Raw genomic sequence first — 116,285 nt, 5'->3', positions numbered from 1 at the left:
GTCAAAGCCTTCCATAAAGGCTGGTTGTGGCCTTGGCTTTGGAGGAAAAAGATGGGATAGTTCTCCTGAAAGGTTTTATGCTTCTGAGTCACTCCACTCTGCTCGGCGCCTTTCAGGCCGCGCTTGTTTTCTAAGCATAAGGATTAAAATCTCCCTCTCCCCCGTGAGAGCGCCAAGAAAAATCTAAAAAAGGAATCTGAGAATTTGAGACGTCCTCCTCCAGGGGCTGTTTGTGCTTCACCTCGAGAATACAGAGCCAATTTATGCTTGGCCCATCTTATTTCCATATACTGCTTCAATTGAGCTTATTTCCATTCATGGGAAATGAGGACAGGTTCTTACCTTGCTGTTTAAACGCATTTGGGAGCTGCAATCTGAACAATCAGGAGCGTCCCCACTCGTATGAATATTCAATATATGTTTATGCAGATATGATTTCATGAAACAGCTAAAATGACAGAATACATTAGGAAAATAGCTTATCAAAGTGCAATCAAATGTAATGCATGCACACTGAATGAAATATGCATGACAAATTGGCTTTGGAGAACAGAGCAGGCAGGTCCTCTGAACCTTTGCACAAAAGCTCATTGAAATTCCTTTCATTATGACTGTGGTGCTACAGAGAAACTGAGCGAGAGGGGCAGAAATGGAAAGAGGAGTATAATGATTTTTGATTACAGAGGCAGGACAGGCCTTGCATCATATGCTGGAATATCATCACAAAGGATTATGCAATTTAACTGTTGAAAAAGTACACAAAAGCACACGCGATGAGCATTTAGTCCTTTTATTTACAAATGTTACTGTTTGCCTCCATGCCATTCAGAATGATATATTCTTCACACACAAACCTGCAAATGTGTACAATCCTCCATCTAGCAGTGAAAACTCCAGACAAGTGCTATCCAAGCAGACGCTTTTAAATACGTTTTGAAAGACTTCTAATAATCTTAATCACTTTTCCCTGTTACAAACGAAAAGGCACATAGACATGAGAAGAACAGCTCGGGCGACAAAGCGTGTTAATACCACAAGAGGAAAAAAAAAAAGTAGCGTGAGCGCGAGGAGATGATCCTGCAGGGTTCCTTAAAAACTCTCAATAGCTCTAAAATCTGTCTCATTGAAGGTCATTATAATGATCCGCCTCAATAATCTTATAGACGAGTGAACGTTTTGACTAGTTTCGTGGCTAAAACATTTAAAACTCTGGTGCATGCAGAACCCTTACACTTTGTACAGCTGTAATACTTAATATGATATAAACACATTAAAGTAGATAACTTCTTTGTAAGCTTACCCTCTCAATCACACACTAAAAAAACACCAATAGAATTCTCATCAGCGAGTCAACTTTTCTAGAGTCGCGAATGGAAGCATATCCAAACCAAGCGTCCCAGATTCTTGCAGTGGCGCCGCTGTCGACTTTAACGTTCATGGGTTGTTGTCACAAGTCGTTTCCTCGTCAATCTGCTGCAGTACAGTCACGTCACATAGAGGTTGGCTGGCCAGCTAATGGGAGACAAACAGCGCTGTTACATGAGAAGAAAGACAAAAGCAACTCGCCACCGTGGCCTTCGGGCTGATCAGGCACTCACTTTTGAATCGCATGTAGCAGGAGTTACAGTAGAGCTGCTTGTTTCGTATTCTGACTTCAGCCCCGGCTTCCGATCCCCCGAGGTCGGACTTGCAGTCGATGCACTGAGGAAGTTTAGGAAAGGGAAGAGTTAAAGAGCTGTGCAACAAGTTTAAAGCTGCACCAAACTGTCCAAGTCCAAAGGTGGAGGGATGAAGACAGACGGAAGCCCCTTGATTGGTAGAGAAAATGAAGGCTAACAAATAAAGGAGAGACAAATGAGAAAGACAGACAGGGTGGATCACTGTTCAGAGGCAGGAGACTGAACTCAAGTGAAGGCCAAAGTACCAGGAGGATCAACAATGAGAGGTGGTAAAAAGAAACACAGTGAGGGGTTGATTAGTTTGGCTTGCAGGTTTTGGCACAGAGAGCATACGTTGCTCAGCTGCAAAGGGATCAGGAGATCAGGATTGAGACTGACCAGGACGGACCAGGTTAGTAATACGAGAAAGAGATTCTGGAGCGCTCAGGTTAGTTTATGAGGATCGGCCGGGGCGGCGTCCTCCGGGGCCTCTCTCACCTTAAAACAGCTCAAATGATAACAGAGCCCAAGGGACTCGATGATCATGGCCGCTCCCTTTCCCAGCGGGGCGTCACAGAACGTACAGATTTTCTTGCCACTCACTGACCTGGATTACAGAACGCACAGCTGTGATTGGAGAGTCCAGCACGCATGCATGACACATGTATGTAATGCATACACACAGAAAACACACCGGTATACAACAGGGTTACACCGACAAATCTGGCAAATGTCGTTTTTTTTGTCAAATATTAATTTTGGACTGAGGGCCAATAAAATAAAAAGGCTGATAAAACGGATCAGAAGCTGCTCGATGACCACAGCGGCGCTAAAATAAAATCAAATATTCAATATTTAGCATTTTCAATTCAGCTGTTCAGTCAGCTGCAAGAATTTCATTATTAATGTGTTTCCAATTTAATTTTGTGACTCCTGACAAGAATAAGAATATGCTTGAGCTTAAAATATCAGTGCCGGGCTGTCGCCTCCCCACACCTGAACACAGGAGCACACAAACTCAAAACCAGAACGAATGTGCAGGTGAGCTGAAACTGTGACTCTGTGCAGAACAGCCTGAGTGTGAACAGTCAGGTGTGAACAGGATGTCAAATAAAACAACATCATGTGCAACAGCATATTTTCATACATCCAGAAGCAGAACAAGTGAGAACAATTAAGGTTCAGTTCCTCTTTACTCCCACTCCTCGACACAGCTATGGTTTAAAACCACCACCTGGACTATTCTCACACAACCCAGTATACCAGCGAGAGGTTAGAGGCAGCGTGTTGGGGGTGTTAAGCCAAGCAGCACTGTTGGTGTTACCTGGTCCGCTGCTGAGGGGCGCCCGCCTCAGGCGTGGGCTCTGGAGAGGGGGTGGGCGACGGAGAGGAGGGCGAGGGGGAAGGCGACTGCCGGGACCAAGGGGACGAGGGGGTTCCCGCCCCGCCTCGGAGGGAGCCCATGGAGTAGGAGGAGGGCAGGGTGGAGGAGCCGGGCCGCTGGGTCGCCGACCCGCCACCGTAAAAGGAAGTGCTGCCGGAGAGGGCGGAGTGAGGCCGGGGGTAGTTTTGCATGTATGAGTTGCCTCTGGGTGTCCATGACGAGCGCCAGGAGTTGTAGGCGTCCAAGTTGTCAAGAGACTCACCTCTGCAAAGCCAACCAACGGCACACCCACGTTAGCCGGTTAGTAGAGGCATTTAAAACATCTGGCTACCACCTGCACCAGCGGCATCGCTTGTGAACATGTTCCAGCCAAGCTCGCCAAGGCCAGAGGGGGGGTAGCCAGACACATAAATGCTTCATCTCAGCACACAGCAGCAGTTAACAGGATGTTAGTACGTGTAATGGGTCAACCACCACCATCACGCAACATGATGGGATTTTTCTTCACTCTCACACACGCTGCGCAGACTGTACCTGCGCATGGGCGGCAGGTCGCTCCCCTTGGCGGCGGCGGCGGTGTTGGCGGAGCGCTGGCGGATCCAGCTGCTGTCCGTCAGCAGCGCGTTCTTCTTCTTCATCTCGTTCAGGATCTGCTGCCGCTCCGCCTCTGCCTGCGACACGGGCTGCTGGCCCTTCTTCTCAGCACCTCCGCTGCCCGTCACTGCGCCCAGAGAGGAGAGATAAACTCTGAGTGACGCTTGGGGAAATGAAACGTTTCCGGGAAATCAAAAATAGATCACAACTGGTGGAGGATTTGGGAAAAAATGGGGACAGAAAGAAGGAGGTTGTGATGATGATGATGCGTACTGTGATTCCTCGGCCTGGTTCCATCAGCTCAATGTTATAAGTACAATTAAAATAAAGCAAAGATGCATCAGCCTGAGAGAAACGACACTGCAACTTGATTTACCATTTGATTCATCAGCTGTCAATCATACAGTAAATTTTGATCTTATATGTCAGAACGAACTGATCAGCTGATCAAAGGGGTCATGATGAGAGTTCATTGGCTGGCTCAGATTGAGCGGAGAGGCGGCGTTCAGGGGCCGAGCCCACCTCTCTCCGGCTCTCTGTATCTCATGGCATTGAGGATGTTTCTCCTCTCCATCTCCAGCTCTGATACAGCCCTCTGACTCTGGGCCACTCTGTCACGCGCACTCCTCAACTGCTCTTCCAGCAGCCAGTGAGCCATGCCCCCCGGCTGCACGTGCCCACCTACAGCAGAGCACAGCCCACACACATGTGCAACAGCATTCGGACATGGAGTCATTTATGAAACAGCCTTCCAGTCCTTGTTTTTTTTCATTTTAGGTGACTTTTAATGGCACCTAACTACTGGAGAATATGGCAAATTAAAAAAACAAACCTTTCCACTGAGGTTTTTCCTCTTCATCAAGCTGAGGAGATGATTTAGATTTCATCCTGTCAAAAAAAAAAAAAAACATCAAAAAAGTGAGTATTTTGATATGTTTTTATATATCAATAATGCTGCTGATTGCAAGACCAATCACAGTTAATTCCCATCTCAGATGGAGACCTAACCCGCTGGGCTGGAGGACTTCCAATTTCACGCCTGTCGATTTAAAGACACATTGTTTGCATGATTTGCTTCAAATGGAGCCAGCCAGAAACATGGCGGTGAATACCTGCACGCATCAGCTCTCTCAGCAGAGATGTGGCAGCTTTGTTTTGGACTGAGAAATGTTGAAAATATAACACAAGAAAGCCTGTGTTACTTCTTCAAAGACACACATGAATTAATAAATAAGATGAATGATGTATCTACTGCGCTGCTCGCTGGTGTGTGTGTGTACTCTGCTTACAGTAGCACACGAGCGACAAATCGCTCTTGTTAGTTAGAAACTGGTGTTTGGCGGGATTATGTGCTCGTTAGATGCTGTTTTGGCAGTTTCGGCGCAATTCAGGCAAGAACAAATTGTGTTGCCAAGACGCCTCCTGGCGCAGAGAATTGCAGAGAAAGAAAGTGAACTTGGAGCTGAAAACATGGCGACAGTGACGTGAAAACAACATTTATTAAGCCCCCTTATTTAGCATTAATGAGCGGCATGCAAACATTTAATAAACTGTTTATAACACATAAAAATATGACTGCAGTAGCAGATATAAGGACCTTAAAGTGTGTATTAAAGCGCAGTATTTGACAGTACAACTGTTTTCACTATATTGCAATTGATCATCTGCCCACAGAGGAGTGATAGCTGCTGGCAAATACATTAATAAACACTTAAAGCTGCAAACAAGCACATTATAGTGTGTTATAAACCAATGTTAAAAACAGTTAATGACTTAACTGTTTTTATACTGCATTGCTGAAAAATGCTAAATTAGGAGACCTAAAATAATGTTACCAACCTATTCAACTCATCACTCTGAAATACTTTTCAGACATTACTTATCATCAAACATACATCACATAGAAAGGTTTTATTAGTGGCAACAGCTGATTGGCTCAATACAGAAGGAGGCATCATCTCACAGTCCCTCCTGTACTAACCTGTCTGCAAAGGACAGTGGAGGCTGGACACTGGTAAAGCCATGAGAGCCACCAGCCCTTTGGTGAAGGGTAGTGGGTGGAGGGAGGTGGAGCGAGGGTTACAACACAAAGGTGGAGGACAAAGCACATGCAGAGACATTAGTTGCACTCATGTTAATGCACAGACAATGAAGCAGGTTATGTTTTCACTCCTGAACGTGTTATTATCAACATGGTGGACAGGTGACGGAGGCGTGCGAGTGGAGTGTGAGGATAGCACAGGATAGTGGGTGGTGCTGTGCCTCTACTGACCACTGCTGCTGCTGCTCGAGGGCTCGCTCCCGCTCTCTGCGCTGCTGCTCTGCGGCTTCCTGCCGCCTCCTCGCCTCCTCCCGCTCCTCCTCTCTCCTCCTCTGCCATTTCAGCTCTTCCTCCTCCCTCCTCTTCCTCTCCTCCTCCTCCTGCCTCTCTTTCCTCTCCCTCTCCTCCTGGAGACGCCGCAGCTCCCGCTCCTCCTCTTCCCTCTTCCTCCTCTCCTCCGCCTGCCTCTGGCGCTCCTGCTCCTCCTTCCTCTTCCTCTCCTCCTCTTCCCACGGCGGAGAGGCGCGCCAGTTGACGGGCGAGAGGGGCGAGTGTGGGCTGACGCTGTGGCTGTTCACCTCCGGGCTCCCGGGCTGCCAGAGAGAAGGAGGGGTGGAGAAGAGGAAGCATGTAACACATGATGGCATTAAGTAATCTGAGCCTTCATTACTGCCAGGAGGAACTGCAACAACAGTGGAGAAACTCTTGTCATCCCCCGAGGTGACACACCAGCAAGTGTTTTGAAATTCCCATCCAAAGGGGAGTTTTTGCTGCAAAACTATGACCTGGAAAGACTTTTGCCTTTACGGTAAGCATCGCCACACATGAATGTCCACATGACCGCTCATTGTTCTGCTCTTTCAAAAGCCAGAAATACCAGCGTCTGGCCGAGTGACTGCTGCATAATTACAGTCATTTCAATCAACAACACTATCAAAGCTCTTTGGATACATTTAAATGATTTGCTGCTATGAGTCAGAACTGTACCGACCACTCAAAGTGCTTTACAGCACATTCACCCTTTCACTCAGGCATTCACACACCGATGGCAGAGCCATGAGGAGCAGTTTGGGGTTCAGCATCTCGCCCTCTGACCTCCCGATTAACAGATGACCCGCTCCGCCTCCTGAGCCGCAGCCACCTTTTAACACTCTACAGCTGTTTCTGTTATTAGGCCGCAAATAAAATGCTTTTGTTACCTCTCGGTGGTCTACGCTGGTGATCTCCTGCTGAGCCTTGAGCCACTCCTCCTGCAGCTTCTCCTGGTCACGCTTGTATTTCTCCTGGACGAACAAAGCGGGGAGAGAGGTCAAAGGTCACCCAGTGAAATGTCACACATGCACACGCAAACATAAAAACCGCACACAAATCTACGTGACGGTAAATTACGTGGGGAGAATAAGTACTTAAGAGAGTGGGAAAAGGCATGCAAAGACTGCACAGATATCATAGCTGCACCATTTTCAGATAGTTCCAAGCTCACCTACATGTTATCTAACCACCCTGAAAGTTGATAAACCTCGCCCAGTCGAGAAGCTCGCCCAAGGCTGGAAGTCTCCCTGGCACATCATAAAATCAGGCCGTGTAACCATCAGGGACTAAGACTGGAGGAGTAACAAGCCTTCCCGGCTACATCAGCACTCTGCTTGGACACCTTTGATCTCCGTCCAGAAATAGACCGTCGGAAAAATGTTTTGACAGGATTCTACTACATTTACGTTGGATCCTCGACAGATGCTTTACTTTCAGCTGCCGGAGCGCTCTGTGAAGTTTCCTGTCTCGAGCCTATTAGGAGCAGCCTGCACTGATTGTGGGGACTTCCTAGACCGTCAAGCTCTGTGGCTCTGTGGCTCATTGTCAGATGGGACTCACAAAAAATTTCCAAATGGATGTTTTAGATCTAATGGATCGCGAGGTTGCTCCATCCGGTATTTCCATCTTTATCAATGCACAACACACTCAGTTGCCAGTTTGTTAGGTACTAAGGCTGACGCAGTCTAACACAACATCCCTTCAATAAATGCGCCCCTCATGAAGACTATATTATTCCATTATTCAATCTTTGCTAAAGCTGATTTAGAGAAGTGTTGATTCTAGTGTTGTATTTGGTGCTGCTGAACTGTGATGTGTTATACTGAGATGTTCCTCTTATATTTGGTCTACTGTGTTGCAGCTAAACATTAAAATATTGTGTGTATTCAATGCAATTTAACAGCGCCACACACAGCTTCAACACAACCTGAACACCGTAACCTTTGTGACGGTTGGGTTTATTCATGACCCTGCCTTAGTTTTAGCTAGGTGTACTAAATAAACTAAATCTTGTGACATCATGTCACTGCATTGTACCTGTAGGAGGCGCTCCTGCTCCTTCTGCCATTTCTCTTGTCTTCTGCGCTCCTCCTCTGGGTCCCAGGACCAGCGGCTGGCAGACGGCGTGATCGAAGGAACAGGTATCTGCGGACGGAGGAGGCAGACACGCAGTGTGAATGCACATGCTTGCACATTGAATCTAGCAAACTGCTCAGGCTCCTCACATCATCTGTGCTGTGTGACACCCTCACTGAGGCTGTCGTATTGTCAAGTCGTGTCAATTGATATGTTCTGCCTGAAATCACAATTTTGTCACAATCTGTACAACATAGATAATAGGGTGTCAAATGGGGTGACCAATCAGATTCCAGGTCATGCCCCTGCGATATTAAAGCACAATTTAGCTTTAGATACAGGAGTATTTTACTTCTCCTTTTTCAAAGACACATCAAAATGAGTCATTGGTGACTAAAAGGCTTAAGAGGCAGAGTGAACCAGCTTCTGAAGTAAACTATTAATGGCGTCATGTGAGATTCCTAATAATGGGTCTGGGCTTTGTAATAACCGTGGTATCTGCTTTCAAAGATGTTGTCATTCTGTAGGAGCAAACACAACAGGCAGACAAAAAGTGCTCTTAATGCACTAATTATACTACTCACATCTGGCATTGCAGACTCTGATCCTCCTTGAAAAGAAAGACAATTATCCTGTCAATACTTGTGGCATGCACAGACAGAGCAATACAATTAACCTCGAGGTTATAAACGGTAGCAGCGCAAAGCGGACGGGCTTTTTCAAGTTTCAATTTGAGTTTCAAGTCAAGTTCCAATTGATTATTGAAAATGACATTTAAAACCACAACAGTAATTGATGTTGTCAACAGGCCCCGGCAACAAAGGTCAGATTTCACCCACTAGGACTTATTGATTCTCTCAGTTCAAGATCACCCACTTGTTGACATTTACATTGGATGCCAGCCCTGAATGGGAAAATCAATAAACTGATTGTGAGGACAAGATCAAACTAACCAAAAGAAAAACAGACTTTTCAGCAGCATGCATAAGATTCACACAAGCGCAGCGCAGCCGGCCTGAAAGGCTAACATACCGTTCAATAAATGCATGCCAAGAGAGCAACGGGAATGCTTTTAACTTCATGCACAGCAAAGTGAGGAGTGTAACCATGTGTTAAACCTGGACACCACTCAAAAACGTACCACAAACACAACGTTAAGAGATCTGTATTTGTGGTTGGTACGCTGGCGTCGTGTCTGACATGCTGTCCAGCCTTTGGAGCTGAATATTCTTTGACTGTTTTTTATTCGTCAGAAACAACAAGATGTGAAATTCTATGATGATTTTTCAGCTTCATCTTAAAAACAGTAAAATTAAAACGTGGTTTGGTTTGTGAGGAGTCAATTCCTTCAATTTGGCCCCAAAATAGCACTAGTATCCCTCAGTTTGAAAAGCATGTCAGTGTCCCAGGGTGTACCAAGCGAAGGTGAGGAGGTCACTGCACACTCAACCCTGTTTACCACAGAGGTAGACCAGCGCACTGACACTGGACCCTGAGCCACCTGAAGGAGGGAAGGGGCACAGCACAAGGGTTAAGCTCTGGTGTCAGACAAGAAAAAAAGAAAGAAAAAAGGAAATATCCCAGAAAACAGCGCCATGGAGGAATTTTAATCCTGACAGCTCATAATCAATTGATAAGAGGGTACTTATCAATTGAACATGAGGCTGCGACTGAAAAGAAACATGCGAAAGTCCCTTGGAAATCTGAGGAATACAGTGAGACGAAAGCACAGGGAGCCCAGCGGCCGGATTACACAGATGCCATTATCATGATGAAGAGCCACCTAGCCTCAAGTTGGTCAGCGCTTTTTACCTGTTTCAAAAAACTCTGACCTCCGTTTTAAGTTTTTCAAAGACATGGGCTCTGACTCTACATGAGAGATGGAAAACAGGATACAGTGAGGCACAGTAGAGGAGAGGAACAAGTTTCGCTACAGGATATATCACCTTATATTACTAATACATATACATATATTACTATTCATTATTAATACATTCATGTGAAAGTGTATCGTAACCATACAGTTTCAGGTAGGATTACGGTTTTGTTGCGTCATTTTGTTACATAACACAGTAAATGTCATCAGTATTATCCACAGTAGTCCAGTGTTTGCAAAAGTGCTTCTCCCAAGAAAATGACACCCCCCTAATAGTGTGCTTTTCTATTAAATACAGAAATAGTCATCAGGATCAATTTCATAACCTTTCTGATTGTGTGCTCTGCTCTTTACCTTTGTTCCTCATGGTCACCGACCGCTCATGGAAACCCCCATTAACTCCGTTTGAAGCCACGTCCTGCGGGGAGACACGGCGGGGTGGCCGCTCATTAAAGAGGCACTCGGCCGGGAACAAGACAGGAATAAAACTTGATCAAACCTGACTTGGCCTGAGCGATTCTGGGTCACTTACGACAGGTGGGTGGGCGGCGGCCTCTTTGTTCGGCGCCGTTTCCCAGGAAACCTGGGAGGTTAAATCCAGGCTGGAGTTGACCATGTTTGTGTCCGGGGAACCTAGAAGTATCGGATGATCCGTACTGGTCAGATTGATGGTCTTATGGCTTTTAAATGGCAGGGAAGGTTGGTCTCTGTCCCAGTCTGCACGCAGACAATGCAATGGCAAAAAATAGGATGCGTGTGTTTGCACATAAAACCACATTTTCTGTGTCTTTGTGTGTGTATGTGTGTGTGTGTGTTGTAGTCGTGCTGTTTATGTGAAACCCAACATTTGACAAAAAATTGTCTGTTTATATAAAGACCACTATAAAGCAGGGGACAAGGTTGCTGTTATGGTGTTATTATAGAGAGCAGCAGGGGGTGACAGAGAAACCACCTTCCCCAGCCATGCAGCCTACTCAAGCTTTCATAAACCCACACAGTGTTTCTAACAGGCTCACAACCGCTGGGGCTTCACTAAACTACTTCAACAAGTACCGTGTGTTAGTCCAAGTGAGCTACTCTGGGCGGTTTATTATTTTTGTAAGTTGACACTGACGTAGTTGGAATAAGTAAGCCTGTTATACTAACACTGCGAAAAGAGCACACTCAGATGACCGCGGACCTGAGCTGGGTTAGTTCTCCGCAAGGAAAACACCGCATGGATACAGAGAGGACTGCTGATGAGACAGAAAAGGCAGCAAAACGAAGAAACAACCAGAGGGAAATAAAGGAGGAAAAAAAGGAATATGGAAAAAGAGGACAAGAAAAATGCACACAGGAAAAAAAAAAAGGTAGAAACAAGTACCACTGAGGTCAACACAATAACTCTTCCCACATCAGACAAGAAAAAAAGGTACAGGTCCTTCACCGGCCGTCATGAGATCATTCATGGATGATTTCACAATAGTTTACGGACCAATTTGAAGTGTCAAAACTGTTTAGCAACGCAAGCAGCAGAAGCGCTACTGTCAGTCCAGGAATGAAACCCTTAAAGTGGTTCGGTTCAATCTGCCGCCCTTGCAAACACACACAGCGTTCGGATGACTCACTGCTCTTGCCGTGACGGCGTATGTCCATGACCAGGCTGCCCTCCTGCAGAGCCTCCTCCATGCAGGACTTCCAGTCTGTGTAGCTCATTTCTGCCACCTGGTGCCTGTTCACCGTCAGCACCTCGTCTCCGGGCTGAAGCTGGCACGCCTCGGCCTGGCTGCCTGCACCGGGCGGAGAGAGGAAGGCGGCGTTAGCGGCGAAAGAAAGTACTCAGGACATAGTTGACTATTAGAGCCTCTTTAACTCGGAAGAGCTCATATTCTTACATAAAACAGCGGCTCTGAAAGTAAATTTACAAGAAATGATCACGATATGAGGACTCACACTGACTTCTAATGACAGTTTTGGTCCTCACCAGTATTAATATTAATGGTATTAATATTTTACAATTATTATTTTATATGTAACTGCTCTGCATGACTGATGTGTGCATGAAGTGGTTAATAACAGGGTTAGCACGGCTCATTTCCGCTCCGCTGCTCTGTGCTGCTTTGCATGGCTGCATATGCTGAACAGTGCATGTGTTCACTGGACTGTTGCATCCGTGTTTTGCTTCTTCCGGCTGCCTTGCATGGTTTGTGCTGCACCGTCTTCTGCTGCAGGCTGGCTTTGTTGCTTTTGTTGCCATTTTGGCAGCTTACTGTCTTATGTTATCTTAACCTGTCACTTCATTGGTTTTCGAACATCTTGCCAAAGACCTGCAGCTGAAAATGAGCCAGCTGGCTGCCGTTACACTGGCACATTTACACAAATGTTGATTAATGTGCATTGTTCTTAGAAATAAAGAAATTAATCAACACAATGGCTGATTTGTCAAGACTGAGACGTTACATACGACGACTGTGGTGAACAAAGTTATGCGTAGGCTGTAGCAGCACGACTGAAATGTTACTAAAGAACATGAGGTACTAGGAAGGTGGGAAAATCTCAGCAGAAAGAGAGGCTCAGGCCCAGTAGATCTGACCCAGATAGATGCTGCCCTACATACAGTAGGTCTGGCATCACCACTGCAATGGACTCGAACCCCTGCTGGTAGCTAACCAGCAGGGCCTGGCTGTAAATTATAACAGCCTGAGCACTGGGGTGCAATATTACTGCTGTACTGTATATGTGAATGTATCAGTGAGCTTCAGTGAGAGTGACATGTGATCGTTTCAACTGGGTTTAACCACTGGGAATGATGGAGCTTAAGGATTCCCATTCAGCTGACCAGCACACATTATACGGGAAGGGGAATAAAGCTCTACCCGTGCAATACAAATCCCTTTGTTCGAAGCTATTTCTGTCAGCTGTCTTTGTTGTTACCTGGCTGGACGGACGTGATGCGAGCTCCTGTCGAGTCCCACGCCGCCTGGAAGCCAAAGTCTCTGCTGCTGTTGGGCTTCTGGTTCAGGCCGATCCGCATCTCACAGTAGTCCTGCTGGAAACCGAACGCCAACACAGGAGAGCGGAGATGAACAACAACTATTCACACGCACACACAAAACAGCTTTAAGTGAATTGTGGTCCTGACTTTCCGTTACTGTGGAGGTTGTGTGTCTGCGTGTACGCAGACATGCTTTGGCAAGAAAGCCTTGTATTAATCATTTATAGTTGTTGATTAAACGCCAACCTGTTGCCGTTCTTTAATTTCTGCAGTGCAACACTCTTTACTTTAAGAAGTAAAATGTTGATTTAATGACGCATGCACTGTTTTTCTTTTAAAATATGAGTTCGATGAGTATGATCTGTTTTATCTACATCAGGCATCTCGTGTACCTGTCTGGTTTCTTTGGCTGGAGTGGGACTGACTGGGGCTTCACTCTTGACCTGAGGAAGGACAGGTGAGACACTCTGAGTGGAGGTGATGCTCTTCCCTGTGGTCTCGCCCTTCTCCTCCTCCTCCTCCTCCTCATTGTCGTCTTCGCTGCTGTGGGCCGAGCTGGACTGAGAGCGAGCCTCGTCCTCGGAGGTCATGAACTGGTGATAGCGGCTCGGCACAGACAGCTTCTTGGAAACGTCGACGTCGCCGTTGAGACGCTTTTGAGAGTCGTCCATCTGTTCAGGATGAATGCAGATTGTCAAAGCATGCAGGGTTCGAGTGTTAAGGACCGGAGAGTGTAAAATGAACACATGGCTGTTGATTACAAAATGACGGAGGGGAATGTCAACTCTCGAGTACAGTCACTAACTCATCTGATTAATGTATTTTGTAAATACATAATGTATTTCTTTGCTGTTCCACTCACTGTAACTGCAATGAGATTGAGGCAGGCCGAAAATAGCAGCTCTGTTGTCGAGTTAGCATTATAAAAACACCGGCTTCATCCATTATTCACACAGTAATCAGATCGGACTCTTGGGCAGCGTTGATGTACTCAAAACAAACAACACTGTACCTGACTAACAAGGCAAAGATTCGTCACTGCCAAGCAAACACAGTCTCCTCCTGCCCTCCAGATGCCCTCCAGCCCCTTCTGCTGCACTGGTAGTTTGTGTTTAGTTGTATAATTATTTAGTACTCACTGTAAAGGCTCGGGGAAGTGAGCTGAGGCGGGACGGCTGGGACACGAAGGGCCTTGGCGTGACAACCGAGCTTAGACGTGCGCTATCCGATCTCTGGTAGCTCCTGGGGAGGGAGGCGGAAACCCGAGACACCCCGGGAGGCTTGGGTTCCATTGAGCTGAGCTGTGGTTGTGGTTTGTACAGAGAACCGGAGGAAGGGGCCTGTGCCTCAGCCTGTGTGTGCGGAAACGGGCGCCTTGGCTCGGGCACGGCAGCGGCCGCCTCCTCCGTCTTGGCTGTGCTAGTGTGCTCTGAGGTCGGACTCCTCCCTGAAGGTGCAGCTGCTGGAGACTGGGATGTGTGGAAAGAGCTTCGGCTGGTAGGAGTGATGGCGGTTGTGGCGTCGCTGCCTGCAGGACTGTCCAGAATGTCGACTCCCCGCGAGGTGGGAGGGGAAGCGGCCCTGCCGGTAGCTGGCGAAGCAGCGGGGGGTTCGTCCTCTTTCAGAGAAGGCTCCCAGCGTTCAGAGGAAGAGTAAGGAGTGTCAACAGTGTAGCTCCTGGGAGGAAGGGTTCGGGTACGTGGGGTAATGACGGGTTTCTCAAACACGTCCTCGTCGTTGTCCAGGTACGAGAGAGATTTTAAACGACTGCCAACGCTGGTCCTTTCTTTATTTTCTCTGTGGAATGGACAGAGGAGGAGAAGGGGGTTGGGATAAAGAGGTAAAGAGGAAAAAGGTGGACAGTGTTGGGTACAATATCAAGACGAGGATGGACAGGGAAGCAATTTAGGGGGATGAAAGGGACAAGTGGCAGCGAGGAAAACAGAAAGAAGCACAGGTTTGAAAAGATGAGGGCAGAGAGGGGAGGGGGCAGGCTGAAAAGCCATGATTACATTACACTTTCACACTGACTGAAGGCACAATTACAGCGTCTCGTCATTCACTCCTGCACAAATACTCCTGCATTGTCTGTGTTTAACAACACGGATCTTCGCATACACACCGTGGCTTTTATTACCTTAGCAAAGGATCCCCCTCCGAGGGTAAAAGAGGTGTAACAGAGGAACAAATTCAGTGTGTGTCGTTTTTTTGGTAAAAACCAGGATCAGAGAATAAAAGTAGTAATTTTATAGCATTAAATTTAACAATACCATTACATCTTATCAGGTGTGTTCTCCCTTACCTCTCCTCTTGCATCTCCTTGAAGGTCTTGGACCTTCTGTTGCTGCTGTACGTGATCTGCTCTATCTTCTCTCTTTCCTCTTTCTTCTTCACTATGTCAGAGTTGACACTCCGGCGCCGGCTCTTCCATTTGGTCAGGTCCTGCAGCAAAAGTGAGCCCAGATCACCTCATGCACCATTTCGGAACAAATTCAGCTGTGAGCTAGGTAAAACGGACTGGCTGTGCTGCATGGCTGACTGTGCAGCCGAGGGGACTGAAGTTGAGAAGGAGAGAGAAAGACGCACAAAAAAGTAAAGGGCTACATTTGAAGGTGTTCTATTTGTGTGCTTTAGGCTCCTCCCGGCTCACCTCCCCTGTGTATTGGGGACTGTGTGACCTAAATGCTGCTTTAAGACTCCATTATTCTGCTGTGACACCAGTCAGACTGCTGACAGACAAACCACAGTCATATATACGTGCACTTATGTGGACTTTTTTATACTTTTTTTCTTCCTGGCAAGTGATGGATCACTGGTGTTTAAAAACTGGAGCATCGCTGCCCTTCAAAAAGGATTTTCCAGGAATAACTGGCACTCCAAAGTCAATTTCATATGGATTAAAGCTGGTTATTTTCTTTCTAGGGTGTGTGTCTTACATCAGTTGTCTACATTACATCACAACACCAATTCAAATTAATTACATCAACAGTGTAAGATGCTTCCTGATACACACACTGATTTGGAAATGAGGACAGTCTGTTAGCCAGAGGGCAGTGCTGCACCAAGCGGTGTCTGCCTCCGTCTCCGGCTTCTATCCGAACCGCTCTCTTTTCACCCTGTGGCCACAGACTGCACCACAACACCTGCTCTCCTGACAGCCGCACAGATCCCATAGATCATGTGCTCACCTCTCACTCTGTGTTGGGAACAAAACTTCCTCCTGCCGCCTTTCTGACAGAGTCCGCCTGCCTTGATTCATAGAACGAGAACAGCGGCGAGCAAACAGATGCGTCTACCGGTTACACTCACATCCTGCCACTGATCCTCGCTCTCCTTTATCTGCTGACGATACTTCTGCAGCTCTTCGTAGCGAGCCTGCCGGATGATGGCCGGGTCGACCTGGATATCGTTGGTTGATTTACTCCTGTGGAAGAAAAAATAAGTTTTTACAAAAAAAGACATCAGCGTTAGAGAAGGAGAAGTTTAAGTTTGCACATCCTGGCAGAGGCTTCACACAAGGTAAAAAAAAAAAAAAAGGAGAAAAGGTTACAAAAAGTTTGCATGCACCAGCTCGTACAATCGTGGCGAATAAGCTGTAGAGAAAAACCACATCCAAAATCCATCGAGTCTAAATTAAGTCCACCGTGCACCATCCAAACGTTTGGTGCTGATGCTGAACATAAATTGCATTAGACCTTCATCCTGGAACCAAGTGTTAGTTTGCAAACACAGCATGTGGGTCAGCCACAGAAAACTGTGGCGTGATGTAAGCTCAGTGGGTTAGTAACGTGTGTCGCAGCCCTCCCCGTCATGCAAAAGAGCAAAGTCACTCGAAGCTCACAGCCTTTAGAAAAATGCACTCTCTGTTTACACTCACCTTTTACGATTTACACATGTCTCATGTTGCTATGAGGGTGCTTAGACCAGTGCTCAGTCATAACTCTCACTGGGAAACACTACAGGGTGGCTGGATGACCCAGCGTATTGCTATTGTATGCATCTTTTCACTTAGTTGCTTTGTCAATAGAGCTTTGTGGAGTAACGACGCACCCCCCCACCCACCCCCTGAACTTGGCCCTGTGCCATACAATACTCTGTGTTGTGTGTCAGCATTTAGCGGCTAGAGGGCGAGAACAGCAGCACAAAAGCAGGGGGCAGCGAGGTGTGACTGTAAGAGGCCAGAGCGAATGCAAACGTGCCACATTCCTGGGAGCCCGTATCAACTCACCCGTCGATACTCTCTGGCGTTTGGCGCTGTCTAGGAAACCAGAGAGAACCACAGACAACAAAGTCACATTCCTGCAGGAGGGTCTTTGACAGTGAGTCTGCGCTTGAGGCCAATTAGGGACTCTGACACCAGCTCTTCCCCAGCTGATGGGCTTCAAATGTGTGTAACCCCAGCTAAAACATGACTCTGCTGGTTTTCACTTAATACACTGAAGAGATGAGAGTTTAAGGTATGTATAAAGTAGGCTTGCAGCACAGTATCACCTCTCCTTTTTACTGACATTTGGCTGGGGGAGGTGTGTAGACACGCATCTTTCTCTAAACAATGCTGCCTTTATGAAGACTGCCGCATGATGTCACTGGAAACATGGCTTTACATATGGAAGTGAAGTAAATCCAGATGGCCTTGACCCAGGTTAAATGGTTGCTTTGTGCGTGCTTGTGTGTGCGTGTGTCGATTCACGTGCAAACACTGCAGTGCAGATTTGTGTTCAGGTTACTATGGAGTCCGCAAGTCGCATCTTCTTTCAGAGCTGTGGGGAATTTCTATAGGCTTTCATGTCGGCTCGACAGGCGCATTTAATAGCCCTGCTCGGCTCTGTCAGTGCGTTCAGGATGTTTGGATGTGACTCAAGCTGGAACCTTTCCGCGCTCTCATGCTGCTGCACTTTCAGCTTTGCATGTCAGTGTGAAGTTCCCTCTGCTGAGGAAAACAACATTGTAGTGTGGTCAGATCCATGTTACTGCAGGTGTAAGGTGAGGTCAACAAATGGCCGGTGCAACGCATCCCATCACAAGGTCTCTTATTTCCTTTATTTAGCTTTTCCATTCACAGGCAAACATCTGTCTAATAGGTAAACAAAACCAAAGATAAAATGAAGGCTTTGGGTCTGTTTAACAGTGCTCATGATGTTCAGAAACCACACTTCAAAAACACAGCAGCAGGAGATTCAGTTTACACTCTGGCCATCCACTCAGCATTCATGTGTAAAATTAAAAATATTGCCACCATGCAGGAAGCCATAACCAATGGCCCTTTAATGTCATGGGGCCTTTCATTACAGTTATTCATCTTCCTGGAAAAGGTAACAGGCGGTAACATTAAAGGAAACATTTAAAACAAGAAAAAGCTCTGTGAGTGTTGAAGGCACCTACTATTAGTTTTCATAAAGAAGAGCTGAATTGAATACAACACCCATCTGTGATCTTTCCACCAGTCATTTACAAGTTGGATCGACAAGCAGTCAAGGCCACTTCACCGTCGCACAGAAAATATTTCAAGACTGAAATGGCACTTATGAGTTTTCACAGAAACAATAAAAGCACAGAAGGTGGCAGAAAAGGTCCACAAAGTAAGGAGAAAATAACAGGCACTGTTACAGCAATCTGCTTTTACAGCTTCAGGGCAACCAGCCTCTCCACCATGAGCCTCTTTTTATACCTCAGTTGACTAGCTTCCCTGATAGCCTGCCATCTCTGCAGGTCACCTTCGCTGCAGGAAGAGGGCACTGAGGGCGTCATCTGATTGGCTGAGGGGCCTCTCAGTGAGCTCTGGCTCTCCTGAGAACAAACTCCAAGTTTCCTGACAAGCATGTCGTCGGTTTTAGGACGCATTCCCTCATCGACCTGATTCCGTTGATTTGCTGCTGCCCCCTGGGTCAGGGGACAAGGGGGGCACAGGAGTCGGGCCTTCAGATCAGGAGGCAGAGCCCATGGTTCTGGGATGGGCATAGGGGCATAGTTGTCAGGGGCTCCTGAGAGGGGCCGTTGTTGCTGAGCCTGCTGGGTTTTCTCCTTACGATAAACCACATCGTCCTGCTCGATGTCAGGGAACTCCTCGGTGCTGCCGTGGCCGTGTCGCTGGGTGACGATGTTGAGCTGCGGCTCAGACGTGTAGAGACGACGGCTAGTGGGCAGCTGAGTCTTCATCATTGCCAAGTCTGTGTTGGACTGGAAGGCCAGGGTTCGCCTGGCAAACATGTCATCATTCTCCAAGTCTGGGAAAATGCTCTCATAGTCAATGGGGTCCGGGGGCTCTCGGGGGTCTTGGCGTCCCCGGAGGGGCCACCTCTCACATTTCACCAATCTGGGACCCGAGGCGGGGTCCACCGGGGCGAACACCAGAGGGGGGGCCTCTAATAGAGGGGACTGTATCTTGGGGAGCAGTGGGGGAGTGTGTGCTTGGGTATGAGGACTGCAGGGTGGGCAAAAGGAGAGAAAAGGATAGAGAGGTGATGAGTGCATGCATGTGAACTGGATCAAAGAGCAAGAAAAGGAGGAAGAGATACATAAAGCAGCCAAAGTGGTGATATTTGAGTCAAGCTGATGTTGATCGACTCACGATTCCACAATCACTCTGCTATGAAATAAAACTGCCATACTAGTGAGTTAGAAATCTTCATAAGAGTATGCTGCAATAAAATGGGATAATGCTGAGACACAACCTATTTTCTACTAAGGTCAGTGCAGGCAACTGCTTTATAAAGCAGCCTTCAGTAGCATTACAGTGTGTTTTATTATTAGTGTATTAGAGGGCAGCTCATTAGAAATTCAGCCCCAACACAAGCCAATTACATATCCTCCTATAAAATCTGGACGCTCTAAAACATTCCTTCATTGTCACAATCGTGCAGCTGTATCGACCTTTTCCCCACAACGAGGGTGGTGTGAGCCGAGGCCTCGTGTGTGTGGGAGTGAGAGGGGGAGGTGCCAGAGGGGGAGGGGGCAGAGGAGAGCCAAGGGCTGATCTCACAGTCTGAGTCGTCTGACGAAGAGCCCGACTTCTGGTGGCTACAGCCGAGGACAGCGGGGTGGACGAAGGACGGGGGGCAGAAGCAGAGGGAGGGTAAAAGGGAAAGATAGGAGGCAGTGGTGGGGAAAGAGAAAGAAAAGTAAGTGGGAAGAAATCTGTACAGAAGATTCAATGAATGACAGAACACCACATTTTGCATTTTAGGATGTAAAAGGTTAAAGTGGCATGCAAAGATCATTTAAGGACAGTGACAGTGAATCTGGTTGGAAAGTAGGAAAATATTGTGCAAGAAGCAGGAAATACATTTTATCTATGATGTTGCCACTCTGTAAAATCTAATACACGGTGATTTAAAGTGTGTATATTGCTGGATTTTTATGCCCTCACACACCTGAAGCCTTGCATCTTCTTGTACCAGGGTCTCCTCTGAGAGCCCAGTTTGATCCTCTGTATGTGAATATCTTCCTCGGGGGTCCAGAACTTTGGTAAGAACTTGTCATGAGATTCATTGCCGGCAGGCTGGGGTTTGATGCCCATCTTGCGTGCGTAGAGATCATCTTGGACGGGGTCAGCATAGCCCACCTCGTCGTCGTCGTCCTCAGAGTCATCGTATATGAACAGGCTGTTGGTGGACACGCCCCGGCGGTGGTCCACCCTAACGGAGCTGTGCGTGGGGGGCGGCGTCGCCCCGCTGTTGATGTCGCTGCTGCTCGAGAGAGACAGCCAATCACAGGTGTCAAAAGAGTTTTTCAGCATCAGAGCAGCACGGCACTCACGCAAAGAGGAGCGTATTCCTCCAGCACAACAACCTCAGATCAGATGACGCAAGGATTAGCAAAACGATGCAAGCTCAAGACCGAACGGGAAAGGAGGCAAAAACTGATTTGAGGAGTTATGTTGCCAACTCAAATCACTCCTCCAAGCTCATACAACTCAGAAGAAGCGAAAAACGGACGTGCTGCAGCTAAAATCTCAAAACAATTCAAACACAAACCAACAAACTGAAGACTTGTTAGCGGCAGCATGCTACGACCAAAGGTGCTGCAAACTAAGGGTAAGAGAAGCATCAGGCAGGCACATCAAAGTCACACCGTGGCTTCATGTTCTCTGACCTGAGGAAGGTCACATTCTGTTGAGCTGCAACACTGGGACTCATAGTGACCTTAGGCCAGGGGCCCCCTCTACCCCCAGAAGCCCCTCCCCCTGCCCCTGCCGCGGGACTGGCGGGCACGGCGAAGTTGGTGGGAGGAGCTGGGGAGGGGCTGTGGAAGCGCCTGCTGGCCAGGTCATCCAGAACAAGGTCGGGGTCCGGTCGATCCGCGTCCGAGTCGCTGCCACTTTCGTACTCGTAGGCCCACTGCAGATCGGCCGCAGACACGCCGCTCTGGGAGACTCGACTGCTGCCGTAGCAGTCGGAGGAAAGCCTCGATTCACTGGGGTCGCCATTCAACGGCGAAATGAAACGCAACACCAGCGCACACCGCCATCGACCATTCGCAGACAACACAACAGTACCACAAACACCAATAGTGAGGGGAGAGGAGAAGAGGTGAACTTTGAATGTGAAGCACAAACCAAGGATTTGGGTACGAACACCACAATTCTAGATCACTTTGTGTTACATTGCTTTGGTGAAAGAAACAAAGGGAATGGTAAATTAGCTGTGTGTACTCTAACAGTACCTGGTGAGCGTGCCTTCATCCTCTGTGTAGGTGGTGTCGGCCCAGCTGCGCCGACTGTCCTCGTTGCGTTCGGCCCGTTTCTTCCTCAGCGGAGCGGGGACGTAGCCTGAGGGTTTGTCTTTAGAGGGCAGGAACTGGTTAAATGGGACGTTGGCCTTGGGTGTGATGGCTACCGACCGGCGGTAACTGCCAGTGTCCCTGGTGTTGGCCATCCTGAAGACAGAGTCTGCCTCGGTGTCGCTGCAGCAACCTGGAGCAGAGGCAGAGCAGGGGAGGAGAGGAGGTGTAAGACAGATAGAGAAAGTGGGGGAAGAAATGAAAGAAGAGACGTGAAGAAGCGAACGAGAAGGTCTGATGAGGGTGATGATGCCGCGAAAGGGACAAAGGAGGTGAGAAACGAGTGAGGGGGAGTGTGTTGTGTGTTCTGGCATGACTTCGGAGGAGTAACAGAGGGTTGCAGGGTGGGGGAAAGGAGGCCTCCTCATTTACAAGCCGGTGTGGACACTGTGGAATGTCTCACTGCCCTCTCTTACGGGGGGACAACCGCTGTGAGATCACTGACCAGCACCCCCCTCTCTCAAAGCATACTACACGAAACAAGATCACAGACGGGCCTCGGCCCTGATACATAATATCTCCGTCCTCTGGGACTCGGGTGAACTTTCCCTGAAAATATTCACTTTCAAAAGCGCACCACTAGATGGCATTACGCATTTGTTTTCACAAATGGGAGGCGACTTTCTGGCTCTGAGGCAGCATACCTTCCCTGTTCACAAATATTTGAAGTTCTAGACGGATGAAATTGATTATAAATATTCATGCAGAGATACAATATGAGAAGGTCTGAACGCTGCTCGGGTGGGAGAGGCCATCTCGAATAGCACAAAAAAAACAATCACAAAAATAAGAGAGAGCATGCTCCGGCCTCTTCAGAGCCATAAAGTCAAGTTCAGAGGGGTGGGAAGAAAAAGGAGCTCTTACAGGTCAAAACAGCAGACTTGCCCGATTGTGAACGTGTCGGTTTGTGTGTAGATGTGAATGCCAGAACGTTTCCTACCCTCGCTGCTGCCTTTAAGAGTCGTCTCAGACGAGATGCTGTGGGGTCGAGAGCCCAGAGAGTCCAAGCTGTCCAGGGAGTCGTCTCTCTTGTGTCCGCCTCCTCCTCCTCCTCCTCTCAGATGGTAGAGCTCCTCTCGCTCTGAGTACCAGCTATCTCCGAAACCGCTGTCTCTGACGCTGCTGCCTTTCTGACTGGACGTTTCCTGCAGAGCCTTTCATGCACATAAACACACACAGTCAGATAATAGGGTGCCAATTACAACATTTAGCTCCACTGTGTGTGTGGTGTGTGTGTGTGTGTGTGTGTGTGTGTGAGATCTCCCGGGTCGAGTGTGAATTTGTACTGTCTGGCCTCTCATTCTTGCAGACTCAGTTATTGCAAACATAAGCTCCTTTACTGTCTATAAGGGGCGACGCATGGTGCAGTTAAACTGGAACAACCTTACTGTTTTCTATTCGCTGCCACCGCTGTCAAAACAAACAGCGCCATGTTCCGTGTACCCTTTATGACTGTGTTTACTGCACGAAGACAATGTTATTGCACATAAACACATAAGCAAACCCCGGAGCCACTTTAACCAGAAGGGCTGCAGACAAGCAACAACTTGTCAGCCACTTTAAAAAGAAAATGATTTTCAGATCTGTAATCCAGCGAATCCTAGCAGACAATACAAGTCCACAAGCTAAACCCAGCCTAACCCTGCGCCACTGAACTCGGATTATCATGGCTAAACATACAAGATGCAAGGTAACCAACTGCTATTACTGAAAATCCCTGTAGTCAGATGAATTATAGAGGCTCTGAACGCCACCGCCGCCTATAAATCTGTGTGAAAGCAAAGTGCCAAATTCAACACTCGAATGAGCAGGGGGAGGACACGGGCTTCTTCAAGAAAAGAAGCAGCTATTTTCACATGTGAACTGTGCGCCGTGCTGTAAACAAGATTAAAATAGCTGAGTCAAGGGATCGGGTCATTTATGACTTAACGTAGCTTTGGTTTTAGTGGCCGGCAATCTGAGGCCCCTTGGCCTTTAACAGCCATTCTTCCGCACATAGTCCACATACCGGGGAGGATACAGAAATGGACTGGGCAGTGGCTGTGAAAGAGGATTTCATTCATGCTATTTCTGATTTGCTCAAGAAAGTTAAGCTTTTGTTTCAAGGCATCGCAGATAAGACAACTTGGAGTGCACAGTGGATAATCAGCCATTTAGAGAGTTTTACCTTGTATAGCGCTGTGCCCAATAATCCTTCGAATGCCTTGAAGTTCAGGTAAGGTCCATCATAGAAACGGTCACACTGAGCTCCTCTACCCAGCCAGTAAATGGTGATCAGCACCTGGACAGAACAAAGAACTTGTTACACAAACCATGCAGAAATTAAATATTATAAGCAAACAGAATACATCAGATTGAAGCTACGCCCTTACTAACTGATGGATGTTCTGTGCAGCGCTACAGCAGGTGGTTGTTATGATAGCTGCAGCTCTGCTCTGACACAAGGTGATACCAGCCGGTGCCGTGCTGTGGTTTCCAGGCTCATCCAGAATACTCTGTCGTTGTTTGTGCGTGCATTAACAGGCTGGACAGGTAAATGTGCTGCACTAGAGCAAACAATCATCGCTACGTCAACAATGCTGCTCCCCTATTATACATGATACCGTCCAAATTGACATGTCAGCTCTTTGGTTTTATGCCATCAAAGTTACAACATGATTGTTGTCGCAGGGGATAATGCAGGAAGAGCAAACACGATGAAGCAGCGATGAGAAATCCTGTGCTTTCACTTGCACTTTGAAGTTAAAGTCTAAATTTATGACTAATATCCCACCTGTGGGACAAAGATTCCCTCAAAAAGACATTTATATTTCCTTCTTTAATAACTTTATGGTACTTTTAGTGGCAAGACCTTGAAATATACTGTATCTTAAATTTACTCTGGGATTAATGTACTAAAACTAATTTTGTGTTAAATGTTTGGTCTGTCTTTTAACATATTAGGGCCCTGTTGGTCTAAAGGTTTAAGATGATAAGATGGTTGTGGACCCTTGTTGCCTGTCATCACCCCCATCTCTCCCCTGTTATTCCCTGTCACAAAATACTGCCCCTAAAAAGTGATTTAATGTTACCATCACATGTGCAGGCGTTTTCCCTATAAAAGTTCTGCATCACATTAAATGTGATCTTAGCAATGCTACAGATGTTTAATGGACTATTAATGTCTAAAATTTTGTCTGACTCACGATGGACAGGTAAAATGCAGCAGAACCAGAAATGTTGTATTTTTTTATGGCACACATTCTTTATTCTTTGTCAAGACCTGGCCTACATTACCCACAATGCAACTCAACTTGTAGTCTTCAGTCCCAACCGATGCCGACTCAAGTGACATCAATTGAGGCAATTTATCACATAACTCCCTCTGGAGCTGCAAAAGGCTTCATACTATTTTTTCCGGAGTTCTCCGTGACCATAACTGATGCTAAATTATTTTTCACGTTTTATTGTTGCTGAATGTCAACAAATCGAGTCCTCACAAAAAACAAACAAACAAAATACTGCTCATATTTTCCACTCACATTTTTCAGCCTCCTGTTGGTCTCTTGATGCCTGCGAGAGAAAGAGCAGAGAGCAGAGGTGTACGTGTGAGAGAAAATGACAATAAAAGAACAGAGGGCATGCTTGTTGGGTCTCTGTGTCGGGCAGTGAAAGAGCTGGAAAGTGAGAGCACAATCCAGACTACTGCCAGCCCCTCACTCGCTCTCACACAACACACAAAGGCTGGGAGAAAAACAAACACTCGGTTCAGAAAGAAATCATCGCGAGCAATAAAGTAAAGTGTTACATGCGTGTGTGTGTGAGTCTGTTTTTCCACTAATCACAAAATCCTGCAGCTGTGAAAACAGTTAAAGTTCAGGGAGACAAAGAGTTTTTATTTTTTTGCTTCTGATTGCAAACAGTGATACAACTAATAACTGCTAATTTAACATCTGAGTACCAAACAAGGCTGTACTGTTGGTGCAACAGAGCCCCGAGCGTGCTCCCCGGGTCATGCAGAATTTCTGTCATATTTCTGGGGTTTGACAGCTGACCTGGCAGTCAGTAAATCACCTTCCCAGGAAAATGTCAGCTCATTCTGGCTCCCGTGAACCGGCACAAAACTCAGTGTGCAGTCTCAACCCGCAAGCCTGCTAACACCCTTTTCATATGCACTGTGCACCTGTCACATAAGCAGACAGGAGTGTCTATTTAGAGAGATCAATAAACAGCGATAAGCTGCTACACCGCATACAGCGACCGTGACGATGACAGAGGAAAATATGCACGTCGCCTGTGCACATTCGTGCTGTCATGTGGTAACACAAGTCACACATGCATCTCCGCCCGGGAGCACTTTTATTTCTCACAGACATTTCCCAGCACGCAATGTAACCAATGCACCTGCTGAGAATGGAATGTGTGCACGCCGTTGACATTTTACATAACTGCCTGTCAATCAAACCTGAGAGCACAGTGCGGAGGTATAATTAAGCACATTATCAGTACTTTAGCACTTTGCTTGAGCATCTCCATTACCAGCACTTCATATTTTTACTTGTGCATTTCAACAGTTCCTTGCTTACACACCCAGCAGTCACGGAGCAACTTCATTGTTCATTTGGAGCCATGTATGTGGCCACCTGATGAATTTAAGTCCAGCACTCACTCTGTTTTAGCTCCGTTTTTGGTCTCTACCGACTCCTAAGGGAAATATCCAACAAATTAGCTGCTAAATGCTCCACTGTCTGCCGTTTGGTGCTGAGCAGGTAGTGTACCGTGGGTTTTTAGAGCTTTTTAGCTGAAAACTGCTGCCTGCTGCGAACCAAAAAGACACTGTGAGAGTGCCAACAGTGAACCAAAAGGGTCAACAATGATCCCAAACTTGCTATGAAGCCGAGGGGAGCTGCAGACAGATGATAATAGGTTGATCACCACGAGCGACCCCTTTCATAGTAACAAAAATATTGATTCTAGTTGCTTTAAGTGCATTTTGCAGATAATACTTCTGTACTTTCACTTTGCAGAACACTGACTTGTGATGGAAAATATGTACATTGCTGTACTGGTACTTTTCCTTAAGTAAGGGATCAGAGTACTTCTTCCACCACTGGCAGCATTTAAGTGGATGGAAACCAGCATTCATCACCCAACACCAGGGGCGTCCAACATGCTGTTTTGCCAACGGTGAAAACTGAAATGGACGTTTACCAGTTTGGCCTATTGTAAATTTACAGGCCCAATAAAAGAGGCGGGTGAAAAAAATGCCTTCTCTTGTGTGGCTTGGAACACAGTCACGAAGTCTAAGATTATAGCAGTGGTGGCCAGGTCCAGAAAAAAGAAGCTGTGTACCAAAACTACAACCACATCGCCTCTCATAATGCTCATTTATGGCCAGTGGTAATAGCTGAACAGAGGAAAAAATATATAAGAGCTATTTTCAGGCCTCCACAGCCTCGGGTCTTTGTCTGTTAGAATCAGCTGAGTGTTCATATGACTGAGCACAACCATCGGCAGAACGTCACAGGAGCACACGTTAGGAACAGCTTTTGTGAGGTGGTATTATCAGTACAAATGAGCACGCTGGGTTTTTGGCATTTAATGTGCCGAAAGGAGAAGGAAGCCATTTGTGCTTGTGTGTATCTTGCACACACGCCAGCAACGAAGGCAATGTTCTGAACACCGCATTCCACTTAAGTTTAACTCACACATCATGTCAAACAGATGTCACCAGAATAATGTGTAGTCTTTTTTTTCTTGTTAAGATGTGAAAACATTTTGTTAGACGTCTATCTTAAGTTTGTTTCTCATGTTACAGGAAAAAAACAGCTCTAGTTTAGGAAGTAAAACAGCTCAGGGTCATGTATACATGCTCTTCAGCAAGCATACAGTTCAGACAGGAGACTTCATCACTTCATTTCAGCTGTAAGCATCAACCTCTGCGTGCTTGCACAGACTTTCACATCTCTTGCCAAAGTCAAAGGGTGAGGGAGGGACAGCCAATCCTCCACCTGGCAGGGACATCCTTCTTCTTTTAACATACACAGAAAAGTGTATGCTGAACAGTCACCAACCACACAATGCAATACAGGTGGGCAACACAATCAATCGACATTAGCTGCAAAGGTTATAGATACGTCATCATGATTTAAATAAAACTTGATGTTTTATTAACCTGAGACAGAACTGTGAGACACCATTGTGTCAAAACGTCAAATTAATTTCATATGACTTGAAGGAGCTGGAGAATGTGTTCTGCCAATATAAGCGAGAGGCAAGAAGAAACACATACAGCCGAAGAAAGATAAGCCACTACTCAAATATTAGGCAAAAAACTTCTCAACATGAGCCAAAGTAAATGATCTCTCCGATCAGGTCAATCACTTCCCTGCGCAGCAGCAGAGGCCAAATTATGTTTAGGTGGAAGCTGTGCATGCAGTGAACTGAGACCACAGGATGTGCGTCTCAAAGCGTGCACGGGATCAAGGCAGCTCTGCTTCTCAGAGGCAATAACATCCAAAAGAAAAACAAAGCGCAGCACCAACGCCTTAAATGAATGGGTGTGCAGTGCACGTGTGATCAGAAGCATACCTCTGCAATGAAGATCACCTGCTCTGCAGCATTCAGCGCCACATGTATCATCCTTCACCTGTCTTCTTTCGTTCTAATGAAACGCCTTGGATTTAAAGACACACCCCGATGCTACGGTGCGTCAGGAGGCCTGAAGAACGTGCACACACTGAGGGTTCGAATAGAGGAATGACAGTGTCGGGCATCATTGTGTCCCACTTATCAGAGACAGTGCAGCCTCTGTGAGCGAGGGAGCAGGGTGAGGCTGGCATTTCTCTCCCCGAGTCAACTGCGGAGCACAAATATCACCCTTGTGCCGGCCTTTTACAGCCAGGGCCGCGTCCATGGTGGAGAAACTTTATTGGCCTTTTCGACATCATCGCTCGTTTGGTTTCACAATCTGCCCGCAGTTCACACAGCAGTGCAGTGAGGAATGACGGCAGTGCCATATATTAAACCACGAAACCAGAGCGCGGAGTGCCAGCTCAGTGAACCACACCCACAATACTAACACACAGGGCACTTCGTTTGCCTCCTTTGCATTATGCTCTTCACTTCACAGCAACATTTAGACACGTCGCAGTGAGCTTTCAGCTACATAAACAACAGCACATACACGGCACGAGGTGCAGTATATATTATATGCTGGATAAATTCTGATAACAGGCTGTGTAGTCAGTCCAAATTTGTCCAGGAAACAACGCATTCCTTCAGGTCGTTCAAACATTTGGCTTGAGCTACAGCCAGGGATGCCATTGCATAATCCAAATCATGTATGCCTAATCACACCACACCACAGCCACTCCTCTTGATCCATTGTTTAGAAGGAGTCACTGACATTCCTCAAAGGACAATACAATTTGATGTACCTGACGAACTTTTGCAGTCTGGAGAGCAGTCAACCCTTGTCAATAATTTGCTTAATGAAACGGCGGCAGCGTGCAAGACTTTGAACCCCTCTCAGCGGGGGGGGGGGCGGATTTGTTTTGTCAGTCACTGGAGGTCACGGAGCAAAAGCTGGACTCAGAGACTTTGGTTCAGCAGAGGAAGTAATACTGCAAGTAAGAGAGTACAGAAGTACAATCAGCAAAATATACTTTAAACCTGACATGGCCACACTGACATCGCATCATCTTTTAAGACAGCTGATACAGCGAAGTTGTTAGCAAACAGATGCTTAGATACATATTCAGCAGGTAGACAGCAACATTATCATTAATTTGGAGAAGCAGTTTTGGGTTGCCTGATCTAAGTCCAATATTTACTCGCTTTTAGCTCTGCTTTCAGTCTCTACCAACTCCTGAGGGAAATATCTGCCTCTTTAGCTGCTAAATGCTCAACTACAGTATGTTCACCAGCTCGTCTGTAACTGTGTCTGTCTGCTGTCTGGTGTTTGGCAGGTTATGTGTACAGACGGGGCTTTTAGAGTTTTTTTTTTTTGAGGGAGCTTTACAGGTTTTTTTTAGTTTTCTATCAACAGTACATAAGATCAGGAATGCTGTAATAAACTTACTATGATGCACAGTAGGTATGAGGAGGGTAAGCTGGGGGTTTATTTATCTCACACAGTGAAATTCCCTCAGCACCTACAGCACACCACAGTGTGTAATGTTACAGTGTAATGAGCACACAGTGCAACCTCCATCGTCTAAGCCAGATACTCTGTTGAAGTAGCTCTGGCACTGCACGGCAAAACATTCACAGTGGTCAAGTGCAAAATAATCAGCTGACATTTTGTGTCAATAGGGGAAACCCAGCGTGTCCCAGTGCTTTCCTCTATGTCAGGCTCGTGAAACCAGCGATGGGTGTACAAGGAAATGGCTGAAGTCAAAGAGGGCACCTTCAGGTGCCGTGATTCATCTGCAGCATTCGAAATTCCCTCATTTCCTGAGCAGCTGCTAGAAACTGACAGAGCTGGTCTAAAGCGTCCAGTGAATCATACGCTCCAGTGATGAATCAGATTTGGTGTGGTCAGTGTTACACCTCCGGGTGTTCAGACTGTGCTTGAACTTTGTTTTAATTAGCAGGGATGATGAGAATACCTTCCAGAACCGGCCACTCGGTAGCACATCGTCCTCTCTTATCATTGTATTACAACAGTTATTCATGCTTTGACAGTTTTGACATTGAACGTGTTTGTAACTGATAAACATCTTTATCGCAAAGTACGTTTCACAACATAAGGCAATAGAGCAGTATTGACTCCAGGAGGCGGTGAGGCCAATACTACAAGAACTGAGGAGCTCAAAGGTCAAAACAGACTGCCAATAATCTTGTATGGCTGTCATGACAACACAGACCAGTACGAATTCAACTGTGCTCTCAGCTCATGTCGCTTCAGGCAGTATGTGACTCCAGCTTCAGGCCAAAAGAAAGACACTCGCCTTGCTCATAGTTATATTTCAAGCACAAGCGATCAGTGAGTGGAGTTCAGCATTTCTCACGCATATAAGTTAGTGCAGATCAGGGCTGCAAAAAAAATAAAATAAAAAATAATGATAAAAATCACAATTTCCCTAAGTCCAGGGTGACATTTTCAGCCCAAGCAAGAGTAAATATAACAGAAAATAGAAAGTAGAGGAGCTGCAAATTAAATTTCTGCCAATCAACTAATCAATTGTTCAACTAATCATTGCAGCTCCAGCATAGATTCACAATTATGGGGAAACTAATGCACACACAGAAGCTATACTTTGTGTGCATCTATAAGTTATTTACAAAAGTGAACAAAAACCATACAAGTAAAATGAAATAAATTGAAAACATTAACATGTATGACAGTTAAAAGACAACAAAATGGGCTAAAAAAATGAATGGCTGAAGGTTATTCCAGGAAAAAAAGAGGAGGTTAACAGAGACTTAAAGCACCAGTCGTATAGCTGCTGAAACAGAGAACAGGGAAGCTGAGTAAAGCACCTGTCAGACTGGGTTTAAGGGAGTGGAGGTTGGACACACACCAGGGGCAAAGACAGCTGATAGAGACAACTTTCTCTCTCCCTGTGCCGTGCTCTCTCTGGCTCATTTGCCTAAGCTCTGATAAGCAACAGTAAAATAAAACCATCGGTTGCGTGTCTGCGGCCTCGTTCGGGATTATGTCCTCGTGTTGCTCCGTGCGTGTGCCATCCCTCTCTGTAAGAGTTAAAAATAATGCAGCTGGGGAACCACATAATTGTGCCCATGAACAAAAATACCTCTACGCTTTTCATCTCAAATTAATTCTCAGCAAAAAGAACGTTCAATGACAATACGCTGCATTTAAGCACAACGGTGACTGTAAGAAATTTGAAGAAACTCCCTCTGTACAAACAACCCCCCCCCCAACAAACCCCACTTTCACAAGCGCGCACACACACACAGGTGTCCTCTCAAGACCACATGCAGGGTGAGAATATGCCGGGAGGAGACAAACACACTATAAAAAGCTCTTCTCCTGAGTCCTGATACCATTCCAATCAATCCCGCTTGTCAAAGTGACCCCCCGGGTCCTATAAATAGGATAGCGAGCCCCCTCTGACCAATCCCCCGCTGTGGCAAAGAGCTGAGCCACAGCAACACACTCAGCTCCAACAGAGCAGCCGGACTGATACGATCTGAGGAAAAACAAAGGAAATAAAACGCTTTGAACACAGCTTTAATATTACGTGTCAGCCTTGACTGCGTCGGCTGCGGGCGTCATATTTCCGCATTCTGACTGTCATTTTGAAACAAGTCATTTAGCGCCAATATCATGGGAAAAGGTTGCGCAAGAGGGGAAATGTGTGATCCATCCATCAGATCCATAAAAGAATTATCTCTGCATTTATGACACTGAATCAGACTTTTTGCTGTTATGTCAGGTTAGCCTCTTCTGCTGTGGGGAGAGAGGGTGTGTCTTGATAAATAGCAGGAAGATTTGTTTATTTAGAGTTCATATTTCTGTGTGTGCGCTGTACAGCTGCGTCTGTACGGGCCGTTGTGACGACTGTGGTTTCGACACCAGTCTCGCTGAACAGTGACAGACAGAGTCTTGGCTGGATTGTGAGAAAAATGCTCCTGGAAGCTGTGGACATGTCTCAAAGGAGCATCCAAACAGAGGTTAATTTGCACAACTAACAACAAAGAGACAACGCTAAGTGGCTCAGAGCTGCAGAAGGAACTGGTATTGGCATTATTTTGCCATCTAAAGCGATATATTTGCTACTGAGGGCCCATCTACGTCAAATTTAACAGCCTGCAGGGATTGCTGCTGAAGCACTTTTCTTTGTCCTTGCACAGCAGAGCCACAGGGGGTGTCACGGCGGATAGGCCGTGCTCTGAGCTCTGTCTCTGCCTCGCTCCCTCCTGAAGGCACACCTGTGTAAAAACCGAACAGGTTGTTCAACATACTGCGCACATCTCTGCGTGGCACGCAACTGACATGAGAGCAGCTGTGTGACACAGGAAAATAATGAGGCAGTGTCTTGACATTTTTGTCCTGTTTGACACACAATCAGAAAAACCTGTCTTTGAGATGCAAAACCTGTATCTGGCAGTACACAAGTACTGTCACGTCTAATGTTCTGCAACTGAACTCATGGTTTGCTAGACCTGCAGAGAAAGGAAATGAATTTGCTCGGATAGTTTTAAAATCAGATCAGAGAACCCATTCTCTGTTCTTATTGCTTGTCTGGCTCCGTTTTTGGCCTTTATTAGACAGGAGAAGCAGACAGGAAATGGGAGAGAGCGGGGTTTGACATGCAACAAAGGTCGGCGGCTGGAATCGAACATGCGATGTCGCAAAGGCCGTTCGCCTACAAAGGTGCTCCCCCTCCATCATTCCATTTTAAAGGAACACATAGAGCTGTGCTGAAATATGTGCTTACTAACACAAGAATACACACACACACACACTCACACACACTGAAAATAGCGCTGACCTTTTTTAACTGCGGCTTGAATCACGGCTCACATGAGGAGACATGTGCTCGATACGCTGTAAACTGCTATACTGTAACGTTCATCCCCTCTGTGGATGTTACTGGAAGCATAAATAGAGGCTGAGACTCGGTTCATTCAATGAAGAGTCAAAAACACGAGCTGATCTCAGCTTACCTCATCTCTCTGGGGGGCGAGGACGGGTATCAAAATGTCACAGTGGTACCAATATTTAAAGCTCACAAGAGCAGAACTTACTTGACTGTGACTCTTGTGGACAAGTCCTGGAGATCTCCGGGGTGAAAGAGCTGCGCTTCCTTTAGTCCGAGCCTCCCGCAGGCCTTGAGGAAGACGTTGAGGTTGTCCTGGACAAAGAACAAAGCAGGGATGAGGGTTGTCCACCTTCAGAGGCAACGAATAATCACTCAAGAATTCTCTGGCAGGGAAACAGCCTACAACTCATTGCTTCCAAAGTTCATATCACCAGAGAACAGAGGCGGCCTGGGAGGAGCGTGTGTGCAGCAAATAAGAAGCGACCCAGAGCAGAACACACACAAACACACATGCGGGGGGGAGAGGCTGCGTGACAGGAGCTGACTGACAGCAGCAAAGCTACCTGTGGGCTGGGCTAGGGTGGGGACGAAGCCAAAAGCAGGAAGGATGACATCAGAGCTGCGCACAAGTCCCACCCAACCGGCCATGCGAGTGCAAAGGGGACACCCGCCTGCTGCCGGCTCCTTCTCACACCCTGAAACTGTCCCCTCCCCTCCCTGCCAAGCCCTTTCCTCGTGAATACCTGTGAAAACTGTGGGGCGGTGGAGTATTTTGGAGACATTCGGTTGCTATGAAACATGAGGTCGGGTGACAGAAACTGACAAATATTTTTCCTGAAGCGAGAGGACATGGGAGTGGAAGAATGGTTTGTCCTCCTGGACCGTGGCGAGCATTTTATGTTGCATAAAGTTTATGTGTGTGCACGTGTGAGTGTGATTCCAGAAAGACAAGAAGACATTTCGCTCTATAAATAACCACACATATCTCATCCATTTCAAATCTTCCACCACAAAAACTCCACTTCATTCCGGGGGTTATGACTTTTCCAGCTGTAATCCCGAGCGTCTTGTTTGTAAGTCTGCACTTCCCATTGGGACAGCAGTGCCTAAGAGGGCTTCATGTAATGACACATGGCTTCAACATGGGCTGGAATAATTAAGGGGTAGCTAGTTCTATATTTAAAAAGGCAAACATGCTTATTAGCAAATGGCAGGAGAGAGCTGACCTCTCTCTGCAGGAATCCCTTGCTAACAGCTTTGCTTGTCCCTTAACAGCACTTTACTGGGCCCTTCAGGTCACCCCCCGACCCCCCACTTTGCCAACAGGCACCAGCCTCTTTTTATTCATTATAACACAAGATATTCCCTCCTCTTTTGCATTGTCTTGGACATGAAGTGTCATCATCCAGCTGAAAAAACCTCAATTTATTTCAAGCCAATCAGCAACAGGTGGAGCTTTCGTGCTCGTGCACAGGACGCGGGGAAGGGGATAGGGAGGCGGGGGCAGCGAGAGGGACGGTGAACCCGGCACGCCAACGTGTCGTGTCATTGTGAAGAAGCAGAGACGGCAACATCAACAATCTTTCATCAGGATGACTCGCCCCACCTGTAACCACACGGGTTTTGAATAGTGAGCTTTTTCTCTCTCAGCCAGTAAGACCTTCTTTTGTCTCATCGTTCGTGCACGTAACACAGTTCCCATGCACATTTTTCAGTGACATTAAATTTACGAGCTTGTCATTCAACGTGTACAGTGAGTACAGTCAGAAATAACAAAGCCTCGCCTCCCCTCGGCATGACGAGTCAGCACCAAGGGCATCACATGTAGCTTTAAGGCGCTCTGCGTGTTTGATGAGCTTCTCACCCGATCAATGCTGGATTCGAGGTTGATTGCCAAATTCATTTTTTATAATTTACCTTTTATTACATATGCAAATAACACAGAAAAAAATAGTGCCTACAATTTGAACTGAGTGCAACATTTTATAGTTGAGCAATAAACTTGTGAGTGCTCTCTGGTGGACAAACTGTGCACCTGTGACTTCATGGTTTCTATTTCTGTACAGTCATTTCTTATTACTTATTGACCGACCTGTACGCTGATAAAGACACATCTGCAACAAGCTAATAGCCTCTAATAGATCAGCCCAGATGATTTACATATCTAACTCTAGATATAAATTATATATTCTGATTTTTATTGCTTCAATCAAGATGGAAATCTCACATGGATCAAAAGCCAATGTGATCTTAACCCAATGTAATCAAGGCCTCTATAAAAAGATAATTAATATCATTTAGATATGAATGGCATTTGGCCTCAAAGAACATTATGAACATTCTACAAGTCCTCCTAACAATCAGTCCCATAACATGCAGAGATAATGATGTTGAAGGAATGTTATGCTGACTTGTGCCTGCACATAATCCTCCTAAATATGTTGTAGCCATCCAGCAGCCTCTAATCCTCTCATGCAGACTTGAGGACCCCGGTTTAAGCACTTCACACCAAGAAACGAGGGAGATTTGACTCATAAGGTGTCTCGTTTGGTATAACGGGATCTTCGTCCCGGCTGGTCGCATTGCGGCCGCTCTATTTCTTCCACTGTGCTCTTTGTCCGAGGTGGCTACACGCCCACAGCTGCCCTCCGCTGACCCCTGGCAGTGCTTCAAACACCAAGCGAGGCTATGGCTAAAATATCAGCCTACACATTCTCAAGTCAATAAACGGAATAGTTGAAATGCTGCCTTTCCTGACGCGGGCCCAATAAACGATCTCCCATCCAGTCATAACATGCACCCATACAACACAAGCACAGTAACAAAACATGGTAAAACGCCTGTCATTGCACAGATGATTGCACAGACATTTAGATGAGTAAAGACACCCTCAGGGCCACTGAAACTGTCTGTTTATCTCCTCCCACCTCAACCCACCAAGGAGCTGGTGTGCGCAGGAACATGCAGCACCATTTCAATTACAGCGTATTTACGGAGGGCAGAGACCGATGGAGTCATCTTTAACTCCGTCCCTCCGGATTCAGCCCAGTGGGCCCCAAATCCGGGGCCCCACGCTTAAGTAGCTGGCTGCCCCACCGCACAACTGCCGGCTTCCTGACCAGCGCTGGTAAAAGCAGAACCAAGCCCGAACCAGAGTACCGTGACCCAAAGCCGCAGCTCACTGAGTGCTCAGCAACAGGCAGAGAAGTGTGCTGACATGGGAAACATTCCCTTGGACACATGAGAAGCCAAAGAATAGGCCGAGTCTGGAGCCAATGTTGCTAAATATTCCACAAAACCAGAGATTTCCGTTTTTTTTCCCCCCCATCTTCCCTCCCTGGGCTTTTTACTCTGCCAGAGGTGAAGCCTGGTATCGATTTGAGCGCTGAAATCTTTCGGATAGCAAAACTGCAGCGACAGTTAGACCATAATTGTAGAAAATGTTCATATTTGAGTGTTAATGAGGCGTGTTTGCAAAGAGCCTTTCATTCAGCGGTGACTGCAGTTAAACTGTGTCTACATCACAAACAAAACTGAGACCCAACAGCATTCCTCTGGTTCTTTTCTATGCCATCTTTGATCTTCAGCATTCTTCCAGTTTCCTCTCCTCTGACCAAATTCCCCAAGCGTCTGCATTTCAGGCTCGAATAATTTCACAAAGCTAAATTCCACTGATTTGAGACACTTAAAGAACAGACGTGTTGCTATTTCTAGGGATGAGCGTTAGAGGAGCGAGCGACGCTGCTTGACGCCCGTGAGGGGAAAGTTCTTCTCGCAGCGGAGTGAGAGTGAATAATGTTTGTTTGGAGAGCACTCCACTTTTCTCCATGTGGTTGGCAGTAACTGATCGCCGCGGGCCAACCAGGAGCCTTCGTGTTTGCCGGAGAATTTATGATCAGGTGGTTTCAGGTTTGTGTCCAAGCCTCGGAAATACCACACCAGTGCTACTGATGGAGGATATACTTTACCCCATTACCTCAGCAGGTGCCCAGCCAGTTTTATTACCAACGGTCCAACACAAACTGGCAGGGAGTTTGATTTATGTCATAACATGCGCATGATGGTACAGTGTTTTGTACTGGGAATACTATGTTTACCGTGTACATCCACGTCTGCTTCTTCCACTGCAAACTTGTCATTCTGTTGCCAAACATGCTGAGTGTGACTGAGCCCACCGACACTCGGGCGGCCCGGGTTAGAGCTGGGGCTCTCTATAATTCCTCTAGACAGCTGGACTCAATTACTCCCACAAGAGAGAGCTTTGTGAGGGATGGGTTTAAGGTAGGGTTTTCAACCCTCTACTTCCCGAGCACTTGTGTGCAGACACTCCCAAAACATTTACTTCAACTGAGCCACTGTGGCCCGAAAGGCCCGTGTCGATCCGAAGACGCTGCCGGGTTTGAAAAGGTGAAAAGATTGAGAGCACTGATTCAAGAACAGGTTATTACGTGAACCGACCGCGACCTCTCGTCGCTCAATCAAAAACCTAATCATCACACCAGCACAGGGGCTTTTTGTCTTGAACTTGATTGAGCGCAGCCTCGAGCGCGGCAGACATCATATTTCGGGTGCGCTCAGATGCGAGCCGGTGGCCTTTCAAGCAGCTCCACGTTCACTGAACTTATTAGCGTGGACGGATATGAGTGGCGACAAGTCATTGAGGCAAACGCCTCTCTCTCGCTGGCAGCCGTGCCTCAGACCTGTCACCGCTCAACCGCTGCTGCTGCAGCTTCCTCTCACAGCTTAACACGCACTCGCTGCAGCAGGCATCACCCCAACATGAGCCAAACAGCAAAGAGACGTAACTGTGAGTGAAGAAGATGAGGATGAGCTGTGGAGGCTGTCACTTTTAAACCAAGCGTACATGCAGTGTGAATACAAAGAGAAGACTCACCAGTCCAGCGATAGGTGTGGGCAGCCTGTTCACCCTCTTAATAATACCAGGCTTCAGCTTGTTGATCAGACTGTGAGCAGAAGAAAGAGAGAAAACATCAGGGGAAGGCAGAGGATAAGTGAAAGCACTTGGTCATTGGCTAGACTGGTCTAGCTGGCGAGGAAAGCGTTGCAAAGTCTCGGTGTTGTGTGTTTACGACTTTGTTTAATGGTGGCCACCTGGCTTCAGTTTAGTAAATGGCCAGTGCTGCGCCCTGATGTAAACACACCGGGTCCCCTGCTCCTAAAACACGCCGCCTTCTACCGAAACAACCCCAAACAAGCCTCGACTCACCGCACGTCGGAAAAGGCTCAGGAAAACAGTGATGGCTTTTGATAGGCGACTGTACATTTTTTATTTTATTCAAAGGGTTTTAAATGAGATTCTTAAATCCAAGAGGTAAAAAATAATAATAATACTGAAATAAAAGTAGTAATCTCAGTGTAAAAAGTGCTCTCTTACAGGTACAAGTCCTGCATTCAAAAGTAAACTTATTTATTTAGCAGCAAAATCTACTTTTGTAGACTGTTACTAACCATTTTTTTCATTATTCATTAATCTGCTGATTATTTTCAAGATTAATTGTGAACCACAATTCTCAGCTTAAGACAAAAACTTTAGGTTTTGGACTTTTGATTCAATCTAGTATAACTTAAGACGAGACGTTTGAGAAGCTGGGACATTCAGATCTTTGGCATTATTGCTTCTGAAATGACTCAAACGATAACTGCGGCTCCTTTCAGAGTGTCACATTATCACAGATATTATTGGACTATTCGTACAGACGCACAAACAAGAAAACATCGTTTTAATGGCGTAGTTGGTCCGGCTAACTTGAACGTTCAATCTATGGAACATGTTTTATAAGCTGGTAACATGTTTTTTTTATGTAGAATCCTGATCTACAATTAAAAACCTGCAAATATCTCACTAACATGGACACACTCACTTGCTTCTTAGGGTGGATGCCAGACAGGGTGGATGGGACGGGATGGGGGGGTGTAAGACTTTGCATTGCTTAACAATAGATTCAAAAGGCCTTTGGGGTTATGTTAGTCCTTCAGCAGTGAAACAATAGAAAGCTGCAATGATTTCATCAGATAACAGACACTGTAAACGTAGTAGGATGTAATCATGTGTGCGACCAGCACTTAAACACGCCTCTCCAAGCCGGTGTGATAACCACAACACAATGGAGATGGAGGCTTCTCGGTGAAAGTGATTTAATCTGCCTTCCTCTTCCTCGCGCTGAGAAAACACTGACAGCTCCCTGACTGAGAGCGTCTCCGCTGTTCCCTGAGAGCGAGTGAACGGTGGAGTCAGGCTCGAATCAGCAGAACTGAGGGGCTTCTTCTTTGAACCCATGCCAATGGAGGTTTGGAAGATTCTGCATGGGCTGCTGGTAATTACAGCTTCCTGCTGATTCGTGCAAATCACATCCACCAGGACTGCCCACAGACACATGTATAAAAGGGACATGATGCTCACACACGTACACACAAACACACATCCCCGATCTGAGAAAAGCCACAACTCTTAGAAGAGCAGTTAGTGAATCGATGCTAAAGCCAAATCCTCGTGGATAAATTTGTTCCTCTAACTCATCAAAACTCTTGATGCACCCCGGGCTAATGAGTGAGCAGGGTGCCCCGGCTCTCCGATGTGGTTTCAGCTGAGGGCTTTCCGTTCACTACACGGCTTCTCACAGCTCTCATTAAAGTCGGGATGGCACTCTGCCCGTCCACAGATCCTTAACATCTGTCAAGCAGACAACACAGCTCCTCTTGAAATAGATCACACTTCATATTCCCAAACGAGAGCGCGGAGGGCCGATCTGACACTGGAAATAACTGCACAATACACCCGCTATTGTGCTGCCTGCAAACACTGGCTCACTTCATGTGGCTGACAAACAAACAGTGACCCGGCAGGGGGTCTGCCTGGGAAATATCAGCAACACTTACGTTGGAGTGCAGACCTGGAGGAGAGCGGAGGGTTTCCACATGAATGAGTGGCTTAAGAGAGGTGCCTGGGAAAAGCAGAGTACTTACTCACACAGCAGAACGCCATTCTCCAGCGCTGATCGGAAGTCGTTGCTCCCAAATTTTTTCTTGGTTACTGCCTGGAAAAAAAAGGGATACAAAAACAGTGAGGAAAATAGCGAGAGGGGTTGGGTGAGGAGAGAGGGCGTGGGTTTGCGTGTGTGGCGGGGAGGTCGGAGAAGAAAGGTAGGATGTGGAGAACAGTAGCAGAGGAAGTCAGAGGTATTTCCTCCTGAGCTCCTACAGTGTCTGTGGGACAGAGTTGAGCACAGCTCTTCAGGTATCCCTCGGCTCCTCTCGCTTCAGCGCTAAAAGCCGCCGGTGAACAGCGGTGTCAAAACTGTGCCGGAGCCAGGCTGCCCAAGCCGCAAGGCTATGGGAGCATCTGGAGCGCTGAGGGGAACACAGCTCTGTGTTATAGCCTCATGCCTTTCCAATGATCTCAAAACCACCGCTGCAGGAACACCAAGAGTCATTATCTGCAGGCAAACTTCCACAATCTGCACGCATGACGTGCAGCCTTACACACTTAAACACACGCGCACACACGCAGAACCCAACAACATCCTTTAAAGTACATTTTTTACATGCGCAAACTCTCATATACACAATCTGTATTTCCTCTGAAAGGCAGTAAAAGTTTTTATGTGAAACTGCACCTTTGTTATGGGATATGAAATTCATGCTGATGGCCGCTCCTTAACAGAGCTTCCTACTCTGTTATCACCATTAACGACTTGGCCAATCAGTACCTGAGCTGCTAAATGTAACACAAATAGTTACATTAGAAAACAATTAAGGGTGTATACTTCTACCAATTCTGCACAATCCTCTATATTTGGTATGTTAGAAATGTTTAATCTGCATCTGGATGTGCATCAAAACACATAATCATGGACAATTACACATGGACGCATGAACTTCACAAGTAAACAGTATAATGCTCCAGAATGTCTTGCCATGTGCAGAAAACTTGGCCAACGGCATGTTCCTTGACCCACGGCATAGCTTTCCAGCATATTTCACTGAAACCTTTGAGATATCCTGCTAAATGTTCCCGTAACAGCCGAACAAACAAACTGGGCTGAAAACCTACCCGCTCTGGCAGGGCTTACAGCCACTCTGGCAGCCACGCTGTGAATCATATTTCATTGCTGAATTAGCTCGATAACAGTCGGTGTGGGAGGAAGAGTATTATTTTATTTTAGGAGTTGAGACTATTGAAAACAGTGTGGCATTTATGACTGTGTGACCATTTTGGAGGCTGCAGTTTGCTGTGCTGTCGAGCTGTATCGCACTATACTGACGGGCGTATCTGTTATTTTGTCCACCCCGTTTATATTGATGACGGTCGGCTAAATAACAAAGTCCTCTCTGTATAATGCTGCAATAGAGTGCGTTAGCTTTAGCGAGATATACCTAATAAACTGGAAACTGAGTGCATGTTGCTGTGATGTGTTTGAAGTCAGCTGGGAAATTAACATTTTCCATTCCCAGCAGGACATATCCTGTACGCTTACAGTAAAGTAAGACAGCTAGCACTAACTAAAGTGCACACACGCGCACACTCACAATCACAAACAAGGCAAAACAAGTCAAACGGTTCGCACCGACCAAATTGGTCAGATGTGCCTCGTTTTAAGGCTTTTGTCCGTTTTCCGTTCAAGGGGAAAGGGACAAAAGCTGGGAGAATTACTGCCATAGCTAAGTACAGGCCACCATTCTGAGGAGGGCAGGAGAAGCAGGGACAATTAGACAGAATGGCTGGAGGACACTATTATTATTTTCAAACAAAGCCGCGTTGCCTCTCAGGCCACACCCTGGGTAACCTGAGACGGCCACGCCCTCAAATACCCATCATTCCAACAGAACTAGACCACATTGTAATGGATGAATAAGATTAAAGTTCTGACACGCCGGTTGTCTGCAGTCTTCCTCTGTCTGCACAATGCGATCCAGCCATTGTTGGGAAATACTTTGTTTTGTTGACTAAATGTGCCGAGATCTTGGCCTGCTCCTCCTCCATTGACAAAAATACAATCACATCCAGACACCGGCGGCACAGAGCAGGAACACACACACGCAGAGCAGACTAATTTTACAGCACAGTGCATAATCAGTCAGCCGCTGCAGTTGGCGAATGAAATCCTGACCCCTACTGTTCTATGTATGCGGGGGCAGCAGCTGGGATTCATACAAACAATACAGGTGGAAACGGCACGATAATTTGGATTCCCCGGTGCTTACTTAAGGTGTCTGTTACTTTGATGTATTTTCCCCCCGAGGATCACACATCAAGTTACATCAGCTCAACAGAAAGAACGGGATGATTAAGATATTATCGGGACCCACCCTGGCACTGAACCTGGCCCTCGATCGTCATCATTAGAGGTATTAACTCCCCTTAGATCCAGCCTGCTGTGCTCTCTCTCTCTCTAACATTGAACCTGCCATGTGGGATAATAAGTCTAATCTGCAACAACATACCGCTACTCTGATTTAAGAGGGAGATTTGCGGCAGGAGCAGGGATTTCAAGAACAGCTTGCCTTCCTGCAAACTCACCCTCGCTCCCCTCAAGAATGCCTCCACTGAACGGGCCGAAGAACTGGGCCTCATGGCGACTTTCCCTCCACGTTCAAACACTTTAAAGTGTTCTGATGCATGTGTGAACTTATCATTACTGTCATGGAGCCAGAACGGTGTCTTGGTAGAACCCAAACACTCAGAGGAATCCAGGAGTTTCTGGGCCCATGACCACAGCTATTGTTTATTCATGCAGGGCACTGAGGCAAATCAGCATTCAAGGTTTGTGTGGATGCAGCCCCCCCCCCACACAACCACCACTAATTGTTCCTAAAATTCTTTGTTCTCTCTGCAGAGGACAGGGGTACGGGTCAGCAGAGAGCGACCGGGACGTCATCCAAAAGTTTCAGGGATCCGACTCGAGGAAAATATACCGCCGTGGCGGGCATCAGCCTCGAAGGCATCAACATACTCGGATAATAGAGCTACATCGACGTGCGGCTGTGAGCGAATGGCTTCTTGTGTGAGGCCCTGCTTCACGTGAGTACATCTGAATGCCTGCGTCCTACTTTCTAATTGCTCTCCACCAAAACAGTCAAACAGCCGGAATAGCGCTGCAGCGAGGTGACTAATGATCGGCCCAGTCACACGGCTCCTGGTATGACAAACAACACAGCTCACAGGAGGCGATTCATGAGTGTTAGCTGCAGGAAGAGCAGAGGCTGCTGAACGGATCAGTGGGGGGAAACACACACACACACACACACACACACACACACACACACACACACACACACACACACACACACACACACAAAAATCAAGGACAGAAGTTATGAATGGAAATATTATTAATATAATTTTCATCTGTTTTCCCAACTTTGATCACATTCATTAAAGGGTTAGTTCACTCAAAGTGTTTTGTAATCTGGATGATCTGTGGGGTTAGCCCTTTAAGGGGACACAATTAGTCAGTTTGTTAATTAGTTGATCAACAGAAAATCAATTAGAAATTACAAAATGACAAACTTTTTTCTGATTCCAGCCTCTCAAACAGGAAGATTTGCTGCTTTCCTCAGTTTTATTTCCAGCAATATTGGCATTATATGTTTGTGCACACCACAGATGTGTTAAATTTGTACGGTTCATGTGTGTCATATCAACGTTTCTACAGAGTTCAGATTGCCGCTACATGACTACACGACACGACTGGCGAGCAGCATAATGCTGTTAGGGCAGTGTTTCTTTTGAGAAAACTGGGTGTTTTTAACAGGAAGTTGGAACATTTTCCAGCCATGTTTGTGACAACAAAGGCAGGTGTTTAAAGACAAAACACCTTTTTTTCCAAACCAAAGGTGTTTTTTGTGCTTAAACCTAACCAGGCCTTACCTGCAGTGTTGTCACAACATAAAATTTAAATGGAAAAGTAGAGAAACATAAAGTTTGAGCATAAAGAAACAAAGTGTCGACATTTTTTGGTTTGCAGAAATGTGCAATGCCAACATTTATTCTGGCAATGACTTTTTTTCTCTTTGCTAAATTATTATCTTATGTATTTTGGAGTTTGAACAACAACAAAAACAATCTGAAGATTTCACCTCAGGCTCTGGGAACTCAAACCAGTGCTTTCCACTATTTTCTTTAGAATTTATGCACAAAAACAATAAATTTCGGGGAAATAATCACCAGATTAATGGATAATGAAAATAACTGTTATGCAGCCCTGAATCCAATCACGTAGGATATCAATCAGCAAAAATGTGGCACTGTGTTGCACTGTTTCTCCAACAAAGCGCCCCAAAGCATAAAGGAGGCTTGAACCAGCAGAACAAAGTTGGTTCAGAGTTCGATGACAGCAACAAGCGGGTAAGAAAGAAAACTTCCAATAATCCGCGGGATTGGGTTACCTTTGAATGGCAGCTTCCTTCCAGAGCGTGAGGATCACAACGTGACCCCTTTTCAAGCAGCCAGACACAAAAACAGGCAAGTCAAATCAAAACTAGAGCTGAAACCTGATGCAGACTATGGCTGGCTGTGTTGTTATATGACGAGAAGCTCCATCTAAAACCTCTTTAAGGAGGTATTCTCAGGATTCTGATGGATAAAAGTGGCATGACTTGTCTGCTGGCGCCTGTGCTTGTGATTTATTCACATAAGAGCCGACCTTTGCTAAATCACCATTGATGTGATCGTTTATAAAGTGCAAATGGCCACATGCATCGTCTCCTGACCCGTGAGTGGCACAAACACTGCCGCTTGCTCTTGACTGTCCTCACAGTCACACTTGCGGCCCCTCCACTGAATCAACAAGGACCTCCATTCTTCTGCTCGGCCCTGCGGTTGTAGGACGCAGCGCCCCGTGCTGACAGCTGGCCGGCTCTGAGGGGGCTATGTTCACAGCCGCGGCGGCTAATGCAGGAATGCGTCCATGTGACGGGCTCCAGACCATTTAGTCTACTTTTTAACAATGCCACCAACCTCGCCGCGCACACATGCCTCTGTTTAAAGTGCTGTGAAGCCGAGCAGCCTGTTAATCATTCAGTGGCAGGATCCAACAGCCGCAAAACTTTCTCTTTGAAGGGAAACTGTTCGCCCCGTGCCAGGACCTGGTCTCTGATTGATATTCTGTTTCCCCTGCGCCAAACCCTCTCATACCTGTCCTGTTAGAACAACAGCCTCCTGGACCTTTACCTTTACCTTCTCAGCTTGTTCTGACGCTCCCTGATCTTCCAGCCCCTGCCTGAGACCATGCCCCCGCCGCAGCCCACGAGCTAAGCCACCACAATGGGCCAGTGTGCAAGCGTGAGACACGCTGATGTCACATCACAAGCATTCAGATTCACCCCTCATGAAATTAGAGCAATATTTGTTTAGTTACGGCCATGCAGCAGCTCCACGCCACCCTGCTGGGAGGAGAATTTGCAGGATGAAGAAACACAGTTTTACCCGCTTGTAAAGAGAAGAGAAAGAATGAACGTCTGGCCGGAGGTTGCATGGAAACTTTTGATAATTTAACATTTTGGAAATAAAAATGGGGTGTTTTTGAAAGTGCTGGTGGATAGTTTCTTTTGGGTTTGCAGCTACTTTTTTTTTTTTTTTTGGTCACTGCACTAGGAAAGAGGGAACATTATAAACATAACAACTGCTTTCTGTGCCCACAGGAATCACTTGTTGAAGCCTCTCTGTTCCAGAAAGTGTCAAAAACATTACACTTGCCATAATTTCCCTGCCCGGCGAACATGTGCAACAATAGAGGGTTTTCTTCATCGCCCTGCAGATCTTTTCACTACATGCTGTCAGCTGCAGCCCCAAAGCCCTGGAAACATCAGAAACTGACGAGCAGGCCAGAGCATGGTGTGGCACAGGAGGCAGCCAGCAAACGATACCAATGCACAGAGTCAAGCCGTGTACCGGAGTTTTGAGGAGGGGCCGATAAGATAAGAGAGGGTATGACTAATGCTTTGGGCTTGTTTTTAAGCCACACGGTTTCTAGGTGCTGAAATAATAGACTGATTCTATCTGACCAGCCGCCTGAGACCTGAGGTCAAGGGTGACACATGCCTCCATGCATCTGCTGGTCCAGGCCACTATTACCTGAAACTCGGTGGCAAGCAGCTGATCTGCGTTCAGCCATGAATTTAAGCAACATACATCTAAATTAGAGATTATTGGAAAGCAAACCTCAGCTTTACACCTTTATGGGTAGTCAAATACTGTCATATATGAGAGTCTTTAAACCGGAGAGATGCACACAAAAGACCAACACTCTCACAAGGTCTGATCTGTGGCTTTCCAAGCTCCAAAGAAAGGCGATGAGATGGTTTTCAATAGTTTTTACTCACCTCAATCCACCTCTGCGCCTCCGAGTAGGCTTCCTGGCAGCTGACAGCGGACTGCTCTCTCCACTCCATCACACCAACTTATTATCCGAGCTGCGCCGGCGAGCCAAATCCGATCCTAATGGCCCGCAGTTAAAGAGTGTCGTGGCATAAATATGGACCAGCTCAAACAAGCAATGAACACAATTAGAAAAAAAACCTGTCAAGCAGTCTAGAAGAACTTCTAATCACACTCCTCATTCATGGCAAATGCCTCCTATTGTTCATTTCCAACAGCTCGTCGGTGAGTGAATGCGAGGTGCAGCAGGAGCGCGTTCCCTCCGCATCGCCGCTTACCTGCTCTTTCATCCGACACACCTGCGCGTTAGTTTCCGCCGGGTGTTTGCACGCGCCCGCTCGCTCCGCTCCACCTACGCGGCGATCAAACGAGACTCCGGCGTCGACCCGGTGGAGGCTCTGACAGGAGAGGCTCTCTTTTCATCGACTTCAAGCTGCGTGAGCTGGAGGGTTCACAAAGCGGGGTCCGAGGACCACCCACGGGTCCCTGAGCGGCTTCCAGGTGAACATAAGCTGGAGCTGGCTGCCCCCCCCCCCCCCCCTCTTTGGAAGATTATTCAGATCCCCGGTTTTTCCACTGCTGCCTGTACAGTAGGTGCACAGCAGTGAGAGAAAGTTTTCTCACATTACTATTCCTCAGGGCAGGATGTTATTAAGCGGAAGTCTGAGCACCGATCAGATAAATGTCAGAAAGTTTCGAGTCTCTTGAAGGAGTTCAGCTCTGCTTTTAGGGCGAATCTCTTTCCTGCAACGCCACGCAGCGGCGGTCAGGGTGCACTGCAGGGCCTGAGACACACAACTCCATGCACTAATGATTTAACTGTAAGCGAAGTAGTGGAAAGCAACTGTGGTACAACTCTGAGCCACTTGTGTGCGTGAGTGCTTAGTACTTGAGAAGTGCATGTTACTCTGCTACATTTATCTGATCATTATAATCACTCTGCAGGTTCAAACAAAACCTCTGATCATCATCCAAAACATAATGCATTGCTATAGATCCAAATACCCAGCAGTGGAGCCTAGAGTTGTGAAAATGAGCGCAACAGCAACATTTAAATGCTGTTTATATATTAATGGATCAATGATAATGATCCACAGATGTTGTATACTGTATAGCTATACTACAGCAATATAACAGAATGAATGGGGGCATTCTGCATAATGAGACTTGTGATACTTTCATGACATTTTGCTGATAGTAATATTTTGAATGCAGGACTTGGAGTACTTATGGTGGCGTATATTCTCTGATCTCAGGAGTAGCCTCTCAAGAAGTCTTTGGTGCAGCACACACACAGCTGGCTTTGACTTTACTACGAAACCCTGAGCAGTTAATAAACCAACCATTTGTGTCAAATCTAATGAGATTAAAAAAAAAAAAAATAAAACGAGACAGAAACTCATGGGCCTACCAGGCTGAAAAGCCCTTGCGGTCACTTTGCTGTTAAAGAGCGTATGGTTAACTTGGCTGTATAAACATAAGCATACGCTTAAGCGTTACTCATTTCACTTTTGCAGTCAGTGTAGTTTGGACTAATGAGCATTTTAACATATCAAAGTTGGATCACCTTCAAAGAGGTTTATCACAGTGGTGGTGGCGACAGAGAAACAGGACGAGTCAGTTGCCCCTGTAGCGTCTCCTGTGCCTCTCGGGGTTTCATTATCTCAAGAAGTAAGGGCATCCGACTGCACACAAGAAGTCTGAGAGTCTCCTGTTTTGAGCTACACCCTCTACAGGCTTAATTAGAGCTGTTTCACCAGAACATTGCTGTTTTCCACTGTGTTGATTCTGAGAAGCAAGACACACATAAAGGGCAAACAAGTACTTGTTTATGTACAGAATAATTACACAGAGGCATTTAGATTCTTGTTATTGTGGATGCAGCAGAAACATTCACAAAAAGCAGACTTTTCAGTTTAAAGTTGCTTTCATATCTACCCAGAGTGCAGACTTACAGGCGTCAGATTCAGATTCAGGAGGATGCTCTTCCAACTAGTAGCAGCTGAGCTGATGGATCAAAGTTTTCAATCACAGCATAAACTGCAGCAGTTAGACAAATCAAGATTCCTCAGTCTTTTTTTTTTTTACACAAATGTCAAACATTTGCTGGCTGCAGCTTCTAAAATGTAAGGATTTGCTGTGTTTCTTTGTCAAGAAAATAATTAATCTGAAGAGCTCACTTTGGGGTCTGGGAAATTGTATTTTTCAGTTTTTTGACAATAACTGAAAATAACTGGCACTTTAATTGATAATGAAAATAATACTAATAATACTTGTTTGCTTAATGTTAAGGTGTAAGGCACAAGTTTGGCAAATGAAAGAGCAAATCCTCCTCTCATCCTTTTTAGGAATAGCACCCACATGAACAAAGAAGCAGGTTTTGCTTGCTGTAATGGTTCCTGCCCTTATTCCCTGAAGAGATACATTCGCAAACCTATTTCAATGGAAGCGGCAAGGGACAAAATACACACTGAAAAGTTTCTCTAAAGCTAACATAAAGCTCCTGCAGTTTGTGTCAGAGAAATTAACTGGTTACATTCGAAAGTCTGTCTTTTTAGTGTCAGTAAAATAGATTTTTCAAACTCTCTTCAGGAGTCCCGATCAAGTTGGATACATGTGACAATAAACCTGTCAAAGTCTGATTGCCACAAACGTAAACAGATGAACATTTTCAACAAAGATGTCTGTTACATAGGAGATCCACAGGGGAAATGTTTAATAAATTTGCCTTTTATTTGACAGAATTTTTGATTGTTACAAAAACGTAGGCACCGTCCGCACTGATGTTCAGTCGGCCTCACTTACAGGAGACTTTTTTTTTTTGATAAGCTTTTCAGAACATCATTACTGCATACAACAGCATTAGGCCTATCTGCTTTTTCAAAGCTATGACTGAAATTAAAGCCTTGCAAATCATCTTCAGCTGGTTTTGACCATGTTGTTATACATATGATCAAAAACAAATCACTACATACAGTATGTACACTGCATCTTCACTTTTTCCACATTTTGTTATGTTTCAGCCTTTTCCCAAAATGGAATAAATTCATTTTTTCCCTCAAAATTCCACACACAAGACCCCACTATGACAACGTGAAAAGTGTTTTTGAAATTTATTAAAAATAAAAAAACTAAGAAATCACATGTCTCCAACCCAACGGAGCTTGAGAGGTGCTGCAAATAGGAATGGGTGAGACTGCCCAAAGATGAGTGTGCCAAGCTTGTGGCATCATATTCAACAAAGTATTGAGTAAAGGCTGTGAATACTTATGTACATGTGATTTTTGTTTTTTATTTTCAATAAATTTGCTAACAGTTCATAAACACTTGTTTCATGTTGTCATAATGGGGGTGTTGTGTGTAGAATTTTGAGTGAAAAAACAATTTATTCCATTTTGGAATAAGGCTGTAACATAACAAAATGTGGAAAAAGTGAAGCGCTGTGAATACTTTCTGAATGCACTGCATCATTGAACCCAGAGTAAAAAAGAGGTTGCGTTCCCTCAGTGATGTGGAAAATCTGGTAAATTTCTCTCTGAATTGAAAGCCAAACATGCCATGTAAACTAACTTTAGTGCAGTGTAGTTGTCGAGATGTTTCAGCAGTGGGGAACTGGAAGATTTTGATCTTAACATGAAATACTTTAAGTTGCACAGCAGCGCTCTAATTCTCTGAGGATTTCAGCCTCATGTAGCAAGTGATGCTATGACAAAAATGGAGCATTACTTTAGTACGAGATCCCTGACATTCTATTATTTTCCCCATATCCCTTGCTAAAGTACTTTGGAAAAAAAAAATCCAATGAAGTTAGCACTTGAGAATGTTTGGCAGTCATGTTTCCTTTGTTTTCTGGGGCCACAGGGGACTTTCCTCAGAATGAGTCTTTGGAGAGGGCAATGATGGTGAAACGAACCTCCTGAGGGTCGCGAGCCATGAAGATCTTACAAACCTCTACAGCATCCTGCAGTGAAATCGAACACATCGGGAAAATGATGAGTTGCAACTCAGCTTGAGAAGATGTTTTTCTGATAATTTTTCTGTTTTATTCTGCAACATCTTACCTCGAGAAAAGTATCCTCTGAAGTTTTTCCGTGGACAATAGGGAAAGGCTTTCGGCCATCTGAGTACAAAATTGACAGCGTGCTTTAAATCAAAACTAAATACAGAATGAAAGTAATGACCGATCAACAATGTAACAAATACGGCTAAATATTTACTATATATTCAGCAGCGGTTAACTCACCCAGTTCATATAACTGTCCGCCAACATTCACAAAAGCTATAAAATGCAGATTCACTTTCTCATCTAAACTTGGGGCCTGAAACAGATGAGAAATAAACATGAAGTTCTATTGAGTTCAACACATTCTTTAGATTGTAGTAAACAAAGTTCAACACGAAATGAGTGGCATCATTTCTGTCAGAAGCATCCTCAAGCTAGACCATCTGACACACACTACAAACCTCAGTCTGGCCCTCCTGTGCACTGGATTCATGTGTAACACGTATACTCTGAAACAGAAAGTAGGAAAAGCAGTGATTTGCAGTGTAAACACTGGTCCCTGGCACAGTAAACATTTTCTGTACATCCCGAATTCCCAAAAAGTTGGGACACTGTGTAAATGTAAACAAAAACAGAATGTGATCATTCGCAAAGGAACAGTTTTACAAAAGTGTTCCTGAGTCTGTGTGTTACAGGATGCTCCCTTCACAGGTGTTTCTGGAGCGTTCCCCAACTTTCCCAGCCTTTTGTTGCTCTTGTCCCAACATATTGTTGGTATCAAATTCAGAATAAGCAGATTTTTGCAAAAATCAATGTACAACAGTAAATATATTGTCTTTGTATTGTTTTCAATTGCATGCTGTCACACTGTCTTATATTCATATTTTACACAGCATCCCATTTTTTAATTGCGGTTATATATTGTACTTTATGGTAATTTTAAGAAAGTCCTACAAAGCTAATATTTTTTATGCAAAATATGACACAAGGGGCACTGTTATTATCGAACAAATGAAGGCTACAGAGCTGTTAGATAAAATCAAAAGTTAGAGTTACCAGGAAAAATAGAGGTTTTTTTCCACATCACTCAACAAGTGAGATACTGATGAGCTTGTTGTGACACTGATAAAGGTCTGGGGCCATAACATTATTTTCATCTGTCCCCCAAAATGGGAAAGTATCCTGTCAGTGCAAATACTTAAATCCTGTTTGTGAAAAGCTGAGTAGAAAACCCAAATAACCAGAGTAGTCCTTTACTTGTTTGACCCTCTGACCACTTCATCATCACATACTTGTGCAAAACTTTTTTTTCTTACCTCATCTTTTTCCAGGAAGGAGGCCCTTTCCTCTGGGGTCATTTTAGAGGTTAGTTCTAGAAACTTCTTAAGAGCAGAATCTGGCTCTGTGAAGAGAGAGAGAGCAACATTGATAAAATCTGTAGAAATCTGTCCGCAAGCAAAATTATATTTGGATTTAGAGCTGGGCGATATGTCACTACACTGATAATGTAATAAGAGATTATGCATTTGAAGTTGTTTTGTTATTGTTATAAATGCCATCTTTCCCTGGACTAAAAACTAAGTGGTACAGTTGTCAAAATTGTTCTGAGAAAACAGTTAATGCCTTTAAGTGGTTTGCCGTCATTCTGGCGCTAGTATTTTTTTCTCGAAATACAAGAAATCCCTGATTTAATGGATATACTAATAAAAGTGTTATACTGTCAAGTCACTGTAATTCTAACCCTCACAATATCAACTTTACAATCAAACAACCATCTTGACTTGTCACCCTCAAGTTGTAGACGTGTGAATCTGTGATATCTGTACCATTCCATCTAAGGTGAATAGAATAAGTACCCACCAAAGTCCAGGTGTGCCTGGTTGTTTGCCACTGCATGAATTAATCCTATTGTTCCACAGGCGTTTCCAATAGTTTGCCTCATGAAGTAGACATTAGGAGAGACCTCCTGTGGCTGATCCTTCAGTTTCTCTTCTTCCTCTTGCTTAAAAGTTTCATACTGGACAAAAGCAGAAGAGAAAATAAATGTTTGTTGGACATTGTTTTCAATGGACATGAGTCTGTACAAGTCTGTTAAAACTTGCATAATGTGGAGAAATCCATCATGGTTCACGAACATGACGTTAATACATTTTACACCAAAGATGTTGCAAATAGAAGAAGTACCTTCTCTGTCACCGGGAACAGAAGCAGCACTGCACACACTGGTCTTGGTACCATGCTGAGAAGCTCTGGATCCAATCCATACACATCTCCAAATTGCCAGGTCGGTCTCATACCCAAACAATTGGCAAACTACACAACAGTTCAGAGTAAATGTGTATGCATTCAAAGACACACAACTAACCTAACAACATCTGGCAAACAAGTTCAACTTAAACAAACAAGTTGTATATAATAGATGGCCCCTGGTTATCTTCAGAAACAACTGATTTCTACCTAACCCTCCCACAAAACAAATAGTTGGGATTTGTGTCTGTGATAGTAAAACAATATTCCAATTGAAATGTAAATATTCGCCAATTAATATTGTGGCACTGCACGTCAACATGGGTAATGAGCTGAGCCCTCTCTCTATAAAATACTAAAATTATGGGTAATGCTTTATTTTGCAGGTCCATAATGGCATAATAATTTCAAGAGAAGCTCATTCCTGTAAATTATGTCTGTTAGTACTTATTATAGGGAGAACACAGACTTCCATTAAAGCCCAGGCAAATATTAAGTAATTACCAATTAATTATTGGACACTTGTCCACATACATTAAACTGTATGCTTGTCTGTAGATAAATTTCACATTTTTCATGTTTGGCTGGTCTGCTGTGTATTGCTGAATGGCTACACTTCCAGTAAACTTAGATGAATTAATTGGAAATGTATCAGTTAAACACTGCCTCTATGTTTCCTCATATTTAGTACCAAATGGCACACCTCCTGTGAACATGTACAACAGAACGAATCCATTGCGTGTCCTCTACGATGACATTCAGAAGATGGACTGCCCTTGCATTTATAGACTGAGACAGTCTGAAACCATCCAGCTTCTGGACATAGTTAAAAGTGGACAGCAATTAGTTTGGTTATAAATCTTCAAGCTGTAAATCTTTCCTGCAGGACAGGGGCTACACTGTCATGTGGATGTTACAGAAAATGTCATGTGACCAAACATGACTAAGCATGGAATTTGCTTTAGGTATGAAGCTTGTAAAATAAAGCAAGATAACGTTTAAATATAGACTCCCAAACATATAATTACAGAATGCAGCCAACAATAAATTTTGTTAATGATTATGTCTAATTCTTAGCGGCCTGCTTCCTTCCTTTACAGTCACCAGACAGTAATACATTACTTCGTACTTTTATTTTCCAATGATGACAGTACACTTGAATGTAACCGTTAGCGCCGTTGCTGGGTAGGCCTCGTACCTCTCAAAGTCTATATGCCGTTGATTATTCAGACCCATCTGGTGTTAAATTAAAGCAAAAGGAAATACTCACCTTTGTCATGACCTGAAATGAAAAGACAGAAATAAACATATTATTCAAAATGCTGCTGGGTTTAGCAAAGCAGCCACACCGGCTTCAGCTTTTGTTCTCTTTGCTAGCTACAAGTTAGCTAGCCCTCACATGCTTGCGAATGAATGACTTCGACGAAACAATATACTTTAAGAATAATTAATACTACATACTTCTGGATTCGACTCCAGAGGCAACCAGCGTGGACAGTCCATTTTGAAGTAAGGTCCGTTGTTATTTTCCTTTCCACCGACAACTAAAACTGATTTACTACAATCTGTTTGCCAGCTGGAAATCACTTCCGCGTCTGGAAAGGCTACCTCAACATTTTCGTAGGGGTACTTGTTTCTTCATAAAACATAAATACACCATAGCTAGTACTTTCCGTCACATATATGCGTAAAATATATTTTTTAATATCTTACTGTATTTTTCGTCTTTAAATCATCGTATAATGGTCCTTTGTCTGCAAAGTTAAGGATTTTTGACTGGACTACCGCCACCATTAGCCTAACAGTGGACCATTCCAGAGTCATGGGCGTGTTTCAGAGAGACAGATTCCCAGCGGTTGAAGCTAACGCTCTTTCCTCGGAATATAATGCGGTTGATCCAGAGCAGATTTCCTTTAATTAAAACAAAGAAAGACAAGACAGAAAGAAGAAAAAGCAGGCTGAAGTGTAAGAATTTTCAAAATCTAGTGATAATATTTCATTGTACATATGTTTTAGAGAGTTTATAAAATACATAAATAAATATGGAAAATCGAAAATATTTATTTTTCAGATTTTCTTTTCTTTGGATTTTATATTTCAAAAATCCTAAAATTATCACATTCACTATAAAATGAATCTTTACATTCAAACCGCATGCATGTGATAAAATCTTTTTTTAAAAAAAGCTTAAAAGTCCACCACATGACATATTTTATTAAAAAAAATACTCTGCTCTAGATAATAATTTGCGTGTGTTTTTGAATGTGTTTTTTCTCCAAAATCATTCAATTACCTCTTTAAAAATTCTTAAAACTACGTCTATTCGTTGTCTGTCATTGAAAAATCCAGAAGTTTAACTGCTGGACACAAGATGACGTCTCCTGCTTCACTGAAAAGTCCATTCTCAGTGAGTGTGTAAAGGTTTCAGTTTCACATATAACACACACATAGCAGAAGGGGAGTTTCAAATGGTGTTTGTAATATTAGAAGTGACAAAACAAAACAAAAAAAGAAGCTCAGATGCACAGACCGGTTCACAGCTAATATCGTCTACAGAGGGAGAGAATAAACATTTCCCTTGTTTGTGTTTTGTGTGAGACAGCAGCAGTTTGCTCAGCCACCCAGAAGCACATCAATTGAGTCTAGTGAAGACAGTGGAGCATGTCACCACTGTGTTAAGAACCAGTGACCTGCTGAAGACTAAACCTGTTCAAAACAATCTCAACTAAATCATTCTCTACTCCACTCCTAGACATTATAATTCATATAATCCAATTAGCCTGCAATTAAGACTGAAAAGTGTCTGATTGATATAAAGGGCTTCACCAAACACATTTTTCATTATAGATTTCTGTAGTCATTGTATTAATAAACTGTTATAAAACACAGCGTGCATGGGGCTTAGTGTTCATTGCTGCCCTGCATCATGCCTTTTGAATCTGATTTCCTGAAGAAGGGTCTTTCCATTTCTTGATCCAAACCTCTCATGCATCACTGTGAGTGCCATTGCTTCTTTTCAATGTCAGGATGACAAAATATCAATAAAACTGGGCAGGGTCTCACTTTTTATATACAGTAAAATATTCAGCCCCCGTCTCCACCTCAAAAACATCTGTCCTTAAGTAGGCTTCCTGTCCTTGTGTTGAAATACTGTTACTTCTGTTACATGTCTCCGTTATCATCTGTAAATGGATTTAAAAAAAAACTGCAATAAAGTCCCAATGGCCTCTTGAAGTGCCTCTAAACTTCATGCTGGAACAGTGCCCCTGACCAGTTGTCTGTGACCAACCTTGTCACTAAAAATAACTGGAGGCCAGCGCCTTGAGAAAAGGCAAATATTGTATCTGCTGATAAAACACTGTTGGTGAAAAACAGTGAAACAAAGAGCCATGGGACATTAAGAGCTGGAGGCATCAATTTCCCCATCAGCCCGTCTCAGCAGCAGGAAGAGGACTTCACTAACCAGTAAATATTTGCATAAAAATACAGCTCCCAAAAGTAAGAGTATTCATTTTTGAGAATGGGCCATTTCAGAATCATGGAGTCTATACTAGGTTATTGTTGGATTGTGACCACTGATGCATTAATGCACCTGACTTTATGTTGCAGCTATTAAAGGCTGGTATTGAGAATATCATGTAGCATTAATCTGTAAATTACCTGGAAAATAAGGTTATCAAATCAATGAAGTGGAGTAAGAAGTAATATATCTTGCTTTGAATCTGTTACTGTTTGAATCACATGTCTGCCATTAAAACACCTTCAAACCTTTCCTGAGATTGTGTAATTCTGTCTTTGTTGGCACATTTCTGTGTTTCTTGGCATGTTTTCCCCACCCATAGATCATTAGAATACTGTGCAATCACTGGCAGGAATTTGTGTCCAAGTCACGTCATGTGCGATTGTATAAAAACCCATGAGTGGATTAAATTGAATGATAACGCAGTTTGTGGCTTATGAAGACAACGATTCACTTGTAAGTGGAAGAATGTGCTAAGAAATTGGACAAATTAAAGGAAATGGACGTCGAGGAATACCAAATCCAGAGGGAGGCGGTAATGCAACGCCAAGACCGCCGTAAAAGTAAAACCTCAAAGAAGAAGAAGCATCCGACGCAGCAGGTGGCGCTGTGGAACTTCTACGATGGCTGCGACCCGCCAACAAGCACAAACAAGAAAAGTGATAGCGATTGTCAGTCAAGAGTAGCTAGCTGTTACCCACAAGAAGTCTCCGCAAGAAGTCGCTCAAGTTATCACTTGGCTACTGTTTTTTTTAAGAACACTACAAATAATGTAATATTTTTTTGCTAAAGGGGTCTAACTGGTTGAGAAATCTAGCGAGATTAGCTCCGTTAGTAACCCTGCATCGCTGGTCAAATCTGCAGCCTGATCGACAGAGAAGATGCCAGCAGCAGAGGAATCACACGGTGGGTTTTAACTACCATCATATTGCGATACAGTGTTTACACCAGGTTGTAGTTTGACCAGAGAAACGAGTGTGTTTTTCACAGTAGCTTCGCTATCCAAGCAAGTTTAGTTACTCGTTAGCGTTCGCTTGACACGGAAGCTAGCAGGAGGTGTGTCAAAGACTCCCTCTCGATATGTGTTTCACCTTAAATAAGCCTCAGCACCAAGGTTATATCTGAATCAAACAAAATCCCTAACCCTAATCAGTCGTCTCCTCAGATGCTGAACCGCTGCCATACATCTATACCCCGCCTTGGAGGTTGTGCCTCTCCGGGGCGAAGAGTAAAAAAAAATCCAGGAGGTTGTTTAAAACCACTTGGCATACCGCTATTCTGGCGATATTTGCAGGATTCCCAAAGACTCTTTTAATAATCTGGATGAAAAAAAATATTCCGTCATCTCTATCCCGTTTTTAAAGATGCAACTTACGTTACCTATCCAGGTAAAGTTAGCCGGCGAGCTGCCATCTTTGTTTTGATACGAAAACAGAGGCACAACCAGGTAAACAGGATGAATTAACTGTTCTTTCTTCATCCTTCAGCGATCGGGATATTTTGTCACCCAAATGGGTGGCAGGGAACGGCAGGGTGACGCTGTTGGAAGGGGGAACAGTCTTCGACTCAACCTCTTTCATAAGTTAGGTGAAATGCTAGCTTTATGCTAGGTTGCCATGGTAGCGGAGCTAGAAGTGATGAGAGTTTCTCAGAATCTGGATCTGACCTGGTCCAGAGCACTGAATCACTGCTCATATCATCGTTTTTTTAACAAAATATAAATGCAGTCACACCATCAAGACGGATTCTGCATGCCATAGATGTCTACTGAGCAGTACCAGAGGCATCTGAACACTGTTTCAGAAGGCTATTGTCTCTATACAATATATACAACCAAGTATTTCCACTGACAGTGCGAACACAGTTGAATCTCCACATTTGTATTATATCATTGTATTTGTACCCTCAACATATGTTTTTTTTTCAACGTGTTATTTTAGTTTTAATTTATGAAACAAACCTTCCATCTCGTTCATGTGTTGGCCCTGTGTCTTCTCTTCATGTCCTGAAAATGTGTTACATTTTGTGAAAAAAAAAATCTACTGAATTGTAATTGTTAATCTTGAAATAAGAGCAAGCAGGCACCCTAATTATAATAGTCAGACGGAGGATACCGTCACTAGTGGGAATTTTGAAACCAGTAACATTGTTATAGGGCCATAATAGTAAAATGATGATGAAAAATTGCTTTACTTCTGTGATTCAGGTGTCAACAAAGCTGTGGACAACATCTGTAGGCTTTCTCCAGATCTGCTGGCTGACACAGTGAGTATATTTTGTCTCTAGTTGTATGTATTCCCATGCAGGCTGGAAACACATTACATTTTTACACAACAGTAACAGAGCATGCAACATAGTCCTTGATTAATATTTAAAAGTGATGGTGATATAGAAGCACGGCACAAGTCAGATGACATGTTGTTGGCCTGTGGTATACGTTTGATTACCTCGGGCACAGAATTAATTTCTTAAACAAATGTTGAAACAAACATGCCTCCTCATGCAACATTTTATAAAATTTGCAACAGCACGTTGCAGACCTCTCAGCGGGATTAACAACTGAATGTTAAACACAATGAAATGGTGTTCATTGTAGGGCTATTAGCAGCCGTGCTCTGCACAAGTCGCACAGGATGTGGTGTGGTTGCCATAGAGGTTATACTGTAGTTCTGATAACTAATCTTATAATCCCCACAGTGTCAGCACATTCTGACTTATCTTCAAGGGCAGACCAGAGGAGTAGATTCAGCTGAAATTTCTGATGTGAGTCAATGTTTCCTTTGAGTATTTTTTAACTCATAGTAACCCATCTTTTCAAGTTCCTCTTTCATTACTTGTTTTTTTTTCTTCTCTGGGCAGAGATTTCAGAGAGCTGGTATCAGACTTGACCATGAAGATCTGCAGAACATGATCAGATTTCTCTTGTTAACATTCAGGTATCTTTCATCATTTTTTAAAATATGAATGTGGTTCTCCTGTGCAGTCCAGGTTTATTCTTTGTGTTAGTGATCAACACCTGCAGGTTGATATGGTTGTGCAGTTTGGTGCATGCATGTTGGTTCCAAAGTCATAGCAGAGGCTCCAATTGTGCAATGGAGCTTTCCCAGCTTTTTTCCTGGGTTATGGGCCTGTCAAAAGTCTTAATGATGCATAAAGAAGGGCACTGTAAGATTTGATAGTTACCATTTGCATCGCCAGGTCAGCCGGGAAGAGCAACCTCTCTGGGGATGACCTCGTGTCAAGGCTGGAAGCGGGCAGCAACAAGTGGCCCAAAGCTTCCCTTCAGGAGGTGCACAGGTTGTGGAGTGAACATGGAGCATTAGTGCACGCTCAGCAGGAGGTCCAGGCCATGCTCAGCATCAGCCAGGTATATCCAAATCAAAGCACTAAAGCAGCATCATTCATTTTAACATATTTTCCAATAACCTGAACACAGAATTAGTCATTTTTTGCTGTATCTTTCTAGTTAGTGGACATGCAGTGGAAGCTTGGCATGGCAGTGAGCTCCGACACATGCCGATCACTCAACTCTCCATACGTGTCTCTTCTGCTGAAGATTGTTGAGCCCTCTGGGCAGGTTTGTCAGAGGTCTTTTGAGATGACCATTCCACAGTTCAAGGTCTGTATTTGTTGACTTGCACGTAGTTTTGGTGGTGTCATTTATTATTGGTCTCTCTGAGGTTGTTAATTTTTTTGTCCTTTTTTGCAGAACTTTCACAAGCAGTTCAAGGAGATGGCAGCTGTTATGGAGACTGTATGATGGTTGCAAGCACACCTAAATGCTTGTCACGATTACACCCCTGTTTACATGTAACCAACGGAAGAACAGCGTCACACACGTTTTTGTCTCCTGGATGTCTGAAATTGTTACAAATTACTGCAAATGTCAGTTGTTGGCTTTGCTTTGCACTTCCATTTTTCCACAAGTTACATAAGCTCCTAAATGATTTACATTTAGGACCTGTTGTTAAAAGAGTTTGAAGACGCTCGTCTATACTTTGAAAACTGTGTCCGGATATTATATGTATATATTCTGTTGCCAATTTATTGAGTACAACAAGCTAAAGCTAATGTAGTCTAACAGTTCTGAAATAAATCCTAAAACCTTCATGAAAGTTGTGATGTTCAGTGTTTGTTGACACATTTCAAGGGTGTTGACTCAACTTTACGGACATTTCAGAGCATGTAGCTTGTGGTGCTGTTGCACTGTACTGCATTATACAGACAGACTACCCTCACTGACACAGGAAGTGGTGTGGACAAAATAGTAGAAACACCTGTCAGCAAAATTTCTGCAGGAATAAACTGGCAAATGAGTTTATATTGCTAAAATTGCAAAACCCTGACTAATATTCAAATTGTGCCTCATTTGTTACACAATGTCCAACATTGATCTGGTTTGGATTAATCACAGTTTGCACTCAACTTCCTCTGGTTTTGCGCTTTTGACTGCAACATGAACACACTTTGCCACAGTGAACACGACTGTTGCTTATGTTGCTGTATCTTTATCAAGGGTGAAAGATTGTGATTAGCCCACGATACAATATCTTGTATCATTTTAGTTAGTGGCAAAAACTGTATATACGATTTGGAGTACAGTTTTTAGTATTAAAAGCCTTTTGCAGTCCTCATGGTTTTTGTTAATGTCTAAATTCTGAAGAGTGCCTTTTGCTGTTTGTGTGCTGTCTGGTAACGCTCTGTGCATGCTCTGTCATTGTGAAGAGGACTTTGCCTTTTTGTTTACTACAGTCTGTCCCCACTTGGATGCCACACAACAGTGATGCAATAAACAACTATTAAATTAACTGAATTCTGTGAAGTAGTACTACTGTTTACCATCTAAAAAAGGTCTAAATGATTCAGACTAACTTTGGGGAAGCTTCATAGTCTATAAGAGGCTCCAGATGTGAAGTCACTCTGGTGGGGGGTCCAGAGTGTTTGCAGCAAATTATCTAGTGTGCAGATTGTGTATGATTGCATATTTTAATCAGAGATTTCATTCATTCCCATGTTTACTGCAATCCCATGCACACAGTCAAGTCAATACAATGTCAACACTCGAAGAAAAGCACAGCCATATCGTTTCATCAAATGGGGATCTGGAGCCTAGTCTATTTGGTTGCCTGCCTTGCAATGTAGAAGATCTGTACACACAGTCCTCACCGGTAGTGTGGGGCTTGGTAGGCTGCAGAGCTCGAGTGGCTGCTGCCTCACTGATGAGGTTATATATGGCACAGCTACTATTTTTAAGATAGGAGGAGCACTCACAATTATGGCATCTGTTAGATGGGAACTCCTCAAGTGCAGAAAGCATATCAGATGTAATGACATCTATCAAAGACTGTATCAGCACAGCCTGCTTGTAGTGAGGTGTAATTCATTGTGCTGCCAGCTTCTGGAAGTAGTTCGTTTTATCTGGTGAAGGCAGTTGGTAAGTAGGATTACAACCAGCACAGGTATGGGCCCGAGGGAGCTAATGCCGCTGGGGCTGCAAACATTTACCACACTATCATCAAAGAAGCTCTCCAGTTATTTTGCACAGTGGAGAAAGGTGGAGCTTCGTCCTGTCACGTTTCGCACAGCGGCTCTGCCCTGCCCACTCCTCCAGCGCATGGGGTGTCTGGGCGGGTCGTCGACGCGCACAGCCGCTCCGCCTCCAAGGCGTTGTGGAAGAAAGGATCCCAGTGCGCGAGGCTGCGCTAAAAGGCGATAAACAAGCACCAATGTATGCATTTTATAGGCTGCTAGGAGAGAAACCATGCGACCGCGCCAGCGAAGCTTGTGCGTAAACAGGACTTTAAGGCCGGGTCTGTAATGCGCCGCCCCGGTTGTGCGCTCAGCAGCAACGCATAGCGCGTCAAAGAAATCTGATTTCTCAGGGCGACTTGTGTTTACACAGGAGCCGTCCAAAGCCACGTTTTAGCAAGCAAGCTTGGCTGGGACAGCACAGTGCACGACTGTTCAGCGTTTGACCCGCTGCCCATGCAAACAGTGGCGGAACAGAGCAGGCAGGGAAGCCACAAATACATGACCGTACAAGTGAATTTGTTTGAAATCCTGGAAGGAAAGCTGTGTCCATCGGGGAGTTTTTTTTTTTGAGAGAGAGATCTGGTTAACATGGAGCGCTGCAGTTGATCGACAGGGCGAGCACATGTTGTGCATGTAGCTGCGTTGGATGAACTTTCACTATGGATGTGGACATGGAAACTGTTTCAAACTGAGCCCAACTGCGCCCGGCCTTGGTCGCAGGGAAGGCTGCGACGGCATCATTTTCGAAAGTGATCTTTAGTCCCACATCGCTGTCAACGAGCTTCGGCCCAGAGTCTGCTGGGTCGACATGGAGAGTCGGGATGAGAGGGAGCACAGTCCTCCGAAGTCAGACCGAAGGTTCGCCCTGACTTACATCGGCTGGTCCTCGCTGGACAGGCGGACCACCCTGCCCATGCTGCCGTGGCTGGTGGCGGAGATCCGCAGGCGTGGTGAGAGGGGCGACTGCGGCCCCGTGGTGCAGCCGAGAGAAGTTCAGCTGGTCCTCAACCCCCCCTTCGTCCGATGCGTCCCCTCCAGCAGCACCAACTCCTCAGTCTTTATATTCGAGCACAAAGCACAGCTCATCTCTCGCTTCATCCACAACAGCAATGACCTCACCTATTTTGCCTATCTCCTGCGGGGCCAGCCCGACAACCCTGAGTCCGAGATGTCCTGTCACGTCTTTAAGGCCGGCGAGCCCAACCAGGTAGGCCAGATCAAGTGTCCAAGCACACCTTGACCCAACAGGGGTCAGGAGCAAGAGAGAAGTGCGCCTCATAGCACTGCGCTGCTCTGAGAAATTGCAGGTTAATGGGTAATTAAGGGATCAGTAGTGTGATCACTCAAATAATAACTCTTATTTCTAAGCGGAACTGCTGTAGTTTAAGACCTGAAAGGAGTTTTCAGTGACCTTATTATGCTCAAAAGCCCAGTTTAAACAATATCAGTATCTCTGTGTAATGTGTCTTAAATGTTCCAAAGGGATCTAAATGGCAAAGCCCTGAGCCATAAATCAACTGTGATGTCAGGATTTACAGCGAGGCCCACCTATTAAACTTTATGATCTGCTGAATCTAACTTTAAGTGTAAAACAAAGGAAGCCCAACCTGAAATCTCATTGAGGTGACAACTATGTCATTTAATCTCAAACACACACACACACACAGTAGATTAGTCAGTGGTCCAAACATGTTGGCTTTGGTATTAAGTATTTAGGCCACTGGTCGGTGGGAATGATAAACAGAGCACCCTGGATTTTTTTTTCTTTTTTTTTGGCGAGGTTAATCCATCTCTGCGCTTTCCTCTTCAGGCGGGGGATCAGACATCCCTCTGGTGCCTGTTGTGTGACAACAACTGAAGAGGCACAATATCGAGTCAGCACATTTACATGCTGATCAGCATGCCACTCTTGAGTAATAAACCAAAATGTGGTAAACAGCCCAAAATCAGGAACGTGGGAGTTTGAAAATCAATGACTAGTCATGTTTTGTGGACATGCTATATGTGCTGGGCTCTGTGCACAAGAGCTCTCCCCAGCGGCGCTGGTGGTGTGCATGTGTGTGAGTGAAAGTTTGTGGCAGCGAACTGGAATAAACATTGACTGCAGCGTCTTTTTGTGTGTGTTCACGTATGAATCATGTGGCTTGGGGTTGTGTCAGCGCGGCCCTCCACCTGCTGTAAGGCAAGCCGAGGCCCTCGCACTTGTTTGTGCTGGTCTCGTTTCCCCAGTGAGCGAGGAAACCCTCACGAATAATGTGCGCAAACACACATCCAGCAGCGCTCACGTTTTTGCATTGATCTCAAACATGCCCGTGTTGTATCGCGTTTCCTGTGGTACGTGCAGGGCTCGGGCAGGCTGTCTGTCTGCTGGTGAAAGCTGAGAGCAGGAGAGGCAACAAGTTCGAGGCAGACGCGCTTTCGAGATGGCCGGCCTCTCTCTCCGGCTGAGATCCACATATTTGCAGCAGTCACAGAAAGGCATCTTGAACGTACCTCATGCAGCCTTATTACGCAACAAAAACTGGTTTGGCAGCCAGCGAGTGAGCAACATGTGCAAGGTGGGCCATGTGGAATGCATGGGTTATTCAGCCAGTACACAGCTGCCATGTGCAAAACCCTGCTGCAGTCATCATTAAAGATAAGATTATTTTCCAGGTCTTTCCGGTTTATATTTATAATACATGCATTCTTACTGTCAGACTGTGGCTTTTCTCTTTGTCCCAGCCGAGTTTAAAGACATGATAACTCTTTGCTTTCTTTTAAAAACATGACCAGGGTATGTTGTGTAAAGCCAGAGGAAAGACCTCTGGCATCTATCAATTGCATGTGAAAGGTTGAAATGAAGTGACGCTCATGATGCCTTGAAGAGCAGAGGAGCTTCGCTGCTCCAGCTTCTGAAGCGGGGAAAGCGAAGGAGTGCTAACAAAGCATAGTCTACACGTAAACACGGAATGTCTTGCTGTGTGTGTTTGTTCCGTTTGAAAGGTTGGGTGCTTAGAATCAAGTCTGACTTCCTCAACTTGAAATACAGCTTCAGTCCTCATGCATATATTATAAGAGTCTTAAACCAGCTTTAATTGGTTATACATGCAGTGTTTAAGGCTCAGCCAGTCATCTCCGGACTCTTGATTGGTGTACGGCAACAAGCTACAGGCCTATGTAATATTTTGCCCGAATGATAACAAACACTAAGTTAAGCACATCATTTAGAGTGTATGTAACACCGTGCTCGCTCGGAGGCCGGGACACGCGGCAGGCATGGATTTAACTCTGTGGTGACTTTATCAAGCCTGCAGCAGACAGCCTGAGCCTGCACAGTGTAAACCACACAGGCCTGTGTGTTTTCCACCTCTGCTCTGACTTGGAACTGGACCACAGGAGAAACGCCTCACTGGGTGACCCTCTGCCATCTTGTGGGTGCTGTTTGTCTTTCAGTGACATGTAGCGACAGGGGGACACGCTCACGAGCCAAGTCAGAGCAAGAGTGACATACTCGACGGCGCAGGGAAGCTTCAGACTGTGCATTGTCCAACTTTATGCATCATTTCCATTTCCATCAGTATTATTGTGGAGTATCTTTAAAAAAAAACAAAAAAAGACATGTTTTTTTTTCCATTCTGTGCAATTGAGAGGTGTTGAGTCACACCTGTGCTGGCTTTTTTTTGCCAGGGCAGGTGAGGTGCTGTAAACATGATCACATTTCTTGCAGAATGAGGAACTGAAGACTATCGATTCTTATCTGGTTGTCATGAGAGGAGGTGATGTGCTTAACCTGCTCTGTTAACGCTGCGCTGGGGACAAAAAAAAGAATGGTGCAGAAGCACGGACCGAATAGGAAAACCTGCTCCGTTTCGCCGCCACCTTGACGCGTTTTGATTTTCAGCCATGATATGAGCTTCTTCCCCACGTCGAGGTGACACAAGAGCCTTTGTTGTGAGTTGGGACATGAACTTTGTTAAACTACGGTGCCCAGTTTGTCCTCAGGCAGATGGAAAAGCACTGGGAGCACGTCATAGCTGCAGCGAGGCGCAGCTACAAAAACATGTGACTGCAAAAACCAATCCTTGGAGAGCTTCAGCCACACAAAGACACATATGTTTAGTAAAGTAACAGTGTGTATGCAGTTGAATCTTATAGTATAAAGTAATGGATTTTTCTTCAGTTGCTTATATTTTATGAGGCAGTTTCTGATTCAGTTCGTATTTTTTTGTTCTTTTTTTTTGGCTTGTAGGGTTGAACAGTTGAAAAATGACATTTGAAGTTCAGCTGTAATTGAATTTTCTCATCTTTATTTATTCTGAGTGACTTTGCAAGTACTTGAAACTGATTAAAGTCAAAAAGCATGTGATCTTGCTTTGCTTCTGCTCTGACATGGGGAATTATCCTCCATACCACTGTCTCTGTCTGTTTCCATCCTTATCTCGTATTGACACAATGATAACCCGTGAGTCTCTGAAAGAAGTCTAATTAGGCGTAATTGCGCACACTGACGGCGAGCGTGTCGGGTCCTCACATTTTCTCAGTGGTCTGGCTGAATGGTGGCGATACAGGCGACAGAGCTATGTGCCAGCTACTGTTTGATCAGATGTTATTGGGGCCTATTGTGGGGACGTTTGACATTACATGACCCATGCACTCCGAGCGCTCAGGAGTCAACTCACACGGGACAATCCTCATGTTTGTTTTCCTCTAAGCTCTAAAGCTGCTGGTGTTTATGTAGCCAGGCTTTGGATCACAACCAGTGTCACTGATATTGTTAGATAAAGCCAGGCAATGATGGGCGAAGGTTTGATGTCAGAACCAGCTTTAAGAACCACTGGGAGTGGGAGGTTTTGAGCAGGCTGCCAGTGGAAAACACAGGCTTTGGACAGCTTTCTGCCTGTCTGTGCCTGTCTCCGCCCAAGGAGTGAGCACCTTCACTGACTCTGTATTGAGTCTGACTACAAATAATTAATCAGATCAAATGGTGCGGAGGCATCATCTTTCTCATGTGTAATCCAGCAGCTCCTGAGATGTTAAGACGGCGCTGCCATTTTTTCCCTCCGTGACAAAGCGGTGCAGGACACAGGCCTGATTGCGTGACAGCCCAGACAGTGCAGCTGTGATTGTCAGACACCAAGGCCTCTAACTCGCCTTGATCTCGCAGAGTAGGCGCAGCTCATGCCAGTGCAGAACTGCTTTTTTTTTCTCTTAAAGTTTGCTGTTATCTCAAAAGATTCTTTAAAAGTCTTCAAGGATTCGAGGAGTAAAGAGATGACTGCGTATGTATGACCCACCACCCCCAACACCTTCCTCCTGTCAATACAGCCCTCTGTCACCAGCCACCCACAGCTCAGCCCTCGGGAAGGCAGGCACTTAGAGAATGGGACTTTAAAATAGCTCATGCAGCCGCTGAAGCAATATGGCCAACTTGTATTTGATCTCTGCATCTCGTACGTAAGCTGGCTTCACAATCATCCCTTTCCTGTTTGCCTGCCCTCCAGCTTCTGTATTGTTGTCCTAGTCACACCTCTGAAGTAAGCCTGATGCGTTTTGTCACATCACTTCCCTCCCCTGGTCTACACAATAAATATATTTGCTCAACAGTCAGCCTGCAGCTCTTATCACATACGGCCGGAGATGTGTGCAGTGTGTGGGGCCGCTGTTTGTTTTAGGCCTCATTGTTGTCGGTATCTGGCTGACCTTGGCTCTGTTTCTAGGCACTCTCGCTTTTTAGAGGCTGTCAGTCCTGTTGTGTTTGCCAAAATCGTTGTAATCTCAACCGTTAAAGTGTCTCAAGACTGATAGATGGATTGACTTCAAATTCCCAAGTATTGCTTAAGACCTTTCTGTCTTGACTTGTATGGTTTTTTTTTTCGATGCAAGTAACCAAAACAGATTTCCTGCTTTGACGTCACGAGCTCTTGCTGCAGGTGTTGAGGAAAGTGCAAGTGCCTGACACGGCGTGGTGTATAAACAGGCTCCCTGACCTTCAAGTCTCTGATTTCCTCCAGCCCTCTGTTTTGTCTTCTGTCCTATAGGGTGTGGGCGTTTCCTGGCTCCTCGCCTACTTCTTGTTACCAATATAGTGTTTGGTCTGTCTAGCCTTTGGTCAGATCTTGCTGTTTTTTCAGCCTTGAGTTATTTAAAGTTGCAACAAGAAGTCAGGTCATGTTGTTCATTGATCAAAATGAGTTCTTTGGCAAAGTTTTACTTGTTCTTCATTGACTTCTGTCTGTGCATTCAGTCTGTATTTATGTCCAAAAGAGCTGTATTGATATGATGTGAGGGATCAATCACTGTAAGCTGCTCAGGTTGTTTTATTTGGGCTTTTTAGTCATCGTTGCAGTTATGAGATTGAATTTATTTGGGTAATTTTATTATTATTTTATTTTGGGTAAGATTAATGCAGTTCATGTTACTGTCTGTCTCAGTTGTGCTGACTTATGTTGTGGAGTTTGCTTCCGTATCACCTCCCCCTGTCTTTTGTTACGATTTTTTCTCGTTAATCTCTTCCTGTTCATCATATCCCTTTGTTCCACTCTCCTTTCTTACAGGTCCCCGAGGTGATCAGCAGCATTCGCCAAGTGTCCAAATCAGCCCTGAAGGAAGACGCCAAGCCCAAACAGGAAGCTGACGAGGCCTTCTACAACTCCCAGAAGTTTGAAGTGCTTTACTGTGGCAAGGTAGGTATGAATGCACTCCTCAGATAAGTGTTTTCATTTGATGAGGCGGTTGAATTGATGCCGCTGAGTTTGCTAAAAATATTGCAGGTGACCGTTCTGCACAAAAAGGCTCCGTCCACCCTCATCGACGACTGCATCGATAAGTTTCGTCAGCACGAGGTCGAGCGCAAGCGCCTGCGGCTGCTCAACGGTCAGCGGGGGTCCACGGAGAGCGCCCCTGTGGAGTTCTTCATGGGGGGAGACGGAGACCCACTTTCCTCCGTTCTGGATGAGAGTACAGAAGACCCCAAGAGCCCCGCAGCGGAGGACACGATTGGGGGTGGAGGTAAGAGCCACGTGCAGATTGAGGATTAGGATGAATTGTTTTGCTAAAATAATGTGTGTGCACAACTACAGTAAGAAGAAAAGGTAAACTGCTAGTAGGTTAAGTCAGATTTACTATTAACTGCACACGATAAGATGTTCGCTAAGCCTTGCTATGCTTGTCAAGCCTTCCGTTCTTGTGTGGTGCATATTCACATTCACAGTGATACCGGTGGCAGATTTGATAGGTAGACAAAAGCAGGTTTAGCGCTTCTAGCTGGCGGCTGACAATTTTTCCAGCTGAAATGATAACTGTTACAGATTTAGCTCTAGCTAGCTAGCTAGCTAATAGGGCTCTTACGTAGGATGAATTTGAACTCACATCTAATTTGTTCAACTGAATTAGGACATGAAGCTAGCTTTTAGCTTTTCTATTTTTCCGTTTGGTGTCGTACGACTGTGCTCTGTGTCGTGAGAAGGCGGACGAGGTTGTGAACTTGACCTTTTCCCACTCATTTCTGGTGCCGCCATCGCTCCATGTGGCAAAAAGTAACAGCCCTACTCGCTAATTAAGCTAACTTTAGCTCCATGGGCTAGTGGAAAAAGCTGTCTCCAGTTGATTTTTTTGTGGTGTTTTGAAATAAGAATCACGTAAAAGGTTTCTTAAATCTGTAGTTTATGTCTTCATAGTTTATAATGTTGTGCTACAAGACTGAGGCTAAAACTTTGTACATGTTCCCACAAAAAGTTAGCATCCGCAACAGATGATTCATGTAGAAGATGTAATTCTAAATAATAATTCTAAATGCTTTTGTATTGCTATTGTACTTATGTTTTTATTATAATATTGATATTATTTTTATCGTATTATACAATATTTTATGTATGATTTAAGGAAGATATCAGATGATACTATGGTTAAACTGGATAATCAAACTCATCTGATTGGTCACATGGTGGCCCTGTACACCAATAAGAATTGCAGCTGAAAGTGTCAGGTTTGTCGATCTAAATGAACAGCCGAGTGTATCTTTGCTGTATGTTTCAGGTAAAGGCCTGTGTAGCAGCTCCAGTCAGAGCAGCCTTCGAGGAGCTTTCCCCGAGTGCATCCTGGAGGATTCTGGGTTTGAGGAGCCTCAGGAGTTCCGGACGCGCTGCAGCAGCCTGGCAGGGAGTCTGCAGAGGAAGCCGGGGGAAGGCGTCATCATGGGCCCCACGCGCCGAAGACACTCCAGCGCGCCAAATCATGTTCAGCCGTCTGATGCAGACAAGAACCGCACCATGCTCTTCCAGGTAGAGGAAACTTACTAAAGAACAGTGCGGTTGACATCCATGAAAAGTAATGACGTGCTGTTCTTGTGCTGATGTCTTGGGGTCAGCGTGAGCTCAGATGTTTCTCATCTCTGTGTCCAGCTGGCTGTAGATGCTCTGTTCTTTGTTAGAGCACAGCATTATAATTATAACACCAATGTTCTCTCATTAAAACCTGTGGCTTAGTATGTACTCAAGTGCCTGGCCATGACCAAGGGATCTGAATTGCAGTTATTTGCAGTGTACTGAAAGGAATGAATAATATGTGTGCTTGTGGTAAAGATGAAAAACATACAATGAACTATTATGCTGAGTTGAAGGAATATTTTATACTCTTTGGATTCACTCCAAAATTGCAGTGGATGTTAGGTTTATGGGCAGAATTCTAAATATACTCCCTTTGTCAATGAGATGGATGGATGTTGTTTTTCCCCCTCACTACCACCAAGTCATAACTTGTCTTGAAGGACTTGATTCAGTCTGTCACACCAGAAAACCAAACCCTTGCTTGCTTGGCACCATTTGTCATTGTTTGTCACCCTCTTTGCACTCAGTCCAGCCTCTGAGCCCCTTGCCACTGCAAATCACTTTTATGCGCACATTGCTGGCAGTTCTAATGTACAGACAAACTCGGCCTTGTGTTACCGCTCCGGTTTAAGAGGCTGTAACTCCCGAGTACAACACGTGACCGCGATGCTGCTCCTGTGAAAACTGCTTCATGAAAAGCATGCAGGCTGCAGAGTGAGCCAGCTGTCATTCCTCACACACCATGCCCATTGCCTCATGAAGCTAATTTTAAAAACTAGAGCACAACGTTCAATATGATACTCCACATAGCCGTCAATTATGGGAAAAATCATTGGTGCAGACTTGTTGACCTTGATTTTTAGAGTGTGCCAGTGTGTTTATGTATGTCATTGAACGGGCACCAGAACAGTCAAAGCCCTTATCATGAGATGCTCAACACTGATAGTGTCCTTACCTCAAGTTATATCCGTGATAGACATATAGTACGAAGATATTGTTTATTATGTTATAGTATATATAGTTGTTATTATTATTATTATTATTATTGTTGTTGTTATTATTATTGTTATTATTATTATTATTGCAGGTACTTTTTTATGTATCTGTATGTGTCCATGCATGAATCTTTTTGACCATAATGTACCTTTATGTTTCGCAGGTCGGGCGTTTTGAAGTGAACCTCATAAGTCCAGACAGTAAAACAGTGGTGCTGGAGAAGAACTTCAAAGATATTTCATCCTGCTGTCAGGTTGGTTTATTTTTACTTGCTTTATTCACACTAAAAGCCTCTCTTCTCTGTCTCTGCTGCAGTCCTAGCCAGAGAATAGGCTCAGGCTAATTTTCTCTTTTCCAGCATCTAATACATTACTGCCTGTCTGTACAGTACAGCAGGCTTTTATTTTCAATCCTTAGTTTGATGGCAGATCGTTACCAGTGATGTAGAAATATGTTCTCATTTTGTTACTGCTCGATACAGCCCTGTCTCTTTAAATAGACATGCCTCATAAAGATAATGCACTGATGTCTTGTATGAGCAAAGTGGGCCTTTCACTAATTGAATGGAAATTGGAAGTAGAGAATATCAAGAGACATCATGGTGTCCATGACATGCTATTTTTTTAGTTGCAGTGTCAGCATTTGTATTGCTGGACTAAATACAATACAAAATCTAAAAGCGTTGCCTTCACTTGCTGCCATTTACTTTCTAGTTTCATGTTTTTTTTTTGTCTTTTACACAGGGAATCAAGCAGTCCGACCATTTTGGATTCATCTGTCGGGACCAGTCAGAGTCTGGTCCCAGTCAGTATGTGTGCTACGTTTTCCAGTGTGCCAATGAGTCTCTGGTGAGTCACACAAAGCATGTAAATTAAAATGACAGCCCAATACTCTCATCCCAATACGCTTATTTTAATCTCTACAAACCTCTCTGTGTTGTCTTGCTCCCTGTGTGTTTGTGTGTGTGTGCGCTTGTGTGCGTGCGTGCGTGCGTGCGTGCGTGCGTGTGTGTGTGTGTGTGTGCGTGTGTGTGTGTGTGTGTGTGTGTGTGTGTGTGTGTGCGTGCATGCATGCATGCATGCATGCTTGTCTTGTCCCTACGTTTGACTGTTCGTGTCAGGTGGATGAGGTGATGCTGACTCTGAAGCAGGCCTTCACCACCGCAGCAGCCTTACAGAGCAACAAGACCCAGATCCAGCTATGTGAAGCTTGCCCCATGCACGACCTGCACAAGCTCTGCGAGCGGATTGAGGGTGAGCCACGTAAACACGGTCGCGCTCCCGCACTCCTCTCTGGCCTGACTCATAAATATATTGATGCATGGACCGTTTCTCTGAGTTGAAGCAACATAAAAGAGCATTCTGATTTCCTCTTCTGTTTCCAGGTCTCTACCCACCCAGAGCAAAGCTAGCCATCCAAAAATATCTCTCCCAGCTGACTGACAATGAGCAGGCTGAGATTTTTGAGCGAGTTCAGGTAAGGTTCAGCTCAGCTCGGAGATAGCTCACTTACCGACGTATTAGCAGTTTCTTGGTGATTGATCTCTGGAAACAGTTGACTTTATACAAACGCTGCAGCAGTGTTTGTCCATCTTGGGTTCTAAGTGTTTGTGTGTCCGTATCTGCAGAGACTGAAGCCCGGGTCAGACCAGGAGGAGAATGAGCTGGTGATTCTCCATCTGAGACAGCTCTGTGAAACCAAACAAAAGTCCCACCTCCACATCGGAGAGGCCCCTCAGGTAAATGCTTCACCCTTACAACGATGAAGCAAATCGTCCAAAAAAAATGTTGTAATTGCGTCATAACTGCATCAGTGCATTCCAAATCACAGAAGCAGAAAAGAACCTCTCACAGATTCCCAGTTATGGAGTGATTTATGAGGTGTAACTTTAACTTTACCAAAGGAGTGACATATTCACTTGAAGTCAAAATCAAGTGGTGTAGCATGAATAATGTAAAAGTTTTCGAGGGCCTTTCAACATCCTTGAAGTTTGAGGAAAGTTAATTTAGACCATAAAGGTTCTGGAAAAGTAATTTTAAAGCAAATTTAATGCAGAGTGTCACAGAATGAGCTGAGAATGTGTCTCAGCCCTCTGGATCTCTCCAGATTTTCCTTTGGATTTTTGTTTTTACGGTTGCATAGGATGCTTGTGATGGCTGCTATTCATACTAAAAGCTTGGTTTCATCGCTTGGTTGTTAAGTTCATCACATCCCATCCGGATGCATAACGTTCCTGGAAAAGACTTAAGCTGGTTGTCAGAATCAGTGTTCCATTCCATAAGTTCACTCAGGGGAAAACATGATATTAAAACATGACAGGGCTGTGGATTAATACTTCAGCATAATCTAGCCTGAGGGATTGTATGTTAAATATTATAATTCAAAACAACAGACCCTGTGTTAATCTAAGCCACTGTGCTTTGGTGTACGGTGAAAGTCTGTGCAGTCACTTTATATTAATTATTTCTGTGAAAACATTTTTTTTTCTTCTGTCCTTTATTGTCATCTGCCAGAACGCTGGAAACAGCTCATCAGCAGGCGATGGCACAGCCACCAGCAGCCGCTTCAAACTTGATATTCTCAAGAACAAAGCACGCACCTCCCTCACCAGCTCCCTGGAGAACATCCTTGCAAGGGTGGGTCTGAGCATAGAGGGGTTTTTTTTCATACCACAATTTCTCTGCCCCCGCCTTTATCTTTATTTAATTCCCTGCTGTTATTGTATCTGCCATTTTCTCTCTTTATCCCTGTCTCTGGCTCCTATTTCTCCACCCCAGACAGAATATAGCCACTGTGCTGTGTACCTTCATGTGTCTCTCTGCTCCTTCTTTGTATCAGTTGCTGCTTCTGTGTCATTGTCATCCAGGGGATTTGGATTGACCCATATCTGCCAGTGAGACAGCAGAATAATTCCTTAGTAGAGGGCTCCAGGCAATCTGAGACCTCTGCTGCCATCTGTTATTGTCTCAGAGACTTGGCTGAACAATGAAGCAGTGAAATTTATCAAGTCAGGAAATATTTGTCTGATATTTTACTGCCTTCTTGACAATACCAGCTGTTCTTTTTGTCATGATCAGTCAGCACACTGTTCATGGGTTCTTTTTTTTTTGCATATAGGTTTTTATTCATCTTTTCTTTTTTTTTTTTTTCAGAAGTTGTTTCATTTAATTTAACCTCTGCCACCAGGGTGCCAGCCGGATGCGGGGCCGCCTGGGAAGCATGGGAAGCATGAGCAGCTTCGAAAGGGTAAGTGTCCTGAGGGGGAAACACGAGAATTCCCACAACTTCACTCGAGGGACTCTGGGAATTTGCACTTTTTGCCCAGTGGTCTTTAAAAGCATGCTATATTCCATCTCTGTCCTCAGAAAAGGACAAGTGGGATAGGCATGCTTCCACTTTCATCAGTGTTAGTCACTAGACTATGCACCGCATTAGTCTCATGCAGTTTCATGATGAAGCTGCATTGGCCAGAGGAGGGAATGTCATAGCAGGTAGTGTGTTTACAGAGATACGTCAACCATTTGCGGTTGTTGCTCCACTGTATCACCGCTGTGCAGAATGTGGAGTGAATATGTGATGTAGTACCTCTGAGTCCCCATCGGTCATGATAGAGTTGAAAGGGTACTCCACCGATTTAGCATAGCCCTAGTTTAACGAAGACAGACTCAGTTTAAAAGAAGTACAAATCAATGCAGCGGAACCAGTGATATTGCCTTATTTATTCCACTCTCACACTTCTTCTTTGTTAAAACCTACCGCCTACATTACATTGCAACCTTAACCGCCAGCACTTGTGTCAGAGAATTGGATGTGTTATGCTAGTAGCATCTAATGTCACGCAGAGATTAGGAGTGGCCTACAAAGGTCAGGTAAGCTCGCTCGTCCAACTCCACATCCCCAGATTTTAAAGATTGTCTAACCAACCGATGCTGACTCGAGTGACATCACTTAAGGCAATTTGTCAGATTTCGCTCAGCTCCCTCTGGAGCCACAGAAAACTTTATACAACTTTTTCCACATACCTTATGCAGCATTACTTCCCAAGTAAACAGGCTTTGTTGTGTAAAATCAGGGGCGTCTTCTTTAAGGATGTGTCGCTCAGAGTACTAAACACACAGAGACCCTCATAGCTGTCATGTGACTTACTTTGCGTGTTGCATCAATCATGTCATGTCAGATTTACTGGAAATATGAACCGTCAAGCGAGGCAAATGTGACGGGGGGATTTTATTAAGCTCCTGTATCTCTTATTTTTACCAAATCCACCAATACTGGCTGTTGCAGATTTAAAATTCAAATCAGTCTGTCATAGTCACAATGACACATGTAACCTATGTATGAGGAGCAAGTAGTGTTTCATATGGAACTTATGTATATTCTGTACGTGCAAGGAGAATCTAATCTAACGCTAACCTTAACCCTTCGAGGATCACCTGTGCCCCTCTTTGTTGTATTGGTGATAGTCAAAAAAATGTTGTTTGCCCTGTGATTAAGCAAATAAGTAGTCAACTGGGGATCGTGTCAGGATGCCAGTGTCCTAGCAAGCAGGAAATTCAAGTCAGGATGTCCAGTCGTACGTCTGCTGAGCCATGCCTGTCCTGGCTTCCTCTTCTTAGCCTTGTCATCGGACACAGCACTGCACGAGCGTCTGATTCACCAAGCCACCTTAACTTATCAGTGTTTCCTAAAATCTGCAAATCACGATTAAGCCATTCAGCCGACAGCACGATTTACATGTGTGCAACAGACGAACAGACCCTATACGATCTGCAAGCACGTTTCAAGATGGTGACAGCAGCTCCTTTAGACCATTTTCTGCATATATTAAACGAAGCAGCACGAATATGGCAGAATTTCTCCTGTCATGTCATGGAGAGGGAGGTCTCTAAAAGCATGACTGGAGGAGATTGGAGGGTTTTCATGTGGAGTCGAGCCACTCAGATCCTCCCCGCCAATAGTGTGTGATGCTGTGAGTCACAGGACATTGTCCATTAGAATACAATAGATATGGGAGTTGTACCACCAGGCATGAGGCAACACTGAGTCCAAGGGTGTTGAGTGGAAAGTTGAACCTGGAGCGAGTTTTGCTGTGGGGTTACATTGGCTAGGTGAGTGCAGACCTGTAACTTGAAGAACTGAGGTGGTGTTTTATTTGGTTTTGGCCTGGGCCTCTGGAATAGACTTACTAGCTGTGTGTGGTTTGACTTCCAAAGACATATAGCGTGATTATAACCCTTGGAATTTTGTCTGCTGATACCCAGGTTATTGACCTGCATTGCTATACAGAATATTTTTTCTTGTTGCATTATTTGTTTAGCTTGTCATTATTCACCCATCTCTCATTGTATCAGCTGTTACAGTGAAATACATCAGAAAATCTAACCATGCAAAAAAGATGTAAAATGTCATACATGTGCATTCCTGTAAAAGGGTTTTATGTTTCATGCATGCACTGACATCTTTCTCCCTCTCACGTTCTGCCCTCCTCAGCAAGATGAGGAATCTCCCGGTCACTCCCCTCCTGGTTCGCCTCCTGCTTTCCCTGACGACGACCCGGAAACCGGCGTGCAGTTCCGTCGGCGTGCCCACACCTTCAGCCATCCACCTGTGAAGAAACGCATCTCCTTCGAGGGACAGCCGTCCGGCCAGGGCAAGCAGCCTCCACTGCGCAGACAACAGTCGGTTAATGCAGAGCTGCTGCAGAGCAGGTAACTTACACTTCACTTATCAGTCACTTCCTATTTTGACCCTGCGGGAGAAGGAATGATCAATATATGCATCTCTTCAGTGATGGATGTTTTGCACTAAATTTTACGACATTTTTCTCTACAGGAATGAGCTGTTGTGTTCTGTTTGAGGATATGGCCACTGCTAACTTTGCTTAGAAAATCAGAACCTGTTGCTTTTGTTCAACACTAACTAAACATATAGTTACCCTTTGATTTACACCCAGTGTCATCTGTTGCAGCACTTTGATCAGTCCTGAATCTCTCCCCTTCCTGCTCCACTATCCCTGAACAATAGCATCACAAGTTTCCTGTCACTGTTTTGATTGCTCATAAGTTCCTCTGTGTTTTTCTGACCAGAAGCTCCTTCTTTTGTGTAATGTGTTTGTTTTTTGTTTTTTGTTTTTTTTTATTTTGGGGCATTTCATGTTTGGCCCACCCAGTCCCGTGGCTGTATCGAGAACGCGCAGCGTTTCGGAGAGTGAGTCCTCCTTCAGCCTCCCCTCCTCCTTCTCCGCTCCCACTTTCCTGAAAAGCATTTACCAGGGCTCACTGGGCTCCCTGAGCTCCCTGGCAGACAGTGGGAGCCTCAAGAGGTGAGAGGGGGTGCTCAGACCAACCCCCCTGCTTAGACCCAAGCGCATCGGCCAGGGACAAAGGGGATGGGTGGGAGGGACGTACTGGTCTTTGCTGGGATGGCAGTAGCCGCGTACGTGTTGGCTGACCAAACCTTTTAACACCCAGCTTTTTTGTCCCTGTATTTCCTGTCTATTCATAGCAACTTTTTATTGGTAAAAATACTTTCCAGCTGTTTCTTTTTTCCCCCCATCGTCTCTGGAGCTGGACCACCCTCTTCCTGTTTCACTCAGAATTAGAGGGGGATGCTGATACACCCCTCTCATGCTGTATTTGCATGTGAACTTGAAGCTGGTTTGCATGGCAAAACTGTATTTAACCTGGATTCACAGCCTTCATTAACTGCACGTCACACTTGTGCCATCACCTTTCCAGACCGGTGCTGTTCATGATGCCTTAGGGACTCTAAGCATCATGCTGACTCTGTCCAGTTGCTGTTAATGTTCAGCTGCACCACTCATTCAGCTAATATAGTGTGTTCAAGAAAAGAAGAAATCCTGCGGTGTGCCTGAGAGGCTCCAGATCCTCTCTGGCAGTGCTACCCTGACAGAGTTTGCTAGGTGTCTGCAGGCAGAAAGTAAAGGTTAACATTTCCATTATGAATGAGATTCAGCGGAGCGGACCATTGTAAAATGGCATTTCCACAGGATGTTTTTCTCCTCTGGTAGGAGTCCAATCCTCTGAGCGTTTGTATTGATAATGCAGCAAAACAGGGAAGAAAAGCTTTTTTTTTTGATGAATAAGAGCTGAAGTCTCAACCTGCTGGGTGTTTAACTAAAATTGATCACGCCAATCTGTTGCACTGTGAGATAACTTTACCCCAGTGCTACTGCCGCCTTTCTGTGACTCTCTTTATGGCTTTACTGGCAGCAAAACAAAATAAGAAGTGACATGGCAAGTGAAGAAATTTTTGTCTGTTAAAGAGGCGTGTTAAATGTGCAGAACAGCTGAGAGAGTAAAAACACGGTCTCGGTGACATTTGTCTCAATAAAGGTCACTTCCTGTTTTTCACTGTCCACATGATCAGACTGGAGCTGCTGTGCTGACCAAGCTTATTGACTACTAGCTATCAAGTGATCCTCAGCGAATAACAGAAAAAGCTTGTTTCTTAAGTGGAGCAGAAATGCTATTTGAACTGTAAAGGATCCATCAAGTCAATCGTGAAATCTCTTCAGGACCTGAGATTTCAGTTTCACATTCACAAGCTTTGGTGTTTACTGTGTATGTGCGTGTTCAGAGCTTGAAATTAAAACCACTCAGAATTTTCACTTGCAAGAGCAGTTGTCTTAAAACCAAGCAAAAACCCCAACAAATTACTGATGTCAGGATTTCAGTTCATTTGTACAAATACGTGATATAATACATGTATAACATAGAATTCACTGGTGGTAAAAAACTGCAAATGCAGAATGCACTGATATGTATAACAAGGCAGAAAATGACAGAAGAGAACAAGATCCAGTATGTTAAAATTACAATACTAATGTCACATGTATACAGAATCAAATGTAGTTGAATGCAGTGTTGCTAACTGCTTCAGCAAAAACATCCCAATCTGCAAAAGAATAGAAATTTTCTTCAATTCTGCTGTTACTGTCATGATTATGTTGTGCTACAATGTCAGTAATTGCATGGTGCATCATTATCCATGTAAAAAAAAAAAGAAAGTGGAGAAGCCGGGCTGCTCTCTCTACTCCATTTCACCAAACTTTTTTTGCACGCGCCGTGCTCATATGTTAACACAAATAGCTTCACCTCGTCGACCCTCGCTGTGTTTACACATACGGCCGAGTACTTTATTTTGTTTGCTCTGGACTGTTTTTAGGATTTGGTTCAGCACCTGCCAAATTCACTACATTGTCTGCATTGTTGTGTTGGCAGGTGTGAATTTCAAGGCCTGCGTATCATGACTCCATGAATGTGAAACATAAGTAACGTGACGCAGTGAACGTTTTTCATTGCCTCAGTAACCAGGTTTTCTTCTCCACTAACAACAGCAACTTCTTTTCCAGAAAACGAACACGCATGCACCTCTGCTGTGGCTGTTTGTGTGGCTGATGTTTGTCATTTTACATACTAATTGTGACCTACAACAGTAGCTTCTGCTTTATTAACTTGGATATCGGGTCAGTGTCTGAAACATGTTTTTCATCAGTGATGTTTAAGGTTCACTGTGACCATTTCTCTTCAGCTCAGAGAGTTTGTGATGAGAAGCTTGTGTCAGGTTTCCTATGTTGTTTCTGAGTGGAGGCACTGGATGTATGTGCCTTCGAGTACTGAAGGATGTGTGTGTGAGCGTTTGTAAAAGCTGCTGAAAGAGTGTTGGTGTAAGATGATACCTAACTCATTTATCGGGTCTCTGTGACGCTGCTGTCTTCTCATGTAGCAATGGAGAAGGCAGGAAGAGGACCCTGTCTGGCTGCAGCAGTGACTCAGTGAGTGGAGGTCTCCCCCCGACCCCACGCAGGGTCTCCTGGAGACAGAAGATCTTCCTGAGGGTCGCATCACCCATGAACAAGCCGTCTGCATCCATGCAGCATCCAGGTCTGGTAACACAATCCCCCTAGTAGCTCAGGCAAGGCACAGTGAATACGCTCTGAATAATCCACAAGTGCATGGAACATGAGTACAAGGCAGGGGTGATGCTTGATTCGTGTGGAAATTTGCTATTCTTAAACTCCTGACACTCATGCGTGCGTGCATGGGAAAAGCAGTAAAGGGTTGAAAGGAAAGAGGAGTTTTCCTACTTTGTCCTTGCAGATAAACACTGATAAAGAGGCTTGTGAAAGAGATCGTCCTACCTGTTCTCATGGGCAATTTTCTTACCTTTAGCTTTCTTTTCTTAGTCAAAGGAGCTGAAAAATGTGGCCAGCAGATTATTCCCAGATCCAGGGCATTAACAGCTCCTGACACCTCTGGCTTAGTGTTCCAGTGAGTTTATCGGAGCCTTTCTTGCTAAAAAAACAGCTGCCTGCTTTGGTTGATGAGAGCGACAACACAGAACAATGCAGTAAATACGCCACAACACCAAAACTATACATTAAAAGAGGCTGAAAAGCTGTACAAAGCTCTATCTAGAAAAACTTTGACTTAAAAAATCTATTTTCTACACACTACGTACTTTCTATTGATGCATTTGGATGTTATGTTTTAGATCACTCTGATGGCAGGGAGCTGTTGCCTCTGTCTCCTCGCGCCTTCGACTCAAATCTGGATCCCTCGGGGCACCTGCTGCCACCGGGGGAGAGGCCTAAGAGGACGGGGGCCGACTACCGGGCCCTCTGGAAGACTGCCATCCACCAGCAGATACTGCTGCTGCGCATGGAAAAGGAGAACCAGAGGCTGGAGGGTGAGTTGCAGTCACTACTGTGCACATTAAGGAGAATAATCACCCTGGGAACGAATCCTTCCTTTGGTCACATGAATGACAAATATGAAGAACATGATGTCTGTAGTCTTGTTCCTGCTCGATCGCTCAGTGTCCTTTGATGCTTAGTGTATTTGTTCCTCTGCAGACACTGGTGGTATTTATAATTTGTCACGGCTGTCTATGTTAAAATCAGCTCACACTGGCTTATTTTCAAGGATTTTGAGATATTTATTGCAGTGGCAACTTCCGCTCCTGTCCCCTTTCCTCCCCTATCATGCAAGTGTTCATACTCAGTCCTCACCACGTACTCTACGATGCAAGTCTTGTTGTTCCTAACTGTCATGCCTGTTTATTTTGAGAAGTCAAATGCTACCATTTTTGATTTAGACTCTGAAGCTATTTTTAGAGCATGATGTTTTTGGTGTTGCATATGCACTCACATATGGATTCATGCAGATACACTAACATACTCAAACACTAGTGCACACAAGGGAAAACACAATAATAATGGTTACGATAACAGGATATAGCATTTGGAAATATCGCCCTCTGATGGCCCATCTCAGTTAGGCTGCATCCCAAAGCTTTTTTTAGCACTCCTTTTTTCTCCTCTCCTCCCCTCATAACCGCTTAACAGGAAGTTAACAGGCAAGAGGAGGAATGGAGAGGAAAAGAGGAAGTAGAGGCCATTTGGGACAGTTAATTAGATACTTCATTATCGAGAAGGCAGCATCTTTACCGTGAAGTGGCATGAAGTAAACCCCACCTAATGATAAAAGTGTGAGGCAGTAATGTGTGTCACTTTTATGCACGCCTCAAGCCGTAGACCAAAAAAACACATTAAGTACAGAAAGTATAACATTAATGTGTTGCTCTCAGAGAAAAGGAGGAGATGGAGAGAAAGAAGAGTTTTTTTTGTCTTGGGATGCACCTGCTATGTGTAGCCTTTATATTATATTATATTATATTATATTATACCAACACATCTCTTTCCCTTTCTTTGTTACTATGACACCAATGCTGGTCTGAGGACCTAACTGTGAATAATGGTTTTCAATAGAAGGTAAGCCACATAAATGGAGCCCTTGGGATCACGGCAGATGGATGCTTTGCATGATTTTGGGTGTTTGTTATTATATTCATTCAGTTCAGCTTCATTTGTTTGCATGTTCAGGTGCTATCATAATATATGCTGGTTTTGTTTCTTTGGTCCTTTGTACATCTACCACTATCTTGATGTAGCTTTTCCATCCCTCCAGCATAATGAGAGTGGATCCCTGGTGTTAATGTGGGTATTGTGGCTTGTGTTTATGTGGTGAGCTTTCCGTGGTAAGTGGCGACAAAAGGTGTGAGGTGTCTACGCTCGCTCTCAAACATGACGTCGACTTCATTGTTGTTTTTACAAAAGCAAAATCAGAAGGGCTTTTTTTTTTAAAGTACAGCTCTCCTTCGGTGGACTTCCTGGTGCGACAAGCAAATCACCGTTGACAAAATTATGCTGAATATGTTCTTTTATTTCTTTTTGTTCTGGTGATTGTGTTGCAGCGAGCAGAGATGAGCTGCACATCCGTAAGATGAAGCTGAACTACCAGGAAGTGGGCCAGTGCTCCAAAGATGCGCAGGCATTGTGGGAGAGAAAACTGACAGCCCCAGGCAGAATGACAGTCCCGCAAGACAAGGAGGAGATGTATCGTGCACTCTGCCAAGGTGAAAGATGTGTGTGTGTGTTTGCATGTATTATTGATGCTGTGGGGACATAAATCTGTTTACACGGTCACATTGTGTAGACTCGTCTTCCTTATGGGGATAAAATGCAAGTCACCATAATGTAAATAATTAAATTTTAGGGTGAAAACTTGACGTAAGGTTAGGTTTAGGCAAGGTTAGGGTAAGTTTAAGGGTTAGGCATATAGTGGTTATGGTTATGATTACAGTTAGTCTCTAGGAAATGTCCCCAAAAGTGATGGATACCTAACGTGTGTGTGTGTCTAAGTGCTTAAAGAGTTGAGAGGAAGGGCTTCTGAAGACGTGTATGCCTGTATCTAGAATTCTTCATAAAGCAAAAAAACGCTTGACGTCTCCATCTTTGCGCGCAGGTGTTCCCAAGAGCAGGCGCGGGGACGTCTGGTTGCTCCTTTCCCATCAGCACCGGCTGCGTCACAGGCTGCCCCAACGTCAGCACGCCCCGGACACCCCCTACCATGACCTCCTCAAGCAACTCACCGCACAGCAGCATGCCATTCTGGTGGATCTAGGTGTGCACACAGTCGTAAAAAGGGGCGCCCTGCCATCATGGAGATTTGTATTTTAAGCATGGGAAGATGATTCAGGATAACGCACGCTGAGGAAGCTGCTCTATAAATAAAAGATATCACATTTATTAGTGGTTGTTGTTAGAGTTGTAGTTTCCTCTTCTCATGTTGAAAGCTCACAGAAACTGAGCATTTAGCCAAAGATCAGATGTAACTATTTCCTCTGTGTCCCTGCTCAGGCCGGACCTTCCCCACCCACCAGTATTTCTCAGCTCAGCTGGGCGCAGGGCAGCTTTCTCTATACAACCTCCTGAAAGCCTATTCTCTGCTGGACACAGAGGTACATACCACTGTCCTGTTTCCTCTCCCCGCAGTGCATCACTGTAAGTAAAGCCGTAGTGTGGTGAATGTCGTGGTATTGCTGGTACATATCGTGTGCTCTCTTCTTTGTGCCGCACAGGTCGGCTACTGCCAGGGCATCAGCTTCGTGGCTGGAGTGCTGCTGCTGCACATGAGTGAAGAACAGGCCTTTGACATGCTGAAGTTCCTCATGTATGACCTGGGCATCAGGCAGCAGTACAGACCTGACATGGTCTCTCTGCAGGTCAGTACATGAGTGTGTCAGCGGGCCACAAGAGCGTGTGCTTAGAATGTGACGGATCTCATTATCATTCAGCATTTTAGCTACATTTAATTCATACAAGGTAATTTATGGTTTAAACATTAATTTCTGGAAAGGTCAAATTAGAGACAAATTACAGCTTTTGTTAGACTGTTTGATAAAGTGACTTTCACCTGTGCAAAATAAAATCTCCTTGACATTAAAGCCGCTATGAATAGAATTTCAACTCTGGTGCTCCCAGCTGATAGTATGAGAAAAGACAGTATGGTAGACAGCAGTGCATGCCTGTACCCCCTTACACCTCCCTGACAGATCTGACCACGGGACACTGAGATACACATAGCTGCTTTAGGATTATCGCATTTCTTTTGGGCTCAGTTAATTTGAAGATTTTAGTTCAGAATGATAAAAGCTTTAATCACAAGACTGACACATAGTGGCATTAAATTTAAATGTTATAGTATGCACAATCCTTTTCCAACCAATTAGGAGCAGTATGAGTGTAACAAGCACACGTTGTAGCTGTCATCTGCCTGTTGCAAGAGGCCTTGTGCGGTTTAGCAGTAAGCAACAGCAAACAGTAGTCAAGTGTCTCCACCTCTAATTCAAACCACACCTGCATGCCTACTCTGTTAGCTTCAGTTAAACATCAGCTGACCTCACGGGGGTGATGCATCAGCAGGCGTGGTAATGTTTAATCTACATCAGGTAACCAGTTAGCTGGCCTGTTGGCTCCCTCTGCACTGCAGTTCTGTTCTTTTTAGACTTATCCAAAGGCTGTAAAGACGAGAGAGGTTTGTGCCGTTTGCTCTGTGCAGAGGGTCAGTGCGAGGAGGTAAAGGTATTACTTATCTTCTTTGTAACAGTCAGGAAATTGTAAGACTGATAACAGTCTAATTTTAGCTTGAGCTAACTTCTGCTTCTCTTTTCTATCTGCTCTGAATGTCACTGTAGCACTTGTCTGGATCACTGTTATACATTGTTAGGGAGTTAGTACTGCTTGATAAATGCTTGACTTTGATGCATGCCTCAGCAAGACTCTGGAACAACACTGGTAATACTTAAGGAGCTCCCTGCTTGGGTAAAAGTTCATATTCCAGCTGGTATTTCTGAGATTACCCTGTGATACTCTGTCACCTGCAGATCCAGACATACCAGTTTGTTCTGGCACAGCATGTTTTGACCTGTGTGTGTGTGTACACTATCCATCTGAATGTGTCTGTTTATGCCTGTGCACATTGTCTCTCGTCCCAGATTCAGATGTACCAGCTCTCCAGACTGTTACACGACTACCACCGCGAGTTGTACAATCACTTCGAGGAGCACGAGATCTGCCCGAGCCTCTACGCAGCGCCGTGGTTCCTCACTCTCTTCGCCTCACAGTTCCCTCTCAGCTTCGTGTCCCGCATCTTTGGTATATTTTTAGAATAACTGCTGTTTGCTCAAACACTTATCTGATTATCAGCACAATGCTATTTTCTTAAGAAGATGCCATTTAAATGGGTTTGTTATAATTAAAGCTTAAAGGAAAAGTTTTTAAAGCATTGGCGTTTCTATTGCTCTGTTTTTCAGATTTTGTATTTGTCCAAGGGACCGGAGTGATTTTTAAAGTGGCCCTCTGTCTGCTGAGCAGCCATGAGGGGGAGATAGTGGAGTGTGACAGCTTTGAGAGCATCGTAGACTATCTGAAGACAACGCTTCCCGCCCTCACTCACACACAGATGGAGCAGACCATGGCAAAGGTACAGAATGGGAAGTTAAAATAGTGTGAAATACAGTCCCAAGATTCCAGATAATTAAGCATGGTGACACATGTAAACTGAATACTTGGGCCTGAGTGGCCACATAGCCCTCGCTTTGTTGTACTGGAAAGATAAAAACTTCCTGATACTCCTGATAGTGGAAAACGTGTGTAGAGGTTGCACATTGTTAGAGATCCAGTATTCATACTCGACATACCGCAACAATACACAAATTCTTCTGAAACTTAAACTGGGTTGATCTCAGGTCTAAGCTGCAAACCTACTCCACATGATCCTCATACAATTCATACTACTACCACTGTTAATTCTTGTGCTTCATCTGTGTTTTTCATCCATTAACCACCCTGGCAGTGTATTTTGTCTGAAACCTGTAAGCCAAAGTGAGGTTTACAGTGAAATGCTCAGAAAACCCTGGCTCACATCTTTAAGTTGTCATTTATATCAGACTAAAATGGAAAAATCCAGAAAATCTGTAAAGCAATGCCGTTTCATAATGTTGGTGATCCCAGTGACTTGAATAACTGCAGTCGAATTTCAAAATTGTCCTGCTTAGCAAAAACCTTTGGAGTTCCCAGTGAACTCTTAATTGTGACTATTTCTACAGACAAAAAAGACCTTTGATAGCCTTAGCAGTCAGGATTTAGATCATGCAATAGCACAACAACAGCTGCATTATTTGTACTAACCTATGCAGTGCTTCTGACAGACCTATCTAAAGCATTTGATTCTGTTGATCATGATATTTTTCTAGAAACTGTCCTTTCTACGACTAGATGAACAGTCCATTTACTGTATGACTCCCTCTGTCATTGAACTGAAGCAGTAGCTTCCAGTTGCTCCAAAACAACTGCTCTTAAAGTTGGTGTAGGTGTTCCACAAGGGTCTGTTCTCTGTCCTCTTTTTTTGTAATGTAAAAGAAAAATGCAAGGTTAAATTTTGCTTCAGTTGGTTGCAATCTGCAACCTCACCACTAGATGCCAATAAATCCTACTACACACACACTACATACATGTGGAAAGAAAGTGAGGGTCAAAATTAGATTTTTGTATAGAAACAAATCATGCGTCTAGTTTGCTGAGTCAAATGCCATTTTATAATCAACTATGTCTTTTCTTTATTGTGGTGATATCGTGAATGTGCATGTCTCCCCTCCACCTTAAAGCCCCTTGACTCTGTATCACAGTGCACTGCACTTTATCACAGCAGGTATTTTCCTCACCATTGCATTTTACAAATAAAGGTGGGTTGGTCCTCCTTAACCAGCAGAAGGGTGTTGGACTGTATGGTATCTAGCCATACAACCCCATGACAAACCCCAGCTGTACCTCTAATTGGCTTTCTTAATGTGAAGCTAGTGTAACTTGTGATAATTTTTTTCATCGGGTCTATCTATATTTAAACAGTTTCTATTTATCCTTGTACACAGGTCTCATGATGTCATTGAGAATACCTTTAAATAAAGGTTTATATCTGTAGAGGAGACCAGATCAAAACTGGAATTTTTATTTCCTGATTTACTGCAAAAAAAACTAAAAGGGCCTTTTTTTTTACGGTATATGGAAGAAGCTCAGCCCCAAGTCCTTTTGTTCCCACTGGAGACGCTAATATTGTTAATGTTGGTCATGAATATATGCCTCAGTTTTGAATTACCTAAAACAGCTGGGCACTGTAGTTTTTAGCAAACGTTACTCAAGCATGGTTAAATTTGTTGGGGACTATTTTAAGCTATAAATTTAGTGCTACAGTGAGTATTTACAGCACCAGGATGATGTTTGTGGGACTGACTCAAAATGAACTACAGTGCTCATCCTCATTGTAATATAAGAATATGTCATCTAGTGCAGTCTTGTGCCTTAGTGATGTGTTTTGGATTGTTTTTGGACAACATCGGCACCAAGAGTAAGAGATGTCAGGCTTTGGATACTTAGATCAATACATTTTTGGTTTTTGTGGGATTGGCTTACAATAATAAAAATATAGGATATAGCTGACTATCCTTTATCCTTTACACTATGCCGACTACTTTTACTGTTTACAGCAACAACATCTTCAGGTGATGGCATCCGTCTCACTGTGTAACCTTTTGATTGGCAGGTAATGGAGATGGACATCTCCAAGCAGCTGCATGCATACGAGGTGGAGTACCATGTCCTGCAGGATGAGATGTTAGATGTCGGGCCGCTGCCCGATGACTCCGACCGGCTCGACAAACTAGAAAAGACGAATGTGCAGCTGAAGAAACAGAACATGGACCTGCTGGAAAAACTTCAGGTAAGGGGGAGAAGAGTCACCCTTAGAGCTGGATCTGCAACAAGACCACTCTCCTAAGTTATTACCTTTCATCTACATTAGTGGGAATGATTTTGTGAAACAACAGAAAATTCCTTTAAAATTAGAATTTAAAATTCCTCCTGTTGGTCGGGTGGTGAACATCTCATAGTTCAGGTCCACAGAAGTTGTCACTGGTAGTGTTGCAGACTACCCATAGATGGCACTAAAACACAAGCCAAAAACACAATGAAAATAACAGCAAGACAAAGGAACTGAACACTATATGTTCTCCAGATACTAACATTTTCATCAGTAGTTTGTGAATTTGTGCAGCAGGGCTGCTAAAATCACACCTGATGGTTCATATTAATGAGGGTAAAAGAGGCATTGAGCTGCTCTCACATCTGATGTGACAAAGAAAAATTACAGGACTCTTAGACCTAACGGTGTTAGATAACTGTTACTACAACATTTAACAAGGCATTTACTTGTGAAATGTGGATTCTGTATGATCTACAGTCATATCTGATCACATGTTTTATGAGCTTCTGTGCTATAGTCCTGGTACAAAGTCACTGTAGTGCTGACTTCTAGCTGAGTTCTCAGAATCTGTAGCCTCTGTGCTTTTTGTTTACCCTCCATCCAAATGCGTGTCTTTGCATCATACCCTTTATTTACTGAGGCGCAATGTCCGTGTCCTCCAGGCTGCACGACAGAAGATTCAGACGCTGGAGACGAGCGTAGAGAACTTCCTTTCTCGGGAGAGCAAAATGAAGCACATGATTCGCTCTCTGGAGCAGGAGAGGGCAGCTTACCAGAAGACCATTGAACGCATGCGCTCATGCCTTCCCCCTGACGCCCTGACAGATGTGGAGATGACCCAGATCAAAACAGGACCCAACGGGAAAGCCAAAACTGCAGCCAAGAAGCCCTGATGGCAACCAGGGGGGCTGGCTGCTCAGGGCAGACGCACAGGCAGGCTCTGAATTGAACAAATGGAGGCTGCTGTAGTGGAAGGCTGCTGAGAGCCACAGCTATTGTTGTACTGCAACACAAGAGTGGCAGCGTTTTGTAAATGTGTGATGTCTAGACTCGAGACACGGAGACTGTATAGGAAGTATCTACATGATATTTGTCAGCATATAATAGAGGGGTGGGAGGGTGGTTTCAGTTATATTAGCAACAGACTGTTCCGTCAGTGCATCAACGCTGCTGTTCTGTCTCATCTGTTTCACTGCCAGTTTGAAGGTGAGACCGAGATGCACAGAATCCTTCCCTATTCAGATCTTTCTTGTAATCACAGGGGAATTTTCAAGATTGACACGAGTGAGAAATGTGTCTGCCGCTGCAAATCTTTTTGAGCACTGCCTTGATGTATTTACTACCAGTCTCAGTAGCACCACAAAAGCATTGAACAGAAGGTGCCTGACGGCAAACAATCCTTTGGACCTCAGGTTCAACTTATAGCCATTACCAGTGTGTGTGTGTGTGTGATCCTGGAGCTGATACCCCATTGTTTTTTGTGCATGTGATGGAAACTCGGGCCTCAGAGTAGCCACACTGCTTTGTTATTTCCTTTTATTCACTTGAAATTTTTGTGAATGTACTTTCCCTCCAAAGATCATTGCGATAACATTCTGTTGTTCACACCAGAAGCACCTGGGTGCACATCTGCCATGTTAGGCTTTAGATTTCAGCAGACATACAGTAGCTTGTTTCTCATCTCTCAGCACAGCACCGCTGCCTTCACGTGAGAGATCTTAAGTAATTGCACTTGCTGCTTTTAAGGAGGAAGTATTTCTTCCAAAGCTCAGGCAGGATGTGAGGTCGTCTGTCTTCTCAGTTTCCTGTGTGACTGACCGCGGAGTCGCCTCGTTTTAGCACCACACTCAGACACTGAAGCAGAGTTCACGCTCCACAGGAGGCACCGAAAAACAGACTAATGTGGAGGAGTGATCTGAATGTACAGCACGTGCTTCTGTTGCAAAACTCTGTGTGACATTTTTGTTTTTGTCAGCCCAAGATTTGACAAATCTAGCAATATCCCCGCTTCCTATAGCTATTGACGGATGGACTACAAGCAGCTAGTGTTGTTTGGTGCAAGATTGCAAAGCAACACATATCTGCGCTTGCATTGCTGTTGGTCACACAGTCAATTTTATGTTTGCAGTGTAAGTCAAGTGTGAGTAGAGAGACTGCAAAGGAAAAAAGAGGAACTTGAGGACAAATCAGTTTCCCTTTGCGTAGGGTCTCTCCTGATACTGGGTAAAAGAGACAGTATATGTACACACACACACACACACTCACATGCACACAAGCTGTGCAGTGAACTGGCTGACTGCATGGGCAGACAGTTCAAATGAGTTGAAAGAGTGTCCCTGGCCTATGTGTCCTCAGTTTTGTTTTATCCCACCTCCATGTCTGACTCACCACTGGCAGTTCTGATTGAAAGCAAAACAGTCCTGGGCTTGACTTCGCTTTCATAAAGCACCCTTACATTAATAACCAAGGTGATGTCTGTCATGAAAAAAGTACTTACTAAACGTGTCTATCAGTCTTCCTGTCCTTGGTGACAAGTTGTGTTGACACATTTGTGTCTATTTCAGTGTAAAGTTTTTATTCTCAAACTTCAGTCCGAGCTGACATATCCTTTCGCATACAATGCATCATGTTTATGTTTAGCAATCCTGTATATTTGCATATGCCCAGAGCACTTGCCCACTTTTGCTAAGTTACAGGAGCTGCAGCAATTCACGTGAAGTTTGATAAGTTGATAAATCTGGCCTGGCGTTCCCTGTCATGGTGACATGTTCTTGTGGTAATTGAGGCGACGTTTTAAAGGTTTGCCCCCAACATCACATAAATAATAGAGAAATAGGCACCTCTGAACAGCAGGGATTCACTCAACGGTTCAGAAAGTGAAACATATCAAATCACTCATTCTGAAATGTGTCGAAGGATACGTAGGATACAGTCCTACACAGCTTTTCTGCCTCTTTCTGCCTCTTTTGCTTATCTACAGTGTTTGTGCATCATAAATTGAACCGTTGCACCAAAGATGTGGTTGTTTTTCCAAAAACGAATGAATGCAAAATGAATGAATTCATCCAAAATGCTGTGATGTATTGTATGTTATTGTGATAACTTTATTGTCACTACACCTCTTCAGAATTCTTCAGGTTTGTACTAAAACAAAAGCTTGAAAAGATACCAAATATTGGCAGTAAAAACTTGACACACTAAAAAAAAAAGACCATTGGCAGACTTGTTTACTCACTTGAATACTCATCATATTCCTTTGTGCCAAAAGTTAATGATGGCCTTCTCCATTAATCGGAGATGTGAGACCATTTTGTCGATGTCTAATGTTGAGCACGTCCTCATGGTCAGCGAAGGGTCTGTATTTTACATCAGGTGCTCCGAGTTCTGACTACTAAATAGTGCTTGTATCACTGTGTTTTAAGAAAAAACACTTAATAATAGATGGATTGTTTTTCTGTCAACATGAGGGCTACATAAAAGCAAAGGAACTGTCATGAATTCTTCAATAAATTTCACCTTGCCTTGTTTTCTGTCTATTCACGTCCGAATGTCTTTCCTGCACAGTAAGCTCTCTTAAAGAAATTATGTTCCTTTACTGCTCTACAAGGTAGCACTTCAAGTGCAGGACGTAGCCTCAAGCTGAAATGGTCTGTGTGTGTATAGACGTATTATTGCGTAAAAGGCCAAGGTAGACTTCGACAGTTTTAGAGCGTCTATTTAAAGGACTTTCAAGAGTTGTACTTTTGTTAGCGCCTTGGGCAAAGAGAACTACAGGTCTCCAGTGGGAAAAAAAAATCCTCTGTGAAATTGCACCTTTTACAATGTAACATTCAGCCAAATGTACATTTCTGAATTAGCCCTGTTGTGTTGAGTTAAATAATATTCTTTGCATGCTTGACTTCTGGTGAAAACATACAGAAAAATGCAGTTCATTAAATGAGGATATCAGTGTTGCACAGTGCTAAGTTGGGTTCATGAAATCACTTAGATAAAGATCAGTGATTTTCAATGGTTCAATATATACTTGCCTACTAGACTATGGATTGTATGTGTGTAATGTGTGAAAATGAGTTAGCGTGCTAGTTAGCAAATCTGAGCAGTTATGCTAAAAGTAAGCAAGGAAAAAGTATTGGACAAACTTTTGAAATAACTAGCAGTAAATGGATGAACAATTGAAATAGTTAGCCAACATGGGGATGGATTAATAATGAAAAAGCTTAAATGTTATGGATACATGGTTAAAATAGGCCTAGCCTACATAGAAGAAAGTCATGTTAGCTAAAAGTACTGAATAAACCTTTGAAATAGTTAAGAGTAATTGAAATAGATCATGCTCAAAGTAATGAAAAGTGAAAAAGCTTAAAATAATTGGTAAATAGTTGAAATACAAAAAAGTAATAGATAAACAGTTAAAAGTATTGGATAAACAGTTAGCAAACAGTACTGTATGAACACTTAGATAGCTAAAAGTAGTCTTAAAGGATAAACAGCTAATGGTAAAAGTAATGGGTAATGATGACAAAGCTTAAACTAATGGATAAATGGTTAACATAGGCCTAGCCTACACAGAAAAATGTAATGGAGATGCAAAAGTATTGATAAAGTGTTGAAGTAGCTAACAGTAAATGGATAAACAATTAAAGTAGTTGTAGTAGTCGCTAATAAAGCAATGGATAAATAGTGAACAAGCTAAAGGTAATGGATAAATGGTTAAAATAGAAAAAGGTAATGATAAACAGCTGAAAGTATTGATTCATAATTGGTTGTAAGAATTAGCCAACAGTATTGGGTAAACACGTGAACAGCTGAAAGTATTCTATAACGATAAACAGTTAGCTAACGAATAACGATAAACAGCTAGCTAACGTTAACGTAATGGGTTATGGTGAAAAAGCTTAGTTATGGATAAATGGTTAAAATGCTGACAACAGTGTTAAGTTGGAAACTTTCAGTCCACTTTAATGTAGTTTATAATTAATTATTTCAAGTGAACACTTCTGAAACTGATCCGGTGATGGCACACTTGAGTTCATCTGACAGGCCTTTAGGGGTACATCAGACTGAGAAATAGGTTGGGAGCCATTGATGTAGTTGCCTTCTGAGCCCTTTGTTCAATCTGTAGTCTGAATATGAACAACAGTTTGAGCCCAGCAAGAGCTCCATCAGCCAAGGAGGGGCTTTGAAAGATAGCAGCCATAAGACCAGCCATTGTTTTCCTAGGAGGGTCTTACCCAGAAAGGACTGTTGAGTGTCGCTCTGATCAGCCTCTGCCAAGCCTGGAGCTTGTCACACATAAGACACACAAATGCCGCCAAACAGGAGCCTATCGCACACTAAACAAAAGGGGCCACATTCCTTACGTATTCCCACATGAGGTTACATCCTGCAGCGGGGGAAGAGTGGGATGCTGGGAATCCACTGGGGATCGGCTGAGAACGACACTTCCTCTGCCGAAGGTCTTATCAGCTCTGTTTGTGTTTTTTTTTCTCTCTCTCTCTCTCTCTCTGTCTTCACTATCTTCATCTTTCAATCCATCTCTACCTCCCACTCCCAGCTTCCCGCTCTCCTCGTCCCTCCCATTGGATCCATGAAGCTTGATCCGAAGCTTTGCTCTAATATTTACTGTGTTGTGGAGCTCACAGAAGAAAATGCAGCAATGCAGATGTCCAGACAGGTATTTCAGTGAGTGACAGACTGAAAACACAGGATGACAAGTATGAGTACTCAAACTGAAAGAACCAGCAGTCAGTGCTTGACACAGGACTGTTGTTCTCAGGCAGCCCTCTATAAGGTATTTGCCTATGTGTGTGTATGTGTATGTATAAGTCGGTGTGTGTGTGTGTGAGTGTGTCTTAAGGGCATTAGAGCACGGTCTTGGCAGAAAGGGAAGAGCGAGCTGACAGTGTGAGCTGGTTGCAATGAAGGAGCGAAGGGGTAGAAGAGGGATCGTGGAGGAGGAGGAGGAGGAGGAGGGAGAAGGTTAGAAAGGGTCCTCCTGCCTTATATGGGAATTCATACTGCTCCGCTCGCGGCACAGTCTAAGAGCTGGAGTTGTTTCAGTAGAAAGCACTGCCGTCAGTACAAAGTATTACAGGTCATGGAATATATGCAACAGCTCAGTTGTTACTTTGCAGCGCGATCATATGCAATGCAAATCAATAATGTGGTTCGAAGGCAAAAACACAAACATTACACAATTGCAGAAACATGTCAGCGCTGTACAGTAAATGGGCTCATAAGGGTGATGGTTTGTAGGTGGAGAGGGAGAACAGCTGGAGGGGTGGGAGAGAGACTCAGGTGGGCTCAGTCTAGTCCAGAGAGAGGAGTTGGCTCCCCTGAGGCCAGGAACACACACACACACTCCCAGACACATTTCACCATCTCTCATAGTTTAGCTGTGCCTTGATTTCTCTACCCATCTTTCCCCCTTATCCCCCCTACTTTGCAGATACACCGGCTGCTCCGGCTCTTTCAAAGCTCCTTCCTTGTCTCTCCCTTCTCTGAAGCTATGAAATGAACTCTTCACTATAGCAGCCTTGGATTCCAATCAGCTATCCACACTGCACGAGCACGCAAAGGCGCGCGCCCAGACACACAACACCAGCACGCTGACATGTTTTAGTTAGCACGGTGACAGATTTGTTCCTACAGAGTGCTTTCCTCTCTCTGTACCTGTCATGGATGTAGCTGCCAGAGGGGCTTATGGTAAATGGACAGAGCCAGGAAGGAATAGAGAATTGGACAATAATGAAGCCACAGAAGAAACACAGAACTAAACACACATACACACACTCTCCTCCTATTCCCATGACTATTCCAGTCCATTCCTTTGGTTCCTTCCTTTGAGAGCAGGTAGATCCACCAACACTGCCTGCAGAATATTGTGATTAATGACACGCCTGTCATGTCTAAACCCTCTTCATCTTTTTCCTGACGACAGTCACTCTTCCTCTCTTCACTTCCTCCCCCAGCGGTCTGGCAGACACACTGCTCAAAATCCCCCGGGGCCAGCTGCAGCACATGCTGGGGAGTATCGCCCGGCTTACCTGATCCAATGCTTCATTCATCTGTGTAGCCTCTGGAGGCCTGAAAAACACACTCAGTGTCCTTAGATGCACACACACACACACACATACACACACGTGGGGTTTACAAATACATACGTATGTACACACACATGCACTAAACCTCTATTCCCCGTGGTCTCTGTGCTCCATGGCCGTGCTCGCAGACATCCAGGGCAGAGCTGGTGCAAGGCTGGAAAAGGTGAGGTGAGGCTCAAACACCGTAAGTAACAAGAGAATCTTATTGAGGCCATCCTCCACCTGGAGATCCCCAAGAAATGTGACTGAAGTCCCAGGTGACTGCAACGATCAGAGCAGAGACTTTGCGCCTGAGCCCCTTCTAATCACATTATCCACTGGCTCTGCCTGGCCCACATCACCTCAGCAATGATTAAGACAAACACAGGCAAGAGAGGAGGAGAAAGAGACAGTGAGAGACACAAAGAGAGTGCTGGCAGGCTAGAAGGAGGGGGTGGTCAGACAGACAAGGAGTGAGTCAGACAGGCAGATATCCTCCTACATGTGGGTCCGTCCAATAAAAGTGCAAATAATATGTAAAGATCAAGTCCGGCATAGACAGTCTCTGAGCTGACTTTATCTGACTGTGTGTGCTGGGTTTAGCCCTGTCAGACCAGGGTGTGTGATATCAGCGACAGGGGACTCTGGGTGGGTGAGGTGAGGGTGGAGAAGCACGTCTGACATCACTCGATGCGTGCATGTACATCCTTTTCACGAGGCCACCGCGGCAGCGAACACAAAGACGAGGTGGTGAGCGCAGCCCGCGCGTGTGTGTGTGACTCAGTGCGCTCCGGACACACTCTGACGTCAGCCTCTGGAAACTCGATGAAAGCGACGAGCAGAGGCTGCCAGAGGTTTTAAGTGTCCGCCGTCACCAGCCCCTTTCTGAACCACAGTCTCTCTGAGCATCGCTGGGATTCGCTCAAGAAACCCTCCCAGCGAGATCTGGCGACGCACAATTCTCCTCTCCCTCGTTCGCTCTTTTCTTTTGGCCAAAGCCACCCAGCTGTTCCTGTGAGCGCATACTCACACACTGGGTTTTATTATGCTGATCTGACATTGCTGAAGTTGGGAGGGGAGACAGCTGTACTTGTGTGGCCCTGGGCGCACCCGTCATTAGTGCCAGCCTCGCTCCACTCCTCCTCCATCGCTCCCTTGTTCCAGATCTCCCTCCCTCTCGCCCACATTGTTTCCAAAACAACGCCACACCCTTTTATAATATTTACCGGCCTAATTTCTGCCAGTCTTCCCACCTGTCCGTCCATTTTAACAAGACCCTGCACCCTCGCACATCTTCACCTCCCCACTCTCTGCCATCAAGATGACTAAAACAAGCAGCATTGTGTTGGTAAAAGGCTGAGTGCTGTGTGCTTGCCACTCAAGATTTTCTTGAATAGATAATTTCCAAATTGATTCAAGCTGGGCTCACATTTAATGGCCTGTGTGGGCTCTAATGTGAGCAGGAGATAATCAACACCCTGTGTTTCTGAGCTGTTTGTCAGTCATTTATATTTCTTTGACTGGCTCTTCCTGTCCATACCTTCCCCGTTGCCCTCCTTCATTTTCCCTCTCATATAGCCGATTTCTGCCCATTCTCTTCCACCCCTTTGCCTCCCTATCCCATTTCTTGTGATATTATCTGTGATACTTAGAGGTTGATTTCCCACTGTGCATCATTAACCTTTTCTCCCTCCTCTTGGTTAAACCCAGCGAGCACATTCTGCTGTATGAGACGGAGGAGACTCGGGGAGCATGCTGCGCTCACTCAAGTGGGATGGGGCTTTCACCAGCGATCATAACTACATCCTTATTAGCCACTGAATCGGTGCTGTAATGGCACTTCTCTCTTATCATATACCAATATTTCCTTACTCCTTCCTCTGTGTTACGAAAATTCTCTCCAACCTTTGTTTTTGCATCTGCGTGCGGAAGAGATACTGAAGAGGTGTCACAGAAAATTACTCCACATGATACAAATCTCACCTCCCTGTGTCTGCCATGTGACATAACACCCGTGGCAGACAAGAATGTACATGCCATATTGTCACTGTGGATGCAGTCAGATGATATGACCCTCTATGGCGCTTTGTCATTCATGAGATGCTTCATGCCTCCAGGGAGGGAGAAAGATAATCTTTGTGCATGAAATAAAGAGTCTGTCGACTTCCTCTGAAAGTGTGTTTAATCACAATGAGTGAGGTGTAATTAATGTTTCACTGGCGCGCTGTGTATGTGCAGTCGAGGACCGTGGGTGAGAGGATGTAGTGTGCGGTCTCTCTAACAAGCTCCCACTCACCCCAGTGGAGGCAGGCAGGGAAGGCTGGAGTGACTGCGAGGCTGTTAGAGCAAGTGGGTTGCGTTGGACGTGTCCATGTCTGCGTGTGTGTGTGTGTGCGAATCTGTGAGTGTGTGCTTGTCAGTGAGTGTGTGTTAGTGTGTGAAAAGTGTGCATGTGTGTCCTTTTGTGTGTGCTGTACTGGGATGTGGAAATTGAATGGAGCCTTTCAGTTCTACTGCTCGTCTCCCCGGGGGTGAGAGACTGGTTGCCATGGTTATCCTGGAATCCTGCCGCTAATGGGTGGGAGTTTGTGTAGCTCTGGCAACCTGGCCTGTCTAGGGTGGAATACGTGTGTGTGCGCGCGTGTGTGTGTGTGTGGGTGTGTGTGTGTGTGTGTGTACCAGGGGGTGTGGTTGGGTGGAGGCAACATTCTAGGACACAGGAGGTCACATATGTGAGAACACAAGCTTCCATTCCAGTATGCTCCTACACGAACAAACACAGACTCTTGTCGTGTATACATGTCCTTTAAAATAAAATGTATGTATTCTGAATGAGAAAAAGATGAACTGAAACCTCCGTGTCCACTGACAAATCTCAGCAAAGCTGTAAATCAATAGCACGGCACTGCTGGATGTCATAGTTTCAAGCTGAATTTACTGTCTCCCAATAGCCATCCACCATTTCACAAATCAAAGATTTACTCACCCTACAAAGTCAAATTACAAGCATGGTTGATATCATAATCACGGGTGATGAAATAATCTTCTACTTTTACTACATTATTGCAAGTGTAAAACATAATGCAGTGAAATAGTTAAGCCCTGCTTTCCCGTCATCCCCATTACCATCCTTTTACCCTCAGGCGAGTGGGACTCTTAACTGGGCACAGAGACCCCTACTGAACAGGAACATAGTGGATAGTGGATAATGAAAACGTCTACACAGAGTAGATTAGTGTGGGGAAAGATACATTCTCACTGAGTATTTCTCCTGCTGCGCAATTTCAGATATGATTAGAAATGCTTGTCCGCAAAGGAGTTCCACCTCACAAATATGTGTGCGCATCTAACAGTACATGCTAATTGGGAGGTATTATTCAAATTGCATTATGAATTTGACACAGACCACTTCATGGATAGCAGCGAGGCTGGGCATGTATTATTGCGCAGAGAATATACGCCCGTGATATGCAATGTGACCAGATAATCCTGGTTTTCCTATTCCCAGTGTTCTGGTAGAGGGGATCAGTCTCTGCTAGTCACACAGATGTCTTGGCTCCTGTTCCTCTTGGAAGACTGATCCATATGTTGCATGAACCCCTGTGGATTTAAAGGAACTTGGCTTAGGAATTTACTCTCCTCTATTCCAGTCATTATGTATGGCCAATTCACTGTAGCCTGGAAACATTAGGAAAATGTTTCTCTTGTATGGCGTCCAACATGCATAAAAATAGAAAATGAAAGCGAATGCAATGTTGTGATTACCTTTCGCGCAGGATACTTTCAGTATGTGCTCTGGATGAGAGACCGGGGGCCCGCGGATGAAATCATCCGTCAGGTTTCTTGCTGCTGACAAATTTTATGTGGTTTGATTCATTTTTTTGTACTGAGCTCCTTTCAGGGGACGGGCCCTGAAAAGCGGCACAGATCCCCTCAAAACGCGGTGAGCCGAGCCTGAAGAATGTGGGCCGGACTTGTGGTCAAACCCAGCGAGTCATGGGGGGTAGAAGGACTTTGTAGATCCACCCCTTGCTCCTTAGCCCAGATTTATGCCGAACAGTTATATAATTCAACAAACACTTCCAACTCTGTTGCTGAAGTCCAGCCACAGGCCATCTAACCCTCAGACAACCACATGATCAGCATTTTCAGTTGTGTTACTACCAACTAATTATAGAGCAATTGTGTAAAATTAAATAGCTATTACATGTTTTGGATGATGGATGCTGGTATGTTTTTATATGACAGTTGGATAATACAGGGCTGAAGGTATGTATTTTCTTTGTAAAGCACCAGCCTCCTCTGTTTACTTTTAGATGACCACTGAACACTAACTCTGTGTATGTCCTGTTGAGTGAATATCTTATCTTCTTATGTAATGCATTCCTTCCCAGTGTGTAGCTATACAAGCGGGCAAAGGAGCAGTGACAGTAAACTTAATAGATCTGCAGCGCTAGAATACACCCACATCCATTTCCTTGCAAAATCCCAGAAACCTTCTAACCAGGTCACTATGAGAGTTTCCTCTAATCCTTTATTTTGCATGTTCCCCTCTCCCCTCCCCAACCCTTAGCCTTTCTTGAGATTTCCACTCACTAGCCCAGACAGCCTTAGCCTTGACTCGGGGCCACCCCATGCTCTCACTGTCCAACTATTTAACTAACCGCAGTGAAACAGCTTTAATTTCAGCTTATGGCTCAGCCTGGCTGAATGCAGCGTCGCTTGGGGGTCTTTCTGGAAAGCCGTGGTATGGGGCCCAACAGGCCAGGCAGGCAGACAAGGGAGAACAACAGCCCCGTGCAGTCAGATCTCAGAGACCCCAGAGACGCATACGTCAGTCAGAGCAGCCTCCCTCAGGAGCCCTTCAGTTAGTTATGGCTCTTTTAAATGCTTCTCTGCACCTCTGCTCCATGCATGGAGGTGAGAGTTATTGGATAGCCAATAGTCAACGGCTGGATAGAAAAACTATTAAACTATTATCTTTCAAGTGTGTTGAGTGTATTGACTACTGTTTTTTTTTTTTTTTTTAACATGACAATTTTGCTTGCCCTGTTCTGTGGTGGTAAAAATACTCAGGTAACTGATTTAAAGCAAGAAGACAAGATCGCTTAACTAGAGCCATCATTCCCATCATATAACTTTTTACTCATCAAAATGTATTGCACCTTTGGCCTGGCATTGCACAAAAAGCACAGGGGCTCTGAAAACCAGGCAGGTTTTAAACAGATCACCACTTTAACCAAATAATGAAAAACAGAAGATAATGCACATTAGCTATCTGTTTCAATATTAAATTGCATGGTGAAACTGTGCGGTTGCACTTTAAGTTTAGGTAAAATTGTTTGTTGTTACTTAAAGGAATAGTTCGACATTTTGGGAAATATGCCATTTCATTCTCTCGCTGAGAGTTAGATGATGAAGACTGATACGACCGTCTGTCCTGTCCAATAGATATACAGCTGGAGTCAGCAGCTGCTTAGCTTAGCCTGACATAAAGACTGGAAACAGCTAGCCTGGCTCTGTCCAAATGTAACAAAGTCTGCCTACCAGCCCCTTCGTTTCTTAGCCAGGGCTAGCAACGTCCTGAGGTCTCTGCTGGTTGCCTGGCAACTGGTTCCAGCCAAGAAATAGTTCGGCACATAACCCTTTGTGTCGGCGAGTCGTCATTTTTGCACTTTGGATTTTGGACATGTTAAACAAGAGAGATATCATGTGTTTGTCAGCTTTGGACAGAGTCAGGCCAGCTGTTTCCCCCTGTTTGCGCCATTAATGCTCAGTTGAGCTGCATGGCTGCTGGCTCCAGCTACATGTTTATCACACAGGACACGAGAGTGCTATCAGTCTTCTCATCTGCCTCGAAATAAGGCAACACCGGACAGAGAAGCAGTGTTTCATATCCTTATTCAGGGTTTGACATCTCTTGTGCCACTGATGTTGGGTGCAGTTAGGGTGAGGTCAGACGCTGGCTCTGTGGCACCTCATACCAAAAACCACTGAACCAAACAACCCCTAAAAGTGATGTCACAGTGTACTGACACACCCTGGAGTACACTTCTGCATCACTGCAGCAAAGTGAGAAGCTAAACCACTGGGGGTCAGCAAAAACAAGATTTGCAATCAATGTTTGGATTATATGGATTTATAAAAGTGCATCTCATTGCTTATCTGACTGCAAATGTGCTGCCAGTGAAATAGTTCTCGGGTAAAGTTTTACTGTGTGTAACCGGTCGGCTTGGTCACCAAAACTAAAAAAAACCAAACAAAATCCTTATCCTATATATTTCAAATTGTGAATAAAGTATAATGTAAAACAGAAAGTGAGGAGTCTATGTTCCAGGAAAGGTGGATGTGTGTATATTTTTGCTGACACAGTAGACTGTGGATTTGTCTGGATGAAGAGGAATACATCTATGGTTTTTGAGGAGTGAGGGCCCACACCAGCCACCCTAGGGTCTTGTTATCCTCTCCTATGCCTGTGCTCTTGGGGCGACTTTAATGAATACTCCTGCTCCAGCCCTCTTCTGGCTCCAGTCAGGCTATCTACAGGACTGCCCCCCCCCCCCCCCCCCGACTGTGCCTGCCTGCACGGCAGAGCAGGTCCTTCCACAGCAAGGAGGAAGACTGAGACGGAGACAGCGAGGAGGCTAGGTGATCGAACTGAATAATTGATGCGAGGAGTTCACTCGGGAACACCTCAAGAGTTTGTCTGAACACACTGACCACCATGTGTGCACTCGCTCCTGTACAGATTTGCAGGAGAAAGTGCAAAGATGGTGTAAAACTTTATTTTTCTATTACCTACCCTGAGATGATTAGCTCATTACAAAATGCGACTGACTACTAAGCATCAGATTGACACAAGCATCAGATGAGATTATAAATGAAACAGCATGGTAAAGAGAATGAAATCATTCCCTTTGCCTAGACTGATAAGAGACACCCAGCATCTCAAATGCATACTACTGATGGGGCCAAGCAACAAGCGCTGGGGCACCTCCCATTACCTCATGGATAATGGGAGTTGACAGTGTAAAAGTGCCAAGAAGCACGAGGCAGTAACATGAAGCGAAGAAACGATTCAACATGATATATCCCTTTTATGAAAAAAGGAGCCTCAAATGGTCTCAATAAAGGTTTTGTACACCGTAGCTGAACTGAGTCGAGGAAACATGACTCATTTATGAAGTCAAGTGAGAGGTGAAGCAACAGCTGTTGCTAAATGTGATGTTATAGAATCTGTCGTTGGTCAGCTTTTCAATAGCGTGTGGGCTAAAAAGGCTCACACTGATAATAGATCTCCATTCGACAAATGATGCACGTGTCCCAGAGCAAGAAACAGCTCTTCAGATGAGGTGTATTAGATATTGGGTATTACTGATTGATATCATGCGGCTGAAAAGTGTATTAAATACACTTAATCTGAGTTATGATAGTGTATAATGGTTCTGGTCTGTTGCAGTCTTAAAGGCAAAAGGCAGTCTTGTATTTTTAGGGCAAGGGTAACAGCACAGTGTGTCTGGATGTACAGTATGTGTGCATGAATGTGGAGGAAGGCTCCAAAAACTAACACTTCTGGAATGCCCCCTGCGGAGCGAGGACTTCAGGGTTGGATGTGTGTTTATGGGAGCGTTTTGGCAGGAAGAGGCAGGGACCCGGTCCAGAATAACGGAACAACAGTGGAATGTGGTACAGCGGGGAATATCCTGAGTCAAACACAAGGCAGTCCTGGGGTTTGAGGAGGAGCACTTTGTGGCAAGACTTTTATAAACTACGTGTTTATATTGAGATAGATGACACCCAGCGCGCCGCTCTCTTGTGCGGCTGACAACGCAACATGGATGCCTGCAGTCGCTTTTCATTCGACTCTTTTCATTTCACACCACAACTAAATTAGAAGACCATGTCCCATGGAATATCTTTCAAACCTGTGACTCATTCACTGAAAATCTCTATCCAAATGTGAGAGCCTCAACTGTGGCGGTGTTGAAGTCACAGTGAATATGAAGTGTTAGTATTTCTCTTCAGGCTGTGCATTAGGCCGGATGCCACGCACCTTCGCCCACATGCCTCCCACGACCCAGCGCCCGTATATAGAGGGCAGAATCTGAGCCCAAGCTGCAAGCAGGCAGATAAAGACAATCTCATTGATGTAGGAGCAGCTCTCTGGTAAAAAAGAGACATGTCTGACACAACCCTGCTTGCGTTACCCTTGCTACAGAATCAGATTAACCACCGCAAGAATATTGTGCTAAGGCTTGAAGGCGTAGAGTCAGCTTTTACATACATATCAAGCAGTTATGGTGCGTCTGTATATGTGAATATGTGTGCGTCTGTGGCCATAAACCTGGTGGCTGCATGGAAAGACCTTTAACTGAAACACTGACAAGCGGCTCAATCCATCAATTCCTGCAGGAACCATGTCTGTGCTTGTAATGACATAAATATGCACTGTGGAGCCTGTGAATGACATGTTCCACCCGCAAAGCAGTCCACAAACTACGCTGTAAAACATCATAATAGTTTATGGTCTGTCTGTTGTTATGCGAAAACACAAGAATATACAAAGTTGAAATGTAAACCTGCACATCCCTTTTGGGAACTCACATTCGATCCTACCTGGTTAGCTCAGTCACGTTTTTCCCGGCATCTGTGTGATCCACACAATGAACCTATCAACTCCACAGTACCACCCACGTTAGACCAAAGGACATTTGACAAACACCACCAACAACCGTGTGCTGTAAACCTGCCTTCACAAGTACTCCACCTTTGCTTTGACAGTTTTTTATCATTATGAACTGCGTTTGTGCAGAGTGTGATGAGCAACGCTTTACTACAGCACGAGCTCAGGCTGCTCTGGCTTGTCTTGCCTTTTTTCCCCAACTCAATGCTCTCTCTCCTTTCCTCTTTCTCTCGCCCTCTCACTCCTGGTCTGTTTCCTCTCACTGTCTTTGTCTTTGGTGTTTTCTCTTGCTCTGCCTCTGCCAGACCTCTACTTTACACTCCCCCTCCTCCCTGAAACCAACTCCTTGGCAACCAGTTGCAGCGTCTCCCAGAAAGGTAGACAACCTCCGTGCGGTGCCACAGCAACCCGGTGCAACATCAGACAGAGAGGCAAGCTACATTATTAACCAGAAACAGCCAAGAGGGGCTGTGGAGGACGGGATCGGGGAGGTGAGGGAGAGGAGGAGTGATAGAAAAGGGGGGGTGCTAGTCCCAAACTGCTGGTTGCTGCAGTATAAACTTCAGAGGGGAAACAGCACTTCCAGCTTTGACTGGACATGCATGAGCATACATATGAGCACAGAGTAACATGCTCACAAACACGCTGTGTGAGCGGTGGAAGCATGTGAGAGAGAGAGAGAGAGAGATAGAGAGAGAGAGAGAGAAAGAGAGACAGAGAGAGATTTTGGAGCGGTTACATTCAGCCAAACCCACAGGGGGATCAATAAGGAACATCTGGGTCTGGGGTGGACAGGGCGGCTTTTGTTTGCAGGCAGTCCATTGGCCTGACACCTCACCCAGATTCTCTCTGGGTTTCTACATGGGGGGAGGGAGGGAGAAATTGCTGGGGGGTGCGATCAGGGAGGGTAAGGTGTTTGCTTTTCTGCAGGCAAAATGTGTCTGTTCCAAGGCCAAGGATATATATGCCAAGGCTGCTCATACTATGGTATTTGTGAGAAAACTGAATGTATTTTTAGATAAAAATCTGCTACTTTTTCCAATTTTAGACTGATCTCATTAAATAGGGATTCAGTTTGTGAACAACTGTGTCAGACTTAGTGAAACTTTGAATTAATATCAACATGATCATTTCTTCAAAATGCAAAAACTGTGCAACATCAGATGTCAAGCTGTCTAATTAGTGGCCATCAGACCAGACTTTATAATGTGGTCAGATTGCAAGTCACAGAGCAGATCGCATTCTCGAGCTCTGCAGCAATATTCCAGGGAGAAATCTGCCAGCTTGTAACATTTTTAAATTTGGACAAAATAGTCGTGCATTGTCACTATCATTGTGTGTATTGTCATAACATTGTAATAAGACACAGAGTCTGCAGCCATGCCAGCAGCTCTCTGAAGCTGTTTTTAGGGACCGAAGTGCTTTGAGTTAGTCTAATGTCAGCATGCTAACATGCTCACACTACAGTGCTGTGTAGCACGAATAATGAAATGTTTACCATGTTCACAATCTAAGTTTAGAGTGTTAGCATGCAAACATCTGCTAATTAGCATTAAACAACTGACTCCGATGAGAACGCGATTTTACGTTCCTCAGGTTATTATATTAGTGTCTTTACAGAATTTCATGTCGATGAAATAGCAGTTTGTCACTCGGACATAAGGAAGTAGACTGTGTGAGCGTCGGAGGTCTCACAGCCCTCCACTCCGATTACTTCCCCTCTCACTTAGGTGCTGTCCTGTGGCGTTTCCTCAGTACTTCTTTATCAAGATGTAACGGGAGTGGTGATTGTGTGAGTTTGTTTGCTCTTGTGGGTGGGTGTGGGTGTGTGTGGTGGGGTGGGTGGGTTCTTCTTTATTATTATTTATTTATTTGTATCTTTGATTGTAAAGGACTTTGTGCTACATTTCCTTTTGTATGAAAAGTGCTATACAAATAAAGTTATTATTATTATTTCTCTTGAATTGGTCATTCTTCCAGTTTTTTGCCTTTCGTTGCTCCTGTCTCAACTTGTTTTGAAATTTGTTGCTGCTTCAAATTCAGAATAAACATATATTTACAAAAATCAATGAAACTGATCTGGTAAAACCTGAAATATATTGTCCTTGTACTGTTTTCAATTGAGTATATGTCAACTGGGATTAGAAAGTTATCATATTCTGTTTTATTTATGTTTCACATAGTGTCCCAACTTTTAGGGAATTAAAGTTTGGTAGCTGGAGTGAGAAACGACACCAGGAATTAACCCTCAAGGAGGGTCCAGGGCAAAATTGAGCTGCTGGCCCCTATTGGCCCCCAGGTTCCCCACACTCCCTGCGTGTGGTTTATATATGTGTGCCTCTAAGCACCCATCAAGTACAGTGCACACTGCAGATTGCACATTGCAGGTTCAGCATTATTTTGCCCAGCCCCCCAAAAACCAACCAGTACTTCTGCTCTGGAACAGAGCCCTGTCCCACCTGTGGCTGTGTGAAATCACACCTTATTGACTATATGGTACACAGCAGCTGCTTGTGAAATATATGCACTGTATAGTGCCCTGAAAAGTTACTTTAGTGGAACAATAAAAAAAGCATTAGTGGTGTAAATTCCCAAACGAACTTGTAAATTGTAAAAATTAGCAGAACATAATTGGCAGGGGAACCTGGGGAAGTTGGGGCCCTGAGGGTCTGAGGCCCTCGGGCAGTACCTGATTTACCTGGTTTCTTATCCAGCCTTAGAACAGACAATGAGAACAATACCAGGCTGTAAAAAATCCAGAGTAAATACTTCACAGTTAAGGAAATGCAGTTTTATTAATCAGCAGGACACTCTGTCTCAGTTTAAAAACTATTCTGTAGTTGGATGGCAAGAAAAAACTGTTAAAAGCCAGAAGGATGGAGAGGATGTCAGCGACACAAACAACAAATCTATTAACTTTATTAATCCATTTACACGCTTCATTGTCGACCACAAACCACAAATAGCTATTGTACAGCATGTTGAAGTACATCCTTCAGTAAAGGTCTGAACATGATTAAAACAAAGGCTGAAAGGATTCATCTATTGTATTAATAGTATCCTTGACTGTGCTGAACTGCAGAGCTCCACAGAGTCACAGTGACAGAAAAGAAACATCATCTATTCTTCATCAGGTAGTTGAATCTCTGACAGTGCCCCCACCCCCCACCCCTCCTCACTTCATGTTCCTGGAGATGAATGTACTTTCCCCAGTCTGCTCCGCACTTTAAACAGGGGGAAATACACAAATGTTGAAAAGGAGAGACAGACACAGAGAGCACCAATATAGGCAGGGGAGGACTGGAGGAGATGAGAGAGAGGCTGAAGTGGATAGAGAGGGGAAAACTAAAAAACAGAGAGAACGAGAGTTTGAGGGTGGTTTACTCGGGGAGAGAGAGAGGGAGAGAGGGAGCGAGAGGCGGAGAGAGGAGAGGTAATGAGGCCAGTGACTGGCTTTACACCTCGTCTCTGTGGAAACTAATTGGGAGAGAGCTGGAGGGCACTAATTTGAGCACTCTGCTGGGTAAATGTAGTGCAATGAACTATGAAGGGTAAATCAATGTACTACCTCTCCCTACACCTCGCTTTCTCTCCTTCTCCACCTCACGCCCCCCTCCCCCTCCTCCCATTATTGTTTCCTAATAAAAATTCCATTGACTTCAACTATGCTTGTGGGCACAAAGGTATCGACCTGGGTAGACATCATGCGCGCTGATGAGGTACAGCTCAGCACAGAGGAGTTCAGCTAGTTAGCTGACAAAAAAAAAAGAAACCTGAATCATCTGGACTCGAGATGTCTGCTCAGTCAAACCGGCACCGTGAGCGTGAGGCGTTGTTCCTACCGAGCTCAGCTCCGCCGTACACCCAGCGAGGTTGTAGCACTCCATGATCAGTCGGCGCACTCCCCATCAGCCTGGAGATTTTCTTCCCACAGCCGCTGACTGTCAGAGGGATGTACAGTAATGATCGAAACGCAGCGCTGCTTACTCGGAATGTATTATGTACAGCATGTGTGTGTTCTCTCCCTGGGCGGTGTGTTGTCTGATGGGAGAAAAGGAAGCAGAATGTATAGTTACCCCCTGTAGTGAGCCCAAGGGTGGCTGAACAAGGAGCCAGAATCTGGGAGGTCTTAAGGGGAATTATCCTCACCCTCAGGCTCGAGGATATAGCAGGCTTTTCATCCGCACATAACAGAGGAGCCCTGCTCTCATCGACATACACACTGAGCTTCAACAGTGCTGAAAGAGAACAGGGGAAACAAAGACCGAGCTGTGTGCTTTAACGGAGAGAGAAGTTTGAGCCCTTGGTCTCTCATCAGATACAGTAGTTCTGATCTGAGGTGTATACAACTTATGATGGTTTATTTGTCAGTTCCTGGAGGTATGGAGCGAAAAGGGCAAAAACGTTGCTGCCCGCGAGCGAGAACGCGCTGCACTGAGTGATTACGTGTATTTGTCTAACTCCACCTTTCATTGTGGCACTTGGAGGAGGCTGATCTGCTCTGTTCAGCGCCATCTGCCCCCCTCTCTCGGTGACTGTGCCTCGCAGCTCGGCCCCCTGGGAAATAGCTGTGGATAAGTTATTCAATTAGAGGGGCATTATTGGCCCGCTCTCTCCGAGGACAGAGCTGATGATGCTGTGATTATACCGCTCTGCATTCCTTTATGGCTCGGCACCCTCCACGCACGCCGGCGAGCGTGCGTGCTAAGACTCCTGCACATCCTGCAGTGCGAGTGTGTGTTTTCGTGTGTGTGCGTTAGTGCAAATCAACAAATAATGTTTGCAGGGTGAATGGAGGCGGAGAGGAGGTGGAGAGGGTTAACAATAGGGGTCTATCAAAAATGCTTGGGAGATTTCAAATGAGTGCGTCTAAGTTTCAGTTGAAACACACACTCACACAACACATATGGGCTGACCACGCATCGTCTCGGAGAGGATGGAGACGTGCCCCTTCTGAGTGACTAATCAGTGTGAGATGAAGAGTCTCAACAACTCCCACTGGCTTTCAATTATTAGTTCATTTTAAAGTCTTCTTTTATGGCACAAAAAGCTCTAAGTTACAGGAGTTGCCGAACAATGAACTGTCATTGTGATTTCCTGATAATAGAGAGCAATCTGAGTTTTTCACATTCATACTGGAGCCATGTGGTTTCTTTTGTCACCACAATACTGGTCAGAACAAGAAACAACACCGCTTGAGACAAAGAAATGGAAGGGGGGGCATCTCTGCGGGCCAACACAGAGGCCCACACACCCAAATCCAAACACATTCCCTCTCTGCGGACCAGTGAGGTGGTCTTTAAAGTGCTGCCATGATGGGTCTGCCCTATCTGCCCAGTGCAGACCCACAGATGCCCTCCCGGGGGGACAGGCTAGAGGGGAGCAGGGCAGCGGGCCTGGAGCCTCATCTGCTCTGCCCAGAATACAAATAGGTCAGTGTGTGGTGGGAGAGGAGGGGCACAGGGAGGGACACACGAATGCACACACACACACACACACACACACACACGCAACACACACAAACACACTGACCATGAACAAGAAGGGGTCCTGCCAGCTGAATTCCTCCATTGGCCATGATGGGAAGGGCCATCTGGTATCAATGTGGGGAAGTCAAGCAAGCTTGTGAGAGCACACGCATTCACACCCACCCACCCACCCCCTTCCCCCCGCAGCAGACACGATTGTGAATCTCTAAGAGAACCAGGAGGGCACCTGAACATCATGTCAGTGACCTCTCATTCAGAGTCTCAAATGCAATACTCGCCTGCCACTCTGTCACCTTTTACGCCATTCATTCGAAATGCTTAGCGTGTTGCTTGAAAACATCCTCTTGATGAAAACATCCTTGAATTACACAATGCATTCACTTCTGCATTTTTGCTTTTGCTTTTTTGATTATTCACGAACCATCTTAAAACCACAAAACAGTCAAACTTGCAAAATGTTAAAGTGATAGCATCCACTCCAAGGCTTCCTACACCTTTGCATATCGTAAAGGGCCAAACGAGTCTGTGATTGAAGTCAATGCATTATCAGTGCAATTATACTGCATTTCAAGATTCCTGTCATCAGAATGTAAGCGTACCGATGTATTACAGCTTTTATCACAAGAAAACCCTCTGAGACAGAAACATGGAGCGAGTCACCTTTAGAAAGACCCCTAACCCCCACTACACCCCCGGACAATGTTTAATCCCTGTTACGACCCTGACAGCAGTTTAATTTAATTTTCGCAGCACTGCGCTCAATCTTTCAGATTTCTCCTGTTTTGGAAAATTCCTGGAAGTAAGAAAAACTTTAGCTGGGGTAAAAATAGACATTGTTTGGCTGTGATGTAATCCTGTGGCTGCATTCTACAGTTTTTCTCTCTGCTGCCGGTGCAGGCTCAACATATCGCTGAAAAGGGAAAGTGATTTATTTTGGCTTAATATCAAAACCCTGGCCTGATGAGGGAAGGCTTGCGCAGAGTAAATCAAGTAGAAAATAAGCAGGATTGAATTATTTTCAAAAGCCAGCATGCTATTAAGCCAGAGCAGGCCTGTGGCAGCGGCTCATGAAAAGAAAACATTTCTGGGTTTTCCGTCACACAGTTTCTCGTTGTTAATATCAGCACCTCTTCATAGATACATAAACTTTCACAAGGACACCAGGAGCTTTACATCAGCCCACTGCAAAAGCGTTTGGAAACATGTGCACCAAAAAGCTGTGCAGGACCCCCGCTGTACAGTATATCTGCCAGCAGCAATGCATGAGCAAGTGAGAGCTGAAGAGGTCTGGATAAGCACTGCTGTTCGTGTACCTCTGCACCCATGTTTCAGACACTAAGCTACAAGTTACAGAGATGGATCTGGAAATGAACCTTCGAAATCACATTAACAGCGAGCTCGGGATAAGGAATTGATTTGTCTCCCAGACATTCACGTCTTCTCACAGAGAAATTATTACGACTTGAGCCTTCCCTCCTGCACTTGCATTAGCGAGATAAGTTCTGCACCGTGGCTCGCAAATATCTTAAGCATCCTTGTCTCCACCCACCACAGTCTTATGTCTGAAAAAAAAAATCATTTGTTGTGCAGCAATCTGCGTCTTTTTGATTAACACCCCCATTCTACTTCCTTGGCGTGCCCCCGCCTCACCTCTCTTTCTTCCTCCCTCTCCCTCTCTATGATTATTTAAACGGGTGCCAGAAAAACACTGTGACCCGTCTAATTTGGGCTGTGTGAGAGCGTAGAGAGGAGAGAGGGGCCCTGCGATTTTCCACACTCCCTTTTACCGAGCGGGGAAGTGGCGGGTGAGAGAGAAGCTGTTGCCATGGCTACCTGCTGGCAGCTTCTGTCCTTGTATTTGGAGAGCACTGGCTGTTCCCTCTCTACCCAACGCCTGGGAGGGAGCGGAGGGAGGAAGGAGGTGAGGAAGGAGGTGAGGTGGTGGGTGGGTGGGGGGGTCTGGGAGGGGTCGAGCTGCCAAAGGGGAACAACACGAGGTCTCGCCGCCACAGAACCAAAGGGCTGCTGGCTGGGAAAAGAGCAACAAAAGAGCAACACTCAGGGCTCTGGTGGCTGATCAGTCCCTGCTCCACACACACACACAAACACACACACGCACACACACACACACACACACGCACACACACGCACACACACACCAGTGTTGATGACAGGCTTGACAGCAGTGGGGGGATGTGGAGGAGTGGCAGGATAATTGCTTCCGTGCTGCCATGCAATTCAGGTGCCTTCACTGCCACGTGAGGAGGTTTATCTCAGCCGCTGCTCACTGCATCTTCTGGTTAAAAACCAAGAGTTAACCAGAAGATTCAAGCTATCATCATAGCACCCTCACATGTTTGGTTCGAGTGAACCTTCCCCACATCCCGTAGGTGTCAAGGTGTTGCATTTTCGCTTGGTGGTTTCGCAGGTGACTGATCTTTCAATTACAATCTCGCGACAGTATTCCTTGCGGTACTTCTTGTGCGCACTTAACTGGCTCAGGTATTTCAGGATGGCTTCAGTGTCGCAGGCTCCACCCTCGGTCTAGCCACCCAGTAAGATGATCCAGGTAATGGATAGCTAAGGAATGGACATAATACGGCACAGGCAGTTTTAAAACACACAGCTCTCCTTGTTACTTTCCAAGCTACTCTTTCATCCTCTTAAGCCCAGGAGCAATAGTTACTCTGTCAGCTAATCCAAACTATTTCCGTCTCTTTGTACCTTTTCTTTTGTCTTATCTTATTTGCACAGTAAAAAAATGTGAGAGGCTTGCCACAGACACCACCTTCCTTGAATGTGTCCCTCTGTCTGTCAGGACTTTATTATGTGTGTCTGTATTGGTGTTAAAGTTCATTCTAGGAGTGTGACACTGTGTGTCTGTGTGTGTGTGTGCAAGAGCTTTGCGGTTGCTATTAGACACAGCGTGCCTGGTGGTCATGCTGAAGCATCCCCCCTCCTGCCCCCGCCCCCCTCCCCCCCTGCCTCCCCCCTGGCAGGAGGCTGACCTTGGCAGGGCCTGACAGAGAGCTGGCCTGGAGGGGGATCCACGGAGCTCCACGCCAGCCCACTGAGCCAACCCACTGAGCCAACCCACTCAGTCTGTGCAGGTGTACCGACGCCTGGACAAACACACGCACACACACACACGCACACGCATGCATGCATAGCCACTAGACCAGGGGAGGCCCCCTGAGCAAGCAGATGTCCTAACGCTCCATTTCTCTGTGTTACCTTTCTTCTGGATTTCTCATGGTCACTCTCTTTTTATCTCTATTTTACTGTCCATTTCCATTGTTGGTCTTTGCGGCCACATTTTCGCTTTTATTTCCATTTCATTTCTCATTATCGTGCTGTATTCTTGGCTTCTACCATACTCACTGCCCCGTCCTCAGTTGCTGCAACAGTCCATAGTGGAAATAGAAGAGGGCCACATACTTGGAATGTATTGGGTGATGGCAGATGCACATGAATAATTAGATGTATAAATGTATGTAGGAATCAATAATTTACTCCATATAGCTCTAATTACCCGTGTTCATAATTATAATATCCATGTAGCAGAATATTGAATGACTCCTCTTCCATGTCCAGACCCTCCGTTGGCAATATTCGCTGTGGAAATTCAGCAATCTGTTGACAACAAACAAATCATCAAAATTACATTGAATAACTTTGCAGTCTTAATGGCACTGCATCATATGAGAAGCTGCCCCTCAATCAGCTGCAGCACTGGAGAAAACACAACATCCAAAAAGAACAAGTCAGTATCAGGAAGTAAAAGGACGGGTCATCATACTCACTCTTCTATAGTTTGCTGTAAATGCTGCATATCCAGACCATTTCCTGTTAATTATGCAGTGAAGACACTGAGTTATGAATTAATAAGGAGGTAAGGTCATGGAAGAGCTGTGTCAAACTTGAGAAAGTATAGCAGGAGATAACATTCTGGACTATTTACAGAGGAATAAAGAATTATTGTGCTCCTAAGAAATGAAACATGAAATCGCAAAACATAATGGCAGCTTTAAAACATTGTCTGAAGCAAGAAAACAGACACCCACTAGCTGATGCTTCACTGCCTGATGAAGTTGATGAAGTCTCCGTCTTGCCAAAAAAAAATCTTTTAAAAATCTCCCTCCAGTCAAAAATGTGCTTTTCTTATTGTTACTACACTTAAATGTTTGACCTTCACTGTGCAGAGTTTGAAAAGGCTGTTTTCACATTCATTTGCTGAAGGGGCAAAGTTTCTCTGCTCTCTGAGATGCGTTCTGTGGCGTCACAGAAACGGAGTCATGACACGCGTCATTCCACAAAGTTTTTTTGTCCAGAACTTAGATAGATGATATTGTGCGCGGCAGGCAGGCAGGCAGGCAGACAGACGAGCAGGCTCGGGCCCATCCATTGTACTTCTCAGATTTCATTCTGGAGCCCAGAAAACCTTGACTTGTGAAGCTGAGAGCAAGCGCTTTTCATTTTGTGTGCGTGGCCCCATTGTGCCGGGCACTGGGAACAGAGCGGGACTGCAGGGGATGAAAAGAAGCTCCAGAGGTGAACACCTTATTGTCTGGAAACCACGACTGTCTGACAGCATGAACAAAATGCATGCTCTTGTCCATCCTGCTCTCAAGGTTTCACTTTTTGCATGTTATTTTTTGGATCCGCGCTTTATTCCTGCCTTTACACTTCCATTATTCCATTCAAAGTGCTTGGCGAAATATTTCAAAATGTGCCCTAAATTACATTCCACACTCTCCTTTGAAAGGGAAATGAAAGGCGTACAGCATGCGTTTTTAGTGCATACATATTGATTATACTAATGTCCTCTAACTCAACCAAACATAAAAGACAACGTCGGCTGTTTCTTGACTGTTTTTTCTCCCCCTGTTCCCACTCCCGCCCTCCCCCCCTCCCTCCCTCCTGTGCAGTAACAGGTTGTGTTTAGCTTCTCTGCTCCCTACTTCCTCGTCTGGCATGTCTGTTCTTTCAGTCCAGAGTCTAAAGTTCAGCCAGAGACAACAGGAAGGGAGCATCACATCGCTCACTCGCTGCATTTCACAAGACACACACACACACACACACACACACACACACACACACACACACACACACAGGTTTTTCAGACAAGTACAGGCTTCCTTTGCACAGTACGAATGCTCGCCCCCTCAGTGTACAAATTTTGTAGTGTGTGACTAAACGATGAATGGTGTTACAATAATTTGATGAGATTGGGTCAGATGATGCAAGGGAGAATGTGTAATGATAATGCTCTTCTTGATGTCTTACAGCTTATTATTCCGCTCAGCAAATGATCCCCCCCGACACCCACGCCGTCTTTGAACTGCTCCCACCCCAGGGTGACACATTGGAAACCTATCTGGGGTTGGTGCAGCCGTGGGAGCGGTGCTTGGGTCCCAGGTGCTTGACAAACTCCCGCCGACGGCACCGGGATGAAGCTGGCGGCTCGGACCTGAGCCCTCAACTTCCTCCAGATACCTCCTGCTCCATCCCTCCTGTGACCCCTCCCCCACGTCCCTCACACCATCTCCCACCATCCTCTTCGTGCTCTCATCCGACACATCTTTGTAGCTTCTTACCCCCTCTTCAGTCCACACTCCTCCCTCCTCCACCTCCCTCGAAGCGCCTGTTTGCGCTCCACTCCGCCTGCCTTCCTTCAACACATGCCAGGACTCCTGGGGCACCAGCTACACAGCGAGGATTTCATTTGAAAGAGCTCCTCAGGACGTCATTACAAGGATCATGACCGGGCCTTATGGCTGATGTTACATTAGTGTTCCATCACACACAGAGCCTTCAAAGCAACTATTAACTAGCCAGCCCTCTCATCATGCAAATCAGAATTTTTCTCTGCAATTAAGTAATGGCATATCAATCTGTAATTGACCATTATCATGTATAAATGCACGAAAAATGCTTCAGACCATGACATGAACAACCACATGTCTGTAATTTGAAGTGCCTGTGTTTTTTATGTAATTGTGCAGCATTGTGCAGATGCAGCGATTGAAACAACAGGTAACAGAATAGCAGGTACGTTGTATGTCAGAGAAGAGACTGACAGTGGGGGAAGTTTGACAGCGTTTTGCAACCAAAGCAACATGTTGCATTGGCTTCAAGTGCCACAGTGTGCACAGACTTGATATTCTCAAACAGCTTCAGCTGCATGTCACCTTCTGTTAGTCAGCAATACAGTATGTCACATTGTTGAGCTCTTTCACTATACGTGGATCTTTTTCGCCACATTTATTTCTTCCGTTTGCAACGTGTCCTCCTCGCACCTGCTCCTCTCTAAGAAAAATCACTTATAGTCTCGTCTTGTTATGAGGGGATTTGTGTTCCAATCATTCCAGTACTCAAAAAAACCTCTTAGAGCCGTTCTTATGGTGTGATTGGTTGGTAGGTGGCTGGGTATTGTAGTAGGTGTCATGGAAACCACACACAAAAGGGTTTTTTGGCGCTTTACTGATGACAGAAATTGTGTAACACAGCCTTATTTCACCCCTGTTCAGTAAGAGGTGAAAATCTCTAAATTATCCTTGTATGAGCTATAATACATACATCCAATCTTTAGACAATCATGATAATAAAAACACCTGAAGCAAGATTTAACCACTCTTCTATAGCTGCATGGTTTTGCAGTCTGCAATTACATCCTATTAGAATTTACACCATGGCCAGATCATCCGTCCTCTCCATTATTCTCTCCATCCATTCACGCATTGATTCAACCAGCCCCTCTTCCCATTGGACACCCAGAGCCCCTCCTATCCAGGCAGCCACAAAATATACTTATTAATTCACCTGCATACAATCACCCAACCATCCCTCTATCCAGCCTATCCAACCTTATTAATCTCATCCTCCATCCCTTTCGTTCCATCCTCTCGTCTCCACCCAACCATTTTATCCTCCATTCACTGCAAACAGAAGACATACAGTATCTGAAGTGAAACAGAATGAATATTAAGTGGGTAGCAGTTGGTCCAGGCTCACTGTACTACTGTCTTTTTTTCCTCTCTGCCTCTCTCTCTATCATCTCCGGCTCCCTCAATCACGCTCCTCCAGCTCCATGATAGAGTGGTAGGAGCTCCGTCAGCCATGCAGATGAGTCCTGCTTCCTTTACCTTAATTAGAGCTCTC

General features: G+C 44.9%; 5 protein-coding genes across 15 annotated transcripts; 2 read left to right on the top strand and 3 right to left on the bottom strand.

Moving 5' to 3' along the window:
* Positions 1-780: 780 nt before the first annotated feature.
* On the bottom strand, positions 781-47,094 carry lmo7a (LIM domain 7a). Of its 8 annotated transcripts, none has more exons than XM_041950158.1 (30): positions 46,863-47,093; positions 46,530-46,644; positions 40,173-40,243; positions 38,083-38,152; positions 33,394-33,500; positions 25,215-25,245; positions 23,861-23,974; positions 22,634-22,847; positions 21,577-21,826; positions 17,144-17,173; positions 16,225-16,339; positions 15,218-15,357; positions 14,055-14,712; positions 13,308-13,586; positions 12,855-12,969; positions 11,549-11,710; positions 10,474-10,574; positions 10,296-10,359; positions 9,878-9,934; positions 8,650-8,675; positions 8,027-8,134; positions 6,877-6,960; positions 5,909-6,270; positions 5,618-5,674; positions 4,469-4,524; positions 3,577-3,763; positions 2,983-3,306; positions 2,157-2,265; positions 1,599-1,701; positions 781-1,512 (listed from the first exon to the last, which is right to left on the bottom strand). In XM_041950158.1, the coding sequence occupies exons 2-30, from the start codon at positions 46,596-46,598 to the stop codon at positions 1,490-1,492; spliced, it is 4,086 nt and encodes a 1,361-aa protein (XP_041806092.1). In that variant the 5' UTR covers positions 46,599-46,644; positions 46,863-47,093; the 3' UTR covers positions 781-1,489. The 8 variants fall into 8 exon arrangements, with proteins under 8 accessions (XP_041806092.1, XP_041806087.1, XP_041806086.1 ...); XM_041950153.1 differs by having other exon boundaries at positions 10,474-10,658; positions 12,855-12,966; XM_041950152.1 differs by having other exon boundaries at positions 10,474-10,658; positions 46,863-47,092.
* LOC121615758 (LIM domain only protein 7-like) lies at positions 17,181-20,901 on the bottom strand. The gene is made up of 3 exons (XM_041950161.1): positions 20,286-20,901; positions 19,786-19,932; positions 17,181-19,336 (listed from the first exon to the last, which is right to left on the bottom strand). Exons 1-3 carry the CDS (start codon positions 20,648-20,650, stop codon positions 18,535-18,537), a joined length of 1,314 nt encoding a protein of 437 aa, XP_041806095.1. The 5' UTR covers positions 20,651-20,901; the 3' UTR covers positions 17,181-18,534.
* Positions 47,095-49,356: 2,262 nt separating the features above from the next.
* On the bottom strand, positions 49,357-54,425 carry uchl3 (ubiquitin carboxyl-terminal esterase L3 (ubiquitin thiolesterase)). Its single transcript, XM_041950686.1, has 9 exons — positions 54,296-54,425; positions 54,105-54,116; positions 52,772-52,900; positions 52,448-52,604; positions 51,904-51,989; positions 51,049-51,096; positions 50,828-50,903; positions 50,646-50,704; positions 49,357-50,545 (listed from the first exon to the last, which is right to left on the bottom strand). Exons 1-9 carry the CDS (start codon positions 54,335-54,337, stop codon positions 50,456-50,458), a joined length of 699 nt encoding a protein of 232 aa, XP_041806620.1. The 5' UTR covers positions 54,338-54,425; the 3' UTR covers positions 49,357-50,455.
* Positions 54,426-57,015: 2,590 nt separating this feature from the next.
* On the top strand, positions 57,016-61,152 carry commd6 (COMM domain containing 6). Its single transcript, XM_041951041.1, has 7 exons — positions 57,016-57,260; positions 58,561-58,619; positions 59,052-59,117; positions 59,214-59,290; positions 59,553-59,721; positions 59,821-59,973; positions 60,064-61,152. Exons 1-7 carry the CDS (start codon positions 57,236-57,238, stop codon positions 60,112-60,114), a joined length of 600 nt encoding a protein of 199 aa, XP_041806975.1. The 5' UTR covers positions 57,016-57,235; the 3' UTR covers positions 60,115-61,152.
* Positions 61,153-62,040: 888 nt separating this feature from the next.
* tbc1d4 (TBC1 domain family, member 4) lies at positions 62,041-91,396 on the top strand. 4 transcript variants are annotated; one of them, XM_041950163.1, is made up of 24 exons: positions 62,041-63,093; positions 68,423-68,551; positions 68,639-68,876; positions 69,903-70,147; positions 71,352-71,441; positions 71,932-72,036; positions 72,309-72,441; positions 72,573-72,664; positions 72,816-72,926; positions 73,702-73,824; positions 74,375-74,434; positions 76,679-76,896; positions 77,358-77,510; positions 79,937-80,094; positions 80,705-80,899; positions 81,981-81,983; positions 82,466-82,627; positions 83,017-83,175; positions 83,412-83,512; positions 83,633-83,776; positions 85,049-85,208; positions 85,367-85,536; positions 87,652-87,828; positions 88,533-91,396. In XM_041950163.1, the coding sequence occupies exons 1-24, from the start codon at positions 62,695-62,697 to the stop codon at positions 88,761-88,763; spliced, it is 3,756 nt and encodes a 1,251-aa protein (XP_041806097.1). In that variant the 5' UTR covers positions 62,041-62,694; the 3' UTR covers positions 88,764-91,396. The 4 variants fall into 4 exon arrangements, with proteins under 4 accessions (XP_041806097.1, XP_041806098.1, XP_041806100.1 ...); XM_041950164.1 differs by lacking the exon at positions 81,981-81,983; XM_041950166.1 differs by lacking the exon at positions 77,358-77,510 and having other exon boundaries at positions 62,043-63,093.
* The last annotated feature ends 24,889 nt before the right edge of the window (positions 91,397-116,285 follow it).

The sequence above is a fragment of the Chelmon rostratus genome, chromosome 13 (genome assembly GCF_017976325.1).
Source record: "Chelmon rostratus isolate fCheRos1 chromosome 13, fCheRos1.pri, whole genome shotgun sequence".
In the NCBI taxonomy this organism is placed as follows: domain Eukaryota; kingdom Metazoa; phylum Chordata; class Actinopteri; order Chaetodontiformes; family Chaetodontidae; genus Chelmon; species Chelmon rostratus.
This window is presented reverse-complemented; position numbering and strand designations above follow the sequence as displayed.

Coding starts and splice junctions, on each gene's coding strand:
- LOC121615758 (XM_041950161.1), bottom strand. CDS start 20,650: ATGCTGAAAAACTCTTTTGACACCTGTGATTGGCTGTCTCTCTCGAGC. Junction 19,933..20,285: donor AAGAAGATGCAAGGCTTCAG/GTGTGTGAGGGC, acceptor CCTCGGCTGTAG/CCACCAGAAGTCGGGCTCTT. Junction 19,337..19,785: donor ACCCTCGTTGTGGGGAAAAG/GTCGATACAGCT, acceptor CCCACCCTGCAG/TCCTCATACCCAAGCACACA.
- lmo7a (XM_041950152.1), bottom strand. CDS start 46,598: ATGGAGTGGAGAGAGCAGTCCGCTGTCAGCTGCCAGGAAGCCTACTCG. Junction 15,358..16,224: donor GCGAGGATCAGTGGCAGGAT/GTGAGTGTAACC, acceptor CTTTTGCTGCAG/GACCTGACCAAATGGAAGAG. Junction 8,135..8,649: donor CAGAGTCTGCAATGCCAGAT/GTGAGTAGTATA, acceptor CTCCGTCCGCAG/ATACCTGTTCCTTCGATCAC.
- uchl3 (XM_041950686.1), bottom strand. CDS start 54,337: ATGGACTGTCCACGCTGGTTGCCTCTGGAGTCGAATCCAGAA. Junction 51,097..51,903: donor CCTTCCTGGAAAAAGATGAG/GTAAGAAAAAAA, acceptor TTTCTGTTTCAG/AGTATACGTGTTACACATGA. Junction 50,705..50,827: donor CGGACAGTTATATGAACTGG/GTGAGTTAACCG, acceptor TTTTGTACTCAG/ATGGCCGAAAGCCTTTCCCT.
- commd6 (XM_041951041.1), top strand. CDS start 57,236: ATGCCAGCAGCAGAGGAATCACACG. Junction 58,620..59,051: donor CAGATCTGCTGGCTGACACA/GTGAGTATATTT, acceptor TAATCCCCACAG/TGTCAGCACATTCTGACTTA. Junction 59,118..59,213: donor ATTCAGCTGAAATTTCTGAT/GTGAGTCAATGT, acceptor TTCTCTGGGCAG/AGATTTCAGAGAGCTGGTAT.
- tbc1d4 (XM_041950163.1), top strand. CDS start 62,695: ATGGAGAGTCGGGATGAGAGGGAGCACAGTCCTCCGAAGTCAGACCGA. Junction 72,442..72,572: donor GCTCTGCGAGCGGATTGAGG/GTGAGCCACGTA, acceptor TTCTGTTTCCAG/GTCTCTACCCACCCAGAGCA. Junction 87,829..88,532: donor ACCTGCTGGAAAAACTTCAG/GTAAGGGGGAGA, acceptor CGTGTCCTCCAG/GCTGCACGACAGAAGATTCA.